Consider the following 122,701-nt stretch of genomic DNA (forward strand, 5'->3'; position numbering starts at 1 on the left):
TCTATGACTTCGACCCTATCAAAGTTGGTTGGAAGCGACCTCGCGGTCGACCGAAGAAACGTTGGTCCAACAGTCTGTCCGAATTCTTGACGATGGCAAACATCAGACAGGGTGAAGAGCAAATACTCGCCATGGAACGAAGTGGGTGGAGGAGGCAGACGTCACTCTCTACACCGAGCACTGCCCGGCAGGAGACTTAAGTCAGTAAGTAAGTCAATGGGTAAAAACTAAAATTGGGAAAAATTAATGGTACTCAGACGAGGCAGCTTCACTAGTGTTCATGTTGAAATCCCTTTCACTTGGGATTTGTCTAGAGACAATGCTTCATATGTGTGGAAAAGCTTATATTCAATTGCAACTACAACTGCGGCTAAGATCGCGTGAACGGCCACCAACCGTAACTTCATGTTTGGAGAAGAGCATCCATACAGAAGCCACAAAAAACCAGTGGCTAGGTTACATTTTGGAGAAAGGTTGTAAATTAAGGGTAAGGTCCAATCAGAATTTTTTTTGTGCTACCAAGCTTATATTCAGGTTTTTGCTTAGATTTGTTTAAAATCTTTTCGCAAAACAAGTTTTTCAAAGAAAATTAAAGAGCTTCATTTAACCAAAACAGCAGAAATAAAGTCAAATAATCATTTAAGAATGGAACTATTACAGATTACCATCAATAAATAAATGAAACCCAAAACGAACAGAAATTATAAAAAATAAGCGAGTCAACCTCAAAACGATCAAAAGTTAATGGGAGTAGGGTTGACAACCTCCATTCCTTCTTATGATTAATTTTTAAAAATAAAGTTTTTCTGAAAACAAAATATTTTCCTATGTTTGTGGGATGATGGAAAACTAGCGCTTTGCTGAAAACACAAAACAATATAAGAATTTTTTTGTTTGATTTGGTATTGATTCTATGCAATGAGCTCAGTGAAGGAAAAGTTCGAAGTCAATTAATTGCAATAGTATTAAGACTAGAGACTCGCTGTAAAAGTTGTATCGTAACTTGGCATTCTCTGTTACATAGTGAGAAATAACCGGATTCCCAGAATTCATATTATGGTTTATTTGTTCTTCATTTGAGCAATACTAGGTGAGATCAAAATGTGACTTTTTAAATCAGTCCATTATTTTTGTTTGCTGTTTAATGAATTTGCACTTATTAATAATATTATTTATTTTTATGCCCAAGTTCTTAAAATAATTTTGATTGAATACTGAAAGTGCTGATATGAAAGCTCAAGTAGAACTTTGAAAAATGTTATTCCTTAATTTGTTGTTTGGAGGATGCGTACTCGCTTTCGCCTTCTAAATCAATAATCTTGTTTTTGCACTTGGTTTTTGTGTTTTCAGTAAAGCGCTAGTTTTCTGTAATCCTACAAACATAGAAAAATATCACCAGCTGGCTTATTTGCACTAGTTTTATAAATATGTGTTAGATAAGCAGTGAAATAATTATTTTACGTTTTAAGTTTCAACTTCACTCTTTACTTCCCTCAGAAAAACTTTTTCTTAAATGAATCTTTGCCATTTTAATAAAAAAAAGCCCATAGAAGGCAAATAACCATGAATGAAAAAAAAATACCCGATATTGCACGCCCGATAACGATACGCGTATTACCAATGCGCCTGATACTGAAGAGCCCGATACCGCACACATAGGGTGTGTTCCAGCTGACGGTTTTTCAGTAACTGCAGTAACAGCGCGGTAACTGCCCATTTCTAACTGCGGTAGAGCCAGTGGGAACGGCACAGTAAGCTGACTAGCAGTAGCGTCATTTTCGAATTAAATGCACGTGTTTAAATTTAAGGGACAGTTTAATGCTGATTAGTATAATTTTTTTATTCCTTCTGTTTCATAGCATTTAGAGAGGTTCTAAGCCAACCATGGGCATTTGGCTGTCACAAATGATTTTGCTCAAATGAGCTGGTGAAAAATAAATAGATCATATAGTTTTTCTCTTTTTTTATTATTTGAAGACTAGAATATCACATAACTAAGCATTCAAATAGCTTGATTGTATCTTAAGCATATACAATCCCTGATGGAGTTTTGTTGATACCTGTCTTAAATTGGTTTGTCTAAATAAAATGGGCCTATAGCATTTACAGGATAGTAGTGGGACAACTATAGCAAGTTTTTTTTTCAATATTCTACTTTTTTTAAAATAATAATTATTATCTGGTCAAATTTGTGTTCCTTGCTAAGTGGTAGGCACTCTGGACTGGAATGCTTTGTCCAAGGGGTACAGGTTTAATTCCTGGCATTGTCAGTTTATTTTGTTTTGGATAGGGGTTGGTGATATGACTAACCTCAGCTAGAATTGGCCTAACTTTAAATGAGTACAGATGGAAATCTAGGGACAGTAAGAAGGAAGGGCATGCAAGAGCATAGGATGACTGGTCCCTAGCTTCCTATTGCACTACCTGGCTAAAGGACCACCAGGTCCTTTACTGGCCTACTGACTTAGCCATAGAAACTTTCTTTCAAACCCATTAAATATAAGTAAAAATGAAGAATACCAGTATGATGGTCCTTCTATTTCCCTGAAATGTGGATGTATGGACAAGAGTGTGGGTCATGAGAGATAGCTTGTGAATGTAATTGGGGTGAATGTTCTGCAAGATTTAAAAAATTTATGACTGTTGCTCAGGTTGGCAACTGAACACAGAAGTATAATTTTGTTATTTGTTTTTCTTTGTGACTATCATGCTTATTTAATGTCCAGTATTTTAAAGTTAATCTTCTTTAATTTGTCTTTAATTGCCATGGCCCTAGGGCTTAATACAATAAAACCTAATTATATCTGTTGATTTTCTTTAAATAGATAGTAGCTCTATGTTCCTTAGCTTCAGTAAATTTAAATGTAATTGTGAGACCAGGGATTACAAAGTACATGAAAACTTGCAAATGAACCTCTAGTATCAATAAAAATTTATAAGAAATGGATATCAATTTAAAGATTAAAAAAATGTTAGAAAACAAAGAAGACAAATGAATAAACAAAAGTACCTCTTTACAACCATTTAATGAATTGTCACAAATATATGTCACCCTTAAGATTGAAATGAACAAAGCTTCAATTATGAATCCATTTTCCTTTAAACAGACTGAAGGGGCAAACCTCCAAGCTTTGACAAATTCAATCTCACTTTTGGGCATTCTCACCTTTCCTTTTCAAAGGAAACTTTCTTTGGATGTTTCCACTCCAACTAAAAACAATACGGACAGCATCAGGTACAAGTGACCTTCTACTTAGCCTACATACCAAAGGGAAAAGCATGCATCTCTATACTATAATTTACCTCCAACCTGCCTAATGTGCAAATATATAGCCAAAATTATGTAGTTCCAATGTATTCTGTCACCTGTTACCTTTTCCCCCATTCTTGCTTTGTTACAGTTGCTTCAATTAACAGGGAGTTAAAGGTTGAGGGATAGATTGGCAGAATCAATGGGAAACATGTAACTTCAGCTATATATATTTTTGAAGGTCATCAAAGATCAGGGCCCTCTAGAGCAAGAATAAGTAGAGATGTGTACTTTGAAATACCTTCCCAGGACAAACTTTAGCCTGTAGACCCATCCCTGAAAGTTTCCTTTTCCTAACCTAACCCCTTTCAGTGATAGCAAGAAGTCAATCAACTAGAATTTTACTGGATAAAATTACCATCCTTTGGAATAGACTCTGAATAGTCTACCCTAGCCTACTTCTTCAATAGGATTAAAGACAGTCTCAGAATAATGATTTGGCAGCCCATAAATCCTCAACTTATCTGTAATACTTCACCTAGGCCTGTTTACAGAGCCTAAAAAGAGTTAATGCTTAAAATGCTACCATGTGGCAATTTAATGGAGCCTCAATGTTAACTGGAAGAAGTCAATCCTTAGAATGATTCCAAATGGCAATTTAAGGTAATAATTTTGCCTGGATATGCCAGAAAACATTGAAAACTTTAAATTAAATAATAAGTTTTTCATTGGTTTAACCTACTTGCTAATAGATAGCCTACTACTCAGGGTGTCCTTTAATGTTGATCCCAAAATATGGTGATTTACTAACCTGGCTCAGATCCCTCTTTCTTTTGCAAAATCACTGTCCCACCTTCTTCCAAGCAAATAACTTCATATTCCATTACTTCATTCTTGTCCATATTTATTTTTTGTTGACTGAGATTTTTATTGAAGAAGGTGAATTATGTACTTACTGCGCTAACCATTCTTTTGAGCACGGTAAGAAAATCACTTACTGCGGTTACTGCCGGCAGTAACTATTCTCGTTCCCAGTGGGTTGGGCAGTAACCATTTTCCCGCTAGGAACGGAAATAGTAACCATTCGGTTACTACAGTAAGTCCCTGGAACACACCCGAAAATTATCGAAAAATGATTTGCTCTGAAATAATTTCAAGAAATAGCACATTTGATTAAATTAGGGTAAGCATCTGACAGAAGCACAATTTACAAAGTGATATTCAAGAATGCTGGTTATTTGTCTTCCAGAACTGCTGGCACCTGTCTGTTGTTCTGTCTCCAACTGGCTTCCTTTTCATTTAGCCTACTTCAAAATAAACTGTGCAAGTCTGGGGAACATAACCTCTTGCTTAAGTAATTTCTTTCCTTACTTGGCTAGAAATAATATGAAAACAGTTTTATATGTCTTTCTATACTTTTTCAAAATAAAAACCTAGTGATTATTTCCTTTGCAAATTTTATTTTGAACCCTTAGTGACACCTAGTTCCTTTTTATTTGCCAGTGGAAATGGTAAATATTTTGCAGTTCATACAATTGGCTAACCAATAAAGTAAACACAGCCTACCATTCAATATTCTTTACAGATATAATAATTGCTTCTATTGCAAATTCAAATTTAAGCACTTCTGATTAATTTTGGTGCTGAGAAAACATTGTATTTTTTATGTCAAAAATAATCAAAAATGCCCAATTTAATTGAAAATTTGGCATCAAGGAAGAAGAACTTAAGAGCTTAAAAGCTGCTTAAATTTGGATTTGCCAAAGAAGCAATTATTATATTCATAATGAACCTAAAAAAAAAAGGTATCAAGTGATACGTTCAAAGTTTGAGACCAATAGTTTAAATCTTTTTTATACCCATAATTTGGTCAGTTTTAAGAGCTCAAAAAGGGCTTCAATTTTAATTTGCAATAGAAGTGATTATTATATTTGCAGAGAACATTAAAAAAAGGCATCAAATGGTATGTTCACTTTATTGGTAAGTCAATTATATGAACTGTACAATATTTACCATAGAAAATTGTTACCAAAGAGGTACATAAGATCCTACTAAAAATGTAGAAATAAATCAAGTAAACAACAGTTTTACTCAGTGCCTATTTTTATGCTCTTCCTTTGCTAAATATGGTAGTTATTTCACTTACAAATGCAGAAAACCCCCTCCCCTATACAGCCTTAATTATATTTTAGAGAGTCCATAACTCACATAGTGAGCAAACAAGGCTACTTTGCTCTTTTCAAATATACTAAGCAGTTTAATCATTTTACCTATGTATTTGCTCATTGAGGAGTGAAGATATGACACAATAACCCCCACCATCCCTACCATATAGGGTGTGATCAGTTGGAAGCAGTTGCCGAGGAAAGAGACTTAGGCGTCATTGTGGACAAAGATTTAAAATTCCACAGCCACACTCAGGCTCAGGTTGCAAAAGCTAATCGAGCTCTCGGACTCATTAAGCGTTCTTTTGTAACCAGAAAGTCATGTGTGGTTATAAAACTTTATAAATCCCTTGTCCGTCCCCACCTTGAGTTTGGCTTGACTTTGGCCTTTCCCCAAAATAAAATGGACACAAGAGCCCTTGAAAGTGTCCAAAGGAGAGCAACCAAACTGGTCCGTGGCTTAAATAATGTCCCTTACCAGGATCGCCTAGGATCTTTGAGACTTCCAACCCTCACCTATCGAAGATATAGAGGAGATGTGATCATGGCACGCAAAATTTTCAAATCCGGTCACCTGAACCAGATCTTCACCCCCTCTTTGGCTAACAATTCAAGAGGTCACAGTCTTAAGCTTCACCTGCCTGGATGTCGGAGAAGGGAACGACGTGGTTTCTTTTCCATTCGGGTGGTCCCCCTCTGGAATAGCCTATCCGAGTCTACCATCCAAGCTGAGACACCCCACTCCTTCAAGGCTGGAGTCGACAGGGACTGGGAGAGGGCCGAGTGGAGGCTGGACTGGGAAGCTAAGCCAACATAATTACATCACTCACCACCAGCGAGAACTACAGGAGGATCTACCACCTTATCTCGCTGGCAAATGCGATTTAAGGTAATTTTAAGGTAATAAGCCTAGCATGGCTAGATGCAAAATGTAGTAGTTACAATAATTTTGCATATTATGAAGTATGAATTGTTTTCTTTACATGTGTCCTTCTCAATAGCCCCTAATCTAGACCTCTACCATCAATTTGCTTACAAATTCACACCCTCTCCCTCATGATGGTCTTGTATAAAGCTTTAACAATGTATTTTGGTAAATTGGAAGGAATTTCTTTTAGTGAGCTATGAATCAGGTGAATTTCCCACTTGATTCTTCTTTTATACAATTTCCAAATATAATAGTTCTTTTACTTGGATATTCAACTTTAAACTTTTTATGGACCCTTAAGATGATGTATTTTTCTCTTATTTTGGCTATAGAAAAGTGTCCAAAAAGAATAATTCTTACTTCATAATATGCATAATAATTATACTTAACACCTTAAGGTGTTGGTAAGTTGTGATTTTTTTTAAAATCAATCTCTTTATAATTTTTTTCAACAGAAAATTTCTATATTTTTTTTTGCATATTATAATGTAACAGTAGAAAAGTTATGAAAATAATGCTGTACTGATTTCCCTGAAATTTATTTTTTCCTGACAACCTGAAGTGGGAATAATATTGGCAGAGTAACACAAATTACATCTGAACTTTTATATGTCCAAGTTTGAATGCTATTTTGAAAAAAATATCTTGTCAATAAATCTAGGAAAAACTGTTTTTATAAAGAAATATAGCCTATATCTACTAAAAGTGTGACAAATCAATATCCTATGTTTTTTTCTTGGCAAAATAAATTGTCTCTTAAACAATAATCCATCAAAGTGAAAAATATAATTACATGCATTTTAGGGTGGGGTTTAAGATAAGCCAGAATATTGTTTCAAAAACTCAACAACCCTGAGCCAAGATTGGCTGAATTCATATTTTGGAGTAAAAAAAAACTAAACAAAAATTAATTTTTTTAATAATTTACCAAGAAGAAATTTATTATTTTAATAATTTAAGAAGAAGAAAAAGAAAATGACATCAAAACATAAAATAATTTAGAACAAATATTTACATAACACATACAAGGAGTACATGTAACATCTCCTAAAATAAATAAAGTTACAAACAAAGCAAAATTTACAAATTTATAAAGATATAAGAAAGGTCAATAAAAATGTAAAAGGGGAAGAAAGTGAGGGACCCAATACAGCTAAACAGAAAAGAGAAACTATTATGATGTTTTATGGATTCAGTTCTGTAACAACTTTTTTTGAAATTTTGAAGTAAAGCACCAAATGAGAGGCAAGCTAGGTGTTGGCTGAGAGGCAGGAACTGCAGAATCAAGACATTAGTTGTGTTTTGGTAATGTCATTTCTATGCAAGGGTTTAGTAAAACTATTTGGAGGGCTCATTTTTGGATTCAAGGTATGCTAAAAGGCTAAATCCAGAACCCCAAATGGTAATACCCCTTGAATGTTATGTATAAGGAGTGTGCCAGGGAAAATAAAGTCAAAAATTATTAAGGCTATCTCTCTTTCTATTGGTGTAGGTCTTTATGAATTGTATATATTTTGAATCAGCATCAAAATTTGATTCTTTTGATGTATCTAGTGTTATCAAGACCCTGCTTTTTAATATTTTGGTTGCTATTGAGCTGCATTGCTCCTTACTTACAGTTTGTTACCACAAAGTGTTTGAGGTGTGTGTCATTATTACTATCTTTAAGAATTTCCCCATAAAAAGTTACTGGCGTTCAAACCTTGAAGCAAATTAGTGCTGAAATTTCACCAAGCCAAACTTTGAAAGCCAAAATTCACAATAATAAAAAAGATCTAATAAATATGTAATAGTGATATCATACATAGTCAAAAGTTTTCTTCAATTTAATAATTTTGGAGTTGAACATACACTGTTCAGGTATGCAGAGTAACAGAGGAGTAACATAGAAATTTGAAATTACATCCCTTATAAGTTAACCTATGGGTTAAAGGCACCAGTGATTTGACAATGCAATTTTGGAACCACTGTAAAAATTTTCCTTCAAAACAAGATAACACTGTGTTTAGTCATGACTTGGAACACCTTCTCTCAAAACCTTCATTATATTTTGACAGTGCAAAACATGGACACTATATCCAAGGCACCCTGATAAGCAAAGACTATTCAATTCAATCAGTTGCCTGTTTTCAACACAAAACGAGCTCCTGACAACTTTTTAGCTATGTAATTTTTAAACTATCATTACTCAGTTATTTTATGACAAAAAATATGTTTGGATCAGCACCAATGCATGAAGATACATCTGATCTTCTCTAAAATGTAGCTATATTGGCTTTTTCTTGATAAAATTAAGTTAAAATGGTAGCTAATATTATGTTGATGAATCAGTGTTCATAGTGTTGAAAATTCTTGTTTGATGTAGTAGAATACCAGAATGACTAAAAATGTTCCTTCAGCCAAAGTCAAATGTTGATATTGATTTCTATTATGAGGTTCATTTTTTTAGAATATCTTGTAGTAACATTGTCAAAATTTTTGACAGACAGCAACACCCTGTCAAAATATAGATACCTCTGCTGAAACTTCACTGAACATGTAAAACTGATGAGAAACAATTGGTGGCGAAATTCAAGTGTCCTCTGAGAAAAATATGGTTGTCAAATTTTTGGGTACTTTCTTAACAACAAGAGATTTTGATTATAATTATTTGTAATAATATTTCATATGAAGAAAACATGAATTTTTCTTTGTAATCATAGCTTTACTGATTTGATGCTGGATGCTAGATTCTTTCATCATCTGAGGAACTGCTGCTTGGTCTCATGCTATGTTCTTATTTTTAAGCATTTGACTTGGTTGATCACAGCACCCTAATCAGGGCTGGATTGACTAGGTGTTGGGTCTGATTGGAATTTTTTGCAGGGCTCCCCTTATATATTAAATTCTTAGGCAAATTCAGATCCAGGATATATATATATATATATATATATATATATATATATATATGTATCTTTTCAAGCCCTATTAAGCATGTAAGTATTAAAAGGATAAAACAAGGGCTGGGGACAGGGGTGCCAAAACATAACAAAACCATATTTTGATGGGGTTTTTTTGCAGTGAAGTCTGGCTGCTTTAACTTGGTTAGTATGTATTTTGTTTTAATTGCAGAAGCTAAAAATTGTACAATGAAGAACTGAGTGAGTACAAAGTTATAAATTAACATACACACAGGAATGAGCAACACACAGGCTCTTCGTCTGCAAGAAACCTTCTGAAAAAATCGAAGTGCATGGGATTCCCATTATCAGGGCCTCAAAATTCATTGTTCTAGAAAAATATGCATCTTTATGATGTGAATTAAATAAAAAAAAAAAAATTTAGTGAAAGTAAGGCCCAACATTAAAACTTAAAATAGAAATTACTTCATATATAAGGGAGACTATCGCCTCTGCAATACCCTGCTCACTCTTCAAGCTAAAGTTTTCAAACACTTTTAAAAAAGTTGGTTATTCTGATTAAATGGTATTTGTGTTTCAGTATTTCTTTTTTTAGGAATTTGGACTAAGGTGTAATTTTGCAGTAGCTGACTATTTATAATAAGTATAAAAATAGTAAAATAACAAGTAACCAGATAGGGTAAGGGTAGCAATGATTTGACAGTTTTTGTATAAAAAAAAAAAAAAAAAAAAAAAAAAAAAAAAAAAAAAAAAAAAAAAAAAAAAAAAAAAAAAAAAAAAAAAAAACTTTCTCTACTCCAGAAGGCTTAATTTAAAGACTTTTGGTTTGAAAAGAGTTTCAGTATGTAGAAAAAATATCTATGAATCTAACTGTTTGATTAGAAGTTTGAAGTTTTATCAGAAATAGGTACAAAATGCCAATTTTCTTAAATTGGAACATTTTCACCTACAAAGTCGACAAAACAAAAAAGTTATATGTTTCCAACACAAGTCAGAACCCAATTTGACACATGTTGAAATACCAGTGGGCAGATCCTGGTGGATCCAACATACCTATTCTTTTTAATTTGTTTTTTTATTTTTCTTCAATTTTTTTAAATGTGTAAATGTTTAAAATGCTATTCAGATAGCAGAAGCAAAGAACTGAAAAAATGCCTCAAGTATAAGGACAAAATTGGATAATCATATGGAGTGTAATCATGTGGCCTTTATTAACCCTATCCGGAATGGCCCACTTTCTCTCAGCTTTAATGGTCCAGCAAAGATTTCTTGGTTGTTCACAGTTACAGTGTTGTCAACATTTGGCCATTTCAAAGTTAATCTACCAGTTTGATCAAATTTTAAAAAATTATTTAGACTATCCTTTGTCTCAAAAGCCAGAATTCTTGAAATATGCATGCCCTCCTTAAGAAGTTTATTAGAAGTTTGTGACACTGAGGAGCTTAACATGTTTCATTAGCAGTTTGGGTGGGATAGAAATTCAAAGCTAATTAGGGATGGGCTCAGAGAGCATATTTTATATTTTACAGCTATTCGAAAGAAAACATGTAGAAAATTTACTAAGAGAGGGTGTACTTCGAATTTATTCAGTGATAAATGAACTAGGGTAAAGGCCAGAAAAGGGCGATTGGAAGGTCAAAATGTCAAGTCGAAAACAAACAGATATATAATATCTGTCGTCATTTGTGTCCCGGTCTGTATATACATTCGTTTTTGAATTGGTCTTTTTTTTAGTTTTTAGTTTTTTACCTTTTTTTTTGTTTTTTTAGTTATACCTCATGATTCTAATGATTGCCCTTGAGCTTTGTTGATGGTGATTGCTAATGGAACATTCCCTGTGTCCCCGTGGTCATTTATATATCCCCCTGTGCCCCCCGGCGTCCCCGTTGTAGTTGTGTCCCTGTGTCCCAGTCGTCATTTATATTCCCTATGTCCCGGTCGTCATTTGTATCCCGGTGTCCCGGTCTGTATATACATTCGTTTTTGAAATGGTATATGATGAAATAAATTTTTGTATTTTTCCCCTTTTTTTCTTTTTAGTTTTTTTTTGGTTTATACTTTTTTTTAGTTTTTTTCCTTTTTTCTTTTTAGTTTTTTTTTTATTTTTATATTTTTTAGTTTTGTTTTTCTCCTTTATTTTTCATTTTTTTTAACTGGACCATCAAATGAGATAAGATTAAGAGAACAAGCTGTGAAACGAAAATGTATGATGGGTGATTTTTTATTGGTTTTAGTTTTTTTCTTTTTTAGTTTTTTTGTAGTTTTTACCTTTTTTTTTAGTTTTTTTAGTTTTTTTTTTACTTATGTCCTGGTCGTCATTTATACTCCCTGTGTCCCGGTCGTCATTTGTGTCCCGGTGCTTTGTTGATGGTGATTGCTAATCGAACATTCCTTGTGTCCCGGTCGCTTTCTCTTTGAGTGTCCCGGTCGTCATTTATATTCCCTATTTGCCAGTGTCCCGGTCGTCATTTGTGTCCCAATGTCCCGGTCTGTAATTTCGTCAGTCGAAAACATGACGTCAGTCGACACACAAACATGACGTCACTCAACAGACACACACACACACACAGACAAGTTATTTTTATATATATAGTTATATAATGCGATTAGGAATGGAAGCATCTATTGCAAAATAGAAGATTCCATGTTCCAAAAGTTTCTTCAGAATTAGTTGATTTCTTAGACATGTGATTTTTTGTTTAGGAGATCTTTGACAACTTCAGCTATTGTACGTAGTGATGTCCCCTCAGATGTATTGAAAGTTAAAGAAGCCCCAGTAAAGGAAATTCAAAACGTTCTCCAGAGTCCTGAAAAGCTGAAGCATGATGAAGACCTAAAAAAAGAAATTACCATTGAAGGCGTTGTAAGTGGGAATTCAATCAGTATTACTCTACGTATTTTTAATAAAATAGCCAGGATATTTTCGTTTTTTTTTTTGGTGGGTGAAACAACGCGTAACGTGGTTTCAGTTAATGTTTTAAATAATAATGGTTACTTATTGCGTAAATTCCGCACTAAGAAAACCGAAAAAAAAATTGTTCACATCATGCAAATTCAAGCGTTTAACTATTGCTTAAGTTCACGTTTCTCCAACTCTGTTGTTATATTTCACTGTCATTAAGCAGGGCGGCCACAAATTCCCTAAAATCGAGCGAAGGTCCTTAATGGTCCCTTAAATTGACAAAGGTCCCTGAAGTCCCTTTTCTTGTTTTGATTTAAAGCTCTGTATCCTGAAGGCTACCAATACCTGTGAGTATATGGTTTTCATTATTTTTGTTTTGATTGAAATTCTTGGGACCTGTTTTGGCTTGTCTAAGAATGAAAAAACTTGTTGTTGCATAACTTAGAGCGTTAATGTCTGGATAGAGCCAACAGACTAGTAATGAAAAGGAGTGACCCCCTTTGCCTCTGGAGTCAATAGGCAAGGAGGCGGCAGGGTTCAGTTGGCTTTGTTAATTACTTAGAAAACTCTTTTCTGTGTGTCTCTTTTACACACAGAGAAAAAAAAGAGAATGGGTCCAAGCACAAAATATGAAGGAGGCGGTGTTAATTAGGTTTCTTGCACGATTTTAAGCTTACATACATTTCTTGAACCATTAGACTACTTCCTAGTACCCCTTTTTATTTGAATGCATTTCTGGTATTGACCTATATATTTTCTACTGTCTTCATTTTTTAAAGTTTATGGTTCAAAGTTTCAGTTTGAATAAGAATGGGAAAGTGCAAATACAAGGAGACTTGGTTGGAAGAGAAATATGTGACGTGATACCGTGTAGAACCATTCTAAGAGATCTGTTCTCTTTCTACTGTTCTATCCTCAATACATCGCATGTCTGCTATAAGGGCTCCTACGCTTTACTACATCACGTCCGAACTGCTGAACATAAGGAGAATGTGAAGAATGTTGACGTAAAGATAATGCCGAATCAGCTTCATCTCTCGGGAGCATCTTCCATGGAGATCGGCAAACTGACCAAAGTGCCCATGAACTTTGGTGCTTATCTAGTGTGGGATGAAACAACAGTTGCGGAAATTACATGGACTCTGAAGATGATTGAGTCTGGCTATTCTGGGAAATCCGCAGACGGAATAGCATATGTAGTTGGAAAAATGTTCAGAGATACAGTGGTCAAGAACATCTTCTTTTGGCGAACTAAGTTCGCTTACTTTTTAACGGAAGCTCTTGGACCTCATTTCCGGAAGATGACCCTTGATGAAGTCAGCAACAGTTATTATATTGTCGAGTTTTAACGAAACCACAAACTCAGAAAGTAGAAAAGATAATGGTCCGATAAAATGAAACGAGTGGTAGAAATATATTTGAAGACTGCGTTTATTGGACATACACAGTTGAAGTCAGAAATAGCCAGAACGATCGATGAAAGTGGTTTATGTATTTCTAAAATAATATTACTTTGTGATGGTCTGAATGCTAACAAAAAACTTCTCCGATTGATTAATAGTGAAAAAGGTGAATTAACAGGTAGCGAAGGTCTTCTTGATATTGGTACCTGCAAGATACATTTGATACCCAACGTTTTTCGGAAGGGTATGCAGGAAATTAACGAAATTTTTTCCAAATCTGATCATCAAAGGGTAGTACTTTTGTAGTGGCTGACCAGCTAGACAAGTAGACTAAGAGAAGATTCAGGAGAAAACTGGCGTTCCTAAGTCTTGGCTTTTGAAAGATATACCCACCAGATGGTTAACAACAAGACCTACCGCTTCAGGCCAAGGTAACAGATGCCAGCTCTGTCTGAGTACTTCGCTGTCTATATTCCAAAGGAGAGCTCCAGTCTGGAGAATTCAAATGTGTACAAAGAATTCATCTGGATGATCAAACAACCGACCATGAAAACGGAGTATTAGTTTGGTGTTGATAGTTCGAACCTCTTCATACGTTTGACTGAAAAGCTTCAACTGGAAGAGTCCATGCTGTATGAACTCTATACGGAGCTGAACCAGCTGGTCTTGACATTGGCTGGACGAGTTTTAAAATCCGGGGTGACGGAAGAGCTTAGGGATGAACTAACATCGTCTGTTTCGAGTCATTATATGAACCTTCAAAAGTTTTAACTTTTCTGGACGAGTTCTCAGCGAAGAAAGAGCTTCGGTGAATGAGCGAACTTTGAATGCAAAACTGTTTGTGATAGATGGGTTGAGCAGATTTGGATGACGTGCGCAAAATTTTGCTATTACAGAAGACTTGATGAAATACTAAATCCGCTAGAAAGAGCTATGATTTGCACCTACTGCAGGAAAAAGCCTTGAAAGAAAAAGCTGGGAAAGAGCGAGAGGATTTGGAGGCAAGAGAACATCTGAACGAGCTGCAGCTCGTTGAAACCTATTTGAAAAGACAGACAATAGAGACTCTCGAAAAGTCGTTCCAAGAAAAAGAATAAGTGTTTGGTTCCAACAAATAGGCCGCAGACAAGTTGCTGCAAGAAACTCATAACCGGTTGGAAAAAGGTATTGAAAAGAAGGACATGGCTAAGATACAGCTAGCGCTGGCCATGATAGATATGAGTCTGTTGATGCGTAATGACCAAAAAGGTAGCTGCTACTTTTGAAACCACCCAGCAGCAGTTAGAGTCAAAGAAACAGTTGCTGATCACATCCCTGCTCCAGCAGAAGGCAGTGCAGAAAAAGGGAAACAAATAGGTTGTTTTCTAGTTACTGTACCCTTGTCTCTTTTATCATATTTTTGAATCCAATTTTTTCTATTCGAAAGCAAAACGTTCAGAAAAAAAAGACGAAAAAAGCTCCTCCCATGACGTGATGAATCTCATGTGGTCACGTGTTAATCATTACTCGGCCTCTGATTATGAAGAGATGTATGCAAATGATCATTCCCATTTTGTTTTCTTAGTCAGGTGTCATTTGGTGTTGTTTCAGTGGTTTTTCTCTCAAAAGCTTTCTCAAAACTGAGTTTTGAGTTCCATTTTGCTTCCGGAATGGTCCCTTGAGAGGTCGCTTTTGTGACTAAAAAGAAGTCCCTATTTTTTACCCCTTGAACCTGTGGCAGCCCTCCATTAAGTCATTAGACCATTCATTAAGAAATTACTTCAGCTATCATTACTTGTGGAATTCCTAAAAAATATTCCAACTTAGAATGAGAGAAAATATTTAAGCTAAAACAGTTTTAAAAAGTTGACTCCTCCAAGATATTATTAACGAGTTGAACAAAGCTATGATTAAATTTGATGGCAGTAAAGTATATAAAGGGAGTAGACACATTGCTTCGTTCCTTAGTATGTCTTGTTGTGTTCCTTATTGTGTTGAGTGTATTCGTAATTGCTTTAAACCTGCGTAGAAAAGTATCATTTTTATATTCATTATATCGTTCGTTTGAGCTACTAACAATAGGAAAATGATGAATGTTCCATGTCTAATGTTTGTGTTTAGTTTAATTTTTGAATTTATCTCTTAGTTCTTTTGAGGTTAATGCTGAAATGTATTTTGTTGAAATATGTGTATAATACCAGCAACGGGCGAATAAATTTATTTTAAGGAGGGAGGTAATTTTTCTAAAATCTACACAATAAATTGATCAAATAGAAAACATGGGACATCGAAAGAACGTGATATATCCCAATGGTTGTTGAAAGGCCCATGCAGACGTGTACACATGTTTTTTTTTCGATGGTGGGAGGGTATTAATGAGGAAATAAATTTATCTGGTAATTTGATTAAGAAGGGCCCCCTGAAACTTGGAAAAATTTATGCTCTCGTGTGGAGGAGTTCCAACCGAAAGATACAATAAATTTATGTTTTAAATTTGTAAAAAAAAAACAAAAAACAAAAAAAAACGTTTCTTCTAGTCATTTTTAAAGAAATGGGACAAAACTTAAGATTTAGTGTGAAGAGCGAGGTATTAACGAGGGGAGAAACCCCCTCATATATATAACAAAAAATATAAGAATATAAAAGTTTATTACGTAAGTTAATTCTTAAGTTATGTATATTTTTTACTAATAAAAAAGTTCGTTAAAAATTAAAAGTTCTAGTTGCCTTTTTAAGTAACTGAAAAATTGGAGGGCAACAAGGCCTCCTTCCCCACCCCTTATTTCTCAAAATCGTGTGATCAAAACCAAGAGAAAGCCATTTGGCCAAAAAAAAGAATTAATGTACAAATTTCATTTTAATAATTTATGTACGGAGAGCCAAAATCAAACATGCATTAATTCAAAAACGTTCAGAAATTAAATAAAAAAACAAGTTTTTTTAAATGAAAGTAAGGAGCGACATTAAAACTTAAAACGAACAGAAATTACTTCATATATAAAAGGGGCTGCCTCCTCCTCAACGCCTTGCTCTTTATACTAAAGTTTTTACTGTTTTAAAAAGAAGAGTTGAGAGAAAGAGTCAACCTTTAGCGTAAAGAGCCAGGCGTTGAGGAGGAAGTAGCCCCTTTCATATACGAAGTAATTTCTGTTCGTTTTAAGTTTTAATGTCGCTCCTTACTTTCATTTAAAAAACTTGTTTTTTTATTTAATAGATCTATCAAAGATGGAATTACACTTCGCTAATGATATAACGTCTGTAATTTTGGACGCTCCATTCTTTTTTTGTTTTTCCTTGTAATTTACGAAAAACGCCTGTGATTTCGTGATGAAAGTAAACATGATTACATTTATAAATTATTCCTTTCTTTTAAATTTTAGTTTTTAGTGCAAAAGAAAGAGCTCAGCACGGTTGCTTGCCTTCCCTCTTGTTTTCTCGAAGAAAAAAGGAAGTAGCGACACAGCTGTTGTTTGTTGAACTTTATTTGTTCTTGTTTTCTTCTGCAAAGATATGAAACCATCTATTACTCCTGAGGTCTTTGATTAAGTCGAGGTTTAATTCAATTTTTCGTGGTCAAATATTTTCTTGCCTTAACCGAATAGTCTCTGGAAGGCTATGATATACTAATTTTCAAGTCTTCTTATTTCACTGACATTTGAGAAGACCAGGTTTCACGTCAATACTCGTAGGAGAAAATACTTTTATTATCAAAAAGATCAGTGGCTAACTGAAAATGTTAGTCAGCACTGGAATCACAGCAGCTTAAGGAATTTATAAAAATTTTGAAATTAGGATGATCTCCGTATTTACTTCGAATCATAGGTGGTTACTGTGGTTACATTAAATAAAAAAAGACAACTTTTTTTTAACTGCAAGTAAGGAGCGACATTAAATCTTAAAACGAACATGGAAGCGCGCTGGGCCCATAACCCAGAGGTCGGTGGATCGAAACCACTAGCTGTTAATTTTTTAAAATTTGTAAAATTAGTTAATTTTGTCAGTTTGAATTTATTGATACAGAAAGGGAGAAAATAAACATGGAAATTAACTTCTCCTCTAGTGAAAACTTGCTGCAATGCAACAGAAACCTTATGTGATCTGTCTCATGGTAAAAAAGAATATGCTTTGATGCTTATTGTCGAGGTGTTTCACAAACTGACAAAATTATCTAATTTTGCTAATTTAAAAAATTTAGCAGCTAGTGGTTTTGACCCACCCAGTGGTAAGTTGGGTTATGGGCCCAGCGCGCTTCCGCTGCGCCAAGCTGCTGTTATGCTTGTTATCAAACAAATTATTACAATAGAAAATTTCACCAACGGCTTCAACTAGGAAATCAATTTAAATGGTTCTTTTAAATTGCTTCCATCAAGCCTTACCCCCGCTTCAGTATAAATTCTTGTGAACATTCCAGTATATAATTCTAATCACATGTTTCCATGTTTATTTTCTTCCTTTCTGTATCAATAAATTCAAACTGACAAAATTACCTAATTTTACAAATTTTAAAAAATTAGCAGCTAGTGTTTTCGATCCACCGACCTCTGGGTTATGGGCCCAGCGCGCTTCCGCTGCGCCAAGCTGCTGTCAGTGAAAGAATTTTTCAAACAATTGATGTTATTACAAGAGAAAATTTTACCACAGACCCTAGGCCCTAGATTTTTGGAGTAAGAATCAGACTTTAGGGGTAAATTTCTATCTTAGGGGCTTCTTGCTATTCTGGAAGTAGTTGTGTTAAGTGAATGAAAAAGGATAAGCCTATAATCGGGCAAATATGTTAATAAAACAATTATTACCTTAGAATATGCAGAATAATTGTAGTTATCACATTCTGACTGTACTTCCATTGTAAGTTCCTTTCACCTCCCAGTGTGCAAATGTATAGTCAAGTTGCATATTTCCCATGCATTTTGCCAATTCACATTTGTTTCAACCCGTGGACTCGTAAATTGAATCAACACTGACTACTACTACTACTACCAAGGTACTTATCGGTTATGCAATAAGTACTCGAAAAGTGAAGTTTGGTTAATGCTAATTAAATATGAATTTTTTTATTTAAAATTTATAGGATTTACTCCTGTTTCATATCACCAATCAGATTTTTTCTTAAAACTCTGCTGACTAAGCTATGTATTCTAACACCCCCTCCCCTTATTTTATAATTTATTGTGAAAATGTTATGGGACTAATTTTCTAGTTTCAATTAAAAAACCAAATTATTGCTTAGACGCCATAAATAGTTTTTGTAATTTACATAATAACTTCAGCGATCCTGAACTGAGAACTAAAATAAAATAAAATTATCTTGTCAATATATAAACGTGCATAGATATTGCATTCACCTATTACGTCATATATGGTTACAACCAGTGCTGTCACTTACTTGAAGTAATTTTACTTGAAGTACTACTTAAGTAAAATTTTTCATTACTTGTACTTATACTTAAGTAAAATCTCTACGGTGTACTTATTACTTGATACTTAAATAAGATTACGAAATACTTATTATTTAAGATACTTTTAATGTACTTGTTTTTCAAATACTTCACCTTTGACAAGAAAATTTTGTGTGTGTGTGCTTTGGCAATGTACAGGACAACATCACTTTTAGATTTAGAGCAAACTCAGATATAGCTTTTGTGTGTGTGTGTGCTTTGGCAATGTATAAGAAAACGTTACCCTTTAGATTTAGTGTAAACTCAGGTATAGCTCCATGCCCTATTTCTGGATACGTTTTTGGTATTTGGTATTTTGACAAAAAAATTATACTAAGATTAACATTTGGTTTAATTTTTGTTTAAAAGTTATATAACAAAGAAAATTGAAATTATTTCACAGTTCACTGGTCGACAGTGAGCTAAAATCCCTTGTTTTGTGCTAAATGTTGCGTACTGTAGTCCATTTGGGCTTATATTTCTGACATTAGTGTTTAAGTTTTGTCATCCCGTCAACTGAACCAGATTTCTACCATTTCATCATCTTCAGGACCATATTATTGGTAAAACTACAGAAGCTATGAATCTTTGCCCATCTAAATGTTGTCTGCAATAAACAAGCCTAGACAATTCTAGCTGGATCCAATGCAGAGGTATTTTGTCAAATTCGTTCCAACCAAATTCAGGTATTTTGACGAATCTGACTTCAGATTTGTCACTCCGTTCATTCATAATTTCAATGACTCCATTCATAATTTGCCCTACCAAATTAAAAGAAAACTCAACTTTCTTAAGACTTGAAACCCTCTCCCCCTCACCCTATTTGATAATGGGGTTGTGATACCAGAGATTGATATGAGCCCTGATCTTAGGCATCTTTGGTCTAGTTTTCATTCGGATCCGTTACTCCATTGGCCAGTTATACTAAATTAAACAAAAAACTTAAATTTTTCAGGAATTAAAACTAACTCCCCCTTGTTAAATTTGAGCTAGGGTCTTTATGTCAAAACTTGATTTGTCATGGTCTTAGGCCTCTTTGATTCAATTTTCATTCAGATCACTTTAGTCGCAAGTTACTCTGAATTAAACGAAAAACTGTTATTAGCAACTCTCCCCCTGTTTTATTTGAGCTAGGGTCTTCATCTTTGAACTTGATGTGTCTTATGATTCTTGGCACCAAATCTGGCCATCAAAATTTTCATCCAAATCCAACCAGCGGTTTTCCCCTTATATGTGATTACACAGACGGAAGAACAGACAGACAGACGGACGGACCGATTTTGCAACGTCTTAGGTAGCCGTGTTGCCTCATTGAATTCGAAAAAAGGAAATCAATAGCATATCATCATCCAGGCATCATCACCTATTTGGATAGTGGAAAATATCCATCAGGATAGGTTTTAGGGATCTGTCCGCCCGTCTGTGCAATCGAGTATAGCAGGAGAACCGCCAGTCAGATTTGGATTAAAATTGAACTATTTGGATTAAAATTGAGCTTAATTAGGGCGATGGGGCTTTAAGTGTTAAAAAAATTCGAGTTTTTCATTTAATTCACTGTAACTTGCAAATGGAGGGATGAATTTCGATGAAAATTGAATAAAGATGCCTCTAAATGAGCAACGGATCTAAATGAAAGCTAGACCCATGATGACTAGGATCAGGGCTCATATCGAGCTGTGATATCACAAGCCGTATCTAAAATAGGGCGAGGGGAGGGGTTTTCAAGTCATAAGAAAGTTGAATTTTCCTTTAGTTTAGTAGGGCCTGTAACTACTTCCACCCATGGCTTGCCAAAAGCCTGGAAATAACCCTTTTCCAAAATAAGTCATACTGAAGCCAACCTTCAACCAAATATTGCATCCCCAGAGAAAAATTACTTTGTATGGCACTTGGTATTTACCAAGTGACATACAGTGATCACAAATTCTATCGGTCTGTCAGTCCCGGTCTTGCTAGTTTAGGCCCTTCCAGATAAGCTAGGACAATGAAATTTGGCAGGCGTATCAGGGACCAGACCAGATTAAATTTGAAATAGTTGTTTCCTCGATTCGCCCATCTGGGGGGGAGTGGGAGGACAAAAATTAGATCAGATTTTAATTAAATTTGACATTTAGAATCAGATTTTTTCTTAAAACTCTGCTGACTAAGCTATGTATTCTAACACCCCCTACCCTTATTTTATAATTTATTGTGAAAATGTTATGGGACTTCTGCCACGCAAGCGTGCTCTTTTTTAATATTGTCTCAAAATGAATAATCTTTCGAAGCCTCAATGGCTCAGTCGGTTGAGCTTGTTTTGTAATTTTGGCATCATGATTTTGAGCCTAAAATAAAGCAAATGATGATTTATTTTGCAGTTAACTAGAATTAATTCTCAATTTTTAAGCATGGTTAAGTTAATAAAATTATCTAATTTTGCTAATTTTAAAAGTTTAGCAGCTAAATTAAAAATATAGATCCATCGACCTCCAAACTATGGGCCCAACACGCTTACGCTGCGCTAAGCTGCTGTTACCTTAACATGTTATCAAACAAGTGAGGCTATTACAAGAGAAAATTTTACCAGGGAAATCAATTTCCAGTTTAATTTGTTCAATTAAACTGGTTCCTCCAAGCCTTACCCCTGCTTCAATAAAAATTCTTGTGTACATTCCAGTATGCAATTCTTAGCACTGTATTATGTTGAACAGGTATAATTTTCCATGCTTATTTTCTCCCTTTAATGTGTCAATAAATTCAAACTGACGAAATTATCTAATTTTGCTAATTTTAGAAATTTAGCAGCAAAATCAAAAATTTGGCAGGTTTCGATCCACCGACCTCTGGGTGTATGGAACCAGCGCCCTTCCGCTGCTCCAAGCTGCTAAGTTACCATGTCATCAAACAAGTAATATTGTTACAAGAAAAATTTAACCAAAGACTTCGATTAGGAACTCAGTTTAATTGGTTCAATTAAATTGCTTCCTTCAAGCCTTACCCCCTCTTCAATATAAATTCTTGTGTACATTCCAGTATGCAATTCTGAGCACTGTATTATATTGAGCAGGAATAATTTTCCATGTTTATTTTCTCGCTTTTTGTATCAATAAATTCAAACTGACAATTAAAAAACCAAATTATTGCTTAGACGCCATAAATAGTTTTTGTAATTTACATAATAACTTCAGCGATCCTGAACTGAGAACTAAAATAAAATAAGATTATCTTGTCAATATATAAACGTGCATAGATATTGCATTCACCTATTACGTCATATATAGTTACAACCAGTGCTGTCACTTACTTGAAGTACTTCTTAAGTAAAATTTTCCATTACTTGTACTTATACTTAAGTAAAATCTCTACGGTGTACTTATTACTTGATACTTAAGAAAGATTACGAAATACTTATTACTTAAGATACTTTTAATGTACTTGTTTTTCAAATACTTCACCTTTGACAAGAAAATTTTGTGTGTGTGTGCTTTGGCAATGTACAGGAAAACATCACTTTTAGATTTAGAGCAAACTCAGATATAGCTTTTGTGTGTGTTTGCTTTGGCAATGTACAAGAAAACATTACCCTTTAGATTTAGAGTAAACTCAGGTATAGCTCCATGCCCTATTTCTGGATATGTTTTTGGTATTTGGTATTTTGACAAAAAAATTATTGAAAATTCCAGTATGTAATTCTAATCACATGTTTCCTTGTTTATTTTCTCCCTTTCTGTATCAATAAATTCAAACTGACAAAATTACCTAATTTTACAAATTTTAAAAAATTAGCAGCTAGTGGTTTCGATCCACCGACCTCTGGGTTATGGGCCCAGCGCGCTTCCACTGCGCCAAGCTGCTGTTAGTGTAAGAATTTTTCAAACAAGTGATGTTATTATAAGAGAAAATTTTACCACAGACCCTAGGCGCTAGATTTTTGGAGTAAGAATCTGACTTTAAGGGTAAATTTCTATCTTAGGGGCTTGTTGCTATTCTGGAAGTAGTTGTGTTAAGTGAATGAAAAAGGATAAGCCTATAATCAGGGAAATATGTTAATAAAACAATTATTACCTTAGAATATGCAGAATAATTGGAGTTTTCACATTTTGACTGTACTTCCATTGTAATTTCCTCTCACCCCCCAATGTGCAAATGTATAGTAAAGTTACATATTTCCCATCCATTTTGCCAATTCACATTTGTTTCAACCCGTGGACTCGTAAATTGAATCAACACTGACTACTACTACTACTACCAAGGTACTTATCGGTTATGTAATAAGTGCTCGAAAAGTGAAGTTTGGTTAATGCTAATTAAATATGAATTTTTTTTTATTTAAAATTTATAGGATTTACTCCTGTTTCATATCACCAATCAGATTTTTTCTTAAAACTCTGCTGACTAAGCTATGTATTCTAACACCCCCTCCCCTTATTTTATAATTTATTGTGAAAATGTTATGGGACTTAACCCACGCAAGCGTGTTCTTTTTTTAATATTGTCTCAAAATGAATAATCTTTCGAAGCCTCAATGGCTGAGTCGGTTGAGCTTGTTTTGTAATTTTGGCATCATGATTTTGAGCCTAAAATAAAGCAAATGATGATTTATTTTGCAGTTAACTAGAATTAATTCTCAATTATTAAGCATGGTTAAGTTAATAAAATTATCTAATTTTGCTAATTTTAAAAGTTTAGCAGCTAAATTAAAAATATAGCACCTAGTGGTTTCGATCCACCAACCTCCAAACTATGGGCCCAACACGCTTACGCTGCGCTAAGCTGCTGTTACCTTAACATGTTATCAAACAAGTGATGTTATTACAAGAGAAAATTTTACCAGGGACTTCAATTTTCAGTTTAATTTGTTCAATTAAACTGGTTCCTTCAAGCCTTACCCCTGCTTCAATAAAAATTCTTGTGTACATTCCAGTATGCAATTCTTAGCACTGTATTATGTTGAACAGGTATAATTTTCCATGCTTATTTTCTCCCTTTAATGTGTCAATAAATTCAAACTGACGAAATTATCTAATTTTGCTAATTTTAGAAATTTAGCAGCAAAATCAAAAATTTGGCAGGTTTCGATCCACCGACCTCTGGGTGTATGGAACCAGCGCCCTTCCGCTGCTCCAAGCTGCTAAGTTACCATGTCATCAAACAAGTAATATTGTTACAAGAAAAATTTAACCAAAGACTTCGATTAGGAACTCAGTTTAATTGGTTCAATTAAATTGCTTCCTTCAAGCCTTACCCCCTCTTCAATATAAATTCTTGTGTACATTCCAGTATGCAATTCTGAGCACTGTATTATATTGAGCAGGAATAATTTTCCATATATGGTTACAACCAGTGCTGTCACTTACTTGAAGTACTACTTAAGTAAAATTTTTGATTACTTGTACTTATACTTAAGTAAAATCTCTACGGTGTACTTATTACTTGATACTTAAGATTACGAAATACTTATTACTTAAGATACTTTTAATGTACTTGTTTTTCAAATACTTCACCTTTGACAAGAAAATTTTGTGTGTGTGTGCTTTGGCAATGTACAGGAAAACATCACTTTTAGATTTAGAGCAAACTCAGATATAGCTTTTGTTTGTGTGTGCTTTGGCAATGTACAAGAAAACATTACCCTTTAGATTTAGAGTAAACTCAGGTATAGCTCCATGCCCTATTTCTGGATATGTTTTTGGTATTTGGTATTTTGACAAAAAAATTATTGAACATTCCAGTATGTAATTCTAATCACATGTTTCCATGTTTATTTTCTCCCTTTCTGTATCAATAAATTCAAACTGACAAAATTAACTAATTTTACAAATTTTAAAAAATTAGCAGCTAGTGGTTTCGATCCACCGACCTCTGGGTTATGGGCCCACCGCGCTTCCACTGCGCCAAGCTGCTGTTAGTGTAAGAATTTTTCAAACAAGTGATGTTATTACAAGAGAAAATTTTACCACAGACCCTAGGCCCTAGATTTTTGGAGTAAGAATCAGACTTTAGGGGTAAATTTCTATCTTAGGGGCTTCTTGCTATTCTGGAAGTAGTTTTGTTAAGTGAATGAAAAAGAATACGCCTATAATCGGGCAAATATGTTAATAAAACAATTATTACCTTAGAATATGCAGAATAATTGTAGTTATCACATTCTGACTGTACTTCCATTGTAATGGATATATTAAAAGATAACATTTGAAATATACTTCATCAACCTCTTTCATTTTTTTTTTACTTTTTTTTCTATCGTTTTATACAGAATTAAATAAAAAAAAACAATTTTTTTAACTGAAAGTAAGGAGCGACATGAAAACTTAAAACGTACAAAAAGTACTCCATATATGAAAGGGGTTGTTCCCTCCTCAACGCCCCAATCTTTACGTAAAAATTAGACTCTTTCTCTCAACTCTAGTTTTTAAAACAGTAAAAAACTTTAGCGCAAAGAGCGGGTTGTTGAGGAAGAACCAGCCCCTTTCATATATGGAGTAATTTCTGTTCGTTTTAACTTTTAATGTCGCTCTTTAATTTCAGTTTAAAAAAATTGTTTTTTATTTCATTTCTGAACGTTTTTGAATTAATGCATGTTTTGATTTTGGTTCTCCGCACATGAATAATTAAAACGAAATTTGCATAAAATTTTTTTTTTTTGGCTAAATGGCTTTCTCATAGTTTTGATCGGACGATTTTGAGAAAAAAGAAGTGGGGGAGGAGGCCTAGTTACCCTCCAATTTTTTGGTTACTTAAAAGGCAACTAGAACTTTTTATTTTTTACGAACGTTTTTATTAGTAAAAATGTGCAAAACTTACAAATCAACTTGCATAACGAAATTTTTTTGTGCCATTAATTTGAATTTTCAATGTGTGTTTTGTGGCCTTTTTTTTATCCTTTTTTCATCTTTTTTTTACTCCATCTAATTTTTTTTTTTTTTTTTTTTTTTTTTTTTTTTTTTTTTTAGGCAATGAATGAACATTAGTAATATCCTTAATGTGCACTGCTGCCTTTATTAGAGGTGCGAGAACTTCAAAGGACAAAGCCTGAAATCCGCAGATTAAATTTTAATGCATTCTAGTTGTAATATAAAGGTACTGGTCTCAATAATGACAGTTTATTTGCTTTCCCTCTGCATGCATGAATTTTACGCAGAGGAATGTTGGTTTGGAAATAAAGAAAAAGAAACTGAAAACTACAAAATACCATTTCTGACGATAAGGACAATAAATAGCTCAAAGTAATCATGAAAGCTTATGAATAAGTGATGAATGGCATGATAGTGCATAACATTAAAATACTCATAATACATAACACATAAACACTTATAATAAAGAGCTCAGTTTTATTAAATGTATGGCGAAAAAACTGTGTATTCGTGAAACAAGACAGTCGAAGGAAAAATCGATTCTGTTTTCTCTATATCGTCTGAAACATAGATCACATTGTTGATCCGTTTTGGCAGCAATAAAATTAAAAAACTTTTTCCAGGAGTTTCAAAGAAAAGTAAAGAGCTTCATTAAAACAAAAATAACCCGAAATAAATTCAAATGATCTTCCAAGCGTAAAACTACCACAAATCACCGTCAATAAATAAACGAAAACCAACACGAACAGAAATTGCAATAAATAACCGAGTTAAATCCGAAAGGAGCACAAAATAACATGAGTAGAGCTGACAACCCCCATCCCTTCTTAAGACCAGAACATGATTTGCAGTCTCTTCTGTACACATATTGATATTTATTCGTTTAAGTCTTAAAAATGTTTTATTTCTTAAAGTCAAATGGGTGAAAACGTTGTTTTTAGTAAAGTGCAAATTATGTTCTGGTCTTGAGAAGGGATGGGGGTTGTTAGTCCAGTTCATGTTAATTTTTGCTTTTTTTAGTTTGCCTCGGTTATTTTTTTTTATTCGTGTTCTATCTATCTATATATATAAAATATCTATATATATATATATATATATATATATATATATATATATATATATATATATATATATATATATATATATATATATATATATATATATATATATATATATATATATATATATATATATATATATATAAATAAGTGGTCTGTCGAGTGACGTCATGTTTGTGTGTCGACTGACGTCATGTTTGTCGACTGACGTCATTATAAGGATTGAGCTGTATGTCGTCATGAAGTTGTTTGTCGACTGACGTCATGTTTGTCAACTGATGAAATTACAGACCGGGACACCGGGACAAAAATGACGACCGGGACACAGGGAATATAAATGACGACCGGGACACTCAAAGAGAAATTACAGACTAGGAGAGCAGGACACAAATCACGACCGGGATACAGGGAATATAAATGACGACCGGGACACAGGGACACAACTACAACGGGGTCGCCGGGGACACAGTGGGGGGATATATAAATGACGACCGGGACACAGGGATTGTTCGAAGAGAAATTACAGACCGGGACACAAATGACGACCGGGACACAGGGAATATAAATGACGACCGGGACACTCAAAGAGAAATTACAAACTGGGACACCGGGACACAAATGACGACCGGGACACAGGGAATATAAATGACGACCGGGACACAGGGACACAACTACAACGGGGATGCCGGGGGCACAGGGGGATATATAAATGACGACGGGGACACAGGGAATTTTCGATTAGCAATCACCATCAACAAAGCTCATGGGCAATCATTAGAATAATGAGGTATAGATCTGAATACGGATTGTTTTTCCCATGGACAATTATATGTTGCATGTTCAAGAGTCAGTAAACCTGACAAATCTATCAGAGGGGTCATTTGAAAGGAAATTAAAAGTTCTAGTGCCCTTTTAAAGAAACCCGAAAATTGGGGGGCAACTATGCAACTATGCCGGATTTTCTTTTCAGTTTTTCGCTGAAGTGATCCTTCCATCGTTCTCGTCTTGCCTCGGAGTCTGTGATTGGGAGCCCGTGTATATCTAACAGTGTAGGAGCGGCCGATGACTTCTTTTTTGACAGTTCACGGACTTTCTTATACATGAAGTGGTTTTTACCTTTTGAAAGGCTTCTTCACACTCACGAAATTTATCATTGACGTAGTGTCGTCGACCTTGCCGGATTTTCTTTTCTACTAGGCACTTCAGCCTCTTATATTCGTCCTTGCTTTGTCGATCTACCTTGTTGGCATGGACGCGCTTCTGCACACATAGATCAATAATTTCGGGGGTGTTCGACGGTTTATCTGAATGGGTCTGAATTCCCAGGATTTCACTAGCATTTTCTCTGATGATGCATGCGCTTTCGTCGACAAATCGGTCAATTTTTTCTGCTGTTGGAGCTTCCATGGGTTGGATTCTTGACAACTTGTTTGAGAGTGCTGTTTTATACCTGTTCCTTTTTTCTATGTTTTTCAGCAGGTCGACACGATTTCTTGGTAAGCTTTTCTTAGGCTGTTGGGGCTTCCGAATACGCAACCGCAGCTCAGACATGACTAGAACGTGGTCCGAGTTGAAGTCGCCATCGGCTATGGAGACTGTGTTCAGTACTGATGATTTCCATCGCTTGCTAACAAGTATGTAATCAATCATGTTTGCAGTGCGGCCGTCAGGGGATCTCCAAGTAACTTTCCTTCGTTTTCTATTACGGAACATGGTGTTCGTTATGAAAAGTTCGTTATCCCGACAAAAGTCAATGAGCATTTCACCCCTGTGGTTCTGCCGCCCATGCCCAAACTTGCCCATGATATCTTCAAGTCTATCATTTTGAGTGTCCGACAATGGCGTTGAAGTCCCAAATCACGAACAGAACCACTTTCTTGGGACCCGTGTAAACGGTGTGTTGGAGTTGGCTGTAGAATTCTTCGGCTTCTTGGTCATTCCGGAACGATTCTGGGGCGTAAACTTGGATTGTTGTCATGTTGGCAATGGTTCCTTTCAGACGAATGGTGATAATACGTTCAGAGACAGGATGGGCGGCAAGAAGAGACTGCTTGGCTCGCTTGGAGAGTAGGAAACCGACACCTTCGCGGTCAACTCCATCACTTCTTCCAGACGCGATGATGTCGTTTATTCTTTCTATTCCTGTGGAGGGAAGGTGAGTCTCAGAAAGCTAAACGATGTCCCGACGGCAACGGTTCATCTCGTTTAGGACTAGTTCCCTTTTTCCTGGTTTGGCTAATGTGCGTACGTTTAGCGTTCCTAGTGAGAGATATGTTTTTGGGGTTAGGATAAACGAAGTCTTCTCCGACTGGAGAGTCGTCAAATCGGATAAATGATCGTCGGCTGCCCCGGACGTGGTAACGAAATCATTTTCATTATCATAATTATCAACATTATCATCATTATCAACATTATCATCATAAAGATCATTTTCATTGTCGCAATTTGCAATTCTTGGTCTCATACCGTCGGTTACCCCGGACGCGGTAGCACGAGTTCTTACTTTTTTATTCACCATTTTCATAATTTATATTTAAGAGAAGGAGTTTCATGGCTAATTTGTCGGGGTAGCAGTAAGCCGATTCTCTCTACCCTTAGCGCGGACCATTTTCCATGGAGCTGGATCGTCAGCCCTTCACAGTTGTCCCTCTAGGAAGGGAAGGGATCCTTCCGTTCGGTGGTCCGTGACGCCGAGCAATTTCTCCCATTGCTGGGGGAAGGTGTGTAACTGCTGGGACATGTCCACACGCCGTTGGGCCTTGTATGGTGTACATCACAGGGGCCTTCCTCCTCCTTTGCCTGTATTTTTGACCCTCGGGCGAGGGTGTCCCAGTTTCAATTATGGACCCCCAGGTACTAGGTCCCCCTTGGTCCGCGCCTTCTATGAAGTTATCCTACATCTGTAGAACTTTCCCCTATCTGCCACCTGGGGGCACCCTGAGTGGTCTGGGGGAGGTCCTCTACTAAGAAAAGACTCAATAAGGACTCGTTGTCAGTGCATAAAAATCCAGGTCAAGCCGTAAAAACCAAGACCAAACTCTAAAAATCAAGGTCAAACTCCAAAGTGAAGACCTGTCCGAACAGATCAAAGCTAACATCTAAAAATCAAGATCAATTCGTAAAAATCATGATCAGACCCTAAAAATTCAAATAAAAATCGTAAAAATTAATACCAAACCAAAGAAATCAAGGCCAACCTCTATAAATCAAGTGATCAGTATTTAGAAATCTTGTGCAACCACATAAAAACTACGATCAACTCATAGAAATCCAGACAAACTCTCAAACATTAAGAGATAAATATGTAGAGATCAAGACCAAACCATAGAAATCAAGACCCTAGAAATCAAGACCAGGCAGTAAGAGTCAAGAGATCAACATATAGAAATCCAGAACAATCCTTAGAAATCGAGACCCGCGTAAAGAAACACAGATCAAACCGCAATAGCCAAGACCAAGCTAGAAATCAAGGTCAAACTTTAAAAATCAAGACTAAAGAAATCAAGGGCAACAACCAAAAGTCAAGACCAATACATATAAGTCATGATCAGACCCAAAACATCCAGACCAATTCATAAAAATCAAGGCTAAACTGAAGAAATAAAGGTCAATCTCTAAAAGTGAAGACCAATCTGAACATAAGGAGATCAAAAGGCAAACCTCTAAAAATCAACTCCGAAGAAATCAAGAGGTCAATACGGAAAATTCTAGAGCAAGCCCAAAGGAATCATAACCAATGCAAAGAAATCCGGACAAAACCGTAAAAACCAAGACCAAACACTGGAAATCAAGATTAACCTCTAAAATCAAGACTAATCCGCAGAAATCAAGGGCAAAATATAAAAATCGAGATCAATTCATAAAAATCATGAACAGATCCTAAATATCCGGACAAATTCATAAAAATCACGGCCAAACCAGAGAAATTAAGATCAACCTCTAAAAATCAAGTCCAAACAAAAGAAATCATTTCGTCAATATTTAAAAATATTGTGCAATTCCATAAAAACTATGACCAACTTATAGAAACCCAGACGAACTCACAAATAAATATGTATAAATCCAGACCAAGCCATAGAAATGGGACAAAAAATGATAGTGCCAAATGCTTTTCTGGAGAAAGCGTCAAAACAGAGAGTGTAACCAATAATTTAAAATAGCTTTTTAGTGGGGTTATAACACAAAGAATATAATTTGTCTAAATAATGCAAGCTTAAAAATTGTTTTTTTTGCAGGTTTCGGTTTTAAAAAAGCAGTTTTAGAAAGGATAACCAATCAATTTGTAGAATTATTTTTTTCAAAACTCTACATATTGACTGCTGTTAATGCTTCCAGTTTTCTGTCCCAATTTTTCTAGAAAAAAAATGGTAATCTCTTTCGGAGTCATTACTTTTTATGCTTTGATAGTGCTTTTAGAGACCCTGAGTAGTATCATAAATTTCGTTGTTATGTTAAACCTAATGCTGTGCCAATACCATCATTATGTAAACCATCGTGACACGCCTAATGCTTGACCCTTTTTGACATTGCTGTTAAGCCGTCTGGACCTCTGTTTTAAATGCTTTTTGCATGTATTCAGAGTGTCAATTTTTTGACAACTATATTTACAAAATCACAGGAAATAGAATTCGGTCAATTTTATTTCTGCATTCTCGCTCTTTCAAAAAGTATTTTTGGAAGAAAAAGAACAACCTCGTCGAAAATTATCGAAAAATGATTTGCTCTGAAATAATTTCAAGAAATAGCACATTTGATTAAATTAGGGTAAGCATCTGACAGAAGCACAATTTACAAAGTGATATTCAAGAATGCTGGTTATTTGTCTTCCAGAACTGCTGGCACCTGTCTGTTGTTCTGTCTCCAACTGGCTTCCTTTTCATTTAGCCTACTTCAAAATAAACTGTGCAAGTCTGGGGAACATAACCTCTTGCTTAAGTAATTTCTTTCCTTACTTGGCTAGAAATAATATGAAAACAGTTTTATATGTCTTTCTATACTTTTTCAAAATAAAAACCTAGTGATTATTTCCTTTGCAAATTTTATTTTGAACCCTTAGTGACACCTAGTTCCTTTTTATTTGCCAGTGGAAATGGTAAATATTTTGCAGTTCATACAATTGGCTAACCAATAAAGTAAACACAGCCTACCATTCAATATTCTTTACAGATATAATAATTGCTTCTATTGCAAATTCAAATTTAAGCACTTCTGATCTAATCTAACCATAAATAATTTTGGCGCTGAGAAAACATTGTATTTTTTATGTCAAAAATAATCAAAAATGCCCAATTTAATTGAAAATTTGGCATCAAGGAAGAAGAACTTAAGAGCTTAAAAAGTGCTTAAATTTGGATTTGCTAAAGAAGCAATTATTATATTCATAATGAACCTAAAAAAAAAGGTATCAAGCGATATGTTCAAAGTTTGAGACCAATAGTTTAAATCTTTTTTATACCCATAATTTGGTCAGTTTTAAGAGCTCAAAAAGGGCTTCAATTTTAATTTGCAATAGAAGTGATTATTATATTTGCAGAGAACATTAAAAAAAAGGCATCAAATGGTATGTTCACTTTATTGGTAAGTCAATTATATGAACTGTACAATATTTACCATAGAAAATTGTTACCAAAGAGGTACATAAGATCCTACTAAAAATGTAGAAATAAATCAAGTAAACTACAGTTTTACTCAGTGCCTATTTTTATGCTCTTCCTTTGCTAAATATGGTAGTTATTTCACTTACAAATGCAGAAAACCCCCTCCCCTATACAGCCTTAATTATATTTTAGAGAGTCCATAACTCACATAGTGAGCAAACAAGGCTACTTTGCTCTTTTCAAATATACTAAGCAGTTTGATCATTTTACCTATGTATTTGCTCATTGAGGAGTGAAGATATGACATAAGCCTAGCATGGCTAGATGCAAAATGTAGTAGTTACAATAATTTTGCATATTATGAAGTATGAATTGTTTTCTTTACATGTGTCCTTCTCAATAGCCCCTATTCTAGACCTCTACCATCAATTTGCTTACAAATTCACCCCCTCTCCCTCATGATGGTCTTGTATAAAGCTTTAACAATGTATTTTGGTAAATTGGAAGGAATTTCTTTTAGTGAGCTATGAATCAGGTGAATTTCCCACTTGATTCTTCTTTTATACAAATTCCAAATATAATAGTTCTTTTACTTGGATATTCAACTTTAAACTTTTTATGGACCCTTAAGATGATGTATTTTTCTCTTATTTTGGCTATAGAAGTGTCCAAAAAGAATAATTCTTACTTCATAATATGCATAATAATTATACTTAACACCTTAAGGTGTTGGTAAGTTGTGATTTTTTTTTAAATCAATCTCTTTATAATTTTTTTCAACAGAAAATTTCTATATTTTTTTGCTTATTATAATGTAACAGTAGAAAAGTTATGAAAATAATGCTGTACTGATTTCCCTGAAATTTACTTTTTCCTGACAACCTGAAGTGGGAATAATATTGGCAGAGTAACACAAATTACATCTGAACTTTTATATGTCCAAGTTTGAATGCTATTTTGAAAAAAATATCTTGTCAATAAATCTAGGAAAAACTGTTTTTATAAAGAAATATAGCCTATATCTACTAAAAGTGTGACAAATCAATATCCTATGTTTTTTTCTTGGCAAAATAAATTGTCTCTTAAACAATAATCCATCAAAGTGAAAAATATAATTACATACATTTTAGGGTGGGGTTTAAGATAAGCCAGAATATTGTTTCAAAAACTCAACAACCCTGAGCCAAGATTGGCTGAATTCATATTTTGGAGTAAAAAAAAACTAAACAAAAATTAATTTTTTTAATAATTTACCAAGAAGAAATTTATTATTTTAATAATTTAAGAAGAAGAAAAAGAAAATGACATCAAAACATAAAATAATTTAGAACAAATATTTACATAACACATACAAGGAATACATGTAACATCTCCTAAAATAAATAAAGTTACAAACAAAGCAAAATTTACAAATTTATAAAGATATAAGAAAGGTCAATAAAAATGTAAAAGGGGAAGAAAGTGAGGGACCCAATACAGCTAAACAGAAAAGAGAAACTATTATGATGTTTTATGGATTCAGTTCTGTAACAACTTTTTTTGAAATTTTGAAGTAAAGCACCAAATGAGAGGCAAGCTAGGTGTTGGCTGAGAGGCAGGAACTGCAGAATCAAGACATTAGTTGTGTTTTGGTAATGTCATTTCTATGCAAGGGTTTAGTAAAAATATTTGGAGGGCTCATTTTTGGATTCAAGGTATGCTAAAAGGCTAAATCCAGAACCCCAAATGGTAATACCCCTTGAATGTTATGTATAAGGAGTGTGCCAGGGAAAATAAAGTCAAAAATTATTAAGGCTATTATTAAAAATTATTAGGTCTTTATGAATTGTATATATTTTGAATCAGCATCAAAATTTGATTCTTTTGATGTATCTAGTGTTATCAAGACCCTGCTTTTTAATGTTTTGGTTGCTATTGAGCTGCATTGCTCCTTACTTACAGTTTGTTACCACAAAGTGTTTAAGGTGTGTGTCATTATTACTATCTTTAAGAATTTCCCCATAAAAGTTACTGGCGTTCAAACCTTGAAGCAAATTAGTGCTGAAATTTCACCAAGCCAAACTTTGAAAGCCAAAATTCACAATAATAAAAAAGATCTAATAAATATGTAATAGTGATATCATACATAGTCAAAAGTTTTCTTCAATTTAATAATTTTGGAGTTGAACATACACTGTTCAGGTATGCAGAGTAACAGAGGAGTAACATAGAAATTTGAAATTACATCCCTTATAAGTTAACCTATGAGGTAAAGGCACCAGTGATTTGACAATGCAATTTTGGAACCACTGTAAAAATTTTCCTTCAAAACAAGATAACACTGTGTTTAGTCATGACTTGGAACACCTTCTCTCAAAACCTTCATTATATTTTGACAGTGCAAAACATGGACACTATATCCAAGGCACCCTGATAAGCAAAGACTATTCAATTCAATCAGTTGCCTGTTTTCAACACAAAACGAGCTCCTGACAACTTTTTAGCTATGTAATTTTTAAACTATCATTACTCAGTTATTTTATGACAAAAAATATGTTTGGATCAGCACCAATGCATGAAGATACATCTGATCTTCTCTAAAATGTAGCTATATTGGCTTTTTCTTGATAAAATTAAGTTAAAATGGTAGCTAATATTATGTTGATGAATCAGTGTTCATAGTGTTAAAAATTCTTGTTTGATGTAGTAGAATACCAGAATGACTAAAAATGTTCCTTCAGCCAAAGTCAAATGTTGATATTGATCTCTATTATGAGGTTCATTTTTTTAGAATATCTTGTAGTAACATTGTCAAAATTTTTGACAGACAGCAACACCCTGTCAAGATATAGATACCTCTGCTGAAACTTCACTGAACATGTAAAACTGATGAGAAACAATTGGTGGCGAAATTCAAGTGTCCTCTGAGAAAAATATGGTTGTCAAATTTTTGGGTACTTTCTTAACAACAAGAGATTTTGATTATAATTATTTGTAATAATATTTCATATGAAGAAAACATGAATTTTTCTTTGTAATCACAGCTTTACTGATTTGATGCTGGATGCTAGATTCTTTCATCATCTGAGGAACTGCTGCTTGGTCTCATGCTATGTTCTTATTTTTAAGCATTTGACTTGGTTGATCACAGCACCCTAATCAGGGCTGGATTGACTAGGTATTGGGTCTGATTGGAATTTTTTGCAGGGCTCCCCTTATATATTAAATTCTTAGGCAAATTCAGATCCAGGATATATATATATATATACATATATATATATATATATATATATATATATATATATATATATATGTATCTTTTCAAGCCCTATTAAGCATGTAAGTATTAAAAGGATAAAACAAGGGCGGGGGACAGGGGTGCCAAAACATAACAAAACCATATTTTGATGGTTTTTTTTTGCAGTGAAGTCTGGCTGCTTTAACTTGGTTAGTATGTATTTTGTTTTAATTGCAGAAGCTAAAAATTGTACAATGAAGAACTGAGTGAGTACAAAGTTATAAATTAACATACACACAGGAATGAGCAACACACAGGCTCTTCGTCTGCAAGAAACCTTCTGAAAAAATCGAAGTGCATGGGATTCCCATTATCTGGGCCTCAGAATTCATTGTTCTAGAAAAATATGCATCTTTATGATGTGAAATAAATAAAAAAAAAAAAAAAAAATTTAAGTGAAAGTAAGGCCCAACATTAAAACTTAAAATAGAAATTACTCCATATATAAGGGAGACTATCGCCTCTGCAATACCCTGCTCACTCTTCAAGCTAAAGTTTTCAAACACTTTTAAAAAAGTTGGTTATTCTGATTAAATGGTATTTGTGTTTCAGTATTTCTTTTTTTAGGAATTTGGACTAAGGTATAATTTTGCAGTAGCTGACTATGTATAATAAGTATAAAAATAGTAAAATAACAAGTAACCAGATAGGGTAAAGGTAGCAATGATTTGACAGTTTTTGTATAAAAAAAAAAAAAAAAAAAAAAAAAAAAAAAAAAAAAAAAAAAAAAAAAAAAAAAAAAAAAAACTTTCTCTACTCCAGAAGGCTTAATTTAAAGACTTTTGGTTTGAAAAGAGTTTCAGTATGTAGAAAAAATATCTATGAATCTAACTGTTTGATTAGAAGTTTGAAGTTTTATCAGAAATAGGTACAAAATGCCGATTTTCTTAAATTGGAACATTTTCACCTACAAAGTCGACAAAACAAAAAAGTTATATGTTTCCAACACAAGTCAGAACCCAATTTGACACGTGTTGAAATACTTGTGGGCAGATCCTGGTGGATCCAACATACCTATTCTTTTTAATTTGTTTTTTTATTTTTCTTCAATTTTTTTAAATGTGTAAATGTATAAAATGCTATTCAGATAGCAGAAGCAAAGAACTGAAAAAATGCCTCAAGTATAAGGACAAAATTGGATAATCATATGGAGTGTAATCATGTGGCCTTTATTAACCCTATCCGGAATGGCCCACTTTCTCTCAGCTTTAATGGTCCAGCAAAGATTTCTTGGTTGTTCACAGTTACAGTGTTGTCAACATTTGGCCATTTCAAAGTTAATCTACCAGTTTGATCAAATTTAAAAAAATTATTTAGACTATCCTTTGTCTCAAAAGCCCAGAATTCTTGAAATATGCATGCCCTCCTTAAGAAGTTTATTAGAAGTTTGTGACACTGAGGAGCTTAACATGTTTCATTAGCAGTTTGGGTGGGATAGAAATTCAAAGCTAATTAGGGATGGGCTCAGAGAGCATATTTTATATTTTACAGCTATTCGAAAGAAAACATGTAGAAAATTTACTAAGAGAGGGTGTACTTCGAATTTATTCAGTGATAAATGAACTAGGGTAAAGGCCAGAAAAAGGGCGATTGGAATGATTGGGCCCAATATGGCCCCGCGTTAGAAAGGGCCCTGCACTACCATCGAAATGGACAATTGATTTTCGAAATTTTGAAGTGTTCTTAACAATTCCTGCAAGTGTTGTTTCTGGAGAGAGATCATTTTCCAGGCTAAAACCAATGAAAAAACTATGTGACATCAACAATAAATCAGGATAGACTAAATAGTTTAGCAATCATGTTGACTGAAAGTGAATACACAAGGAAAATAGATTTCAAGACCATTCTAGAAGCATTTGCAGAATAAAAATTTACCAATATATAAATCATTTGCCTATATTAAGTGATGTAAATTTCAAAAGACATTTTAAGCACTTTCCTAATATCTGAGGAAAACAAACGTAAATTAACGTTAGCACAAAATGAGTACAAAAAAGAATAAAACTGTAAGCTCAAATTGAAGAAACTGGACCATCAAATGAGATAAGATTAAGAGAACAAGCTGTGAAACGAAAATGTATGATGGGTGATGATGAACAACCAAGACCAGCAGTTCTCAAACTTATTTAGACAGTGTACCCCTTTTTACCCACTATACATTTTAGTAAAAATTCCAAATAAGTCTTTCTCTTCTGATATCTTTAAAAGCAACCAGTAAGTAAATCACTTCCAAGTACTAATCAGATGCATTTTAAGAAGCTGCCAGTGAATTCGATTCAAAAATCTAATTATTTTGAAAAAAAAGAGCAATGTCAAGTCGAAAACAAACAGATATATAATATCTGTCGTCATTTGTGTCCCGGTCTGTATATACATTCGTTTTTGAATTGGTCTTTTTTTTAGTTTTTAGTTTTTTACCTTTTTTTTGTTTTTTTAGTTATACCTCATGATTCTAATGATTGCCCTTGAGCTTTGTTGATGGTGATTGCTAATCGAACATTCCCTGTGTCCCCATGGTCATTTATATATCCCCCTGTGCCCCCCGGCGTCCCCGTTGTAGTTGTGTCCCTGTGTCCCAGTCGTCATTTATATTCCCTATGTCCCAGTCGTCATTTGTATCCCGGTGTCCCGGTCTGTATATACATTCGTTTTTGAAATGGTATACAATGAAATAAATTTTTGTATTTTTCCCCTTTTTTTATTTTTAGTTTTTTTTGGTTTACACTTTTTTTTTAGTTTTTTTCCTTTTTTCTTTTTAGTTTTTTTTTTATTTTTATATTTTTTAGTTTTGTTTTTCTCCTTTATTTTTCATTTTTTTCCTTTTTTTATTTTTTTATTTTTTAGTTTTTTAGCTTTTTTAGTTTTTTATTGGTTTTAGTTTTTTTTCTTTTTAGTTTTTTTGTAGTTTTTACCTTTTTTTTAGTTTTTTTTTACTTATGTCCTGGTCGTCATTTATACTCCCTGTGTCCCGGTCGTCATTTGTGTCCCGGTGCTTTGTTGATGATGATTGCTAATCGAACATTCCTTGTGTCCCGGTCGCTTTCTCTTTGAGTGTCTCGGTCGTCATTTATATTCCCTATTTGCCAGTGTCCCGGTCGTCATTTGTGTCCCGATGTCCCGGTCTGTAATTTCGTCAGTCGAAAACATGACGTCAGTCGACACACAAACATGACGTCACTCGACAGACACACACACACACACAGACAAGTTATTTTTATATATATAGTTATATAATGCGATTAGGAATGGAAGCATCTATTGCAAAATAGAAGATTCCATGTTCCAAAAGTTTCTTCAGAATCAGTTGATTTCTTAGACATGTGATTTTTTGTTTAGGAGATCTTTAACAACTTCAGCTATTGTACGTAGTGATGTCCCCTCAGATGTATTGAAAGTTAAAGAAGCCCCAGTAAAGGAAATTCAAAACGTTCTCCAGAGTCCTGAAAAGCTGAAGCATGATGAAGACCTAAAAAAAGAAATTACCATTGAAGGCGTTGTAAGTGGGAATTCAATCAGTATTACTCTACGTATTTTTAATAAAATAGCCAGGATATTTTCTTTTTTTTTGGGGGGGGGGGTGAAACAACTCGTAACGTGGTTTCAGTTAATGTTTTAAATAATAATGGTTACTTATTGCGTAAATTCCGCACTAAGAAAACCGAAAAAAAGAATTGTTCACATCATGCAAATTCAAGCGTTTAACTATTGCTTAAGTTCACGTTTCTCCAACTCTGTTGTTATATTTCACTGTCATTAAGCAGGGCGGCCACAAATTCCCTAAAATCGAGCGAAGGTCCTTAATGGTCCCTTAAATTGACAAAGGTCCCGGAAGTCCCTTTTCTTGTTTTGATTTAAAGCTCTGTATCCTGAAGGCTACCAATACCTGTGAGTATATGGTTTTCAGTATTTTTGTTTTGATTGAAATTCTTGGGACCTGTTTTGGCTTGTCTAAGAATGAAAAAACTTGTTGTTCCATAACTTAGAGCGTTAATGTCTGGATAGAGCCAACAGACTAGTAATGAAAAGGAGTGACCCCCTTTGCCTCTGGAGTCAATAGGCAAGGAGGCGGCAGGGTTCAGTTGGCTTTGTTAATTACTTAGAAAACTCTTTTCTGTGTGTCTCTTTTACACACAGAGAAAAAAAAGAGAATGGGTCCAAGCACAAAATATGAAGGAGGCGGTGTTAATTAGGTTTCTTGCATGATTTTAAGCTTACATACATTTCTTGAACCATTAGACTACTTCCTAGTACCCCTTTTTATTTGAATGCATTTCTGGTATTGACCTATATATTTTCTACTGTCTTCATTTTTTAAAGTTTATGGTTCAAAGTTTCAGTTTGAATAAAAATGGGAAAGTGCAAATACAAGGAGACTTGGTTGGAAGAGAAATATGTGACGTGATACCGTGTAGAACCATTCTAAGAGATCTGTTCTCTTTCTACTGTCATATCCTCAATACATCGCATGTCTGCTATAAGGGCTCCTACGCTTTACTACATCACGTCCGAACTGCTGAACATAAGGAGAATGTGAAGAATGTTGACGTAAAGATAATGCCGAATCAGCTTCATCTCCTGTGGCAGCCCTCCATTAAGTCATTAGACCATTCATTAAGAAATTACTTCAGCTAGCATTACTTGTGGAATTCCTAAAAAATATTCCAACTTAGAATGAGAGAAAATATTTAAGCTAAAACAGTTTTAAAAAGTTGACTCCTCCAAGATATTATTAACGAGTTGAACAAAGCTATGATTAAGTTTGATGGCAGTAAAGTATATAAAGGGAGTAGACACATTGCTTCGTTCCTTAGTATGTCTTGTTGTGTTCCTTATTGTGTTGAGTGTATTCGTAATTGCTTTAAACCTGCGTAGAAAAGTATCATTTTTATATTCATTATATCGTTCGTTTGAGCTACTAACAATAGGAAAATGATGAATGTTCCATGTCTAATGTTTGTGTTTAGTTTAATTTTTGAATTTTTCTCTTAGTTCTTTTGAGGTTAATGCTGAAATGTATTTTGTTGAAATATGTGTATAATACCAGCAACGGGCGAATAAATTTATTTTAAGGAGGGAGGTAATTTTTCTAAAATCTACACAATAAATTGATCAAATAGAAAACATGGGACATCGAAAGAACGTGATATATCCCAATGGTTGTTGAAAGGCCCATGCAGTCGTGTACACATGTTTTTTTTTCGATGGTGGGAGGGTATTAATGAGGAAATAAATTTATCTGGTAATTTGATTAACAAGGGCCCTCCTGAAACTTGGAAAAATTTATGCTCTCGTGTGGAGGAGTTCCAACCGAAAGATACAATAAATTTATGTTGTAAATTTGTAAAAAAAAAAAAAAAAAAAAAAAAAAAAAAAACGTTTCTTCTAGTCATTTTTAAAGAAATGGGACAAAACTTAAGATTTAGTGTGAAGAGCGAGGTATTAACGAGGGGAGAAACCCCCTCATATATATAACAAAAAATATAAGAATATAAAAGTTTATTACGTAAGTTAATTCTTAAGTTATGTATATTTTTTACTAATAAAAAAGTTCGTTAAAAATTAAAAGTTCTAGTTGCCTTTTTAAGTAACTGAAAAATTGGAGGGCAACAAGGCCTCCTTCCCCACCCCTTATTTCTCAAAATCGTCTGATCAAAACCAAGAGAAAGCCATTTGGCCAAAAAAAAGAATTAATGTGCAAATTTCATTTTAATAATTTATGTACGGAGAGCCAAAATCAAACATGCATTAATTCAAAAACGTTCAGAAATTAAATAAAAAAACAAGTTTTTTTAAATGAAAGTAAGGAGCGACATTAAAACTTAAAACGAACAGAAATTACTTCATATATAAAAGGGGCTGCCTCCTCCTCAACGCCTTGCTCTTTATACTAAAGTTTTTTACTGTTTTAAAAAGAAGAGTTGAGAGAAAGAGTCAACCTTTAGCGTAAAGAGCCAGGCGTTGAGGAGGAAGTAGCCCCTTTCATATACGAAGTAATTTCTGTTCGTTTTAAGTTTTAATGTCGCTCCTTACTTTCATTTAAAAAACTTTTTTTTTTATTTAATAGATCTATCAAAATGGAATTACACTTCGCTAATGATATAACGTCTGTAATTTTGGACGCTTCATTCTTTTTTTGTTTTTCCTTGTAATTTACGAAAAACGCCTGTGATTTCGTGATGAAAGTAAACATGATTACATTTATAAATTATTCCTTTCTTTTAAATTTTAGTTTTTAGTGCAAAAGAAAGAGCTCAGCACGGTTGCTTGCCTTCCCTCTTGTTTTCTCGAAGAAAAAAGGAAGTAGCGACACAGCTGTTGTTTGTTGAACTTTATTTGTTCTTGTTTTCTTCTGCAAAGATATGAAACCATCTATTACTCCTGAGGTCTTTGATTAAGTCGAGGTTTAATTCAATTTTTCGTGGTCAAATATTTTCTTGCCTTAACCGTATAGTCTCTGGAAGGCTATGATATACTAATTTTCAAGTCTTCTTATTTCACTGACATTTGAGAAGACCAGGTTTCACGTCAATGCTCGTAGGAGAAAATACTTTTATTATCAAAAAGATCAGTGGCTAACTGAAAATGTTAGTCAGCACTGGAATCACAGCAGCTTAAGGAATTTATAAAAATTTTGAAATTAGGATGATCTCCGTATTTACTTCGAATCATAGGTGGTTACTGTGGTTACATTAAATAAAAAAAGACAACTTTTTTTTAACTGCAAGTAAGGAGCGACATTAAATCTTAAAACGAACATGGAAGCGCGCTGGGCCCATAACCCAGAGGTCGGTGGATCGAAACCACTAGCTGTTAATTTTTTAAAATTTGTAAAATTAGTTAATTTTGTCAGTTTGAATTTATTGATACAGAAAGGGAGAAAATAAACATGGAAATTAACTTCTCCTCTAGTGAAAACTTGCTGCAATGCAACAGAAACCTTATGTGATCTGTCTCATGGTAAAAAAGAATATGCTTTGATGCTTATTGTCGAGGTGTTTCACAAACTGACAAAATTATCTAATTTTGCTAATTTAAAAAATTTAGCAGCTAGTGGTTTTGACCCACCCAGTGGTAAGTTGGGTTATGGGCCCAGCGCGCTTCCGCTGCGCCAAGCTGCTGTTATGCTTGTTATCAAACAAATTATTACAATAGAAAATTTCACCAACGGCTTCAACTAGGAAATCAATTTAAATGGTTCTTTTAAATTGCTTCCATCAAGCCTTACCCCCGCTTCAGTATAAATTCTTGTGAACATTCCAGTATATAATTCTAATCACATGTTTCCATGTTTATTTTCTTCCTTTCTGTATCAATAAATTCAAACTGACAAAATTACCTAATTTTACAAATTTTAAAAAATTAGCAGCTAGTGGTTTCGATCCACCGACCTCTGGGTTATGGGCCCAACGCGCTTCCGCTGCGCCAAGCTGCTGTCAGTGAAAGAATTTTTCAAACAATTGATGTTATTACAAGAGAAAATTTTACCACAGACCCTAGGCCCTAGATTTTTGGAGTAAGAATCAGACTTTAGGGGTAAATTTCTATCTTAGGGGCTTCTTGCTATTCTGGAAGTAGTTGTGTTAAGTGAATGAAAAAGGATAAGCCTATAATCGGGCAAATATGTTAATTAAACAATTATTACCTTAGAATATGCAGAATAATTGTAGTTATCACATTCTGACTGTACTTCCATTGTAATTTCCTTTCACCTCCCAGTGTGCAAATCTATAGTCAAGTTGCATATTTCCCATGCATTTTGCCAATTCACATTTGTTTCAACCCGTGGACTCGTAAATTGAATCAACACTGACTACTACTACTACTACCAAGGTACTTATCGGTTTTGTAATAAGTACTCGAAAAGTGAAGTTTGGTTAATGCTAATTAAATATGAATTTTTTTATTTAAAATTTATAGGATTTACTCCTGTTTCATATCACCAATCAGATTTTTTCTTAAAACTCTCGCAAGCGTGCTCTTTTTTTAAAATTGTCTCAAAATGAATAATCTTTCGAAGCCTCAATGGCTCAGTCGGTTGAGCTTGTTTTGTAATTTTGGCATCATGATTTTGAGCCTAAAATAAAGTAAATGATGATTTATTTTGCAGTTAACTAGAATTTATTCTTAATTATTAAGCATGGTTAAGTTGCCTATACATGTTAGTATAGGCAATATTTCGTTCTTTATTATAACATTAAACCACACGTCGGGTAGTTATAACCTAACAAAAAATAAAACTAATTTTAAACTTTTCCGGTAATTTTCTAGTTTCAATTAAAAAACCAAATTATTGCTTAGACGCCATAAATAGTTTTTGTAATTTACATAATAACTTCAGCGATCCTGAACTGAGAACTAAAATAAAATAAAATTATCTTGTCAATATATAAACGTGCATAGATATTGCATTCACCTATTACGTCATATATGGTTACAACCAGTGCTGTCACTTACTTGAAGTAATTTTACTTGAAGTACTACTTAAGTAAAATTTTTCATTACTTGTACTTATACTTAAGTAAAATCTCTACGGTGTACTTATTACTTGATACTTAAATAAGATTACGAAATACTTATTATTTAAGATACTTTTAATGTACTTGTTTTTCAAATACTTCACCTTTGACAAAAAAATTTGTGTGTGTGTGCTTTGGCAATGTACAGGACAACATCACTTTTAGATTTAGAGCAAACTCAGATATAGCTTTTGTGTGTGTGTGCTTTGGCAATGTATAAGAAAACATTACCCTTTAGATTTAGAGTAAACTCAGGTATAGCTCCATGCCCTATTTCTGGATATGTTTTTGGTATTTGGTATTTTGACAAAAAAATTATACTAAGATTAACACTTGGTTTAATTTTTGTTTAAAAGTTATATAACAAAGAAAATTGAAATTATTTCACAGTTCACTGGTCGACAGTGAGCTAAAATCCCTTGTTTTGTGCTAAATGTTGCATACTGTAGTCCATTTGGGCTTATATTTCTGACATTAGTGTTTAAGTTTTGTCATCCCGTCAACTGAACCAGATTTCTACCATTTCATCATCTTCAGGACCATATTATTGGTAAAACTACAGAAGCTATGAATCTTTGCCCATCTAAATGTTGTCTGCAATAAACAAGTCTAGGGAATTCTAGCTGGATCCAATGCAGAGGTATTTTGTCAAATTCGTTCCAACCAAATTCAGGTATTTTGACGAATCTGACTTCAGATTTGTCACTCCGTTCATTCATAATTTCAATGACTCCATTCATAATTTGCCCTACCAAATTAAAAGAAAACTCAACTTTCTTAAGACTTGAAACCCTCTCCCCCTCACCCTATTTGATAATGGGGTTGTGATACCAGAGATTGATATGAGCCCTGATCTTAGGCATCTTTGGTCTAGTTTTCATTCGGATCCGTTACTCCATTGGCCAGTTATACTAAATTAAACAAAAAACTTAAATTTTTCAGGAATTAAAACTAACTCCCCCTTGTTTTATTTGAGCTGGGGTCTTTATGTCAAAACTTGATTTGTCATGGTCTTAGGCCTCTTTGATTCAATTTTCATTCAGATCACTTTAGTCGCAAGTTACTCTGAATTAAACGAAAAACTGTTATTAGCAACTCTCCCCCTGTTTTATTTGAGCTAGGGTCTTCATCTTTGAACTTGATGTGTCTTATGATTCTTGGCACCAAATCTGGCCATCAAAATTTTCATCCAAATCCAACCAGCGGTTTTCCCCTTATATGTGATTACACAGACGGAAGAACAGACAGACAGACGGACGGACCGATTTTGCAACGTCTTAGGTAGCCGTGTTGCCTCATTGAATTCGAAAAAAGGAAATCAATAGCATATCATCATCCAGGCATCATCACCTATTTGGATAGTGGAAAATATCCATCAGGATAGGTTTTAGGGATCTGTCCGCCCGTCTGTGCAATCGAGTATAGCAGGAGAACCGCCAGTCAGATTTGGATTAAAATTGAACTATTTGGATTAAAATTGAGCTTAATTAGGGCGATGGGGCTTTAAGTGTTAAAAAAATTCGAGTTTTTCATTTAATTCACTGTAACTTGCAAATGGAGAGATGAATTTCGATGAAAATTGAATAAAGATGCCTAAGAGTATGATATGCATTGATTTCTGGGATGGAGACCCAAGCTTAATTAGGGGGAGGGGACTTTAAGTGCTAAAAAGGTTGAGTTTTTTGTTTGACTCAATTTAACTTGTGAATGAAGTAATGGATCTCAATGAAAGTCAAGCCAAAGATGCCAAAACCATAAGACACATAATGTTTGGAGATGAAGACCCTAGCTTAATTAGGGGGAGGGGGCTTTAATTACTAAAAAAAAGTTGAGTTTTTCATTTAATTCAGTGTAACTTGCGAGAGTTTGATGGATCTCAGTGAAGATTGAACCAAAGGTGCCTAAGACCGTGACAGGCATCAAGTTTTGAGATGAAAACTCTAGCTCAAATAGAACGAGGGGGAGAGGGTTTTAAGTGCTGAAAAAAGTCAATCTTTTGGTTTAATTTAGTATAACTTGCAAATGGAGCAACGGATCTAAATGAAAGCTAGACCCATGATGACTAGGATCAGGGCTCATATCGAGCTGTGATATCACAAGCCGTATCTAAAATAGGGCGAGGGGAGGGGTTTTCAAGTCATAAGAAAGTTGAGTTTTCCTTTAGTTTAGTAGGGCCTGTAACTACTTCCACCCATGGCTTGCCCAAAGCCTGGAAATAACCCTTTTCCAAAATAAGTCATACTGAAGCCAACCTTCAACCAAATATTGCATCCCCAGAGAAAAATTACTTTGTATGGCACTTGGTATTTACCAAGTGACATACAGTGATCACAAATTCTGTCGGTCTGTCAGTCCCTGGTCTTGCTAGTTTAGGCCCTTCCAGATAAGCTAGGACAATGAAATTTGGCAGGCGTATCAGGGACCAGACCAGATTAAATTTGAAATAGTTGCTTCCTCGATTCGCCCATCTGGGGGGGAGTGGGAGGACAAAAATTAGATCAGATTTTAATTAAATTTGACATTTAGAATCAGATTTTTTCTTAAAACTCTGCTGACTAAGCTATGTATTCTAACACCCCCTACCCTTATTTTATAATTTATTGTGAAAATGTTATGGGACTTCTGCCACGCAAGCGTGCTCTTTTTTAATATTGTCTCAAAATGAATAATCTTTCGAAGCCTCAATGGCTCAGTCGGTTGAGCTTGTTTTGTAATTTTGGCATCATGATTTTGAGCCTAAAATAAAGCAAATGATGATTTATTTTGCAGTTAACTAGAATTAATTCTCAATTTTTAAGCATGGTTAAGTTAATAAAATTATCTAATTTTGCTAATTTTAAAAGTTTAGCAGCTAAATTAAAAATATAGATCCATCGACCTCCAAACTATGGGCCCAACACGCTTACGCTGCGCTAAGCTGCTGTTACCTTAACATGTTATCAAACAAGTGATGTTATTACAAGAGAAAATTTTACCAGGGAAATCAATTTCCAGTTTAATTTGTTCAATTAAACTGGTTCCTCCAAGCCTTACCCCTGCTTCAATAAAAATTCTTGTGTACATTCCAGTATGCAATTCTGAGCACTGTATTATGTTGAGCAGGTATAATTTTCCATGCTTATTTTCTCCCTTTAATGTGTCAATAAATTCAAACTGACGAAATTATCTGGTTTTGCTAATTTTAGAAATTTAGCAGCAAAATTAAAAAGTTGGCAGGTTTCGATCCACCGACCTCTGGGCTTATGGAACCAGCACCCTTCCGGTGCTCCAAGCTGCTAAGTTACCATGTCATCAAACAAGTAATGTTGTTACAAGAAAAATTTAACCAAAGACTTCGATTGGGAACTCAGTTTAATTGGTTCAAATAAATTGCTTCCTTCAAGCCTTACCCCCTCTTCAATATAAATTCTTTTGTATATTCCAGTATGCAATTCTGAGCACTGTATTATATTGAGCAGGAATAATTTTCCATGTTTATTTTCTCGCTTTTTGTATCAATAAATTCAAACTGACAATTAAAAAACCAAATTATTGCTTAGACGCCATAAATAGTTTTTGTAATTTACATAATAACTTCAGCGATCCTGAACTGAGAACTAAAATAAAATAAGATTATCTTGTCAATATATAAACGTGCATAGATATTGCATTCACCTATTACGTCATATATAGTTACAACCAGTGCTGTCACTTACTTGAAGTACTTCTACTTGAAGTACTTCTTAAGTAAAATTTTCCCTTACTTGTACTTATACTTAAGTAAAATCTCTACGGTGTACTTATTACTTGATACTTAAGAAAGATTACGAAATACTTATTACTTAAGATACTTTTAATGTACTTGTTTTTCAAATACTTCACCTTTGACAAGAAAATTTTGTGTGTGTGTGCTTTGGCAATGTACAGGAAAACATCACTTTTAGATTTAGAGCAAACTCAGATATAGCTTTTGTGTGTGTTTGCTTTGGCAATGTACAAGAAAACATTACCCTTTAGATTTAGAGTAAACTCAGGTATAGCTCCATGCCCTATTTCTGGATATGTTTTTGGTATTTGGTATTTTGACAAAAAAATTATTGAACATTCCAGTATGTAATTCTAATCACATGTTTCCTTGTTTATTTTCTCCCTTTCTGTATCAATAAATTCAAACTGACAAAATTACCTAATTTTACAAATTTTAAAAAATAAGCAGCTAGTGGTTTCGATCCACCGACCTCTGAGGTTATGGGCCCAGCGCGCTTCCACTGCACCAAGCTGCTGTTAGTGTAAAAAATTTTCAAACAAGTGATGTTATTATAAGAGAAAATTTTACCACAGACCCTAGGTCCTAGATTTTTGGAGTAAGAATCTGACTTTAAGGGTAAATTTCTATCTTAGGGGCTTGTTGCTATTCTGGAAGTAGTTGTGTTAAGTGAATGAAAAAGGATAAGCCTATAATCAGGGAAATATGTTAATAAAACAATTATTACCTTAGAATATGCAGAATAATTGGAGTTTTCACATTTTGACTGTACTTCCATTGTAATTTCCTCTCACCCCCCAATGTGCAAATGTACAGTAAAGTTACATATTTCCCATCCATTTTGCCAATTCACATTTGTTTCAACCCGTGGACTCGTAAATTGAATCAACACTGACTACTACTACTACTACCAAGGTACTTATCGGTTATGTAATAAGTGCTCGAAAAGTGAAGTTTGGTTAATGCTAATTAAATATGAATTTTTTTATTTAAAATTTATAGGATTTACTCCTATTTCATATCACCAATCAGATTTTTTCTTAAAACTCTGCTGACTAAGCTATGTATTCTAACACCCCCTCCCCTTATTTTATAATTTATTGTGAAAATGTTATGGGACTTAACCCACGCAAGCGTGTTCTTTTTTTAATATTGTCTCAAAATGAATAATCTTTCGAAGCCTCAGTGGCTGAGTCGGTTGAGCTTGTTTTGTAATTTTGGCATCATGATTTTGAGCCTAAAATAAAGCAAATGATGATTTATTTTGCAGTTAACTAGAATTAATTCTCAATTATTAAGCATGGTTAAGTTAATAAAATTATCTAATTTTGCTAATTTTAAAAGTTTAGCAGCTAAATTAAAAATATAGCACCTAGTGGTTTCGATCCACCAACCTCCAAACTATGGGCCCAACACGCTTACGCTGCGCTAAGCTGCTGTTACCTTAACATGTTATCAAACAAGTGATGTTATTACAAGAGAAAATTTTACCAGGGACTTCAATTTTCAGTTTAATTTGTTCAATTAAACTGGTTCCTTCAAGCCTTACCCCTGCTTCAATTAAAATTCTTGTGTACATTCCAGTATGCAATTCTTAGCACTGTATTATGTTGAACAGGTATAATTTTCCATGCTTATTTTCTCCCTTTAATGTGTCAATAAATTCAAACTGACGAAATTATCTAATTTTGCTAATTTTAGAAATTTAGCAGCAAAATCAAAAATTTGGCAGGTTTCGATCCACCGACCTCTGGGTGTATGGAACCAGCGCCCTTCCGCTGCTCCAAGCTGCTAAGTTACCATGTCATCAAACAAGTAATATTGTTACAAGAAAAATTTAACCAAAGACTTCGATTAGGAACTCAGTTTAATTGGTTCAATTAAATTGCTTCCTTCAAGCCTTACCCCCTCTTCAATATAAATTCTTGTGTACATTCCAGTATGCAATTCTGAGCACTGTATTATATTGAGCAGGAATAATTTTCCATATATGGTTACAACCAGTGCTGTCACTTACTTGAAGTACTTCTACTTGAAGTACTACTTAAGTAAAATTTTTGATTACTTGTACTTATACTTAAGTAAAATCTCTACGGTGTACTTATTACTTGATACTTAAGATTACGAAATACTTATTACTTAAGATACTTTTAATGTACTTGTTTTTCAAATACTTCACCTTTGACAAGAAAATTTTGTGTGTGTGTGCTTTGGCAATGTACAGGAAAACATCACTTTTAGATTTAGAGCAAACTCAGATATAGCTTTTGTGTGTGTTTGCTTTGGCAATGTACAAGAAAACATTACCCTTTAGATTTAGAGTAAACTCAGGTATAGCTCCATGCCCTATTTCTGGATATGTTTTTGGTATTTGGTATTTTGACAAAAAAATTATTGAACATTCCAGTATGTAATTCTAATCACATGTTTCCATGTTTATTTTCTCCCTTTCTGTATCAATAAATTCAAACTGACAAAATTACCTAATTTTACAAATTTTAAAAAATAAGCAGCTAGTGGTTTCGATCCACCGACCTCTGAGGTTATGGGCCCAGCGCGCTTCCACTGCACCAAGCTGCTGTTAGTGTAAAAAATTTTCAAACAAGTGATGTTATTATAAGAGAAAATTTTACCACAGACCCTAGGTCCTAGATTTTTGGAGTAAGAATCTGACTTTAAGGGTAAATTTCTATCTTAGGGGCTTGTTGCTATTCTGGAAGTAGTTGTGTTAAGTGAATGAAAAAGGATAAGCCTATAATCAGGGAAATATGTTAATAAAACAATTATTACCTTAGAATATGCAGAATAATTGTAGTTATCACATTCTGACTGTACTTCCATTGTAATGGATATATTAAAAGATAACATTTGAAATATACTTCATCAACCTCTTTCATTTTTTTTTCATTTTTTTTCTATCGTTTTATACAGAATTAAATAAAAAAAAACAATTTTTTTAACTGAAAGTAAGGAGCGACATGAAAACTTAAAACGTACAAAAAGTACTCCATATATGAAAGGGGTTGTTCCCTCCTCAACGCCCCAATCTTTACGTAAAAATTAGACTCTTTCTCTCAACTCTAGTTTTTAAAACAGTAAAAAACTTTAGCGCAAAGAGCGGGTTGTTGAGGAAGAACCAGCCCCTTTCATATATGGAGTAATTTCTGTTCGTTTTAACTTTTAATGTCGCTCTTTAATTTCAGTTAAAAAAAATTGTTTTTATTTCATTTCTGAACGTTTTTGAATTAATGCATGTTTTGATTTTGGTTCTCCGCACATGAATAATTAAAACGAAATTTGCATATAATTTTTTTTTTTTTTTTGGCTAAATGGCTTCTTCATAGTTTTGATCGGACGATTTTGAGAAAAAAGAAGTGGGGGAGGAGGCCTAGTTACCCTCCAATTTTTTGGTTACTTAAAAGGCAACTAGAACTTTTTATTTTTTACGAACGTTTTTATTAGTAAAAATGTGCAAAACTTACAAATCAACTTGCATAACGAAATTTTTTTGTGCCATTAATTTGAATTTTCAATGTGTGTTTTGTGGCCTTTTTTTATCCTTTTTTCATCTTTTTTTACTCCATCTAATTTTTTTTTTTTTTTTTTTTTTTTTTTTTTTTAGGCAATGAATGAACATTAGTAATATCCTTAATGTGCACTGCTGCCTTTATTAGAGGTGCGAGAACTTCAAAGGACAAAGCCTGAAATCCGCAGATTAAATTTTAATGCATTCTAGTTGTAATATAAAGGTACTGGTCTCAATAATGACAGTTTATTTGCTTTCCCTCTGCATGCATGAATTTTACGCAGAGGAATGTTGGTTTGGAAATAAAGAAAAAGAAACTGAAAACTACAAAATACCATTTCTGACGATAAGGACAATAAATAGCTCAAAGTAATCATGAAAGCTTATGAATAAGTGATGAATGGCATGATAGTGCATAACATTAAAATACTCATAATACATAACACATAAACACTTATAATAAAGAGCTCAGTTTTATTAAATGTATGGCGAAAAAACTGTGTATTCGTGAAACAAGACAGTCGAAGGAAAAATCGATTCTGTTTTCTCTATATCGTCTGAAACATCGATCACATTGTTGATCCGTTTTGGCAGCAATAAAATTAAAAAACTTTTTCCAGGAGTTTCAAAGAAAAGTAAAGAGCTTCATTAAAACAAAAATAACCCGAAATAAATTCAAATGATCTTCCAAGCGTAAAACTACCACAAATCACCGTCAATAAATAAACGAAAACCAACACGAACAGAAATTGCAATAAATAACCGAGTTAAATCCGAAAGGAGCACAAAATAACATGAGTAGAGCTGACAACCCCCATCCCTTCTTAAGACCAGAACATGATTTGCAGTCTTCTGGAAAAAACAACATTGGACCATAGATTGTCGGTTTAATGTACACATATTGATATTTATTCGTTTAAGTCTTAAAAATGTTTTATTTCTTAAAGTCAAATGGGTGAAAACGTTGTTTTTAGTAAAGTGCAAATTATGTTCTGGTCTTGAGAAGGGATGGGGGTTGTTAGTCCAGTTCATGTTAATTTTTGCTTTTTTTAGTTTGCCTCGGTTATTTTTTTTTATTCGTGTTCTATCTATCTATATATATATATATATATATATATAAATAAGTGGTCTGTCTGTCGAGTGACGTCATGTTTGTGTGTCGACTGACGTCATGTTTGTCGACTGACGTCATTATAAGGATTGAGCTGTATGTCGTCATGAAGTTGTTTGTCGACTGACGTCATGTTTGTCAACTGATGAAATTACAGACCGGGACACCGGGACAAAAATGACTACCGGGACACAGGGAATATAAATGACGACCGGGACACTCAAAGAGAAGTCACGGACTAGGAGAGCAGGACACAAATCACGACCGGGATACAGGGAATATAAATGACGACCGGGACACAGGGACACAACTACAACGGGGTCGCCGGGGACACAGTGGGGGGATATATAAATGACGACCGGGACACAGGGATTGTTCGAAGAGAAATTACAGACCGGGACACAAATGACGACTGGGACACAGGGAATATAAATGACGACCGGGACACTCAAAGAGAAATTACAAACTGGGACACCGGGACACAAATGACGACCGGGACACAGGGAATATAAATGACGACCGGGACACAGGGACACAACTACAACGGGGACGCCGGGGGCACAGGGGGATATATAAATGACGACGGGGACACAGGGAATTTTCGATTAGCAATCACCATCAACAAAGCTCATGGGCAATCATTAGAATAATGGGGTATAGATCTGAATACGGATTGTTTTTCCCATGGACAATTATATGTTGCATGTTCAAGAGTCAGTAAACCTGACAAATCTATCAGAGGGGTCATTTGAAAGGAAATTAAAAGTTCTAGTGCCCTTTTAAAGAAACCCAAAAATTGGGGGGCAACTATGCAACTATGCCGGATTTTCTTTTCAGTTTTTCGCTGAAGTGATCCTTCCATCGTTCTCGTCTTGCCTCGGAGTCCGTGATTGGGAGCCCGTGTATATCTAACAGTGTAGGAGCGGCCGATGACTTCTTTTTTGACAGTTCACGGACTTTCTTATACATGAAGTGGTTTTTACCTTTTGAAAGGCTTCTTCACACTCACGAAATTTATCATTGACGTAGTGTCGTCGACCTTGCCGGATTTTCTTTTCTACTAGGCACTTCAGCCTCTTATATTCGTCCTTGCTTTGTCGATCTACCTTGTTGGCATGGACGCGCTTCTGCACACATAGATCAATAATTTCGGGGGTGTTCGACGGTTTATCTGAATGGGTCTGAATTCCCAGGATTTCACTAGCATTTTCTCTGATGATGCATGCGCTTTCGTCGACAAATCGGTCAATTTTTTCTGCTGTTGGAGCTTCCATGGGTTGGATTCTTGACAACTTGTTTGAGAGTGCTGTTTTATGCCTCGTTTACACGGAGAGGAAAACTTGACGGGAATCCTGTCTCGGAGACAGGATTTATGTTTACACACAGAGGGAAAAGTGGGAAAAGATTCTTGTCCTTTTGGCAGAAAATTTGAAAATTTTGTAAGCATGGATGAAACCAACAGGAATATTATGATAGCAGCCACAGCATCATTATTGATTGCTGCTGCTTTTAAAAGCACCGAAGCAGAAGATCTATTTTGCAAGGTTTCACTTTTATAACACACACATTTTTAAAGGTCAGGGCCCTCTAGAGGGAGAAGGAAAAGAAAAAACTTTGCTCAATCCCAATTTATAAGGTTTTAAAGATATGCAAATACATTTCCTAAATTTTGAAAAAAAAATGTTGATAATGGCTCAGAATTCTACTCAAATAACAGGAATTGAATTTTCAGAACTAAAGGCAGAGAAAAAGCAAATGGTACCTGAAAATTAAGGTAAAATGGTGTTTTGTCAATTCAGTAGGTATAGACCTGTCATGGAGTCAAATTTTAGGGCTCTAGAGGGAGAAGAAGTGGAGGTGGGTACTTTAAAATACCTTCCCAGGATATACTTTAGCCTGTAGACCCATCCCTGAAAGTTTCATTTTCCTAACCTAACTTCTTTCTGAGATATCAAGAAGTAACTCAACTAGAATTTTATCTGTCTGGTAAAAAACATCCTTCAAATTTTAGATATGCTCTAATTCTACAGGAGCAAAAAAAAAATGCTTTTTAAAATTGCCATGATGAGGTAAGATATTAGCTAAAATGCCTGTATAAAGCAAACTAGCCTACCTAGGGAGCCAAAACACTTGAATTTGCTTAACTGCTTCTTCAACAGTTGCAAAAGATCTGACAATGAGTAAAGTATGGAATTTAAGTCAGAAACGCCTTTTATGCTTTTTCTATTCTCACCAGAATAAAACACAAATTCCATGTTGACTTTGACAAAAACTTCAAGATAAGTTGTAGTAATTGGTCCTTTAGCCTGATATAGCTGCTATGAGTGCATAGTTTATAATGGGAGCAGTTGTCTTTCATTTTTGAAAAGGCCAGGCCACCCACGCAAAGGGTGTATTGTCATTACAAATGATTTTGCTGAAATGAGCTGGTGGAAAACTATTAGGAAATGTAAGGAATCTAGTTTACTGTTTAGAGATTAGGATATCACAAAATTAAGCATTCAATATGCTTGTTTGTAAATCTTAAGTAAATACAAACCCTGTTGGAATTTTGTTGATATCCATCTCACAATTAGTGTGTCTAAAGAAAGTTTCCAAAGAGCATTCAGTTTTCAGCATGCATTTTATCTTTATTGATGGTTAAAGAAAGCAATAGATATACCTGCTGTAGTTGATTAGTAATAAATAACTTGCTGCCTCTCTGCATAAAAATGTGCATTTTTATGTATAATGTATAGCTTTTAAAGTCATTAATTCCTGAGAAGCCCCTTCTCCAGTTATGCCAGCTTTATGGGTAGTAAAGCCTTTTTAAAATAATCTGAAATAATTTTTTGGGGGGTCCTTACCAGTGACTTTCCTTTCTACTGCAATTAGCAATGGGTGAAATATATTGCAGTCACTAAAAATTTACAATCTTACTTATTTTAGCACTATTAAGTTGCAAAAAGGGTGAACTAAATATTTACCATTGAATTTGCCACAAAAGAAATTTCTAGCTTCAAGAAATTCAATCATGCCTTTAGAACAAGGGATCCTAAGTTAGGTCAAAATCTTGAAAATGTGCTTCTAGTATAAGTAATTTGTAAATAAAAATTTGTATCTTACTAAAAATGAGACAAAAAAAATCCTGCAGAAAAGAAACAAGACAGATTAATAAAGGAAGAAATACCATGGATGCCCATGAAATGTAAGATAGAAATGAACAAAACTTCAATTATGCATCTGTTTTCTTTAAACAGACAGGAGGAATAAACCTCCAAGCTTTGACAAATTCAATCTCACTTTTGGAACCAGGTATAACACTAATTTCCAGGGAATGAAAACAGTAAATCCCTGGCTTTTCTATTGACACAGGCAGTGAAGGGAATAAAAACACATTTATTGTTCTGCCTATTTGTTCAACTTCTCTGTCTGTTCTACAAATTCTGTATTATATTTATTTGAAAAAAAAAGGCAAAATGTCATAGATAAGATTTATTTGCAAAAAACCCTGCAGGCCACAGCAAACACATGCAACTTTATACAAGCACCTAATTCCAAACAACTTAAAAAAGCAAACAAACTTGCAAACAACTTAAACAAGCAAACAAACTTTCAAACACTTTATGAATTCAGAAACACCCATAAATAAACTCTTACCAAGCTAACTCCTCAAACATGATTCCCTGTGCTTAATCCCTAAACAAAGATTAAATAAAAAAAACTAGTTTTTTAAACTGAAAGTAAGGAGCAATATTAAAACTTAAAATGAACAGAAATTACTCTGTATATGAAATGGGTTGTCCCCTCTGCAATCCCTCACTCTTTACGCTAAAGTTTTTAATTGTTTTAAAAAGTAGAATTGTGGCAAAGAATCAAACTTTAGCATAAAGAGCAAGGAATTGCAGAGGGGACAACCCATTTCATATACAGAGTAATTTCTGTTTGTTTTAAGTTTTAATATTGCTCCTTACTTTCAGTTTAAAAAACTAGTTTTTTTTATTTAATTTCTGAACATTTTTGAATTAATGCATTTTTGATTTTGGCTCTCTGCACATAAATTATTAAAATGAAATTTGCACATTAATTTTTTTTTGGCTAAACGGCTTTCTCTTAGTTTTGATCAGACGATTTTGAGAAATAAGGGGCGGGGAAGGAGGCCTAGTTGCCCTCCAATTTTTTGGCTACTTAAAAAGGCAACTAGAACTTTTAATTTTTAACAAACGTTTTTATTAGTAAAAAATATACATAACTTAAGAATTAACTTACATAACAAACTTTTATACTCTTATATTTTTTTATTATGTATATGAGGGGGTTTGTCCCCTTGTTAATACCTCACCTTTTATACTAAATCTTAAGTTTTGTCCCAATTCTTTAAGAATGACCCCTGAATCAGAAAGGCTGTGGAATAAATAGTTGAAATTACCACCACTACTACTATATCATCTACAAATAATATACATGATACCCTAAACCAATCCAAAGATACAAATAGGGCTCCATTATTTTTTCATAAAACTGTCTAAATCATTAACAAACAAGGGGAAAAGCTTTGGGGATAAAGTACATCCTTGTTTCACACCCAAATGAGACATAACTAGTCTAGAAAATTTCCCCATCACCTTTACAACAAACTTCACCCTCCTATACATAGCTGCTATTATTGCTACAAAACAAGACAGCAAGCCTATTTCTAACAGGCTTTCAATTAACAACCTCCTATTTACTGAATCAAAAGCACTTCTCAGGTCTAAAAAGATACAAATAGCCAACCATTTTTCCATCTCAATATTTCCAAAGTAAAAATATGGTCAATAGTGCTGAATGTCACTCTGAATCCCACTTGTACTGGACTCAGTATTTCCTCTTTATCTAACCAATCTCTTAGCCTAAATTCCAAAACCTTATTTGCACATTAGGGGAAGGGAGGGGGGGGTGCATTATATCAAATACCTAACCTAACCACCTCTATATATAAATATTAATTTAAATATAATTGCATCATAGTTTGTTTCACAAAAGAACCTAACTTTACTTATTGAGTGTGTTCTGAATAACACACAAGTACCTAATAACCATATTGATGCATAGCTTAGATTTCTTGTTATGCATTGATGTATAAAATTCTTCTCAATTCCTACTTTGATAGCAATACATGAGGGTTTGAGTTTCACATTATTTTGCATAATTGCATAGCCTACTAGTTTTGACCTTATTTTCTAATGTAGCAAGAAGTTAGGCCTACTTAAAAAAGAAAAAAATTTGAATCTAAACCATTTCTGAGATAGCAAGAAGTCAATTAACTAGAATTTTACCAATAGAACTATAAGGCATACTTTAGCCTGTAGACCATCCCCAAAAGTTCCAATTTCCTAACCTGGTTCATTCAGCTGTTCTGAAATCTCAGCCCAAAGCAAGTCTTTTAGCTTTGTTTTCTTGTAGTCTGTTTGGTGCAGGACAAGCCTTGTATTTATGACACTGCTCACATAAATACAAGGCTTGTCCTGCACCAAACAGATTAAATCAGTAATTTTGGGATGATTCTTTACTGACATGTTATTTGTTTGTCGGCCAAAATCAACAAAACTGTAAATATTCTCGTTCTTCTTGCCTACAAATCAAGCAGAATTGGTCAAAAACGGTCTCGGTGAAAGGAATCCTTGCTGGTCGCTAGACTTTTTTTCTACCCGGATTCACGAACGGAATCCTTTCAAGTGGACCAGAATTCCTTTGTCCGCGACGGGAATTCCTCTCCGTGTAAACGAGGCATTATACCTGTTCCTTTTTTCTATGTTTTTCAGCAGGTCGACACGATTTCTTGGTAAGCTTTTCTTAGGCTGTTGGGGCTTCCGAATACGCAAACGCAGCTCAGACATGACTAGAACGTGGTCCGAGTTGAAGTCGCCATCGGCTATGGAGACTGTGTTCAGTACTGATGATTTCCATCGCTTGCTAACAAGTATGTAATCAATCATGTTTGCAGTGCGGCCGTCAGGGGATCTCCAAGTAACTTTCCTTCGTTTTCTATGACGGAACATGGTGTTCGTTATGAAAAGTTCGTTATCCCGACAAAAGTCAATGAGCATTTCACCCCTGTGGTTCTGCCGCCCATGCCCAAACTTGCCCATGATATCTTCAAGTCTATCATTTTGAGTGTCCGACAATGGCGTTGAAGTCCCAAATCACGAACAGAACCACTTTCTTGGGACCCGTGTAAACGGTGTGTTGGAGTTGGCTGTAGAATTCTTCGGCTTCTTGGTCATTCCGGAACGAGTCTGGGGCGTAAACTTGGATTGTTGTCATGTTGGCAATGGTTCCTTTCAGACGAATGGTGACAATACGTTCAGAGACAGGATGGGCGGCAAGAAGAGACTGCTTGGCTCGCTTGGAGAGTAGGAAACCGACACCTTCGCGGTCAACTCCATCACTTCTTCCAGACGCGATGATGTCGTTTATTCTTTCTATTCCTGTGGAGGGAAGGTGAGTCTCAGAAAGCTAAACGATGTCACGACGGCAACGGTTCATCTCGTTTAGGACTAGATCCCTTTTTCCTGGTTTGGCTAATGTGCGTACGTTTAGCGTTCCTAGTGAGAGATATGTTTTTGGGGTTAGGATAAACGAAGTCTTCTCCGACTGGAGAGTCGTCAAATCGGATAAATGATCGTCGGCTGCCCCGGACGTGGTAACGAAATCATTTTCATTATCATAATTATCAACATTATCATCATTATCAACATTATCATCATAAAGATCATTTTCATTATCGCAATTTGCAATTCTTGGTCTCATACCGTCGGTTACCCCGGACGCGGTAGCACGAGTTCTTACTTTTTTATTCACCATTTTCATAATTTATATTTAAGAGAAGGAGTTTCATGGCTAATTTGTCGGGGTAGCAGTAAGCAGATTCTCTCTACCCTTAGCGCGGACCATTTTCCATGGAGCTGAATCGTCTGCCCTTCACAGTTGTCCCTCTACGAAGGGAAGGGATCCTTCCGTTCGGTGGTCCGTGACGCCGAGCAATTTCTCCCATTGCTGGGGGAAGGTGTGTAACCGCTGGGACATGTCCACACGCCGTTGGGCCTTGTATGGTGTACATCACAGGGGCCTTCCTCCTCCTTTGCCTGTATTTCTGACCCTCGGGCGAGGGTGTCCCAGTTTCAATTATGGACCCCCAGGTACTAGGTCCCCCTTGGTCCGCGCCTTCTATGAAGTTATCCTACATCTGTAGAACTTTCCCCTATCCGCCACCTGGGGGCACCCTGAGTGGTCTGGGGGAGGTCCTCTACTAAGAAAAGACTCAATAAGGACTCGTTGTCAGTGCATAAAAATCCAGGTCAAGCCGTAAAAACCAAGACCAAACTCTAAAAATCAAGGTCAAACTCCAAAGTGAAGACCTGTCCGAACAGATCAAAGGTAACATCTAAAAATCAAGATCAATTCGTAAAAATCATGATCAGACCCTAAAAATTCAAATAAAAATCATAAAAATTAATACCAAACCAAAGAAATCAAGGCCAACCTCTATAAATCAAGTGATCAGTATTTAGAAATCTTGTGCAACCACATAAAAACTACGATCAACTCATAGAAATCCAGACAAACTCTCAAACATTAAGAGATAAATATGTAGAGATCAAGACCAAACCATAGAAATCAAGACCCTAGAAATCAAGACCAGGCAGTAAGAGTCAAGAGATCAACATATAGAAATCCAGAACAATCCTTAGAAATCGAGACCCGCGTAAAGAAACACAGATCAAACTGCAATAGCCAAGACCAAGCTAGAAATCAAGGTCAAACTTTAAAAATCAAGACTAAAGAAATCAAGGGCAACAATCAAAAGTCAAGACCAATACATATAAGTCATGATCAGACCCAAAACATCCAGACCAATTCATAAAAATCAAGGCTAACCTGAAGAAATAAAGGTCAATCTCTAAAAGTGAAGACCAATCTGAACATAAGGAGATCAAAAGGCAAACCTCTAAAAATCAACTCCGAAGAAATCAAGAGGTCAATACGGAAAATTCTAGAGCAAGCCCAAAGGAATCATAACCAATGCAAAGAAATCCGGACAAAACCGTAAAAACCAAGACCAAACACTGGAAATCAAGATTAACCTCTAAAATCAAGACTAATCCGCAGAAATCAAGGGTAAAATATAAAAATCGAGATCAATTCATAAAAATCATGAACAGATCCTAAATATCCGGACAAATTCATAAAAATCACGGCCAAACCAGAGAAATTAAGATCAACCTCTAAAAATCAAGTCCAAACAAAAGAAATCATTTCGTCAATATTTAAAAATATTGTGCAATTCCATAAAAACTATGACCAACTTATAGAAACCCAGACGAACTCACAAAAATCAACAAATAAATATGTATAAATCCAGACCAAGCCATAGAAATGGGACAGAAAATGATAGTGCCAAATGCTTTTCTGGGGAAAGCGTCAAAACAGAGAGTGAAACCAATAATTTAAAATAGCTTTTTAGTGGGGTTATAACACAAAGAATATAATTTGTCTAAATAATGCAAGCTTAAAAATTGTTTTTTTGCAGGTTTCGGTTTTAAAAAAGCAGTTTTAGAAAGGATAACCAATCAATTTGTAGAATTATTTTTTTTCAAAACTCTACATATTGACTGCTGTTAATGCTTCCAGTTTTCTGTCCCAATTTTTCTAGAAAACAAATGGTAATCTCTTTCGGAGTCATTACTTTTTATGCTTTGATAGTGCTTTTAGAGACCCTGAGTAGTATCATAAATTTCGTTGTTATGTTAAACCTAATGCTGTGCCAATACCATCATTATGTAAACCATCGAGACACGCCTAATGCTTGACCCTTTTTGACATTGCTGTTAAGCCGTCTGGACCTCTGTTTTAAATGCTTTTTGCATGTATTCAGAGTGTCAATTTTTTGACAACTATATTTACAAAATCACAGGAAATAGAATTCGGTCAATTTTATTTCTGCATTCTCGCTCTTTCAAAAAGTATTTTTGGAAGAAAAAGAACAACCTCGTCGAAAATTATCGAAAAATGATTTGCTCTGAAATAATTTCAAGAAATAGCACATTTGATTAAATTAGGGTAAGCATCTGACAGAAGCACAATTTACAAAGTGATATTCAAGAATGCTGGTTATTTGTCTTCCAGAACTGCTGGCACCTGTCTGTTGTTCTGTCTCCAACTGGCTTCCTTTTCATTTAGCCTACTTCAAAATAAACTGTGCAAGTCTGGGGAACATAACCTCTTGCTTAAGTAATTTCTTTCCTTACTTGGCTAGAAATAATATGAAAACAGTTTTATATGTCTTTCTATACTTTTTCAAAATAAAAACCTAGTGATTATTTCCTTTGCAAATTTTATTTTGAACCCTTAGTGACACCTAGTTCCTTTTTATTTGCCAGTGGAAATGGTAAATATTTTGCAGTTCATACAATTGGCTAACCAATAAAGTAAACACAGCCTACCATTCAATATTCTTTACAGATATAATAATTGCTTCTATTGCAAATTCAAATTTAAGCACTTCTGATCTAATCTAACCATAAATAATTTTGGCGCTGAGAAAACATTGTATTTTTTATGTCAAAAATAATCAAAAATGCCCAATTTAATTGAAAATTTGGCATCAAGGAAGAAGAACTTAAGAGCTTAAAAAGTGCTTAAATTTGGATTTGCTAAAGAAGCAATTATTATATTCATAATGAACCTAAAAAAAAAGGTATCAAGTGATACGTTCAAAGTTTGAGACCAATAGTTTAAATCTTTTTTATACCCATAATTTGGTCAGTTTTAAGAGCTCAAAAAGGGCTTCAATTTTAATTTGCAATAGAAGTGATTATTATATTTGCAGAGAACATTAAAAAAAAGGCATCAAATGGTATGTTCACTTTATTGGTAAGTCAATTATATGAACTGTACAATATTTACCATAGAAAATTGTTACCAAAGAGGTACATAAGATCCTACTAAAAATGTAGAAATAAATCAAGTAAACTACAGTTTTACTCAGTGCCTATTTTTATGCTCTTCCTTTGCTAAATATGGTAGTTATTTCACTTACAAATGCAGAAAACCCCCTCCCCTATACAGCCTTAATTATATTTTAGAGAGTCCATAACTCACATAGTGAGCAAACAAGGCTACTTTGCTCTTTTCAAATATACTAAGCAGTTTGATCATTTTACCTATGTATTTGCTCATTGAGGAGTGAAGATATGACATAAGCCTAGCATGGCTAGATGCAAAATGTAGTAGTTACAATAATTTTGCATATTATGAAGTATGAATTGTTTTCTTTACATGTGTCCTTCTCAATAGCCCCTAATCTAGACCTCTACCATCAATTTGCTTACAAATTCACCCCCTCTCCCTCATGATGGTCTTGTATAAAGCTTTAACAATGTATTTTGGTAAATTGGAAGGAATTTCTTTTAGTGAGCTATGAATCAGGTGAATTTCCCACTTGATTCTTCTTTTATACAATTTCCAAATATAATAGTTCTTTTACTTGGATATTCAACTTTAAACTTTTTATGGACCCTTAAGATGATGTATTTTTCTCTTATTTTGGCTATAGAAAAGTGTCCAAAAAGAATAATTCTTACTTCATAATATGCATAATAATTATACTTAACACCTTAAGGTGTTGGTAAGTTGTGATTTTTTTTAAAATCAATCTCTTTATAATTTTTTTCAACAGAAAATTTCTATATTTTTTTTGCATATTATAATGTAACAGTAGAAAAGTTATGAAAATAATGCTGTACTGATTTCCCTGAAATTTATATTTTTCCTGACAACCTGAAGTGGGAATAATATTGGCAGAGTAACACAAATTACATCTGAACTTTTATATGTCCAAGTTTGAATGCTATTTTGAAAAAAATATCTTGTCAATAAATCTAGGAAAAACTGTTTTTATAAAGAAATATAGCCTATATCTACTAAAAGTGTGACAAATCAATATCCTATGTTTTTTTCTTGGCAAAATAAATTGTCTCTTAAACAATAATCCATCAAAGTGAAAAATATAATTACATGCATTTTAGGGTGGGGTTTAAGATAAGCCAGAATATTGTTTCAGAAACTCAACAACCCTGAGCCAAGATTGGCTGAATTCATATTTTGGAGTAAAAAAAAACTAAACAAAAATTAATTTTTTTAATAATTTACCAAGAAGAAATTTATTATTTTAATAATTTAAGAAGAAGAAAAAGAAAATGACATCAAAACATAAAATAATTTAGAACAAATATTTACATAACACATACAAGGAATACATGTAACATCTCCTAAAATAAATAAAGTTACAAACAAAGCAAAATTTACAAATTTATAAAGATATAAGAAAGGTCAATAAAAATGTAAAAGGGGAAGAAAGTGAGGGACCCAATACAGCTAAACAGAAAAGAGAAACTATTATGATGTTTTATGGATTCAGTTCTGTAACAACTTTTTTTTTGAAATTTTGAAGTAAAGCACCAAATGAGAGGCAAGCTAGGTGTTGGCTGAGAGGCAGGAACTGCAGAATCAAGACATTAGTTGTGTTTTGGTAATGTCATTTCTATGCAAGGGTTTAGTAAAAATATTTGGAGGGCTCATTTTTGGATTCAAGGTATGCTAAAAGGCTAAATCCAGAACCCCAAATGGTAATACCCCTTGAATGTTATGTATAAGGAGTGTGCCAGGGAAAATAAAGTAAAAAATTATTAAGGCTATCTCTCTTTCTATTGGTGTAGGTCTTTATGAATCGTATATATTTTGAATCAGCATCAAAATTTGATTCTTTTGATGTATCTAGTGTTATCAAGACCCTGCTTTTTAATGTTTTGGTTGCTATTGAGCTGCATTGCTCCTTACTTACAGTTTGTTACCACAAAGTGTTTGAGGTGTGTGTCATTATTACTATCTTTAAGAATTTCCCCATAAAAAGTTACTGGCGTTCAAACCTTGAAGCAAATTAGTGCTGAAATTTCACCAAGCCAAACTTTGAAAGCCAAAATTCACAATAATAAAAAAGATCTAATAAATATGTAATAGTGATATCATACATAGTCAAAAGTTTTCTTCAATCTAATAATTTTGGAGTTGAACATACACTGTTCAGGTATGCAGAGTAACAGAGGAGTAACATAGAAGTTTGAAATTACATCCCTTATAAGTTAACCTATGGGTTAAAGGCACCAGTGATTTGACAATGCAATTTTGGAACCACTGTAAAAATTTTCCTTCAAAACAAGATAACACTGTGTTTAGTCATGACTTGGAACACCTTCTCTCAAAACCTTCATTATATTTTGACAGTGCAAAACATGGACACTATATCCAAGGCACCCTGATAAGCAAAGACTATTCAATTCAATCAGTTGCCTGTTTTCAACACAAAACGAGCTCCTGACAACTTTTTAGCTATGTAATTTTTAAACTATCATTACTCAGTTATTTTATGACAAAAAATATGTTTGGATCAGCACCAATGCATGAAGATACATCTGATCTTCTCTAAAATGTAGCTATATTGGCTTTTTCTTGATAAAATTAAGTTAAAATGGTAGCTAATATTATGTTGATGAATCAGTGTTCATAGTCTTGAAAATTCTTGTTTGATGTAGTAGAATACCAGAATGACTAAAAATGTTCCTTCAGCCAAAGTCAAATGTTCATATTGATTTCTATTATGAGGTTCATTTTTTTAGAATATCTTGTAGTAACATTGTCAAAATTTTTGACAGACAGCAACACCCTGTCAAAATATAGATACCTCTGCTGAAACTTCACTGAACATGTAAAACTGATGAGAAACAATTGGTGGCGAAATTCAAGTGTCCTCTGAGAAAAATATGGTTGTCAAATTTTTGGGTACTTTCTTAACAACAAGAGATTTTGATTATAATTATTTGTAATAATATTTCATATGAAGAAAACATGAATTTTTCTTTGTAATCATAGCTTTACTGATTTGATGCTGGATGCTAGATTCTTTCATCATCTGAGGAACTGCTGCTTGGTCTCATGCTATGTTCTTATTTTTAAGCATTTGACTTGGTTGATCACAGCACCCTAATCAGGGCTGGATTGACTAGGTATTGGGTCTGATTGGAATTTTTTGCAGGGCTCCCCTTATATATTAAATTCTTAGGCAAATTCAGATCCAGGATATATATATATATATATATATATATATATATATATATATATATATATATATATATATATATATATATATGTATCTTTTCAAGCCCTATTAAGCATGTAAGTATTAAAAGGATAAAACAAGGGCGGGGGACAGGGGTGCCAAAACATAACAAAACCATATTTTGATGGGTTTTTTTTTGCAGTGAAGTCTGGCTGCTTTAACTTGGTTAGTATGTATTTTGTTTTAATTGCAGAAGCTAAAAATTGTACAATGAAGAACTGAGTGAGTACAAAGTTATAAATTAACATACACACAGGAATGAGCAACACACAGGCTCTTCGTCTGCAAGAAACCTTCTGAAAAAATCGAAGTGCATGGGATTCCCATTATCTGGGCCTCAGAATTCATTGTTCTAGAAAAATATGCATCTTTATGATGTGAAATAAATAAAAAAAAAAAAAAAATTAAGTGAAAGTAAGGCCCAACATTAAAACTTAAAATAGAAATTACTCCATATATAAGGGAGACTATCGCCTCTGCAATACCCTGCTCACTCTTCAAGCTTAAGTTTTCAAACACTTAAAAAAGTTGGTTTTTCTGATTAAATGGTATTTGTGTTTCAGTATTTCTTTTTTTAGGAATTTGGACTAAGGTATAATTTTGCAGTAGCTGACTATGTATAATAAGTATAAAAATAGTAAAATAACAAGTAACCAGATAGGGCAAAGGTAGCAATGATTTGACAGTTTTTGTAAAAAAAAAAAAAAAAAAAAAAAAAAAAAAAAAAAAAAAAAAAAAAAAAAAAAAAAAAAACTTTCTCTACTCCAGAAGGCTTAATTTAAAGACTTTTGGTTTGAAAAGAGTTTCAGTATGTAGAAAAAATATCTATGAATCTAACTGTTTGATTAGAAGTTTGAAGTTTTATCAGAAATAGGTACAAAATGCCGATTTTCTTAAATTGGAACATTTTCACCTACAAAGTTGACAAAACAAAAAAGTTATATGTTTCCAACACAAGTCAGAACCCAATTTGACACGTGTTGAAATACTTGTGGGCAGATCCTGGTGGATCCAACATACCTATTCTTTTTAATTTGTTTTTTTATTTTTCTTCAATTTTTTTAAATGTGTAAATGTATAAAATGCTATTCATATAGCAGAAGCAAAGAACTGAAAAAATGCCTCAAGTATAAGGACAAAATTGGATAATCATATGGAGTGTAATCATGTGGCCTTTATTAACCCTATCCGGAATGGCCCACTTTCTCTCAGCTTTAATGGTCCAGCAAAGATTTCTTGGTTGTTCACAGTTACAGTGTTGTCAACATTTGGCCATTTCAAAGTTAATCTACCAGTTTGATCAAATTTAAAAAAATTATTTAGACTATCCTTTGTCTCAAAAGCCCAGAATTCTTGAAATATGCATGCCCTCCTTAAGAAGTTTATTAGAAGTTTGTGACACTGAGGAGCTTAACATGTTTCTTTAGCAGTTTGGGTGGGATAGAAATTCAAAGCTAATTAGGGATGGGCTCAGAGAGCATATTTTATATTTTACAGCTATTCGAAAGAAAACATGTAGAAAATTTACTAAGAGAGGGTGTACTTCGAATTTATTCAGTGATAAATGAACTAGGGTAAAGGCCAGAAAAAGGGCGATTGGAATGATTGGGCCCAATATGGCCCCGCGTTAGAAAGGGCCCTGCACTACCATCGAAATGGACAATTGATTTTCGAAATTTTGAAGTGTTCTTAACAATTCCTGCAAGTGTTGTTTCTGGAGAGAGATCATTTTCCAGGCTAAAACCAATGAAAAAACTGTGACATCAACAATAAATCAGGATAGACTAAATAGTTTAGCAATCATGTTGACTGAAAGTGAATACACAAGGAAAATAGATTTCAAGACCATTCTAGAAGCATTTGCAGAATAAAAATTTACCAATATATAAATCATTTGCCTATATTAAGTGATGTAAATTTCAAAAGACATTTTAAGCACTTTCCTAATATCTGAGGAAAACAAACGTAAATTAACGTTAGCACAAAATGAGTACAAAAAGAATAAAACTGTAAGCTCAAATTGAAGAAACTGGACCATCAAATGAGATAAGATTAAGAGAACAAGCTGTGAAACGAAAATGTATGATGGGTGATGATGAACAACCAAGACCAGCAGTTCTCAAACTTATTTAGACAGTGTACCCCTTTTTACCAACTATGCATTTTAGTAAAAATTCCAAATAAGTCTTTCTCTTCTGATATCTTTAAAAGCAACCAGTAAGTAAATCACTTCCAAGTACTAATCAGATGCATTTTAAGAAGCTGCCAGTGAATTCGATTCAAAAATCTAATTATTTTGAAAAAAAAGAGCAATGTCAAGTCGAAAACAAACAGATATATAATATCTGTCGTCATTTGTGTCCCGGTCTGTATATACATTCGTTTTTGAATTGGTCTTTTTTTAGTTTTTAGTTTTTTACCTTTTTTTTGTTTTTTTAGTTATACCTCATGATTCTAATGATTGCCCTTGAGCTTTGTTGATGGTGATTGCTAATCGAACATTCCCTGTGTCCCCGTGGTCATTTATATATCCCCCTGTGCCCCCTGGCGTCCCCGTTGTAGTTGTGTCCCTGTGTCCCAGTCGTCATTTATATTCCCTATGTCCCAGTCGTCATTTGTATCCCGGTGTCCCGGTCTGTATATACATTCGTTTTTGAAATGGTATATGATGAAATAAATTTTTGTATTTTTCCCCTTTTTTTCTTTTTAGTTTTTTTTGGTTTATACTTTTTTTTAGTTTTTTTCCTTTTTTCTTTTTAGTTTTTTTTTTATTTTTATATTTTTTAGTTTTGTTTTTCTCCTTTATTTTTCATTTTTTTCCTTTTTTTATTTTTTTATTTTTTAGTTTTTTAGCTTTTTTAGTTTTTTATTGGTTTTAGTTTTTTTTCTTTTTAGTTTTTTTGTAGTTTTTACCTTTTTTTTGTTTTTTTTTACTTATGTCCTGGTCGTCATTTATACTCCCTGTGTCCCGGTCGTCATTTGTGTCCCGGTGCTTTGTTGATGGTGATTGCTAATCGAACATTCCTTGTGTCTCGGTCGCTTTCTCTTTGAGTGTCCCGGTCGTCATTTATATTCCCTATTTGCCAGTGTCCCGGTCGTCATTTGTGTCCCGATGTCCCGGTCTGTAATTTCGTCAGTCGAAAACATGACGTCAGTCGACACACAAACATGACGTCACTCGACAGACACACACACACAGACAAGTTATTTTTATATATATAGTTATATAATGCGATTAGGAATGGAAGCATCTATTGCAAAATAGAAGATTCCATGTTCCAAAAGTTTCTTCAGAATTAGTTGATTTCTTAGATATGTGATTTTTTGTTTAGGAGATCTTTGACAACTTCAGCTATTGTACGTAGTGATGTCCCCTCAGATGTATTGAAAGTTAAAGAAGCCCCAGTAAAGGAAATTCAAAACGTTCTCCAGAGTCCTGAAAAGCTGAAGCATGATGAAGACCTAAAAAAAGAAATTACCATTGAAGGCGTTGTAAGTGGGAATTCAATCAGTATTACTCTACGTATTTTTAATAAAATAGCCAGGATATTTTCGTTTTTTTTTTGGGGAGGGGGGGTGAAACAACGCGTAACGTGGTTTCAGTTAATGTTTTAAATAATAATGGTTACTTATTGCGTAAATTCCGCACTAAGAAAACCGAAAAAAAAATTGTTCACATCATGCAAATTCAAGCGTTTAACTATTGCTTAAGTTCACGTTTCTCCAACTCTGTTGTTATATTTCACTGTCATTAAGCAGGGCGGCCACAAATTCCCTAAAATCGAGCGAAGGTCCTTAATGGTCCCTTAAATTGACAAAGGTCCCCGAAGTCCCTTTTCTTGTTTTGATTTAAAGCTCTGTATCCTGAAGGCTACCAATACCTGTGAGTATATGGTTTTCAGTATTTTTGTTTTGATTGAAATTCTTGGGACCTGTTTTGGCTTGTCTAAGAATGAAAAAACTTGTTGTTGCATAACTTAGAGCGTTAATGTCTGGATAGAGCCAACAGACTAGTAATGAAAAGGAGTGACCCCCTTTGCCTCTGGAGTCAATAGGCAAGGAGGCGGCAGGGTTCAGTTGGCTTTGTTAATTACTTAGAAAACTCTTTTCTGTGTGTCTCTTTTACACACAGAGAAAAAAAAGAGAATGGGTCCAAGCACAAAATATGAAGGAGGCGGTGTTAATTAGGTTTCTTGCACGATTTTAAGCTTACATACATTTCTTGAACCATTAGACTACTTCCTAGTACCCCTTTTTATTTGAATGCATTTCTGGTATTGACCTATATATTTTCTACTGTCTTCATTTTTTAAAGTTTATGGTTCAAAGTTTCAGTTTGAATAAGAATGGGAAAGTGCAAATACAAGGAGACTTGGTTGGAAGAGAAATATGTGACGTGATACCGTGTAGAACCATTCTAAGAGATCTGTTCTCTTTCTACTGTTCTATCCTCAATACATCGCATGTCTGCTATAAGGGCTCCTACGCTTTACTACATCACGTCCGAACTGCTGAACATAAGGAGAATGTGAAGAATGTTGACGTAAAGATTGTGCCGAATCAGCTTCATCTCTCGGGAGCATCTTCCATGGAGATCGGCAAACTGACCAAAGTGCCCATGAACTTTGGTGCTTATCTAGTGTGGGATGAAACAACAGTTGCGGAAATTACATGGACTCTAAAGATGATTGAGTCTGGCTATTCTGGGAAATCCGCAGACGGAATAGCATATGTAGTTGGACAAATGTTCAGAGATACAGTGGTCAAGAACATCTTCTTTTGGCGAACTAAGTTCGCTTACTTTTTAACGGAAGCTCTTGGACCTCATTTCCGGAAGATGACCCTTGATGAAGTCAGCAACAGTTATTATATTGTCGAGTTTTAACGAAACCACAAACTCAGAAAGTAGAAAAGATAATGGCCCGATAAAATGAAACGAGTGGTAGAAATATATTTGAAGACTGCGTTTATTGGACATACACAGTTGAAGTCAGAAATAGCCAGAACGATTGATGAAAGTGGTTTATGTATTTCTAAAATAATATTACTTTGTGATGGTCTGAATGCTAACAAAAAACTTTTCCGACTGATTAATAGTGAAAAAGGTGAATTAACAGGTAGCGAAGGTCTTCTTGATATTGGTACCTGCAAGATACATTTGATACCCAACGTTTTTCGGAAGGGTATGCAGGAAATTAACGAAATTTTTTCCAAATCTGATCATCAAAGGGTAGTACTTTTGTAGTGGCTGACCAGCTAGACAAGTAGACTAAGAGAAGATTCAGGAGAAAACTGGCGTTCCTAAGTCTTGGCTTTTGAAAGATATACCCACCAGATGGTTAACAACAAGACCTACCGCTTCAGGCCAAGGTAACAGATGCCAGCTCTGTCTGAGTACTTCGCTGTCTATATTCCAAAGGAGAGCTCCAGTCTGGAGAATTCAAATGTGTACAAAGAATTCATCTGGATGATCAAACAACCGACCATGAAAACGGAGTATTAGTTTGGTGTTGATAGTTCGAACCTCTTCATACGTTTTACTGAAAAGCTTCAACTGGAAGAGTCCATGCTGTATGAACTCTATACGGAGCTGAACCAGCTGGTCTTGACATTGGCTGGACGAGTTTTAAAATCCGGGGTGACGGAAGAGCTTAGGGATGAACTAACATCGTCTGTTTCGAGTCATTATACGAACCTTCAAAAGTTTTAACTTTTCTGGACGAGTTCTCAGCGAAGAAAGAGCTTCGGTGAATGAGCGAACTTTGAATGCAAAACTGTTTGTGATAGATGGGTTGAGCAGATTTGGATGACGTGCGCAAAATTTTGCTATTACAGAAGACTTGATGAAATACTAAATCCGCTAGAAAGAGCTATGATTTGCACCTACTGCAGGAAAAAGCCTTGAAAGAAAAAGCTGGGAAAGAGCGAGAGGATTTGGAGGCAAGAGAACATCTGAACGAGCTGCAGCTCGTTGAAACCTATTTGAAAAGACAGACAATAGAGACTCTCGAAAAGTCGTTCCAAGAAAAAGAATAAGTGTTTGGTTCCAACAAATAGGCCGCAGACAAGTTGCTGCAAGAAACTCATAACCGGTTGGAAAAAGGTATTGAAAAGAAGGACATGGCTAAGATACAGCTAGCGCTGGCCATGATAGATAGGACTCTGTTGATGCGTAATGAACAAAAAGGTAGCTGCTACTTTTGAAACCACCCAGCAGCAGTTAGAGTCAAAGAAACAGTTGCTGATCACATCCCTGCTCCAGCAGAAGGCAGTGCAGAAAAAGGGATACAAATAGGTTGTTTTCTAGTTACTGTACCCTTGTCTCTTTTATCATATTTTTGAATCCAATTTTTTCTATTCGAAAGCAAAACGTTCAGAAAAAAAAGACGAAAAAAGCTCCTCCCATGACGTGATGAATCTCATGTGGTCACGTGTTAATCATTACTCGGCCTCTGATTATGAAGAGATGTATGCAAATGATCATTCCCATTTTGTTTTCTTAGTCAGGTGTCATTTGGTGTTGTTTCAGTGGTTTTTTTCTCAAAAGCTTTCTCAAAACTGAGTTTTGAGTTCCATTTTGCTTCCGGAATGGTCCCTTGAGAGGTCGCTTTTGTGACTAAAAAGAAGTCCCTATTTTTTACCCCTTGAACCTGTGGCAGCCCTCCATTAAGTCATTAGACCATTCATTAAGAAATTACTTCAGCTAGCATTACTTGTGGAATTCCTAAAAAATATTCCAACTTAGAATGAGAGAAAATATTTAAGCTAAAACAGTTTTAAAAAGTTGACTCCTCCAAGATATTATTAACGAGTTGAACAAAGCTATGATTAAATTTGATGGCAGTAAAGTATATAAAGGGAGTAGACACATTGCTTCGTTCCTTAGTATGTCTTGTTGTGTTCCTTATTGTGTTGAGTGTGTTCGTAATTGCTTTAAACCTGCGTAGAAAAGTATCATTTTTATATTCATTATATCGTTCGTTTGAGCTACTAACAATAGGAAAATGATGAATGTTCCATGTCTAATGTTTGTGTTTAGTTTAATTTTTGAATTTATCTCTTAGTTCTTTTGAGGTTAATGCTGAAATGTATTTTGTTGAAATATGTGTATAATACCAGCAACGGGCGAATAAATTTATTTTAAGGAGGGAGGTAATTTTTCTAAAATCTACACAATAAATTGATCAAATAGAAAACATGGGACATCGAAAGAACGTGATATATCCCAATGGTTGTTGAAAGGCCCATGCAGACGTGTACACATGTTTTTTTTTCGATGGTGGGAGGGTATTAATGAGGAAATAAATTTATCTGGTAATTTGATTAAGAAGGGCCCCCCTGAAACTTGGAAAAATTTATGCTCTCGTGTGGAGGAGTTCCAACCGAAAGATACAATAAATTTATGTTGTAAATTTGTAAAAAAAAAAAAAAAAAAAAAAAAAAAAAAACGTTTCTTCTAGTCATTTTTAAAGAAATGGGACAAAACTTAAGATTTAGTGTGAAGAGCGAGGTATTAACGAGGGGAGAAACCCCCTCATATATATAACAAAAAATATAAGAATATAAAAGTTTATTACGTAAGTTAATTCTTAAGTTATGTATATTTTTTACTAATAAAAAAGTTCGTTAAAAATTAAAAGTTCTAGTTGCCTTTTTAAGTAACTGAAAAATTGGAGGGCAACAAGGCCTCCTTCCCCACCCCTTATTTCTCAAAATCGTCTGATCAATAAATTCAAACTGACAAAATTACCTAATTTTACAAATTTTAAAAAATTAGCAGCTAGTGGTTTCGATCCACCGACCTCTGGGTTATGGGCCCAGCGCGCTTCCGCTGCGCCAAGCTGCTGTCAGTAAAAGAATTTTTCAAACAATTGATGTTATTACAAGAGAAAATTTTACCACAGACCCTAGGCCCTAGATTTTTGGAGTAAGAATCAGACTTTAGGGGTAAATTTCTATCTTAGGGGCTTCTTGCTATTCTGGAAGTAGTTGTGTTAAGTGAATGAAAAAGGATAAGCCTATAATCGGGCAAATATGTTAATAAAACAATTATTACCTTAGAATATGCAGAATAATTGTAGTTATCACATTCTGACTGTACTTCCATTGTAATTTCCTTTCACCTCCCAGTGTGCAAATGTATAGTCAAGTTGCATATTTCCCATGCATTTTGCCAATTCACATTTGTTTCAACCCGTGGACTCGTAAATTGAATCAACACTGACTACTACTACTACTACCAAGGTACTTATCGGTTATGTAATAAGTACTCGAAAAGTGAAGTTTGGTTAATGCTAATTAAATATGAATTTTTTTATTTAAAATTTATAGGATTTACTCCTGTTTCATATCACCAATCAGATTTTTTCTTAAAACTCTGCTGACTAAGCTATGTATTCTAACACCCCCTCCCCTTATTTTATAATTTATTGTGAAAATGTTATGGGACTTCACCCACGCAAGCGTGCTCTTTTTTTAATATTGTCTCAAAATGAATAATCTTTCGAAGCCTCAATGGCTCAGTCGGTTGAGCTTGTTTTGTAATTTTGGCATCATGATTTTGAGCCTAAAATAAAGTAAATGATGATTTATTTTGCAGTTAACTAGAATTTATTCTTAATTATTAAGCATGGTTAAGTTGCCTATACATGTTAGTATAGGCAATATTTCGTTCTTTATTATAACATTAAACCACACGTCGGGTAGTTATAACCTAACAAAAAATAAAACTAATTTTAAACTTTTCCGGTAATTTTCTAGTTTCAATTAAAAAACCAAATTATTGCTTAGACGCCATAAATAGTTTTTGTAATTTACATAATAACTTCAGCGATCCTGAACTGAGAACTAAAATAAAATAAAATTATCTTGTCAATATATAAACGTGCATAGATATTGCATTCACCTATTACGTCATATATGGTTACAACCAGTGCTGTCACTTACTTGAAGTAATTTTACTTGAAGTACTACTTAAGTAAAATTTTTCATTACTTGTACTTATACTTAAGTAAAATCTCTACGGTGTACTTATTACTTGATACTTAAATAAGATTACGAAATACTTATTATTTAAGATATTTTTAATGTACTTGTTTTTCAAATACTTCACCTTTGACAAGAAAATTTTGTGTGTGTGTGCTTTGGCAATGTACAGGACAACATCACTTTTAGATTTAGAGCAAACTCAGATATAGCTTTTGTGTGTGTGTGCTTTGGCAATGTATAAGAGAACATTACCCTTTAGATTTAGAGTAAACTCAGGTATAGCTCCATGCCCTATTTCTGGATATGTTTTTGGTATTTGGTATTTTGACAAAAAAATTATACTAAGATTAACACTTGGTTTAATTTTTGTTTAAAAGTTATATAACAAAGAAAATTGAAATTATTTCACAGTTCACTGGTCGACAGTGAGCTAAAATCCCTTGTTTTGTGCTAAATGTTGCATACTGTAGTCCCTTTGGGCTTATATTTCTGACATTAGTGTTTAAGTTTTGTCATCCCGTCAACTGAACCAGATTTCTACCATTTCATCATCTTTGAGTTCATCAAAGGTTGAGTTTTTTGTTTGACTCAATTTAACTTGTGAATGAAGTAATGGATCTCAATGAAAGTCAAGCCAAAGATGCCAAAACCATAAGACACATAATGTTTGGAGATGAAGACCCTAGCTTAATTAGGGGGAGGGGGCTTTAATTACTAAAAAAAAGTTGAGTTTTTCATTTAATTCTGTGTAACTTGCGAGAGTTTGATGGATCTCAGTGAAGATTGAACCAAAGGTGCCTAAGACCGTGACAGGCATCAAGTTTTGAGATGAAAACTCTAGCTCAAATAGAACGAGGGGGAGTGGGTTTTAAGTGCTGAAAAAAGTCAATCTTTTGGTTTAATTTAGTATAACTTGCAAATGGAGCAACGGATCTAAATGAAAGCTAGACCCATGATGACTAGGATCAGGGCTCATATCGAGCTGTGATATCACAAGCCGTATTTAAAATAGGGCGAGGGGAGGGGTTTTCAAGTCATAAGAAAGTTGAGTTTTCCTTTAGTTTAGTAGGGCCTGTAACTACTTCCACCCATGGCTTGCCCAAAGCCTGGAAATAACCCTTTTCCAAAATAAGTCATACTGAAGCCAACCTTCAACCAAATATTGCATCCCCAGAGAAAAATTACTTTGTATGGCACTTGGTATTTACCAAGTGACATACAGTGATCACAAATTCTGTCGGTCTGTCAGTCCCGGTCTTGCTAGTTTAGGCCCTTCCAGATAAGCTAGGACAATGAAATTTGGCAGGCGTATCAGGGACCAGTCCAGATTAAATTTGAAATAGTTGTTTCCTCGATTCGCCCATCTGGGGGGGAGTGGGAGGACAAAAATTAGATCAGATTTTAATTAAATTTGACATTTAGAATCAGATTTTTTCTTAAAACTCTGCTGACTAAGCTATGTATTCTAACACCCCCTACCCTTATTTTATAATTTATTGTGAAAATGTTATGGGACTTAACCCACGCAAGCGTGCTCTTTTTTAATATTGTCTCAAAATGAATAATCTTTCGAAGCCTCAATGGCTCAGTCGGTTGAGCTTGTTTTGTAATTTTGGCATCATGATTTGGAGCCTAAAATAAAGCAAATGATGATTTATTTTGCAGTTAACTAGAATTAATTCTCAATTTTTAAGCATGGTTAAGTTAATAAAATTATCTAATTTTGCTAATTTTAAAAGTTTTGCAGCTAAATTAAAAATATAGATCCATCGACCTCCAAACTATGGGCCCAACACGCTTACGCTGCGCTAAGCTGCTGTTACCTTAACATGTTATCAAACAAGTGATGTTATTACAAGAGAAAATTTTTACCAGGGAAATCAATTTCCAGTTTAATTTGTTCAATTAAACTGGTTCCTCCAAGCCTTACCCCTGCTTCAATAAAAATTCTTGTGTACATTCCAGTATGCAATTCTGAGCACTGTATTATGTTGAGCAGGTATAATTTTCCATGCTTATTTTCTCCCTTTAATGTGTCAATAAATTCAAACTGACGAAATTATCTGGTTTTGCTAATTTTAGAAATTTAGCAGCAAAATTAAAAATTTGGCAGGTTTCGATCCACCGACCTCTGGGCTTATGGAACCAGCACCCTTCCGGTGCTCCAAGCTGCTAAGTTACCATGTCATCAAACAAGTAATGTTGTTACAAGAAAAATTTAACCAAAGACTTCGATTGGGAACTCAGTTTAATTGGTTCAAATAAATTGCTTCCTTCAAGCCTTACCCCCTCTTCAATATAAATTCTTTTGTATATTCCAGTATGCAATTCTGAGCACTGTATTATACTGAGCAGGAATAATTTTCCATGTTTATTTTCTCGCTTTTTGTATCAATAAATTCAAACTGACAATTAAAAAACCAAATTATTGCTTAGACGCCATAAATAGTTTTTGTAATTTACATAATAACTTCAGCGATCCTGAACTGAGAACTAAAATAAAATAAGATTATCTTGTCAATATATAAACGTGCATAGATATTGCATTCACCTATTACGTCATATATAGTTACAACCAGTGCTGTCACTTACTTGAAGTACTTCTACTTGAAGTACTTCTTAAGTAAAATTTTCCATTACTTGTACTTATACTTAAGTAAAATCTCTACGGTGTACTTATTACTTGATACTTAAGAAAGATTACGAAATACTTATTACTTAAGATACTTTTAATTTACTTGTTTTTCAAATACTTCACCTTTGACAAGAAAATTTTGTGTGTGTGTGCTTTGGCAATGTACAGGAAAACTTCTTTTTTAGATTTAGAGCAAACTCAGATATAGCTTTTGTGTGTGTTTGCTTTGGCAATGTACAAGAAAACATTACCCTTTAGATTTAGAGTAAACTCAGGCATAGCTCCATGCCCTATTTCTGGATATGTTTTTGGTATTTGGTATTTTGACAAAAAAATTATTGAACATTCCAGTATGTAATTCTAATCACATGTTTCCTTGTTTATTTTCTCCCTTTCTGTATCAATAAATTCAAACTGACAAAATTACCTAATTTTACAAATTTTAAAAAATTAGCAGCTAGTGGTTTCGATCCACCGACCTCTGGGTTATGGGCCCAGCGCGCTCCCACTGCGCCAAGCTGCTGTTAGTGTAAGAATTTTTCAAACAAGTGATGTTATTATAAGAGAAAATTTTACCACAGACCCTAGGTCCTAGATTTTTGGAGTAAGAATCTGACTTTAAGGGTAAATTTCTATCTTAGGGGCTTGTTGCTATTCTGGAAGTAGTTGTGTTAAGTGAATGAAAAAGGATAAGCCTATAATCAGGGAAATATGTTAATAAAACAATTATTACCTTAGAATATGCAGAATAATTGGAGTTTTCACATTTTGACTGTACTTCCATTGTAATTTCCTCTCACCCCCCAATGTGCAAATGTAGAGTAAAGTTACATATTTCCCATCCATTTTGCCAATTCACATTTGTTTCAACCCGTTGACTCGTAAATTGAATCAACACTGACTACTACTACTACTACCAAGGTACTTATTGGTTGTGTAATAAGTGCTCGAAAAGTGAAGTTTGGTTAATGCTAATTAAATATGAATTTTTTTTATTTAAAATTTATAGGATTTACTCCTGTTTCATATCACCAATCAGATTTTTTCTTAAAACTCTGCTGACTAAGCTATGTATTCTAACACCCCCTCCCCTTATTTTATAATTTATTGTGAAAATGTTATGGGACTTAACCCACGCAAGCGTGTTCTTTTTTTAATATTGTCTCAAAATGAATAATCTTTCGAAGCCTCAATGGCTGAGTCGGTTGAGCTTGTTTTGTAATTTTGGCATCATAATTTTGAGCCTAAAATAAAGCAAATGATGATTTATTTTGCAGTTAACTAGAATTAATTCTCAATTATTAAGCATGGTTAAGTTAATAAAATTATCTAATTTTGCTAATTTTAAAAGTTTTGCAGCTAAATTAAAAATATAGATCCATCGACCTCCAAACTATGGGCCCAACACGCTTACGCTGCGCTAAGCTGCTGTTACCTTAACATGTTATCAAACAAGTGATGTTATTACAAGAGAAAATTTTTACCAGGGAAATCAATTTCCAGTTTAATTTGTTCAATTAAACTGGTTCCTCCAAGCCTTACCCCTGCTTCAATAAAAATTCTTGTGTACATTCCAGTATGCAATTCTGAGCACTGTATTATGTTGAGCAGGTATAATTTTCCATGCTTATTTTCTCCCTTTAATGTGTCAATAAATTCAAACTGACGAAATTATCTGGTTTTGCTAATTTTAGAAATTTAGCAGCAAAATTAAAAATTTGGCAGGTTTCGATCCACCGACCTCTGGGCTTATGGAACCAGCACCCTTCCGGTGCTCCAAGCTGCTAAGTTACCATGTCATCAAACAAGTAATGTTGTTACAAGAAAAATTTAACCAAAGACTTCGATTGGGAACTCAGTTTAATTGGTTCAAATAAATTGCTTCCTTCAAGCCTTACCCCCTCTTCAATATAAATTCTTTTGTATATTCCAGTATGCAATTCTGAGCACTGTATTATACTGAGCAGGAATAATTTTCCATGTTTATTTTCTCGCTTTTTGTATCAATAAATTCAAACTGACAATTAAAAAACCAAATTATTGCTTAGACGCCATAAATAGTTTTTGTAATTTACATAATAACTTCTGCGATCCTGAACTGAGAACTAAAATAAAATAAGATTATCTTGTCAATATATAAACGTGCATAGATATTGCATTCACCTATTACGGCATATATAGTTACAACCAGTGCTGTCACTTACTTGAAGTATTTCTACTTGAAGTACTTCTTAAGTAAAATTTTCCATTACTTGTACTTATACTTAAGTAAAATCTCTACGGTGTACTTATTACTTGATACTTAAGAAAGATTACGAAATACTTATTACTTAAGATACTTTTAATTTACTTGTTTTTCAAATACTTCACCTTTGACAAGAAAATTTTGTGTGTGTGTGCTTTGGCAATGTACAGGAAAACATCACTTTTAGATTTAGAGCAAACTCAGATATAGCTTTTGTGTGTGTTTGCTTTGGCAATGTACAAGAAAACATTACCCTTTAGATTTAGAGTAAACTCAGGCATAGCTCCATGCCCTATTTCTGGATATGTTTTTGGTATTTGGTATTTTGACAAAAAAATTATTGAACATTCCAGTATGTAATTCTAATCACATGTTTCCTTGTTTATTTTCTCCCTTTCTGTATCAATAAATTCAAACTGACAAAATTACCTAATTTTACAAATTTTAAAAAATTAGCAGCTAGTGGTTTCGATCCACCGACCTCTGGGTTATGGGCCCAGCGCGCTCCCACTGCGCCAAGCTGCTGTTAGTGTAAGAATTTTTCAAACAAGTGATGTTATTATAAGAGAAAATTTTACCACAGACCCTAGGTCCTAGATTTTTGGAGTAAGAATCTGACTTTAAGGGTAAATTTCTATCTTAGGGGCTTGTTGCTATTCTGGAAGTAGTTGTGTTAAGTGAATGAAAAAGGATAAGCCTATAATCAGGGAAATATGTTAATAAAACAATTATTACCTTAGAATATGCAGAATAATTGGAGTTTTCACATTTTGACTGTACTTCCATTGTAATTTCCTCTCACCCCCCAATGTGCAAATGTATAGTAAAGTTACATATTTCCCATCCATTTTGCCAATTCACATTTGTTTCAACCCGTGGACTCGTAAATTGAATCAACACTGACTACTACTACTACTACCAAGGTACTTATTGGTTGTGTAATAAGTGCTCGAAAAGTGAAGTTTGGTTAATGCTAATTAAATATGAATTTTTTTTATTTAAAATTTATAGGATTTACTCCTGTTTCATATCACCAATCAGATTTTTTCTTAAAACTCTGCTGACTAAGCTATGTATTCTAACACCCCCTCCCCCTATTTTATAATTTATTGTGAAAATGTTATGGGACTTAACCCACGCAAGCGTGTTCTTTTTTTAATATTGTCTCAAAATGAATAATCTTTCGAAGCCTCAATGGCTGAGTCGGTTGAGCTTGTTTTGTAATTTTGGCATCATAATTTTGAGCCTAAAATAAAGCAAATGATGATTTATTTTGCAGTTAACTAGAATTAATTCTCAATTATTAAGCATGGTTAAGTTAATAAAATTATCTAATTTTGCTAATTTTAAAAGTTTTGCAGCTAAATTAAAAATATAGATCCATCGACCTCCAAACTATGGGCCCAACACGCTTACGCTGCGCTAAGCTGCTGTTACCTTAACATGTTATCAAACAAGTGATGTTATTACAAGAGAAAATTTTTACCAGGGAAATCAATTTCCAGTTTAATTTGTTCAATTAAACTGGTTCCTCCAAGCCTTACCCCTGCTTCAATAAAAATTCTTGTGTACATTCCAGTATGCAATTCTGAGCACTGTATTATGTTGAGCAGGTATAATTTTCCATGCTTATTTTCTCCCTTTAATGTGTCAATAAATTCAAACTGACGAAATTATCTGGTTTTGCTAATTTTAGAAATTTAGCAGCAAAATTAAAAATTTGGCAGGTTTCGATCCACCGACCTCTGGGCTTATGAAACCAGCACCCTTCCGGTGCTCCAAGCTGCTAAGTTACCATGTCATCAAACAAGTAATGTTGTTACAAGAAAAATTTAACCAAAGACTTCGATTGGGAACTCAGTTTAATTGGTTCAAATAAATTGCTTCCTTCAAGCCTTACCCCCTCTTCAATATAAATTCTTTTGTATATTCCAGTATGCAATTCTGAGCACTGTATTATACTGAGCAGGAATAATTTTCCATGTTTATTTTCTCGCTTTTTGTATCAATAAATTCAAACTGACAATTAAAAAACCAAATTATTGCTTAGACGCCATAAATAGTTTTTGTAATTTACATAATAACTTCAGCGATCCTGAACTGAGAACTAAAATAAAATAAGATTATCTTGTCAATATATAAACGTGCATAGATATTGCATTCACCTATTACGTCATATATAGTTACAACCAGTGCTGTCACTTACTTGAAGTACTTCTACTTGAAGTACTTCTTAAGTAAAATTTTCCATTACTTGTACTTATACTTAAGTAAAATCTCTACGGTGTACTTATTACTTGATACTTAAGAAAGATTACGAAATACTTATTACTTAAGATACTTTTAATTTACTTGTTTTTCAAATACTTCACCTTTGACAAGAAAATTTTGTGTGTGTGTGCTTTGGCAATGTACAGGAAAACATCACTTTTAGATTTAGAGCAAACTCAGATATAGCTTTTGTGTGTGTTTGCTTTGGCAATGTACAAGAAAACATTACCCTTTAGATTTAGAGTAAACTCAGGCATAGCTCCATGCCCTATTTCTGGATATGTTTTTGGTATTTGGTATTTTGACAAAAAAATTATTGAATATTCCAGTATGTAATTCTAATCACATGTTTCCTTGTTTATTTTCTCCCTTTCTGTATCAATAAATTCAAACTGACAAAATTACCTAATTTTACAAATTTTAAAAAATTAGCAGCTAGTGGTTTCGATCCACCGACCTCTGGGTTATGGGCCCAGCGCGCTCCCACTGCGCCAAGCTGCTGTTAGTGTAAGAATTTTTCAAACAAGTGATGTTATTATAAGAGAAAATTTTACCACAGACCCTAGGTCCTAGATTTTTGGAGTAAGAATCTGACTTTAAGGGTAAATTTCTATCTTAGGGGCTTGTTGCTATTCTGGAAGTAGTTGTGTTAAGTGAATGAAAAAGGATAAGCCTATAATCAGGGAAATATGTTAATAAAACAATTATTACCTTAGAATATGCAGAATAATTGGAGTTTTCACATTTTGACTGTACTTCCATTGTAATTTCCTCTCACCCCCCAATGTGCAAATGTATAGTAAAGTTACATATTTCCCATCCATTTTGCCAATTCACATTTGTTTCAACCCGTGGACTCGTAAATTGAATCAACACTGACTACTACTACTACTACCAAGGTACTTATTGGTTGTGTAATAAGTGCTCGAAAAGTGAAGTTTGGTTAATGCTAATTAAATATGAATTTTTTTATTTAAAATTTATAGGATTTACTCCTGTTTCATATCACCAATCAGATTTTTTCTTAAAACTCTGCTGACTAAGCTATGTATTCTAACACCCCCTCCCCTTATTTTATAATTTATTGTGAAAATGTTATGGGACTTAACCCACGCAAGCGTGTTCTTTTTTTAATATTGTCTCAAAATGAATAATCTTTCGAAGCCTCAATGGCTGAGTCGGTTGAGCTTGTTTTGTAATTTTGGCATCATAATTTTGAGCCTAAAATAAAGCAAATGATGATTTATTTTGCAGTTAACTAGAATTAATTCTCAATTATTAAGCATGGTTAAGTTAATAAAATTATCTAATTTTGCTAATTTTAAAAGTTTTGCAGCTAAATTAAAAATATAGATCCATCGACCTCCAAACTATGGGCCGAACACGCTTACGCTGCGCTAAGCTGCTGTTACCTTAACATGTTATCAAACAAGTGATGTTATTACAAGAGAAAATTTTTACCAGGGAAATCAATTTCCAGTTTAATTTGTTCAATTAAACTGGTTCCTCCAAGCCTTACCCCTGCTTCAATAAAAATTCTTGTGTACATTCCAGTATGCAATTCTGAGCACTGTATTATGTTGAGCAGGTATAATTTTCCATGCTTATTTTCTCCCTTTAATGTGTCAATAAATTCAAACTGACGAAATTATCTGGTTTTGCTAATTTTAGAAATTTAGCAGCAAAATTAAAAATTTGGCAGGTTTCGATCCACCGACCTCTGGGCTTATGGAACCAGCACCCTTCCGGTGCTCCAAGCTGCTAAGTTACCATGTCATCAAACAAGTAATGTTGTTACAAGAAAAATTTAACCAAAGACTTCGATTGGGAACTCAGTTTAATTGGTTCAAATAAATTGCTTCCTTCAAGCCTTACCCCCTCTTCAATATAAATTCTTTTGTATATTCCAGTATGCAATTCTGAGCACTGTATTATACTGAGCAGGAATAATTTTCCATGTTTATTTTCTCGCTTTTTGTATCAATAAATTCAAACTGACAATTAAAAAACCAAATTATTGCTTAGACGCCATAAATAGTTTTTGTAATTTACATAATAACTTCAGCGATCCTGAACTGAGAACTAAAATAAAATAAGATTATCTTGTCAATATATAAACGTGCATAGATATTGCATTCACCTATTACGTCATATATAGTTACAACCAGTGCTGTCACTTACTTGAAGTACTTCTACTTGAAGTACTTCTTAAGTAAAATTTTCCATTACTTGTACTTATACTTAAGTAAAATCTCTACGGTGTACTTATTACTTGATACTTAAGAAAGATTACGAAATACTTATTACTTAAGATACTTTTAATTTACTTGTTTTTCAAATACTTCACCTTTGACAAGAAAATTTTGTGTGTGTGTGCTTTGGCAATGTACAGGAAAACATCACTTTTAGATTTAGAGCAAACTCAGATATAGCTTTTGTGTGTGTTTGCTTTGGCAATGTACAAGAAAACATTACCCTTTAGATTTAGAGTAAACTCAGGCATAGCTCCATGCCCTATTTCTGGATATGTTTTTGGTATTTGGTATTTTGACAAAAAAATTATTGAACATTCCAGTATGTAATTCTAATCACATGTTTCCTTGTTTATTTTCTCCCTTTCTGTATCAATAAATTCAAACTGACAAAATTACCTAATTTTACAAATTTTAAAAAATTAGCAGCTAGTGGTTTCGATCCACCGACCTCTGGGTTATGGGCCCAGCGCGCTCCCACTGCGCCAAGCTGCTGTTAGTGTAAGAATTTTTCAAACAAGTGATGTTATTATAAGAGAAAATTTTACCACAGACCCTAGGTCCTAGATTTTTGGAGTAAGAATCTGACTTTAAGGGTAAATTTCTATCTTAGGGGCTTGTTGCTATTCTGGAAGTAGTTGTGTTAAGTGAATGAAAAAGGATAAGCCTATAATCAGGGAAATATGTTAATAAAACAATTATTACCTTAGAATATGCAGAATAATTGGAGTTTTCACATTTTGACTGTACTTCCATTGTAATTTCCTCTCACCCCCCAATGTGCAAATGTATAGTAAAGTTACATATTTCCCATCCATTTTGCCAATTCACATTTGTTTCAACCCGTGGACTCGTAAATTGAATCAACACTGACTACTACTACTACTACCAAGGTACTTATTGGTTGTGTAATAAGTGCTCGAAAAGTGAAGTTTGGTTAATGCTAATTAAATATGAATTTTTTTTATTTAAAATTTATAGGATTTACTCCTGTTTCATATCACCAATCAGATTTTTTCTTGAAACTCTGCTGACTAAGCTATGTATTCTAACACCCCCTCCCCTTATTTTATAATTTATTGTGAAAATGTTATGGGACTTAACCCACGCAAGCGTGTTCTTTTTTTAATATTGTCTCAAAATGAATAATCTTTCGAAGCCTCAATGGCTGAGTCGGTTGAGCTTGTTTTGTAATTTTGGCATCATAATTTTGAGCCTAAAATAAAGCAAATGATGATTTATTTTGCAGTTAACTAGAATTAATTCTCAATTATTAAGCATGGTTAAGTTAATAAAATTATCTAATTTTGCTAATTTTAAAAGTTTTGCAGCTAAATTAAAAATATAGATCCATCGACCTCCAAACTATGGGCCCAACACGCTTACGCTGCGCTAAGCTGCTGTTACCTTAATATGTTATCAAACAAGTGATGTTATTACAAGAGAAAATTTTTACCAGGGAAATCAATTTCCAGTTTAATTTGTTCAATTAAACTGGTTCCTCCAAGCCTTACCCCTGCTTCAATAAAAATTCTTGTGTACATTCCAGTATGCAATTCTGAGCACTGTATTATGTTGAGCAGGTATAATTTTCCATGCTTATTTTCTCCCTTTAATGTGTCAATAAATTCAAACTGACGAAATTATCTGGTTTTGCTAATTTTAGAAATTTAGCAGCAAAATTAAAAATTTGGCAGGTTTCGATCCACCGACCTCTGGGCTTATGGAACCAGCACCCTTCCGGTGCTCCAAGCTGCTAAGTTACCATGTCATCAAACAAGTAATGTTGTTACAAGAAAAATTTAACTAAAGACTTCGATTGGGAACTCAGTTTAATTGGTTCAAATAAATTGCTTCCTTCAAGCCTTACCCCCTCTTCAATATAAATTCTTTTGTATATTCCAGTATGCAATTCTGAGCACTGTATTACACTGAGCAGGAATAATTTTCCATGTTTATTTTCTCGCTTTTTGTATCAATAAATTCAAACTGACAATTAAAAAACCAAATTATTGCTTAGACGCCATAAATAGTTTTTGTAATTTACATAATAACTTCAGCGATCCTGAACTGAGAACTAAAATAAAATAAGATTATCTTGTCAATATATAAACGTGCATAGATATTGCATTCACCTATTACGTCATATATAGTTACAACCAGTGCTGTCACTTACTTGAAGTACTTCTACTTGAAGTACTTCTTAAGTAAAATTTTCCATTACTTGTACTTATACTTAAGTAAAATCTCTACGGTGTACTTATTACTTGATACTTAAGAAAGATTACGAAATACTTATTACTTAAGATACTTTTAATTTACTTGTTTTTCAAATACTTCACCTTTGACAAGAAAATTTTGTGTGTGTGTGCTTTGGCAATGTACAGGAAAACATCACTTTTAGATTTAGAGCAAACTCAGATATAGCTTTTGTGTGTGTTTGCTTTGGCAATGTACAAGAAAACATTACCCTTTAGATTTAGAGTAAACTCAGGCATAGCTCCATGCCCTATTTCTGGATATGTTTTTGGTATTTGGTATTTTGACAAAAAAATTATTGAACATTCCAGTATGTAATTCTAATCACATGTTTCCTTGTTTATTTTCTCCCTTTCTGTATCAATAAATTCAAACTGACAAAATTACCTAATTTTACAAATTTTAAAAAATTAGCAGCTAGTGGTTTCGATCCACCGACCTCTGGGTTATGGGCCCAGCGCGCTCCCACTGCGCCAAGCTGCTGTTAGTGTAAGAATTTTTCAAACAAGTGATGTTATTATAAGAGAAAATTTTACCACAGACCCTAGGTCCTAGATTTTTGGAGTAAGAATCTGACTTTAAGGGTAAATTTCTATCTTAGGGGCTTGTTGCTATTCTGGAAGTAGTTGTGTTAAGTGAATGAAAAAGGATAAGCCTATAATCAGGGAAATATGTTAATAAAACAATTATTACCTTAGAATATGCAGAATAATTGGAGTTTTCACATTTTGACTGTACTTCCATTGTAATTTCCTCTCACCCCCCAATGTGCAAATGTATAGTAAAGTTACATATTTCCCATCCATTTTGCCAATTCACATTTGTTTCAACCCGTGGACTCGTAAATTGAATCAACACTGACTACTACTACTACTACCAAGGTACTTATTGGTTGTGTAATAAGTGCTCGAAAAGTGAAGTTTGGTTAATGCTAATTAAATATGAATTTTTTTTATTTAAAATTTATAGGATTTACTCCTGTTTCATATCACCAATCAGATTTTTTCTTAAAACTCTGCTGACTAAGCTATGTATTCTAACACCCCCTCCCCTTATTTTATAATTTATTGTGAAAATGTTATGGGACTTAACCCACGCAAGCGTGTTCTTTTTTTAATATTGTCTCAAAATGAATAATCTTTCGAAGCCTCAATGGCTGAGTCGGTTGAGCTTGTTTTGTAATTTTGGTATCATAATTTTGAGCCTAAAATAAAGCAAATGATGATTTATTTTGCAGTTAACTAGAATTAATTCTCAATTATTAAGCATGGTTAAGTTAATAAAATTATCTAATTTTGCTAATTTTAAAAGTTTTGCAGCTAAATTAAAAATATAGATCCATCGACCTCCAAACTATGGGCCCAACACGCTTACGCTGCGCTAAGCTGCTGTTACCTTAACATGTTATCAAACAAGTGATGTTATTACAAGAGAAAATTTTTACCAGGGAAATCAATTTCCAGTTTAATTTGTTCAATTAAACTGGTTCCTCCAAGCCTTACCCCTGCTTCAATAAAAATTCTTGTGTACATTCCAGTATGCAATTCTGAGCACTGTATTATGTTGAGCAGGTATAATTTTCCATGCTTATTTTCTCCCTTTAATGTGTCAATAAATTCAAACTGACGAAATTATCTGGTTTTGCTAATTTTAGAAATTTAGCAGCAAAATTAAAAATTTGGCTGGTTTCGATCCACCGACCTCTGGGCTTATGGAACCAGCACCCTTCCGGTGCTCCAAGCTGCTAAGTTACCATGTCATCAAACAAGTAATGTTGTTACAAGAAAAATTTAACCAAAGACTTCGATTGGGAACTCAGTTTAATTGGTTCAAATAAATTGCTTCCTTCAAGCCTTACCCCCTCTTCAATATAAATTCTTTTGTATATTCCAGTATGCAATTCTGAGCACTGTATTATACTGAGCAGGAATAATTTTCCATGTTTATTTTCTCGCTTTTTGTATCAATAAATTCAAACTGACAATTAAAAAACCAAATTATTGCTTAGACGCCATAAATAGTTTTTGTAATTTACATAATAACTTCAGCGATCCTGAACTGAGAACTAAAATAAAATAAGATTATCTTGTCAATATATAAACGTGCATAGATATTGCATTCACCTATTACGTCATATATAGTTACAACCAGTGCTGTCACTTACTTGAAGTACTTCTACTTGAAGTACTTCTTAAGTAAAATTTTCCATTACTTGTACTTATACTTAAGTAAAATCTCTACGGTGTACTTATTACTTGATACTTAAGAAATATTACGAAATACTTATTACTTAAGATACTTTTAATGTACTTGTTTTTCAAATACTTCACCTTTGACAAGAAAATTTTGTGTGTGTTTGCTTTGGCAATGTACAGGAAAACATCACTTTTAGATTTAGAGCAAACTCAGATATAGCTTTTGTTTGTGTGTGCTTTGGCAATGTACAAGAAAACATTACCCTTTAGATTTAGAGTAAACTCAGGTATAGCTCCATGCCCTATTTCTGGATATGTTTTTGGTATTTGGTATTTTGACAAAAAAATAATTGAACATTCCAGTATGTAATTCTAATCACATGTTTCCATGTTTATTTTCTCCCTTTCTGTATCAATAAATTCAAACTGACAAAATTAACTAATTTTACAAATTTTATAAAATTAGCAGCTAGTGGTTTCGATCCACCGACCTCTGGGTTATGGGCCCAGCGCGCTTCCACTGCGCCAAGCTGCTGTTAGTGTAAGAATTTTTCAAACAAGTGATGTTATTACAAGAGAAAATTTTACCACAGACCCTAGGCCCTAGATTTTTGGAGTAAGAATCAGACTTTAGGGGTAAATTTCTATCTTAGGGGCTTCTTGCTATTCTGGAAGTAGTTTTGTTAAGTGAATGAAAAAGAATACGCCTATAATCGGGCAAATATGTTAATAAAACAATTATTACCTTAGAATATGCAGAATAATTGTAGTTATCACATTCTGACTGTACTTCCATTGTAATGGATATATTAAAAGATAACATTTGAAATATACTTCATCAACCTCTTTCATTTTTTTTTCATTTTTTTTTCTATCGTTTTATACAGAATTAAATAAAAAAAACAATTTTTTTAACTGAAAGTAAGGAGCGACATGAAAACTTAAAACGTACAAAAAGTACTCCATATATGAAAGGGGTTGTTCCCTCCTCAACGCCCCAATCTTTACGTAAAAATTAGACTCTTTCTCTCAACTCTAGTTTTTAAAACAGTAAAAAACTTTAGCGCAAAGAGCGGGTTGTTGAGGAAGAACCAGCCCCTTTCATATATGGAGTAATTTCTGTTCGTTTTAACTTTTAATGTCGCTCTTTAATTTCAGTTAAAAAAAATTGTTTTTTATTTCATTTCTGAACGTTTTTGAATTAATGCATGTTTTGATTTTGGTTCTCCGCACATGAATAATTAAAACGAAATTTGCATATAATTTTTTTTTTTTTTTGGCTAAATGGCTTCTTCATAGTTTTGATCGGACGATTTTGAGAAAAAAGAAGTGGGGGAGGAGGCCTAGTTACCCTCCAATTTTTTGGTTACTTAAAAGGCAACTAGAACTTTTTATTTTTTACGAACGTTTTTATTAGTAAAAATGTGCAAAACTTACAAATCAACTTGCATAACGAAATTTTTTTGTGCCATTAATTTGAATTTTCAATGTGTGTTTTGTGGCCTTTTTTTGTCCTTTTTTCATCTTTTTTTTACTGAACATTAGTAATATCCTTAATGTGCACTGCTGCCTTTATTAGAGGTGCGAGAACTTCAAAGGACAAAGCCTGAAATCCGCAGATTAAATTTTAATGCATTCTAGTTGTAATATAAAGGTACTGGTCTCAATAATGACAGTTTATTTGCTTTCCCTGATGAAATTACAGACCGGGACACCGGGACAAAAATGACGACCGGGACACAGGGAATATAAATGACGACCGGGACACTCAAAGAGAAATTACAGACTAGGAGAGCAGGACACAGGGACACAACTACAACGGGGTCGCCGGGGACACAGTGGGGGGATATATAAATGACGACCGGGACACAGGGATTGTTCGAAGAGAAATTACAGACCGGGACACAAATGACGACCGGGACACAGGGAATATAAATGACGACCGGGATACTCAAAGAGAAATTACAAACTGGGACACCGGGACACAAATGACGACCGGGACACAGGGAATATAATTGACGACCGGGACACAGGGACACAACTACAACGGGGACGCCGGGGGCACAGGGGGATATATAAATGACGACGGGGACACAGGGAATTTTCGATTAGCAATCACCATCAACAAAGCTCATGGGCAATCATTAGAATAATGAGGTATAGATCTGAATACGGATTGTTTTTCCCATGGACAATTATATGTTGCATGTTCAAGAGTCAGTAAACCTGACAAATCTATCAGAGGGGTCATTTGAAAGGAAATTAAAAGTTCTAGTGCCCTTTTAAAGAAACCCGAAAATTGGGGGACAACTATGCAACTATGCCGGATTTTCTTTTCAGTTTTTCGCTGAAGTGATCCTTCCATCGTTCTCGTCTTGCCTCGGAGTCTGTGATTGGGAGCCCGTGTATATCTAACAGTGTAGGAGCGGCCGATGACTTCTTTTTTGACAGTTCACGGACTTTCTTATACATGAAGTGGTTTTTACCTTTTGAAAGGCTTCTTCACACTCACGAAATTTATCATTGACGTAGTGTCGTCGACCTTGCCGGATTTTCTTTTCTACTAGGCACTTCAGCCTCTTATATTCGTCCTTGCTTTGTCGATCTACCTTGTTGGCATGGACGCGCTTCTGCACACATAGATCAATAATTTCGGGGGTGTTCGACGGTTTATCTGAATGGGTCTGAATTCCCAGGATTTCACTAGCATTTTCTCTGATGATGCATGCGCTTTCGTCGACAAATCGATCAATTTTTTCTGCTGTTGGAGCTTCCATGGGTTGGATTCTTGACAACTTGTTTGAGAGTGCTGTTTTATACCTGTTCCTTTTTTCTATGTTTTTCAGCAGGTCGACACGATTTCTTGGTAAGCTTTTCTTAGGCTGTTGGGGCTTCCGAATACGCAACCGCAGCTCAGACATGACTAGAACGTGGTCCGAGTTGAAGTCGCCATCGGCTATGGAGACTGTGTTCAGTACTGATGATTTCCATCGCTTGCTAACAAGTATGTAATCAATCATGTTTGCAGTGCGGCCGTCAGGGGATCTCCAAGTAACTTTCCTTCGTTTTCTATGACGGAACATGGTGTTCGTTATGAAAAGTTCGTTATCCCGACAAAAGTCAATGAGCATTTCACCCCTGTGGTTCTGCCGCCCATGCCCAAACTTGCCCATGATATCTTCAAGTCTATCATTTTGAGTGTCCGACAATGGCGTTGAAGTCCCAAATCACGAACAGAACCACTTTCTTGGGACCCGTGTAAACGGTGTGTTGGAGTTGGCTGTAGAATTCTTCGGCTTCTTGGTCATTCCGGAACGAGTCTGGGGCGTAAACTTGGATTGTTGTCATGTTGGCAATGGTTCCTTTCAGACGAATGGTGATAATACGTTCAGAGACAGGATGGGCGGCAAGAAGAGACTGCTTGGCTCGCTTGGAGAGTAGGAAACCGACACCTTCGCGGTCAACTCCATCACTTCTTCCAGACGCGATGATGTCGTTTATTCTTTCTATTCCTGTGGAGGGAAGGTGAGTCTCAGAAAGCTAAACGATGTCCCGACGGCAACGGTTCATCTCGTTTAGGACTAGTTCCCTTTTTCCTGGTTTGGCTAATGTGCGTACGTTTAGCGTTCCTAGTGAGAGATATGTTTTTGGGGTTAGGATAAACGAAGTCTTCTCCGACTGGAGAGTCGTCAAATCGGATAAATGATCGTCGGCTGCCCCGGACGTGGTAACGAAATCATTTTCATTATCATAATTATCAACATTATCATCATTATCAACATTATCATCATAAAGATCATTTTCATTGTCGCAATTTGCAATTCTTGGTCTCATACCGTCGGTTACCCCGGACGAGGTAGCACGAGTTCTTACTTTTTTATTCACCATTTTCATAATTTATATTTAAGAGAAGGAGTTTCATGGCTAATTTGTCGGGGTAGCAGTAAGCCGATTCTCTCTACCCTTAGCGCGGACCATTTTCCATGGAGCTGGATCGTCAGCCCTTCACAGTTGTCCCTCTAGGAAGGGAAGGGATCCTTCCGTTCGGTGGTCCGTGACGCCGAGCAATTTCTCCCATTGCTGGGGGAAGGTGTGTAACCGCTGGGACATGTCCACACGCCGTTGGGCCTTGTATGGTGTACATCACAGGGGCCTTCCTCCTCCTTTGCCTGTATTTCTGACCCTCGGGCGAGGGTGTCCCAGTTTCAATTATGGACCCCCAGGTACTAGGTCCCCCTTGGTCCGCGCCTTCTATGAAGTTATCCTACATCTGTAGAACTTTCCCCTATCCGCCACCTGGGGGCACCCTGAGTGGTCTGGGGGAGGTCCTCTACTAAGAAAAGACTCAATAAGGACTCGTTGTCAGTGCATAAAAATCCAGGTCAAGCCGTAAAAACCAAGACCAAACTCTAAAAATCAAGGTCAAACTCCAAAGTGAAGACCTGTCCGAACAGATCAAAGGTAACATCTAAAAATCAAGATCAATTCGTAAAAATCATGATCAGACCCTAAAAATTCAAATAAAAATCATAAAAATTAATACCAAACCAAAGAAATCAAGGCCAACCTCTATAAATCAAGTGATCAGTATTTAGAAATCTTGTGCAACCTCATAAAAACTACGATCAACTCATAGAAATCCAGACAAACTCTCAAACATTAAGAGATAAATATGTAGAGATCAAGACCAAACCATAGAAATCAAGACCAGGCAGTAAGAGTCAAGAGATCAACATATAGAAATCCAGAACAATCCTTAGAAATCGAGACCCGCGTAAAGAAACACAGATCAAACCGCAATAGCCAAGACCAAGCTAGAAATCAAGGTCAAACTTTAAAAATCAAGACTAAAGAAATCAAGGGCAACAACCAAAAGTCAAGACCAATACATATAAGTCATGATCAGACCCAAAACATCCAGACCAATTCATAAAAATCAAGGCTAAACTGAAGAAATAAAGGTCAATCTCTAAAAGTGAAGACCAATCTGAACATAAGGAGATCAAAAGGCAAACCTCTAAAAATCAACTCCGAAGAAATCAAGAGGTCAATACGGAAAATTCTAGAGCAAGCCCAAAGGAATCATAACCAATGCAAAGAAATCCGGACAAAACCGTTAAAACCAAGACCAAACACTGGAAATCAAGATTAACCTCTAAAATCAAGACTAATCCGCAGAAATCAAGGGCAAAATATAAAAATCGAGATCAATTCATAAAAATCATGAACAGATCCTAAATATCCGGACAAATTCATAAAAATCACGGCCCTACCAGAGAAATTAAGATCAACCTCTAAAAATCAAGTCCAAACAAAAGAAATCATTTCGTCAATATTTAAAAATATTGTGCAATTCCATAAAAACTATGACCAACTTATAGAAACCCAGACGAACTCACAAAAATCAACAAATAAATATGTATAAATCCAGACCAAGCCATAGAAATGGGACAGAAAATGATAGTGCCAAATGCTTTTCTGGGGAAAGCGTCAAAACAGAGAGTGAAACCAATAATTTAAAATAGCTTTTTAGTGGGGTTATAACACAAAGAATATAATTTGTCTAAATAATGCAAGCTTAAAAATTGTTTTTTTGCAGGTTTCGGTTTAAAAAAAGCAGTTTTAGAAAGGATAACCAATCAATTTGTAGAATTATTTTTTTTTCAAAACTCTACATATTGACTGCTGTTAATGCTTCCAGTTTTCTGTCCCAATTTTTCTAGAAAACAAATGGTAATCTCTTTCGGAGTCATTACTTTTTATGCTTTGATAGTGCTTTTAGAGACCCTGAGTAGTATCATAAATTTCGTTGTTATGTTAAACCTAATGCTGTGCCAATACCATCATTATGTAAACCATCGAGACACGCCTAATGCTTGACCCTTTTTGACATTGCTGTTAAGCCGTCTGGACCTCTGTTTTAAATGCTTTTTGCATGTATTCAGAGTATCAATTTTTTGACAACTATATTTACAAAATCACAGGAAATAGAATTCGGTCAATTTTATTTCTGCATTCTCGCTCTTTCAAAAAGTATTTTTGGAAGAAAGAGAACAACCTCGTCGAAAATTATCGGGTGTGTTCCAGGGACTTACTGTAGTAACCGAATGGTTACTATTTCCGTTCCTAGCGGGAAAATGGTTACTGCCCAACCCACTGGGAACGAGAATAGTTACTGCCGGCAGTAACCGCAGTAAGTGATTTTCTTACCGTTCTCAAAAGAATGGTTAGCACAGTAAGTACATAATTCACCTTCTTCAACAAAAATCTCATTCAAGAAAAAATAAATATGGACAAGAATGAATATGGAATAATGGAATATGAAGTTATTTGCTTGGAAGAAGGTGGGACAGTGATTTTGCAAAAGAAAGAGGGATCTGAGCCAGGTTAGTAAATCAACATTAAAGGACACCCTGAGTAGTAGGCTATCTATTAGCAAGTAGGTTAAATCAATGAAAAACTTATTATTTAATTTAAAGATTTGCATGTTTTCTGGCATATCCAGGCATAATTATTACCTTAAATTGCCATTTGGAATCATTCTAAGGATTGACTTCTTCTAGGTAACATTGAGGCTCCATTAAATTGCCACATGGTAGCATTTTAAGCATTAACTCCTTTTAGGCTCTGTAAACAGGCATAGGTGAAGTATTACAGATAAGTTGAGGATTTATGGGCTGCCAAATCATTATTCTGAGACTGTCTTTAATCCTATTGAAGAAGTAGGCTAGGGTAGACTATTCAGAGTCTATTCCAAAGGATGGTAATTTTATCCAGTAAAATTCTAGTTGATTGACTTCTTGCTATCACTGAAATGGGTTAGGTTAGGAAAATGAAACTTTCAGGGATGGGTCTATAGGCTAACTATGTCCTGGGAAGGTATTTCAAAGTACACATCTCTACTCATTCTTGCTCTAGAGGGCCTTGATCTTTGATGACCTTCAAAAATATTTATAGCTGAAGTTACATGTTTCCCATTGATTCTGCCAATCTATCCCTCAACCTTTAACTCCCTGTTAATTGAAGCAACTGTGGACAAAGCAAGAATGGGGGAAAAGGTAACAGGTGACAGAATACATTGGAACTACATAACTTTGGCTATATATTTGCACATTAGGCAGGTTGGAGGTAAATTATAGTATAGAGATGCATGCTTTTCCCTTTGGTATGTAGGCTAAGTTGAAGGTCACTTGTACCTGATGCTGTCCGTGTTGTTTTTAGTTGGATGGGAAACATCCAAAGAAAGTTTCCTTTGAAAAGGAAAGGTGAGAATGCCCAAAAGTGAGATTGAATTTGTCAAAGCTTGGAGGTTTGCCCCTTCAGTCTGTTTAAAGGAAAATAGATTCATAATTGAAGCTTTGTTCATTTCAATCTTAAGGGTGACCTATATTTGTGACAATTCATTAAATGGTTGTAAAGGGGTACTTTTGTTTATTCATTTGTCTTCTTTGTTTTCTAACAGTTTTTTTTAATCTTTAAATTGATATCCATTTCTTACAAATTTTTATTGATACCAGAGGTTCATTTGCAAGTTTTCACCTACTTTGTAATCCCTGGTCTCACAATTACATTTAAATTTACTGAAGCTAGGAAACATAGAGCTACTATCTATTTAAAGAAAACCAATGGATATAAGTAGGTTATATTGTATTTAAGCCCTAGGGCCATGGCTATTAAAGACAAATTAAAGAAGATTAACTTTAAAATACTGGACATTAAATAAGCATGATAGTCACAAAGAAAAACAAATAACAAAATTATACTTCTGTGTTCAGTTGCCAACCTGAGCAACAGTCATAAATTTTTTTAATCTTGCAGAACATTCACAAGCTATCTCTCATGACCCACACTCTTGTCCATACATCCACATTTCAGGGAAATAGAAGGACCATCATACTGGTATTCTTCATTTTTACTTATATTTAATGGGTTTGAAAGAAAGTTTCTATGGCTAAGTCAGTAGGCCAGTAAAGGACCTGGTGGTCCTTTAGCCAGGTAATGCAATAGGAAGCTAGGGACCAGCCAGCCTATGCTCTTGCATGCCCTTCCTTCTTACTGTCCCTAGATTTCCATCTGTAGTCATTTAAAGTTAGGCCAATTCTAGCTGAGGTTAGTCATATCACCAACCCCTATCCAAAACAAAATAAACTGACAATGCCAGGAATTAAACCTGTACCCCTTGGACAAAGCATTCCAGCCCAGAGTGCCTACCACTTAGCAAGGAACACAAATTTGACCAGAGAACAATAATTATTTTTAAAAAAGTAGAATATTGAAAAAAAAACTTGCTATAGTTGTCCCACTACTATCCTGTAAATGCTATAGGCCCATTTTATTTAGACAAATCAATTTAAGACAGGTATCAACAAAACTCCATCAGGGATTGTATATGCTTAAGATACAATCAAGCTATTTGAATGCTTAGTTATGTGATACTCTAGTCTTCAAATAATAAAAAAAAGAGAAAAAGTATATGATCTATTCATTTTTCACCAGCTCATTTGAGCAAAATCATTTGTGACAGCCAAATGCCCATGGTTGGCTTAGAACCTCTCTAAATGCTCTGAAACAGAAGGAATAAAAAAATTATACTAATCAGCATTAAACTGTCCCTTAAATTTAAACACGTGCATTTAATTCGAAAATGACGCTACTGCTAGTCAGCTTACTGTGCCGTTCCCACTGGCTCTACCGCAGTTAGAAATGGGCAGTTACCGCGCAGTTACTGCAGTTACTGGAAAACCGTCAGCTGGAACACACCAGTGTAATTCTACATTTGAATGAATATTTCGATTCTGTGTCCAGGGACTGTCCTCATCAAAGCATAAATATATAAAATAAAACAGACGTACAACAACATACAACCATTAAAACTAAAATAAAAAGTTTCAAGACAGTCCCAGAATTCTTACCTCAGCAAAGTTCAACCAGGATCCTGATTGAAGTTCGGTTCCTTCCTTCCCAATAGCAAATTGTGCCCCTGATACCATTCCAAAAAAAATCCTATCCATGCTCTTTGAAAGCCTGGATACACTTACACTCTTTTGATTTATTTAGATTTTAAGGGGAAAAAGTGGTCCTGAAAGTTTCAACTTAATACCCCCAGTCGTTGTCTAGATATCGCTGATATTTCTTATTGGAAACCCTACACACAGTACCTTTTGGTTTAATTTTAAAGCAACATTTAGTTTTAAAGCAAAATGGGCAAATTCGAAATATGAAACGTCAAAAATAGAATCTTTTATTTGGGCCTTAGAATGCATGGATACACCTGAATCTAAAATATAAAATTCTCTGACATGTTAATCATCCTAGAAATCCCATTTTGCTTTTAAGAAAATGTCTATAAATCCCACAAAAGACATTGAAAGCAAAAACTGAGAGAGAGAAAGCCGACGCACAGTGATTCAAGTTATGACAAATTTTAAAATTAAAAACGTGGCATATTCAAATTTCATCTTAGAATTGGAGAATTCAATCCTCACTTCTTAATTCAAATAAATTTTTACATCTTACTTTAATACTTCTTTTTTTTCCTCAGGTGTGATTAAAGATGTTTTTGATATATTGTATTACCTGTAAATATATCCTAGCTCATCTAGGCTAGGTCCAGGGGCAGATCTAGAGTAAAATCTTACAGGAGGCCCAATGTGACAAGGGTGCCAACAGGCAAAATATGGGGGAAGTAGGTAGCCAATGTGACAAAGGTTCATATAGTTAAACCAAATTGTTTGCCCTAAATAAAACAAAAAGGAACAGCAACACCAGAAAAATCTTGGTGGGGGGCAGGGTCCCCCAGGGCCCCTCTGGATCAAGGACTGTCTAGGATAATGTCTGCAATTCCTGGTAGTTAGACAGCTAGATACCAATTCAGGGACAACTCTAGCTGAATAGATTGCACTTTATAGCCTAGCAGTCACCTATAAGTCCCATAACACATTTCCATAGAATATTTCTTATTCCCATGGAGCTATTTGCCCCTACCAGCAACTATGCCAACTTTTCCCTGATGCTAGGCTAGTCATAAAGCTTGCTGATTTTGGTGGATGTTTTTCTAAATTATCATTATAGCCTGTCTAATAATGTGAAATAAACACAAAATTCTTGATGAGCTACTTTTGGTCAACATGGAAAGGAGTCAGGTTAGGAAAATGAAACTTTAAGGATGGATCTTTTTACTAAAGTATGTCTAGGAAGGTACTTTGAAATAGCTACCTCCACTCCTCCTTCTAGAGAGCACTGGCCTTTGATGACCTTTAAAAATCTTTGTATTATAAAAGCAAAATATTAGAAAATAGATCTTCTGCCTAATTAAAGGGGTAAATTTATGGCAGTTCATATAACTGACTTACCAATAAAGTGAACATATCACTTGATGCCTTTTCTTTATGTTCTTTATGAATATAATAATTGCTTCTACTGCAAATTCAAATTTAAGTACTTTTTGACCTAACCTAAACTAACCTTATTATAAATAATTTTAGCACTGAGAAAATGTAGCATTATTTTGTCAAAAGCAAGTGATAACTCATACTGTAATTGAAAATTTGCTGTTTTTAAGAGCTCAAAAAGTGTTTAAATTTGAATTTGTAGTAAAAGCAATTATTATATTTATAAAGAACATAAAAAAGCATTGAGTGGTATGTTCACTTTATTGGTAAGTAAGTTATATGAACTGTCATAATTTTACCATTAAAGGGTATTTCCCTGTTGGCTAGTACACTTAAGAATTTCTATTGTGAAGATTAGACAATACCCAGTTTTCATGGTCTTTATACCAGACAATAAGCTTTGGCTTGGTAGAAAACTACAGTTTAGCCATATTTTGATTAAATATTTAGCTTGTATTTTGGTTAGGTTAGTTTAAGATACATATTTAATGTAATGCACTAATATATTGTAATATAATAAATTAGAATAAATTAGAAATAATATATTATTATTTATTATTATAAGAAATAATGCAACAAATAATTTAGTAACAAATACATATTTAATAAATATTAATATAATTTAATACAATGCACTCTGGATGGCCCTTTTCCATAACTCCCTGTTGTAGTTTCCATAATTTTGTTACTAAAATATTATATTTTCATCTTATAATGGTATATTTCATTTTGATTAGCATAACTTCTATTCTTTAGTGTTTAACAGCTAACAAGGAAGTAGCAGAAAAGTATTTGCAGCTTCACAGCTTTGCTCAATCTGAATCTATGAGGTTTCAAAGGTCTGCAAATATATTTCCTAAGTTTAAAAAAAAAAACCATTGATTTGGCTTAAAATCTTACTCAAATAAAAGAAATTACATTCTCAAAACTGAAACCAGAGAAAAAAAAATGAAATTAAGGTATATTGCTGTTTTGTCAAAATTACAATAGGTTCTAAGATTTCTAAGACTTAGAAATCACAAGAGGGTTAATATAGTAGCTTGGCAACACCTTCCTGGAGTATGTTTCTGGCCCTGAATTTATTAGTTCAAGTTTCAGTTTTCCTAATCTAATATCTTTCCAAGATAGCCCAAAGTAACTTGGCTAGAATGTTACCCCCCCCCCCCCAAAAAAAAAAAAAATTAAAAATAAAATCCAAACAATAAAACTTGCTGTTTGGCCTATGGTATCAAAATCTGATACTATGGCATGGTCTGATTTTATATAACAAAACAAATTCCTGGGATATTCATCAGATTTATAACATTTTCAAAAATATTTTAATAAATTTTTATTGTATTAATAAAGGCTTTACAGTGAGATTTAGCTAATTCTGAAACTCAGTTTTTGCTAATCTGAATTATCAGATTTTATTATTCACAGTGGGTCATTTTTAAGGATATGATGAGCTATTTCCATATTGTTCAGATTTTCACTAGATAATTTTTGATCTCAATTGATTATATTTTTTTTTTACCTTTGTTAACATCCATCTAACAGTTGATATTGAAGCTTCTTAGTTGACTGAGCTAAAGTTAAGTTAAAAAATGTTAAAAGAAAAATAAGTTTTGGTTCTTGCTCTTGATAACAAGAGCAAAACTAGCCTACTTAATTTCCAATTCAATCAATTAGCTAAATCTTTGCTACAGTTGAATGTGATTGTGAATAGGCCTTAAGAGATTTAGAGTTTTAGAAAATAGATGGCAAGAATTTTCACATAGTATATATATTGCCTGTATAGAACAAAATGAAATTCTCCATTGTTTCTTCTACTACTAATACTACTGCTACTAACAACTCACTGCAGGACTGAACCACAAGATATCAACAACTATGCATGCTCCTCCTCCATACTACTCTATTCAAAGCCTCCCTCTCTACACCCTTCTGGGAAATTATCCTCACACCCTTACCACACAATACAATATCCTCAATATTGTATTGGAGGAGGAACAATATCCTTCCACTCCTACCACAGATGACATGCATTCCATTTAGCCCTAGATATTTCGCCAAAAAGGACAATCTTTAGGAATCTCTCTTGCTTCATTTGCAGAACATGTCCTAGCCATGTCAACCTTTCACTCATTATGGCCCCAGAAAGAGTAAGGGAACCAAACTTTTTGTACAACCTACTGCTTGAAATATAATTCTGCTGGGTACCCAAAACAGTCTGTAGGCAATTTTTCTAGAAAACATTCAGCCAATTTTCAAGTGTATTTTGGAGTGCCCATGCTTTAGAACCATATTTTACCATTGTCATCACTATAGCTTCCAGTATTCTAATCTTGGTTTGCAGACTTATCTTTCTTTTCTCTTAAACTTTTTTTCAACTGTGAAGAAACACCCTGAGCCTTGGTTATTTTACTTTTGACATCTTCACTGCTCCCATCATCTTTACTCATAATACTACCAAGGCTAGTGAAGCTGTCCATTTGATCAATCTTTTTTTACCCAACATTACCTTTTCATCCTCATTTATTCCTAGCCTTTGCATCTACAATTCTTTATTGAAATGTCAAAAGAGAATAAAAGTGGCAGAATACACTACTGTGCAGTGCTGGTGCACCAACTGGAGTGATATATGGTTAGATTTTGAAATGTCAAAAGCAGCAAAGATTATCATGAAAAGAGAAATCACCAATGCAACAGCACAAACACACACACAAAAAAAAAGAGAGAGACAGAAGGAGAAAAGGAAGACTGTTTTCCTAAATTAGTGATTAATATAGACAAGCATTTGAATGAGGCCTTAACCCTACTCATCCATACAATCACATAGGTCAAACAGCATAGCCACACACTTTCAACCATACAGAATATGTATAATATATATATATATATATATATATATATATATATATATATATATATATATATATATATATATATATATATATATATATATATATATATATATGTATTATTACGTAAAAACATAGTGTGAGTAGAGAGTAGAAAGACATGAACAATCCTAACCCATGCAGATCAGAAGAAAAAGATTTTTATTTTATTGTTTTATTTTATGTGTGGTTTGTGATCTAGTCATGCGAAGAAAAGTGCTTACATTATATAATCAATATATTATTTTGTCAATCTAAGCTTTTTTGTAGCCCCACTTTTTTTCCCCATGTGTATCCTTACTATCATCTGTTAGATAATGCATTTTCTAACTTTCTTTTTCCCTTTTGCTTTTACTTGCTCCTTTTTTTCAGGGTGCCAATGAGCTTTGAGACTGCATTTATATCTTCAGCCTGTAATCGAGTGCCATCCTGCATTTCTTGGGGACCTAACAACCTCCTTCTGTATGGAGCATGTCATTCTGTTGCTATCTATGATCCCAATGTAAGTATCAAATAAAATTGATTTTTTAATACACTGGTAAGGCAAGGGTATCTATACCTCCTGTCTCCTTAGTTTGAAAAATAATGTGAGAATTTTTGCTCATTAATACGTGATAAGTATATGGCAATCAATAATAAAATATATGATACTTAAAACTAAAGACCAAAATTAAAACTAAGTTCATTGGAATTAATTATTGGTTTTGCAATGTAATATGTCAGATTATTTTTAGTTAAATGTGTGCATATTGTATTGAGTGAGTGTCTGTAGATTCAGATCTCAGCAGATAGTAATAAAAATTATTCAAAGTTTAGTTGGCCTTGGGAAAAACGTAGTTGGCTTTGGGGAAAACTTTTCTAAGGGAAAAACGTATATCCATTCATTATTCTTAGTATCCTGCCATTTCTATGGACATTTGCCCTATTTTCTAAAGGTGCTTGGAACTTGTCTAAAAATTGATGGCTCTTGATACTGCCTTTCTAATGATGGATTTGGGAACATTTATCTCGGAGTTGGGGGCTTAGTTCCATGGAAATAAAACGAAAATAATTTTTGTAGTGAGCCCCTGTGCAGTGCAGTTGGAGTGGTGTGATAAAATAACACTAGAAACAAATTACTCTTTCTCCCCGAATTTTTGTTTCCATTTCTCCTGATAGATTCATAAAGATGCAAATTCTATTTGTGAACAGTCAATATTTGTGACATTTAATAATGCTCAATTTTAATGTTTTCTTTCACACTTTTGGCCTTTCACATGAAAAGGGACTTTTTTTTAATTATTTATTATTATTATTATTACATATTTCCAAATCCCTAAGCAAGTGTAATCATTCGACTAACAATTAATCTAACGTTTAATAACGAGACAAATCGTTATTATTGGTATGTAGCCTAAATAGGGACGTGTGGAGCCCCCCCCTAAAAAACTTGAATATATGTGAATTTCCCCTCCGTTTTCCATTTCAAGGTTTTGAACCTGTTATCCATCCTTGCTGTCATTTTATTTGTATTGCTGGTTTGACTAAATGGTTGGCATGCTGGTTTTCGCATTCTTTGACCAAGGGGCACAGGTTTCATCCCTGTCATAGCCAGTTATTTGATTTGGGAGTGGGTCAGTGGCTTGACTCTGTAAGATCAACCAGAGTCTACCCAGCTCTAAGGGGATACATTGAGAAATGTAGGGAAGGTAAGCAGGAATGGTGTGCAAAATCAAAGGATGGCTGGCCTCTAACCCCCATTGCACTTCCTGGCTGAAGGACCACAAAACAGAGATCAGCACCACCAGTTTGGACCCTAAGGGTCTAATGCTGTAATGCTTAATTCCTTACTTATCCAATTAATTTGGTAATTTCCAATTGTCAAAAATTGGCTAATCAGGACTAATATAAAAGCTAATGGGATAGAGGGTTTTATTCTTGTTCATACTCAAACAGAAATTCCTGTTACTCCTCTAGCCCTAATTTTCAATGAGATAGATTGATCTATGGCAAATTGAAAACTTTGTCACGTTTGAGTATGAGTGGGCCTGGAGCTCCCTTCCCCTCTGTGTGCTACATGCTTAAGCACTCTTCAACTATCCCTGCTAGTCAAGACAATGCTCATCCCTTTTTTTATTATTTTTTTTTTATAACTGCAATAGTTTATATGTCTTCTACTAAAATACCAGGAGATTAGGCTACAGCCCATTCTCATTGTTTTTAGCACCATTGTATTTTCAGACACTTAGAAGGAAGACGAACCCTCAAATGTACACTCAACAAAGCCCACCAGCGTGTCCACGCGTCCTATGAATTTGCAAACCTTCTCCCAATAATAGGTTGAATTGCGTGACAATGCAAAGCACAATCATGAAATATCCTCTATAGTAGGACAACTGTGGTAGGGCGTAAGATCCAGATATATGGACAATGGCCTCTGCAAAGGACTGCCTTAACCCTTTTGGGGTACCTGCAAGACTGGGGACCTTGCAGTCAACTCTATTCCCACTTGAGGAGTGGCGCCTCACAAGGAAATTATAGCCTAATTTGCAAGGGGTTCTAATTAACGGATAATTCTTCTGGGCTTGGTCTGTTTTGATGGGCGTTTTTGGGCTGAAAAACCTTTTCCTAGCTAATTAATTTAATATGGGTTGTCTCTCTGTAGTAGCATAATATTTGTAGACATGAATATATAATGAGTCGGAGGTAATAGGCTTGGGACTGTCTGTGCAGGATTTCGACTCTTGTTGATAGAAGAGCATCACCAAGTGCTGAAAATTATGTTGTGACCAAGATGGGCCCAGGATTGCACAAAGTCTCTATTGATATTGGAGGTCCCAGGGACTGCTTGTTATCTGGTTCTAAGCCAGCTTAAGCACTTTGGTGTAGACATGAGAGGATATGTTGATTCCTGTCCTGCACTGGTATCTGGGATTATTGCTTTTCCTGAGGCCAAAGTAACTTCAATGATTTTAAGAACATGAAAATTGGGTCTTGGAATGTTATGCCGTTAAAAAATGCCTATCGTATTGACATTTTGACTGACAAATTCAGACGACCCGAACTGGACTTATTAGGAGTTTCAGAAACTCATATTACAGGGGTAGGAAGCATGAAATTAGGTGATATAGAATTTGTTTACTCAGGCAGGAAGGATGGTGTACATATACAGGGAGTAGGGCTCATGATGAATAAGGAAGCTGTTAAGTCTTGTTAATGACTAAAACGTTCAGGGTATCTGTTATAGTAGTATATGCCCCTGTTGAACCGACTGACGGAGATACTAGTGACTCAGATGAATTTTACTTTCAGGTATTGTAACAAATAGACAGGGTCCCAGGTAGAAACGTTGTGTTTTTAATAGGAGATTTCAATGCCCAGGTTGGTAAAAATAGGGATAGATGGTATCCTAGCCTAGGTAAATTTGGTGTAGTAATAGAAAACAGTAATGGCTACAGACTTTTGCAATTTTGTAGGTATAACAATCTAGTTATAACCAGTGCAGTGTTTGGTTATAAAATGGCCCACAAGTTCATATGGTACTCATATGATGGTAAGACAGCAAGCCTTTATGATTTTGTTATAGTAAACCGAAGACTGGCAGGATCAATACATGATACTAGAGTATATAAGAGTGCTGTTATTGATGTTAAAAGTAATGATCAACATCTAGTAGTGTCTAGGGTTAATTTAAAGCTGAAATTTCGGAAGGGTAACTACCTCCCAGGAAGTTATGACGTTGATAGACTCCAGGATGGGAATTTGAGAGAAACATTCCAGGAACAGCTGAATGCTAAACTTGAGAGTTTAAAATTTGACAATTTGGAAGATGGTTGGAATAATTTTAGAAAAAAAAAATGTGAAGTTGCTGATGTTGTCTTAGGGAAGAAAGGTAAGACTTCAGCCAGGAATATTAGTGAAAAAGCTTTATGTTTAATAGAAAGCAGAAGGGGTTTGTATAATAATTATCCGAGTGATAATTATTGGATAAAATCGCCGAGGATCTGGAAGATGCAGCTAGATGGCATAATCGTAAAATATTGTACTGGCATGTTAATAAATTTAGAGGGAGTAGTCAATCCGGACGTGTCCCAGTTAAAGATAAACTGAGATACAGTTGTAGGAAAAGGTATAGAGAAAAATAAACAAGTTTGGGATACCTTGGATGTGAAGCAAGATTTGTTTTGTGAGGAAGAATTAGCGCCAGTACTAAAAGGACTAAAAAATAATAAGGCTCCAGGTGCTGATATTGTGGTAAATGAGTTTCTTAAATATAATGGTAGCGAGGTTAAAAATAAGTTACTGAAGATTATAAATATGATTTTTGAAAAAGTGGTAATACTTATTGATTTTAGGAAAACCTTAATTAAACCACTGTAGAAAGGTGATAAGAATGAGTGTTGTAATTATTGAGGCATTAGTCTGGTCTCTGTAGGTTGCAAATTGCTTAGTAATATGATACTTTCTAGACTGAGAGATGCTGTAGACAAAATTTTAAGAGAAGAACAGTTCGGTTTTTAGAAAAGGTAGAGGATGTATCGATCAAAATTTTACTCTTAGGCTAATAATTGAGAAGTGCCTTTGTTGTCAAACACCTTTGGTCCTCAGTTTTGTAGATTATGAGCAAGTGTTTGATTCTGTTAATAGAAGAGCTCTGGTAAAGGTCTTATCCTTATATGGTATATCAGAAAATTACATTAAAGTGATTAGTTATATGTACGAGTATAATACTGCTGTGGTTAAGGTAGGAAATAAGGGTAGCAGCTGGTTTTGTATTAATCAGGAGTTGAGCAGGGTTGCGTTCTATCCCCTTTTATACGGATCATTATGATGGGCTTTGTCTAAAAGAGCACAGGAAAGGCAATAGGAGACCACGGAATCAAATTGGGAGGAAGAACTCTCCTTGACTTAGATTTTGCTGATGATTTGAGATAATGATCAAGATAATGATCATATTAATGATTTAATATGAAAGTGTTAATAAAGTGAATGTACTTTTAGAGGATTTGCGATTTCAGTGTGATAGAATAGGTATGAAAATTAATGTTAAGAAGACTAAGTCACTAAGGCTAGGAATAAGTGATGATGAAAAGGTGACGTTGGGTAACGAAACGATTGATCAGGTGGGCAACTTCACTTTCCTTTGTAGTATTATTAGTAAAGACGATGGGAGCAATGAAGATGTTAAAAGTAGAATAATGAAGGCTCAGGGTGTTTTTTCACAATTAATAAAAGTTTGGAAGAATAGGAAGATAATTCTGTAAACCGAGATTGGAATATTGGAAGGCACAGTGATGAAAGTTGTTAAATATGGCTCTGAAGCATGGGTGCTCTGAAAAGCGGATGATAATTTACTAGATTTTTTTTCCGTAAAAATTGCCTACGGATTGTTCTGAGTACCCGGCTGACTGGTCCTATTTCAAAAAGTAGGCTGTACTAAAAGTATAGTTCAATCCCACTTTCTAGGGCTATAATGAAAGAAAGGCTGAGATGGTTAGGGCACATTCTGCAGATGAAGGATGACAGATTGCCAACGATTGTCCTTTTCGTTCAACCGTCTAGGGCTAAACAGAAAGCAGGTCGTCCTCGTCTGAAGTGGGAGGATGTCATAAGGAAAGAATTAAAGGAAATGGGAACTTCTTTTGAGGATGTAAAGTGGAAGACTTTGAATAGATTTGGATGGAGGAGGAGCGTGCGTAGCTGTGTTGCCCACAGGCGGCTTTGCGCTGCGGAGACTTGTTAGTAGTATTTCTTCTAAATCTCTATTGAAATAAGTATAATTTTTAATTTATGTTACCTCTCACACATAATAAAATGCTCCAGGCAATTATTTATTGTTTCAGAATAAAACACAGCTTGACTGACCATTTTTTATGCAGTCATATTTTCCATGGCACTGCTCCTTTATGAAAGGTATTTTCTGTCCTTGTTTGCCCTGATACAAAATAACTTGATCCCGTCTTACAATGAGCTTGATATACATCTTCAGCTTCAAAACGCTTGTTTACTTTATTCATGTTTTGCATGAATCAATTAATATGAATATTTTTTTTATTCCAGAGTAGGAAGCATCAAGTCATTTAGGGTCCAGTATTTTGCTCCCTAGGAGCTTACAGTTGGGTCTAAGATCATTACTGTTACTAAAAACTCATTGAACTGTTACATCTTAAAAAAACACAAACCCTAAACTCTGAAACTCCTTGTGGAAAACTACCCATCTTATCTAAACCCTCTGCTTTAACCACCACCCATCCTCCAGCACAAAGTATTTTAGGTCATTTTTTTTAACCTTTTCACAGTCTTTTCATTGACAAACTACTTTTTCATTTTCTCACTTATTGTATTCTTCTATGATTGTTCTAAAAGACTTTGGTGCTGTCCGAAGCCATGTCAAAGTCATCTGAGTATAATTTCATGGTTGACACATCTAAGGGGGTTCCAAACCCTCTCTTTTTCAAAGATCACTTCTTAAAACCTTGTCATCAAAAAGTTCGAGGTAACGAACTGTAGTAAGGAGCGACCCGGCTCAATAGTAGCCAAAATTCAAAAAATGAAATTTTTATACTAATAGCTACGTCAAAAGAATTGCATTTTAATGCTGATTTTAAATATATAAGTTTCATCAAGTTTATTTATACCCATCAAAAGTTACGAGCCTGAGAAAATTTGCCTTATTTTAGAAAACATTGGGAAACAACCCCTAAAAGTCATAGAATCTCAACGAAAATCGCACCATCAAATTCAGCGTATCAGAGAACCCTATTATTAAAGTTTCTAGCTCCTATCTACAAAAATGTGGAATTTTATATTTTTTGCCAGAAGGCAGATCACAGATGCGTGTTTATTTGTTTGTTTGTTTTTTTGTTTTTTCCCTCAGGGGTGATCGTATCGACCCAGTGGTCCTAGAATCTTGCGAGAAGTCTTATTCTAAAGGAAATGAAAAGTTCTAGTGCCCTTTCTAGGTGGCCAAAAAAATTGGAGGGCACCTAGGCCCCCTCCCACGCTAATTATTTTCCCAAAGTCAGCGGATCAAAATTCTGAGATAGCCATTTTATTCAGAGTAGTCGAAAAACCTTATAACTTTGTCTTTGGGGACGACGTACTCCCCCACAGTTCCCGTGGGAGGGGCTACAAGTTACAAACTTTGACCTGTGCTTATCTATAGTAATGGTTATTTGGAAGCGTACAGACGTTTTTAGGGGGATTTTTAGGTTGGGGGGGGGGGGGTTGAGAAGAGGGGAAACTTATGTTGGGGGAAATTTCCTTGGAGGTATTTGTCATGGGGAAGAAAATTTTCATGAAGGGAATGCAGGATTTTCTAGCATTATTTAAAAAAAAACAATGAAAAAATAAATATGAAGAAGATTTTTCAACTAAAAGTAAAGAGAAGCATTGAAACTTAAAACTAACGTATTTTATTACGTATTTGATGGGCTTACCTCCTCCTAATACCCCGCTCTTTACGCTAAAGTATTTTTAGTAATTTCAAATATTTATTCTACGGCTTTTTTGATTCATGGGTCATTCTCAAGAAATTGGGACAAAATTTAAGCTTTAGTGTAAAGATTGAGGTACTGACGAAGGGGTGAACCCCCTCATATACGTAATAAAAACATGAGAATACAGAAGTTCGTTACGTAAGCTAATTTATAAGTTACGTATGTCTTTTACTAATAAAAACATTTGTAAAAAATTAAAAGTTCTAGTTGCCTTTTTAAGTAACCAAAAAATCGGAGGGCAACTAGGCCTCCTCCCCCGAGCCTTTTTTTCTCAAAATCATTCGATCAAAACTATGAGAAAGCCATTTAGCCAAAAAAAAATAAATATGCAAATTTCGTTTTAATTATTCATCTGCGGAGAGCCAAAATCAAAACATGCATTGATTCAAAAACGTTCAGAAATTAAAAAAAAAAACAAGTTTTTTTAACGGAAAGTAAGGAGCTGCATTAAAACTTAAAACGAACAGAAATTACTTCGTATATGAAAAGGGCTGCTTCCTCATCAACGACCCGCTCTTTTCGCTAAAGTTTTTTACTGTTTTAAAAAGTAGAGTTAAGAGAAAGAGTCAAACGTTAGCGTAAAGAGCGGGGCGTTGATGAGTAAGCAGTCCCTTTTACATACGAAGTAATTTCTGTTCGTTTTAAGTTTTAATGCCGCTCCTTACTTTCCGTTAAAAAAACTTGTTTTTTTTATTCAATTCTCAATTAGGATTGATTAAGCATTGTACCCAGGTTGCATAAAATTGCAGCAACTCTGGCCGATGGACGCTATGACCAATAAGTGTTACTGTTTCTAAGAGGGGAACAATTTTATGTTCCATTTGCCAAGGAATTCGACTACTGCAGATCTAATTTGTATGTCCACAAAGTATTCAAGAAACATTTACACCAGGGACTGCTTTTTTAACACCTTTAGTTACTGTTTTGCATCTATTTAAATCTTGTAATCACTACTTCACTGACTCCATGACCTGGTTGACCTGAAATTTTTCAAAATCATTGATTTCCTATGACAATTCATGATTATTGTGTATTGCTCAGCCCTTGATCCATTTAAAACCCTTTAAAACTCTCAAGGACTACCAATCTGTAAGAGAAAGAAAGGCATTCTGTACCCCTTGTTTGAATTGGAATCATGCAAAAATATTTTTTCATTCTATAGGATTGAAGGTACAGAATGAACATTTGGTCTTCACCCCCACCCCCTTACTATTGAATTTTCAGGTAGGCCGTGACCCCATGCTGGAACCAAAGCTGTGCAATGATTTTCAATCTGTATGTCCAAAGGTAGAGATTCAGACCACAATCTGTTGATATTCTTTCATTTCGAAAAATTGTACTTCCAAATGTAGAAGAAAACTATTTTCCCAAGTTTGCTTGGAAGTTTGTGAATCTGTAAGTTGAAGGAAGTCCTTTACTGGGGACAAATATGTATTCAAGGTGGAGCTGTATTTAAGCTCTGAGAGCATACATGACATGTGATAAAACCACAAAGCATTAAAAAAAAAATAATAATTAAGAAACAAAAGATGAAACAAGAGTGATTTTCAGCTAGCAGATACAGCTAAAAGATAGAGCTGATATTTTGGAAAATACCTCCTCCAAGTCGTCCTCAGACCAAAGGAGAAAACTAGCTTTTTGAAGTTGCCCAGACAGAAAGAGCAAAACAACTGACAAAAACCAAGTTAAAAATCGGAGATCATTAAAAAAAAGAGAGAAGGGATGTGAGTTGAATCTGTTTGTATTAAATTGTCATGATAGGGCTTATAAATATATCTCCAGGATCTCTGTTTAAAGCTAAGACCTATCTTTTTAATTTCAATTGCTTCCTTAAAAGACTGTGGTAAACCATTTAAAGTTGTAACTAAGGTTGCCTCATCAAAAAGAACAAAATGGTCTGGATATTCAAATTCTTGGAGGACTAACACATAATAGAATCGTCATTTTTAATTGTCGACTTTAGTTATTTGTGTATAAAAATTTGTGTTTGTGTTATCTTTCTCCCAACTGTTGCTGGGCTCTACCAAAGTAAAAATTCCTACTAAAGTAAATATACACCATTGCCACAAATAGGATCAGTTTTCTATTTTCTTCAAATATTCAACGTTGTTTTGAGCCGAATAGTTTGGTCAACAGTAAGTACGCTGTAGACCATGCAGATAGACCGACCATTAATGGAATTTTGATTTGAAAAAAAGTAGCAAATTTTTAAAGTCAAAATTGCAAAGCATATTAACTCCTTGGTCTTTGCAATAGCAGCGCGATCCTCACATTCAAGAAAACCAGGACCTGTCTAAATGAACAGTTGGAGGGATGGATTCTAGCTTTCCCATAGAGGTTACTTCTAACATTGCAAGGCAAATTATTTGTATTGACAGTTTTAGGTATTATTTCTAACCATATTCATCATCTGAGAAAAAGGCTTCAGCACATCAAAATGTAGTTTCCATCTTATTTCCCATAATGTATAAGGCTTACATTATTTTTTCTTAACTTCTCGACAAAACAATGAAAATTTCTGCAAATATTCAACATTATTAAATTTATTTTCGAAGCTTGAACTTTTTAATTACATTAAATGTCAAAAATTGGTAAGTTTATTTGGAAGTTTCTGTCAAAAGTCCTTGTAAAAATAAAAACTTGGAATTTAAAGATTGACTCCCCGAGAATAGCTTTCTAGGTTTATGTGAATAGCTTTTGTTTTTTAAGTTGTCTAAGCTAAAGAGTTCTTGATTATGAGAAAAAATAACATGAAAGTAGGACTGTTGTTTCTGAACATAACAATTTGAAGGGTACGTATCAAAGAAAGTGGAACACGAATAAAGCTATGGTTCATAGGTAGGGATAGAGCTTGAAAAGGATTTGTATTGCTTTATAATAATAAAAACATATGTAGTACGAAAAACTGAAAGTTATGTTGGGGGAGGGTTACAGAAGGGGAGAGCGTGATGAGTTTTTCAGAAACGGGACAAACAGAGAAATTACTTAAAACAATTCAAAGATACGCTAGAGATCTGTAGAAATTTCGGGATGATGGGAGTGCCTGAATCTCGTGGTTTCTTCCTCTTGTACGCTTTCTTCACTCATAGGGGCCAACGATTTCTAATCACTATATCCTTAGTACAGGACAAAGATGAACTTCAATGACGCTTTGACCGACCCATGATAATATCTCTATAGGCCAACTCAAGTGAACCAGCTTGATATACCTTCCTGGGTCTTGCAGAAGTACGTCTCACTTAAACACAACCTTTGGCAGGGCCGATTCAATCTGATGGCCAGCCACTATAGTTGCTGTAATTACACTTTCTGGAGAATTGTAGTTTTTCGCTTTAGATTCTTTTGAATATTTATGTTTGACAACATGTCTCTATATGTTGTTTCGTCTATGCAGCGTGAAAATTCTGTCATTAAGGCCGAAATTCTGTATTGTACTTAACTTTTAGCGTCAAAATGTTGCCAGCGTACATGACAACAGAGATGATTAGTGAATTAAAGTATTGTATTTCAGGTTGCATTTATAGTTTTTTTTTTTTTTTTTTTTTTTTTTTTTTTTTTAAAGGAGAGAGGAATTTTAATCCCAAGTTGAACTTCATTTGCTATTTTTTTAGAGTAGGAAAATGTGTTCTATCACCTTTGGTCTAGGAAAGCCCTGTTTTCATTTGGTATTTCATGGACATGATTAAAGCTAATTAATCAAACAGAATGCGGGAAGACTGTTTTTTTTTCTAAACAATATGAGAGTGCGATTTATCGATTAAATGCTTCATCTGGCGTTCTGTCCCCTAAACGCCTGATGCAAACTGGGCTGAACTTTTTTCCTACTTTACAGAACATCTTCAGCTGCTAAACCAAAAATTCTGCGAACGAATAAGGGGATGCTGAGTTGTGATGGTATTTTTCTCATGGGGACCAGTTTGTGTTTCAATTCTTTTTAGCCTTTCACTAGACACTCCAGGCTTAAATATAGCCTATTAATTTTTCTTTGTAGGCTTATTCTAATCAAGGTGCTGTTGTGAAGACTTTGGTATCTCATAATGGTCGTGTTAATTCAGTAAGATGGGCCAAGAAGTTGACACCTACTGATTTTATTAAAGATGAGGATCTTTTTGTGTCTGCAGCATCAGACAGAAAGGTTGTCGTTTGGAAGAAAGAGGAAGGAGGAGCTTACAATTTCAAGCCAATGACTTCTCTAATTGGTACGCTTTTTAAATTGTTTTTTTTTTCTTTATAAAAAGAAAAGTTTCGTTTTCTAACAATTTTTATTTAATGGTCGTACTACGTCGCCTTTTAAAGTCGAACGAATTGCTTAAGAGAATGTCCTTAGGGTCTGGATTTCCTCCTCGATTCAGGATCTTGGGACGGTCATTGAATTTAGACTCTCAATAGATTTACGCTCGCATATGAAAATACAATAATGTTTCCCTATAAGGGTTAATTGAATGAGCAGAGTAGTGCATATAAAGAATAGAATATTTTCAAAATAAAAAATATACGAAATATCATACTTAGTCATTTGATTTCAAGTAGTTTAAGAAACAATCAATTGACTCACTGGTGTATTTCCATCAAAATCCTGGGAGGGGGAGGCAAAATTGGAGCTATTTATCCGAAATCTAGTGAAAATGACAGGGAAATTGAAAATGAGCCATATAGTGTAGAGCCTTTACAGTAAATACTAAGGAAAACTGACCCGTTTGTATGGATGCTTGAATTATGCAGGCTCGTTTTCGTTGTGACCATATTTTTGAAGAAACTAAATTTCAGTGAGGGGTGGGGGGCACACTGGGGCATTTGGGGGGGTAAACTTAACTCTGGGAGGGAAATTGCCCTCCCCCTACCCCATAAGCAAGTTACGCCCTGAATTGACTGTTTGACCATTTTAGAAAGATTGACTTTTTGTATTCTACTCAATCTTATTTTAGAAGAATTTTCACCTGTTTAAATGTACTTGCGGTACCGGTTTATGAGGTATCTATACATTTAGGGTAATATTTAACCCATTTAATATACCACATAACGACTATCATTTTAATCATATCAGTCGCCGTCTATTACGTCAGTCGATTGATAACAAATTCGTTTGTGAACAAAATTTACTATAATTTTGATTTTTATTGAAATTTACTTAATTTACTTGAAATTTGCTATAATTTACTATGACTTTAAAACGAAAATAGCAAAAACTATATTCTTAACCAATATAAGGAGGGGGCAAAAGAATCCAAGTGGACAGTTAACTCCCTGCTCCTCCTCCTCGGTACCTCTGTTAGTAAATCCCTAAAACTAAGCATGTTTATCATCCCCGGTATTCTGGAGAGGTACACACCGAATTTCAGAAATTCTATCAGAAAATCAGACAAATCAGAAAGGATGAAATTTCTAAAGTTGCAATTTTGTGTAAGATCAAAATGTGCATTTGTGCAATTGCTGCGATTTTCTCAACGTTTTTTGCTTGATGATTTCATACAATGCAAATGAGGGATGCACTAAAATAAATGAATGGCTTGCATCGAAACAAAGTTTGACCGGGCCCCCAAACTGGCCTAAAATGAATAAGTATCATTATTAGTGAATAATTTTCCATTTGTTTTATGAAATTTAGCTTTATTTAAAACTTAACCGTCCGCCTTTTTAGACTTTTAGACTTAGGAATATTTTTGCAGTATATGACGGTGTGCATTCTGTAGTTTTGCTATGGTATTCTTATGAATGACTTTTGTGTAGCTTAGCGCAAAGAAATGAGAGTAAAGATGATGAGAGTAGTATGTTTAGAGATTTATCATGGGATTATAAGGATTGAAACTGCCAATGCCCCTTTTACCCAGAGCCGTGGAGTCGGAGTTTATGTGAATTTTTGCCGAATGGAGTTGGTGTTTGAGTTGGTATATTACAAATTTCTTGATTCGAAGTTGGAGTTATTTAGATTTGAAGTCGCAGTTATTGATTCGAAGTCGCAGTTATCATAGGCAGTGCAACAGCACTGCCTGAGTAAAGAACGATGTTGGTACAATGTATTTTTTGGGGGTCTTAGACAAGGGCACTTCGTGTTGAAGAAGCCGCAGAAAATTCAGAAAGGGCTCATTCGATTGGAAATTGACAGGGATTGTGCCCCTTTTGATAGTGGAAAGTAATCGGAGGGCGAATGCTCCCTCACGCCCATCACTTCTCCAAATGCTTCCGATAAAAATTCTGATATTGACATTTTCTTCAATGTAGTTGAACAGTCTGTAAATTATGTCTTTGAAGATGATACCCCCCGACAGCCCTCAGCACAAGAGTTGTAAGTTATGTTCTTGGGGCATATAAGGTTTTATAGAAAGTTTTGTTGTAGAAACTTCAAAAAGGGCTCATTCGATTTTAAATTGAGAGTACCAGTGCCTTTTTTATTAGTCGAAAGTTATCGGAAGGCAAATGCCCCCCCCTTCACATATACACGTCGTATTGTACCAAATTACAGCTAATAGAAATTTTCAAATAGCCATTTTATTCAAAATAGTCTAAATATTATTTAAAAAGGCTTTGGGGTTGAATCAAACCTCCAGGGCCTGGGGCCAAGGGTTGCGAGCTATGCTCCGGGGAAATTTAAGGTTTTTATGGAAGGGATGGTTGTATAAACTTTAGGGGATACCCATTTGGTTGAAAATTGGAGGTTCTAGTCCCCTTTTAAGAGGGAAGTAAGCTCCCTTCCCCCCTAGCTAACTATCTTCACTAAGTGAATCGGATTAAGAGTGGGAGATAACGGTTTTGCTCAAAATAGTTCAAAGAACATAAAACAATGCCTTCTAGTGTTGACACAACCCTCAATGCCCTGAGGATAAGGTTGTAAGTCATGCCCTGGGGGCATATAAGGTTTTTATGGAATGGTTGGTCCTATAAACTTCAAACTGGGGTCATCTGATTTGAAATTAGAAGTTATAGTGCCCTTTTTAAGATTAAAAAGTGATTTGAGGACAACCAGCCTCCCCTCCCCCCTCCAACGCTCATCATTTCCCCAAAGACGTCCAATCGGAATTTGGAGATAGCTAAATTGTTCATGGTAGTCGAAGGGCTCGGAAATTATGTCTTTGCGGAAGACACTCCAACCCCACGGTTCTCAGGACAAGTTTTGTGATTTATGCCCCGGGGGCATATAAGGTTCTTATAGAAAGGAGGTTGTATCCCCCCCAGCACGTCGTGTTTTTCCGAAATACATTGAATAAAAAATTTTGAGACTGTCATTTATTCAAAATAGTCGAAAGATCATATAAGAAGGCTTTTGGGGTTGATGCCAACCACCAGAGCATGGAGGCGAAGGTTGTAAGTTATGCCGCCGGGAATTTATGGTTTTTATGGAAGGGATGGTTGTTTAACTTTAGAAAAGGCCCATTTGGATGAAAATTGGTTCTAATTCCTTTTTAAGGGTCAAAAGTGATGGAGGGCATTTAGCTCCCCCCCCCCTCTTCCCCGACAACCCATCTTTTCAGCCAACTCATCTGATTGAAACTAAGAAATTTTGTTTAACATAGTCCCAAGAATATATAAAACGTGTCAAGGTCAAACTTCCGACTACTTCCAACACTGCAGCTACTTATCCTACCTCAGAAACTACTATGATAATAGTACTATTAAGGCTAAATCTATGAAGATAAAATTTGAGAATATATTGATGGCGAATTCGAACTAACAAAAGAGACAATGTGCATTTAGATTGTCAAAATAGTCAAGGTCAAACGTCCAGGGTATCATGGAAGAGGTGTTCAACTGACCCAAAGGCAATGTGCATATTCTACTACTGTTAATAGTACTTCTGCTACTACTACTGCTGCTAATACAACACTAACACTGCAACTACTTTTCCTACCACCGAAATACTGTGATAATAGTACTATTAAGGCTAAGTCTATAAAGGTAAAATTTGAGATTCAGATTTCAGATGACGCCTGGGGGGCATCCGAGGTCTGGGAGGGGCAGTTGCTCCTCCCCTGTTCCCATAGCAAATTACGCCTCTGGCTCAAGCCCATCAGTTCTTAAAACATCCCCCCCCCTACGTTTTATTTTTGCCAAACGTATCCGATGAAAATTTTAAGATAGCCATTTGTTAAAAAATAGTCCAAAGATCATATGATAAGGCTTTTGGGGTTGACAGAATCCCCCAGAGTCTGGGGGTAAGGGTTGTTTGTTATGCCCCAATGGCATATGAGGTTTTTATGGAAGGGGGAATTGTGTGAACTTAAGAAGATGTTCATTGGATTTGAAATATATTGTTTTAGTTCGCTTCTAAAAATCAAACATGATTGAGAGCAACAAGCCCCCCTCCCTGAATCCTCTTTTCCCAAGACACATTTAATTGAAATTGTGAAATAGCCATTTTGTTAGAAATAGTCTAAAAATCATATAGCAATGTATTCAGGGTGGACACAATCCCCCAGAGCCCATGGACAAGGGTTGTAAGTTATGCCCAGGGCATATAAGGTTTTTGTGGAACGGGTAGTTGCATAAACTATGGATCGGATGGAGCTCATTTGATTGGAAAGGGGGAGATTTAGTGCCTTCTTGAAAAGTCAATAGTGAAAGGAGGGACGTCAGCCCCCCCAAGCCTATCATTCCCCAAAACATATCTGATCGAATTTTAAGAGATCTGTTTTGTTCAGCATTGATGAAAGGTGCAGTATTGGGGATGTCAACCTTCCCACAGTCCTAAGGACACAGGACACATAAGTATATGTGCATATAGTATAAAGAAAACATATTATATGTTATTGAGGAAGGTATGCATGTTTGAACTTTACTTTCCAAGAAGACGAAGGGTATTCAAGTGAGCCTTTCAGAGAATGTTGAGGAAAGTGTTGAATTAAATAAAAAACGTTATGTATAGAAGGTTTGTCAAAAAGCTACAACACAGGAATAACTGAGTATATTAATTTGGAAAATTGAGGAAATGATAAGGGAGATGATCAAAAAGGCAATATTTGCATGCTATCAATACTAATTCAACTACCATCACTACTACTACCTCACCACTCCATTTACAGTATTAAGGGGAATATTCAACTAAATCAAAAGACTCTATGTGCATACATATTGTCAAAATAGTGTATCTCAACAATTGATTTGGGTATTAAGTTGAAACTTTCAGAGAATACTTAAAGAGGAAGATCTTGTCACCAAAACACAATATGTGCACATTACTGCTCATTCTACTGTTACTGCTACATTTACTACTACTACTTCAATTGCAAATACTTGCAGGGTCAAGAGAATTGAGATGAAAATCTCAAGAAATATATGAACATACAGGCTATCAAAAGGACATATCAGCATGTCATACGAATGGCTAATTATATGAAGTTGAAATTTCGAGGACTTGAGAGAGAAGTTCAACTGACCAAAAAGCAATAGGTTAATACTATTGCTGCTAGTAGTACTACCACTATCCAATACTATTACTTGTAGTATCAATACTACTACTGTGACTACTATTGCAACTATGCCTAAAGCCATGAAGGTGACATTTTCAAGAAATTTTGAGGGCGGGGGGGGGGAGATGAACTGAATCAGAACGGGTTCTCTATACTCCGTTTGCCATATGGGTGTAAGAGCAATATCTTAGGAACATTTTGGTGTGTGAATTTAAAACTAACCGGGCTTGTTGTGAGGGATGTTGAACTAGCCAGACGAAAATATTTGCGCCCTATTGCTGCTGCTTCTACTCATACTACTGCTATTGTTACTATTATTACTACATCTATTGCTACTGCTGCCACTAAAGCTTAGGCTACTACAATTAATGTTGCAGCTACTGCTACTACTCTTGCTATAAAAGTAAGGATATTAAGGCGAAAAATTTAGGATACATAGAAACTGAATGGAACTGAATCGAAACACACTATGCCCACACAGGTTGTTAAGTGGACGCATCAGAAATGCTTCAGGAATTGTTCATGATATTTATTAAGCTGAAACTTTCAGCGTGTGTTGAAGGGGGTGTTTAAGAAACCAAAGGTGCTATGTTCACATTGCTACTAATGCTGCGACAACTATTGCTGCTACGCAAGCTAAGGGTATTAAAGTGAAACTTTTATGGAATGTTTAGGTGGATGTTGAAATAAATTAAAAACATATTATGAGCATCTGAACTTCCTAAAAGGTGACAAAATAATATTTGAGGAACAGCTTATATTATTAATTTAGATCTTTAAGGGTAAGTTGTGGGGGATTTTGAGGCTGTTTGTATATGCTTTTAATGCTACCACTACAGTTAACGTAACTAATGACGCTAAAGGTATTAAGATGAAAGTTTTGGGAAACACTTAGGAGTTTCAATTAAAGGAAAAAACTGTATGCATGCAGGTTTTCAAAAGGGCATATAAGCAATATCATAGGCAGCACCTCTCTATAATAGCTAGAAATATCATGAAATTTTTAAGGAGTTAATTCAATTCAAAATTAATAAATTCTGGTGTCCTTTTTAAGAGTAACCGGAGATTGGAGGGCAAACAGCCTTTCTCTCAAGCCCATTCATTTTCTAAGCGCATCCAGTCAAAATTTTTGAGACAGCTATTTTGTTCAGTATAGTAAAACGGTCCAGCAACTGTGTGTTTAGGGATATTAGGCCTGTCAACCTCCATAATTATGCAATTGATTTATTATGCTTTAAAACTAAATGCTGCTTTAAAATAAATTAGAAGGCATTGTAGTTAAGGTTGCCAGTAAGACACCTTTGCAATATATCGAGAACGACTGGGAGCATTAAGTTGAAACTTTTTGGGATACTACTTTCCCCAAAAAAGTTTGGAAAAACTTTTTTGTGGAGAAAGTTTTAAATTAATTACATGAAATAACCGAGTCATACTCAAAACGAGCTGAAATTAACATGAGTAGGGCTCAGAACCCCTATGCCTTCCCAAGGCCAGTACATGATTTGTACTTCACTGAAATTTTTTTTTAAACGTTTTCACTTTTATAGCTTTAATAAATCAAATATACTTAACATTTTAATTTGTAAATACCAATATATGCATATTAAACTGACACTGTACATTCGTTTGTATTTTTTTTTTTTCAGTATTTTATCGATGCGGACTTGTGGTAGTTTTACGCTACATTTTTATTTTTTGTTTTACGATTATTTGATTTTATTTTTGCTCAATTCCGGTTTAATGGAATTCTTTACTTTTTTTTGAAAAACTTGTTTTGTGGAAAAAGTTTCTTAATTAATAACTTGATAAATCTAGCTAAATGTAATCTTAAAACAGGTCTGTGGAGTTGCAATCGGAGTTTTAGTTTTTTTTTTTTTTTGCTGATTAGAGTTGATGCTGGAGTTGGTATATTAAAAGTCTCTTGATTCGAAGTTGGAGTTGCAGTCAGTTATAACTTGAAAAATCTAGTTAAATGAAGCTTAATAACAGGTCTGTGGAGTCACAATCGGAATTTTATTAAATTTTTGCGGAATGGAGTTGGTGCTGGAGTTGGTATATTAAAAATATCCTGATTCGAAGTTGGAGTCGCAGTCAGTTATAACTTAAAAATCTGGTTAAATGAAGCTTTAAAACAGGTCTGTGGAGTCGCAATCGGAATTTTAGTAAATTTTTGTGGAATAGAGTTGGTGCTGGAGTTGGTGTATTAAAAATATCCTGATTTGAAGTTGGAGTCGCAGTCAGTTATAACTTGAAAAATCTGGTTAAATGAAGCTTTAATACAGGTCTGTAGAGTCGCAATCGGAGTCTTAGTAAAGTGTTGCTGAATAGGGTCGCAGTTGAAGTCGGTATATTGGAAATGTCTGGAGTTAGAGTTGGTTTTAGCTTATAACCGACTCCACAGCCCTGGTTATATCGTAGCGTCGGGTTACTTTGTTGAAGAAGGAGAGAATTTTGAAGTTGGAAGTTTTATAGGATTAATCTACAATGCAATAGAAGAAACCTGAAATTTTTCTTTAAGTGATAATTAATGGGCTCTTTTTGTTTTTATTTGAAGTAAATAAAAAAAAACAAAAAAACAATCCAGTACAAAGTAAGTCTTGGCTAGCTTTGAAAAATGTTGATATGTTGAGCAGATTAGTTGACTTTAAGATGATAGACCTATTGGGGACAGAATTTTCCTCTATTTACTCTCCCCTGCATTTCAAACTTGCAGCATTATATGATATACACCTTTCCATTTTGGTCCTGATAATTTGATGTAAGGTATGGTGCAATAGGGCATGAGGTACATGAAAAGCGTGGTTCTGAATGGTCCCAATTGTTTTCTCAGATTAAATAATCGTAATTTAGCTATGGATTTGCTCAAACATTTAAATTTTAGTATAAATTTTTTTCAAATTAAATTATTTTTGAATTTTTTTGCCTTCCTACTAAAGTGACATTACCAGGTGCCTGATCGTCCAGAAAAGAGACGATTTGAAGCGTTTAAGTAATTATTGAAGTATTTATAAAAATATTTAAGTATTATTAAGGTGCGTTTAAGTATTTTGCACTATATTTTGCCAAGACGGCCATTAGTCATGTAGCTGAAATATTTGTTTAGGTTGTATTTTATTTGCTGTCTTCACAAAATCCTTCAGTAACTTCTTAAATTTTGTAGGATGGAAAGGTAGTGTGATTTTTCATCATTATTTGCGAGTGAGTTAGAAGAAATAAAATAAAGGAAAAGGAAAAAATACAGAAGAAAAGAAGAAGATTTTGTTTGCTTTCTTTTTTTGTTTTTTTGGAAATCAATTTACTAAGATTTTACATCTTTTGACAGAAACCGCTTTAACAGAAATCTAAGGACTCTAATTGTACTTCTTAGCCCGTTTTTTTTTTTTTACCAAACATTTATCTTCATTCCATTCTGATCTTTGTCTGAGTACTTTAATGAGATTGTCATCACCTTTCTGTTCAGTGTTCTATTCGGCCTATAGAAGTAAGCAGTCAGCATTTTCGATGATGCCGAAAAGTGAGGCTATCATGCATCTTTTTCTGTTTCAGGGCATGCAGCGATTGTAAATGTTGCTGAATTGATGTTGTTACGCAACGGACAAATTTTGGTAGCTTCAGCTGATTCAGATGCTGCTGTTATTTTATGGTCATTGTCAAATACTGGTAAGCAAAAACCATTTTATTTAGTAGTCTATCTTAGACCTAGTATCTTTTTACTAATACACCCTTATTTTGTTACAGTAGATTAAGCCATCTATAGGTTATGGGTATCAGTTGAACTGGATCCCTTGTTTGTTTATCCACCCAACCCGCCCCATCTTTAGCCATTTTTCAACACTGTGATGCAGTAGCAACAAAAGTGACATTAAAATTGGGTCTTACAAGAA

At 34.6% G+C, this 122,701-nt stretch overlaps 1 protein-coding gene, 3 long non-coding RNA genes and 8 other non-coding genes across 16 annotated transcripts in view; 4 read left to right on the top strand and 8 right to left on the bottom strand.

Annotated features, from left to right (window-relative positions):
- Positions 1–4,365: 4,365 nt before the first annotated feature.
- Positions 4,366–73,459, top strand: LOC136035978 (uncharacterized). 2 transcript variants are annotated; one of them, XR_010619592.1, is made up of 5 exons: positions 4,366–4,433; positions 11,947–12,106; positions 39,064–39,223; positions 51,611–51,737; positions 69,153–73,459. It is a non-coding gene; the product is annotated as an uncharacterized LOC136035978 (long non-coding RNA). The 2 variants fall into 2 exon arrangements; XR_010619593.1 differs by lacking the exon at positions 51,611–51,737.
- Positions 22,725–22,796, bottom strand: Trnam-cau (transfer RNA methionine (anticodon CAU)). Its single transcript has one exon. It is a non-coding gene; the product is annotated as a tRNA-Met (tRNA).
- LOC136035979 (uncharacterized) lies at positions 31,178–36,278 on the top strand. Its single transcript, XR_010619594.1, has 2 exons — positions 31,178–31,617; positions 35,905–36,278. It is a non-coding gene; the product is annotated as an uncharacterized LOC136035979 (long non-coding RNA).
- Positions 59,592–67,807, top strand: LOC136035980 (uncharacterized). Its single transcript, XR_010619595.1, has 2 exons — positions 59,592–61,706; positions 66,014–67,807. It is a non-coding gene; the product is annotated as an uncharacterized LOC136035980 (long non-coding RNA).
- A 135-nt stretch (positions 73,460–73,594) lies between the features above and the next one.
- Positions 73,595–73,666, bottom strand: Trnam-cau (transfer RNA methionine (anticodon CAU)). Its single transcript has one exon. It is a non-coding gene; the product is annotated as a tRNA-Met (tRNA).
- Positions 73,667–77,894: 4,228 nt separating this feature from the next.
- On the bottom strand, positions 77,895–77,966 carry Trnam-cau (transfer RNA methionine (anticodon CAU)). Its single transcript has one exon. It is a non-coding gene; the product is annotated as a tRNA-Met (tRNA).
- A 2,175-nt stretch (positions 77,967–80,141) lies between these two features.
- Trnam-cau (transfer RNA methionine (anticodon CAU)) lies at positions 80,142–80,213 on the bottom strand. The gene has a single exon. It is a non-coding gene; the product is annotated as a tRNA-Met (tRNA).
- Positions 80,214–82,388: 2,175 nt separating this feature from the next.
- Trnam-cau (transfer RNA methionine (anticodon CAU)) lies at positions 82,389–82,460 on the bottom strand. Its single transcript has one exon. It is a non-coding gene; the product is annotated as a tRNA-Met (tRNA).
- Positions 82,461–84,634: 2,174 nt separating this feature from the next.
- Trnam-cau (transfer RNA methionine (anticodon CAU)) lies at positions 84,635–84,706 on the bottom strand. Its single transcript has one exon. It is a non-coding gene; the product is annotated as a tRNA-Met (tRNA).
- Positions 84,707–86,881: 2,175 nt separating this feature from the next.
- Trnam-cau (transfer RNA methionine (anticodon CAU)) lies at positions 86,882–86,953 on the bottom strand. The gene has a single exon. It is a non-coding gene; the product is annotated as a tRNA-Met (tRNA).
- A 2,175-nt stretch (positions 86,954–89,128) lies between these two features.
- Trnam-cau (transfer RNA methionine (anticodon CAU)) lies at positions 89,129–89,200 on the bottom strand. The gene has a single exon. It is a non-coding gene; the product is annotated as a tRNA-Met (tRNA).
- An 8,207-nt stretch (positions 89,201–97,407) lies between these two features.
- LOC136035981 (elongator complex protein 2-like) overlaps positions 97,408–122,701 on the top strand; it is a 92,435-nt gene continuing 67,141 nt past the window's right edge. For 2 of the 4 annotated variants that reach the window (XM_065717882.1, XM_065717879.1), the window contains exons 1-4: positions 98,083–98,206; positions 102,311–102,440; positions 113,408–113,615; positions 122,364–122,477. In XM_065717882.1, the coding sequence (XP_065573954.1) occupies positions 102,318–102,440; positions 113,408–113,615; positions 122,364–122,477 (445 nt within the window). In that variant the 5' untranslated portion in view covers positions 98,083–98,206; positions 102,311–102,317. Of the gene's footprint in view, positions 97,430–97,590; positions 97,610–98,082; positions 98,207–102,310; positions 102,441–113,407; positions 113,616–122,363; positions 122,478–122,701 lie in introns of those variants that run through there. The other 2 variants (XM_065717880.1, XM_065717881.1) reach the window with 2 other exon arrangements.

Source organism: Artemia franciscana, chromosome 15 (genome assembly GCF_032884065.1).
Source record: "Artemia franciscana chromosome 15, ASM3288406v1, whole genome shotgun sequence".
NCBI classification, from domain to species: Eukaryota; Metazoa; Arthropoda; class Branchiopoda; order Anostraca; family Artemiidae; genus Artemia; species Artemia franciscana.